Genomic DNA, 129760 nt, shown 5'->3' on the forward strand with positions numbered 1-129760 from the left:
GAGGGGACCTGCACTGTGACCTACCTATGTCTTGTCAGTGGCAGGAGAGCTTCGGAAAGAACCAGAGGAGCAAGTGGGCTTTCCTGGTGGCTCAGAGGGTAAAGAACCCGCCTGCCAGGGTCCATCCCCGGGTTGTGAAGATCCCCTGGGGGAGGAAATGGCTACCCACTCCAGTCTTCTTGCCTGGAGAATCCCATGGACAGAGAAGCCTGGGGGGCTACAGTCCATGGGTGGCAAAGAGACACAAACAACAAAGGGTAGCAAGTGTCATAGTAGGGAACAGGGCTCTGGGGATTCGGAAGCAGAGGCGAGCAGACGAAGAGAAAGATGTTTACAACACGTAACCGGAGCGAGGACAGTGCAGGCATGGAGAGGACACTGGAATGGAAAGGTGCAGGCTGTCTTTGGGGAATGGGGCAGAGCCTGTTCAAGTCCAGGACCGGGCGCGTCCTGCAGTGGGGCTGCAAAGTCCGGCCTTCTCCTGGTTGGACACTGTCTCTTCGCTTCTACCGTCTGTTTCCTGGGGGTAGAGACCCTGCTCTCTATGTATTTGGAAACGAGCAAGGACGCTGCAGAGGGTGGTCCATAAACCTCACGGCTGCAGAGAGGAAACAAAGCCGGCAGCGCCCCAGCACCGCGAGGCCGTGCCCGCTGTGAACCGAGTAGTACGGCGTCTCCCAGCTGGAGTGGAAGCTCTGCGGGGCATGCAGGCAGAGAGAAGCAGGTCTCTTGCTAGCGATCGTCAACCGAACAAGAAAGAAAAACGATCTTTTCCTGAAACACACGAGGAAGGCCTGGACCTGGGCTCTGAGGTCAACGTGGTCCTCGCACCGCTGGTCTCCGGTGGGAGGGAGCTATCCCGGGCTCTAGTGGCCGCCGGCAAGGAGTAGGAAGGCTGAGGCCTAAGGACCAGCGGTCGAGAGCTTGCAAACAGCGACTCGGGGCGGGCGGCGGGCTGGGACCGGGCGCGCCCTGCGGGGGTTGGGGCGGAGGAACGCAGCCTCTTGCAGCCCTTCTTCTGCCCAGGAGGACGGCCTTCTGCAAACCTGCCTGGACTCGGAACAATTCATCCTGTTTTTCCTTTAAAAAAAATAAATAAAAATCCTGTTTTTCATAAAATCATTGTCAGAACCCCGAAGAGGGCGGTACCCGAAGGAATCTGGAAAACAGCCCGCAGGGGCGGGCAGCGGGGCGTGTCTGGTGTCGGGCGGCTGCAGGAGAACAGAAGGGCGCAGTGCGGGCAGATAACCAGGAGGGTGCTGGCGGCCCAAGCGCACCCCGCCGGGGCCCCCCCAACCCCGCACACACCCCCGCGTCCCGGAGCAGCCGGGGCCCGGCGGGGCGGGGCGTCAGCACCTGGGGGCGGGACCGGGCGGGGTGCGCGACTGGAGCGGAGGGAGGGGTGGGCTCTTCCGCCCCCTGATTGGGTCTGGGCTGAACGAGGGGCGGTGTCTTGCGGAGATTCTGCGGGTCGGCATTGGGCGCCAAAGATGGAGGGTGTGGTTTTGTGAAGTCAGTTCCGGTCGGTGTAAAACCCTAGGGGCGGCGGCGAACAAGCTTCAGATGCTTCTGGGTCGCGGTGGGAACGCTCCGGAGTCCGTTTGTGTGAGCTTGAGAGCCGAGCGCTAGAGCGACCCGGCAAGGGATGGCGGCCACCGGGACCGCGGCCACCGCGGCCACGGGCAAACTCCTGGTCTTGCTGCTGCTCGGGCTCACAGCTCCCGCCGCGGCTCTGGCCGGCTACATTGAGGTGGGGACCGGGCGAGCGCCCGAGCCCTTTCTCCTGCGCCCGCGGGGGAGCGCGGCCTGCGGGCGGGCGGGCCGCGGGGTCCGGGCCGGGAGGGGGTCGCGGCGCGCTGGGTGGTGGGGGTGGTCCGGCGCTGCGGCGGGTCTGGAGCGCCTCCCCCGCCCGCCCCGGCTTGGCGCAGTGCTTGGCGCTGGAGGTCGGGCTGTCTCCGCCGCCGCAGAGGCCAAATGAAAGGCATCGGGGTTGCGGGGGGCAGCGGGCCGCCTCGGCCGCCCCAGCCTCCATCCCGCCCGCGGCGCGGCCACATCCTCTGCGGACCCTGCGAAGCCCAGACTCCCACTCCGCCGTCCCCCGGGATCGCGCGAGCCTCTGCCGTGCTCCCTGCAGCCCGGGACCCGGTGCGGCTGGGCTCGCTCCGGGGTCGGCCTTGCCGACCCGGCCCCCCGTGGGTCGCCTGGGCTTCCCACCCGGGAGCGGTGGATGCGGCCTTTGTTGGCGAGTGGGCCGGGCCGCGGGGATGCGGGCGCCCGGACAGAGCCTTCCGGACGGCACGGGAGCGGGTGCGCTCCCCGCAGCGGGTGCGCCCTCTGCTTCCTGTGCGCCTCCCGCTCTGGATCCCGGCTCTGGCGTCGGACCTTCGGGAGGGATTGTTAAATACAATCCGGTTGCCTGAATCTGATGAACCAGGGGAAACCCTTCTCCGCTGTCGGCGTTGCTCCCTTTTGTGGTGGGTTTCAGCGAGCAGGGACAGTACCCGTGAATACGTTGTAAAAACTCTGGTTGAAGCGTACTTTTTCGGCGTAAGTAGTTTCCCCGCACCTGGCGACCTTGCGAACACACACGTCTGTGCCGGGCGGTGGTCCGGTGCTTGCGTGCCCGGAAGGTTCGCTGGGGTCAGGGGGTCCTGCCTTGTGGCCTGGGCCTGGCCGCTTGTAGAAACCTTTCTGTCCACGAGGGAGACGTGGAACTTTATTTTTACTTGGCATCTCGAAATAGTGCTTGAACTGTCGGACTGGAATGTGTGTTTCTGGTGTAGTTTATTTCCCCCTCTTCGCTCTTTTGCAAATTACAATGGCTTTTTGCGGAGTTGGCTAATTTCAGAGAGAAGTGAGACTGGATTTGATTACACAGGCATTGACTGAAGAGTTTCTAATAAAAACCCACAGAACGTGTTTTTCTGCAGAAAGTGGAAATATTTCCACGATTAGAAACAGTCGGCTCTAGAACAAACCTCCGGTGAACAGCTTAAAACGTCCTATTCATCCTGCTTAAAGCTTTGATTCTTCAGGGGCGGGGGGCGGGGTGGTAGTGGAGGAAGTTTCAAGTAGAAATAGTTAATGCTTATGTAAGCATACTTCTAGATTAGGATTCTTTTCGTTTCCACGCAGTGTTCAGAATTATGTCTGTGATCCACGATATGGTGTCGCAGGGAAGCACGCTAGATGAGTGGGGTGGGAGGGAAAGGAAAAAGCTTTTGTTTGGAACACAGAATTTAACTCTTGGGGCAGGATGTCACAAACCATTGTTCACATGCTTTTGCCTCACTTCCCAGAGGTATGAGTAACTTCAGGCACTAGTGAATTCACATTCAAGGGTTCATCAGTTTTAAAGAATATCTTCCTTTCAGGTCTAAACAGGCACTTGTATGCCTGCAGAGAAAGAGCAGTGAACAATACCAGAATTAGCTGTTGTGGATTAAGTTTGGTTATTATCCACATCATTGTTCAATCGGAAAGTCCGACTAGACAGAAAGTGGGAATTAGACATTTCCCTAAAATGGTGTTTGAATGCGGTTTTAGGAAAACTTCTCATCTTTGGAGCTGTATTTTTGCCCACCCTTACTAAATTATCTTTCGGATGGTTTTTTCTTTGTCCAAAAGGCAGAATTTCCTTCATACATATATAATTTGACTTTATTTACTTCCAGGCAAAGGGCCGCCTGAGCCTTGGCTTAGATGAGAATGGCCGAAATCAGGATTCTCTTTGAGATGGTCCTTACTGAGATTAGCCAAAGGGATTCTAGCCAAATCCCTGATCGGATTGCTTGGCACAGAATTATTGATTGGCAAATCTTGAGTGTTGCCTGGTGTTGACTGAATTAATCTCATACACCTGTTTAAAAGGAAAGAAAAAGAATCTCTGTATTCAGGGTCACTTCCTCTGTTAAATCCGAGACAAGTTCATTTGAGGGCCTGCTCCCTTATGGTATTCGTGCTGAAATCCTGCACTCTGTACAGTTTGGACACTGAGAGCTCTAGTTCGTTCCACCACATTTTAAAATGAGTGGGCCCTTTGGTAGCCAATATTCAGGAAACTCATAGTATGACATCTGAGGCAGAAGATCAGTGCTGGTATTTAAGTGATGGTAGAGGCAATGTCTGATTATGACCTGGACAAATACCAATGCCTCTGATAGAAGCATCAGCTTTTATTTTATCATAACTGTGTTAAAATCCTTTGATAAATGTGATGTGCCAAGTTTTGGCAAATCCTCCTTTGATGAGGTTTGTTTTCATCATCAAAAGCTGGGTTGTCCCACAGGGTAGCCACTTGCAGTGGTGGCTATAATGATTGAGGAATGAATTTTCCATTTTATTTAATTTTAGCTAATTTACATTTAAAAACAAAACTCAGTTCAGTGATTGGAAACAACTTTTTATATGAGTCTATTTTTTAAACTACATTTTATGAATGTAAATGCAAGTCAGATATTTCCTGTGAAATTTAGCATGTGAATTGAGATCTGTAGGTGCTAAATGCACTCCATATTTTGAAGACTTACTATGAACAACCTTGTAAAATAACTGATTTGTAATTTTCATATTGATTGCATTGGAGTGATATTTTACACATTGGCTAAGTAAATTATATTAAAATTAGTCTCACCTGTTTCAAATATAACATATATGACTCATATTTCTCCTGGGTGGTGCTAATTTAATTTATTTTTTAAAGTTGGTGCTGTATGAGTGTTTTTATTAGCACAGTTTTTAAATGTTATGTTTTCCCACAATAAAGCCTTGCTTAAAGTTGGTCCAGTATGATCTTAACAGTTTTGAGTATTTTTTTTCTGTTCACTTTTTTCAATTACAATTTTTACTTAGAAATAATTTCAGGCTCACAAAAAATTGCAAAAATTGTATGAACAACTCATACCCTCTACCCAGATCCGTCAGTTTAACATTCCCCCTGTTCAGCATTTGTCTTGTCACTCATTGTGTAATTATGTATTTTTTGCAAACAAGCAAAGGGGGCAAATTGCATACATCTTACCCCTCTACCCCTGAAAACTTGCAAGTGTATTTCCTAAGAACCTGAGAACCAAGGACTGTGTCCTGCCTAACCCGTTTGGTTATCAGCTTAAAGAAATTTAACTTTGATACAATACTTTGATCAGATCTACTCTCTGTATTCCATTTTGCCAGTAGAACCAATAATGGCCTTCAGAGAATTTGAAAACTTTTTTTTTTTTAAGTTAAAGAGCTTTAGAATTCTTGGTAGCAGTACGTGAAGGGTTAATTATTTTTCCAAATATAAAATAATATCTTAAACTTACCTGATATTGTTTTGACTCTAGGAAATAAAAACTTAAAAACCTTACAGGATTCCTCAATTATATTACTCTTATTAATTCTTGGGCTTTTGCATTTTCTATTTAAAATTACAAGAAAAATTACATAGGGAGTGCGTATTCATTGTAGAAATTTTAAATTCATTTGAAGAATAAGATGAAAAATAACCTGAGATCTTTGTGTTGTCCATGGAAATTTCGCTGTGAATATGTTGGTGGTGTCTAGCCTCCTCTGGCTACCAGGTACACATTTTATCAAAGTGACAGAGAGCTTATTGAAGCTGGTATCTAACAATTAGTATTTTGAATTGTCCTAAAGAAGTACTGAAAGAAAATAGTTTTCTGTGTGATTAAAAAGGGATAAATTTTTGAACAGTGATTGTAGAGTCTGTGGAGGGAGGCCATTTGAGAGTTGGAAATCGCCCATAATCCAATTCTCATGAGTTGTTTTTTTAGTGAGGTAAACTAGATTACCTTGACTCTTAATTAAATTTAGTCTAGTGCACCTTGATTTATGGTGTAAGATGGAAAGTGAACGAAATAGAAATGAGTTCCAGTTCTCTGTATCAAGTACAGCTAATAACTGCTTTTTGCCGAGAGACATTTTCTTACATAAGCATCATGGAAGCTTTTCATGGAATCTTTTGCAACATAACTAATCTGTTTTTAAAATACAACTCTTCATTTGTTAACCATCCCGCTAATGTTTGTTGAACACTGTTACCAGGTTCCGTGTTAGAGGCTAAACAGTGCAGTAATAAAACCAGATATGCCTCATGCCTTTTCCTCTGCAGAGCGCACTTGCCTGTGACTTTCAGGCCCCACCCCCAGAGATTTCTCCTTGAGGACTTCTGGGAATCTCATTGTCACGGGCTCCCCAGGGGGTTTCTCCTGCGCAGGTAGAGAAAAACAAACTGCAGCAAACAAAAAGCCAACAGAACTCATGTGGGTACAGCATCTTACATAAGTTCCCAAAAGTCTGGTAAAGTAGGTCTTCTCATCCACACCTGAAAAACGGAGTCAGGAGAGGGCAGCAAGGCCAGGCTGAGAACTGGTCTGTCTTATTGAGTTGTTGCTCCTTCTATATCCGGGTGTTTCATGACATTTCTATTTGGGTTGCAGATTTCTTTCTTTCTTTCTTTTTTTTTTTTTCCACTCTTGTTTACCTATTTTCTCTACCATCAGGAAATCTGATATGAATATTTTCTTTAAAAGAAACTAATTTCACAGATACTGTATCATGAATCCACGTATTGCCAAACTGCTAACAGTGGTTTTCTTTGAAGGTTGTAATTAAAGGAGACCTTGCCGTTTTACATTTTCCATGGATTTAAAAAAAAAAATCGAATGCTTTTTTGTATGTGCAAGTTCTCTCTTTTTTACAATAGTAAGCTTGTCTTGTCTTTACATTCTGATAAAAAAAATTTAAGGAAAGAAACTCTGACCACCTGTGGGGAATCTTATCAAATCAGTGTATGGGATTATTTGGAAGGGAAAATGTTATTGGCACCAGACTTCCAATCACTGGCCTGGTTGGTAGACAAACTATTAGAAAGAGGCTAACACAGTAACGCATACGACTAGAATAAGATTGTGGTCCAGAAAAAAGTCAGTCATCATTTGGAGTGGGCACCTGTTGTGTGGGTTAATTGAACAGCCCCGCCACAGCCTTTCTTTCTGCTCTGCCTTCCTCAGCCTGGCGCTTGAGGTTGCAGAAGGGTGTTTCAGTTTCAGAGCACAGGCAGGCTCTGTTGTGATAACATCCAGGGGATCATGGGGTTTTTCTTAGAGCTCATCAGCTGGGCTGAATGATATCTGGTGCTTCCAGCCGAAGCAGTCATGGGTGAGTCGTGGTGGTGGTTCTGTGACAGGCTTAGACTGTGCACTGGGTTCTGATGGGAAAGGGGGCTGTGCATGTTGGATGGATACCAGCCCAACATCTGCTACATATGGCTGGTCTGGCTGGAAAGGAAAATAGTGCATTTGTTCTTACCTAAGTTACCTGTGAGTTAAAAGTTTGCTGGCGGAATTGAGACAACGAAGAAGGCTCTCCCATGGTTTATTAGGGTCTTGCACTTTGTTTTGAGGGATGTTGCCATCCAGAACAGAATGGCTGAATGGAGAAGTACCTGAAAATTTATAAGGGAGGTATTTAGCCTAGAGAAGATGAAAACATGGATTTTAATGTGGGTGATGAAGAACATTTTCAGGTTTTTATATATTGTCTCTGGAAGGCTAAGTATGACTTAACCTAGGCTCAAGCAGAATTTTTACATGGAGAAAGAAATGAGCCAGTAAGTGTAAAGAGTGTAGGACCTTTTATTCCCTTTCATTAGGAATATTACCAGCATAGCATGGTAAGTGTGTAAAAGGTACTCATATCCACTTATCCCCCATCCAGTTTCATTAAATTTTAGCACTTCCCATCTTTGCTTTAACTTTTTTTTTTTTTTAAAGAACTAAAACACTTTGGATAGAGAAGTAAAGCATTATAATAGGCCTCTGAACCCCCATCCCATTAATCTTCTTTTCCGGAAGTTACTCTTATCTTGAGTTGGGAATTCAGCATTCCCATTCATGTTCCTATGTTGAGAGAAAACCCTTTGATCTCTTTGGATCCCAGGCTTTCAAAGATCAGGGAAGAGTGCAAATTGTTGGAGTGTTTTAGAGAATTTTAGAAGGTAAGGATGCTAGGATATTTGAAGTGGAAGTAAGGACAAACCGGTGCCTGTGAAAGGTGCTACTGCCTCATCGCAGCCCTGCACACCGACGTGTAAAGCCTGGGGTCTTTCTGAGCTTTTTACAACTTAAATACACAAAGGGGAAAAAAGAGTATAACTCAGTGTGTTTTCATAAAACAGATGTTTGTGTAACCACTGCCAAGGGCCAGAAATAGAGCGTCCCCATTCCCCATTGCCCCTGGTAACTGTTAGCCTGACTTCTATGGTGATTATGTCTTGCTTTTTTTCTTGATAGTTTTACTATCCAGGCATTCATCCCTAAACACCGTAATTTAACTTTTCTTGTTTTCTAGTCTTTAAGTAAATGGAATCCCTCAGTATGTTTTCTTGAGTTTCTAGCTTCTTTCATTGGACGTGTTTTTGAGGATCATTTGGATTACTGATTGTAGCTGTGGTTCACCTGTTTCCACAGCTGTATAGTACTCCCGTATCTGAAGAAACCACAATTTGTTTTGCTGTTGACGGACATTTGGAATGTCTCCAGTTTGAGGTTATTGAGATAACACTACCCCTTCTGCTACTTGCCTTTTTACCCTCTTCTTCATGATGTCTTTAGAAGTTCTTCATTTTACTGTCTAATTTATCAGTTTTACTTTTTTTAAAATTATGGTAGGTACTTTTTGTGTCACGTGTGAGAAATTTGCGCCCAGAGGACATAGTTATTCTCCTGTGTTGCTGCCTGCCACGGGCCTTCTGTTTGCCTGTCACATTTGGAGCCACAGTTTCCCTGAAACTCATTGTTGTGTAGATACAAAGTATTGGTCTTTTTACTTCTTTATTGTTTTTCACGTAGTTACCCAGCTTGCACCATTTAATGTCAAGGTCTCCTTTCCCTCCTGTTCTCCCCTGCCACCTCTGTTAATATTTATCTCTCTGTATGTGTGAGACTCTTTCTGGGCTGTCCTAATCCACTGTATCCGTGTACCAAGTCCACGCTGTCTTAATGACTGTGCTTAGTAATGAGGATTTATACCTACTGGAGCAAGCCCTTCTACTTGGATTGTCTTCATTAGTGTCTTGACTGCTCTTTGACCCTTTTCTTTACATATGCATTGGCTACATTTAACCAAAAACAGCATTTGTTGGAATTTAGATTCAGGTTGCATGGAGTCTATAATTCAATTAGGAAAAAGAGATATTTTTCTAATATTGAGTCTTCCAACCCAGAAACATGATATATGCCTTTGTTTAGGTCCTCACTAATCAACCTCAGTGTTTTAAGCTTTTTGCATAGAAATCTTATATATAGTATGTTAGATTTATTTATAGATATCTTCTTTTTTTGAGTGCTATTATAAATGGCATCCTGAAATTTTGGTTGTCATTTTGTTGTGGTTGTAGAAGTAAAGTTGATATTTTCATTGCCTCTTTCCTATTTTCTGTAGGTTTATTTTCTATTTTATTACTTTCTGTCCATTATTATTCTTTTCCTACTTTTCACAGGTTTAATTTCTTCCCCCTAGCACTTTGAGATGACTGCTTTATTTTTTTCAGCTTTTTTTCCTCTTCTAATTTGTTTAAAGCTATATATTTTCCTCTGAACAGGGCTTTAGCTGCAATTCATAACTTTTTGTAGCTTTCTATTTAATATTTTTAACAAAGGAGATGTGTGTGTGTTGCTCAGTCATGTCTGACTCTTTGCAGCCCCGTGTACTGTAGCCCGGCAGGTTCTTCTTTTCATGGAACTCTCCAGGCAGGAGTACTGGAGTGGGTTGCCATTCCCTTCTCCAGGGAATCTTCCCGACCCAGGGATTGAACCCTGGTCTCCTGCATTGCAGGCAGACTCTCTCCTACATTGCAGGCGGACACTTGACCATCAGAGCCATCAAGGAAGCCCATTGTGTACAACACTGTGTACGTTTAAGCTGTACAGTATTCTGATTTGATACATTTATATATTGCAACATGTTTACCACTGTATCACTGCTGCTGCTACCACCTCTCATCCATAATTAAAATTTCTTCTTGGTAGTGAGAGCAATTATGATCTAGTCTTTTAGCAACTTTGCTGTTTACAAAACAGTATTATGGACTATAATCACTGTGCTGAGAGTTAGGCCTCTAGTCTTTAACCATCGTTTACAAATTTGTACCCTTAAACAAGATACAAGTTTGGATATATAATAATTTCATTATCATTCAAGTAAAACAATAGATTTTTCCATTGTGACTTAATTTTTTTAAAGGTAATTTAGAAGTATGTTTCTTAATTTCCAAAGATGTGGAGGAGGGTATCTGGCTGTGTTTTAGGCTGTTCATTTCTAAGTTAACTGCTTTGTTGTCAGAGAATAAGTCTGTATGATTTCAGTTTTTTGAAACTTGTTGAGACTTGCTTCATGGCCCGGTTTATGATAAAATTTTTGTTGTGTGCATAAAGAAAATTTTTATTCTGTAGTTGTTACTGATGGTGTTTTATATGTCTTCTGATCATACTGTTTTCATTGTTGTTCAGATCTATATCCCTAATTATTTTTTAAATCTTTTTTCTTTTACTGAGAAAGGTATGTTAGAAATCTCCCACTTTGGACTTCCGTGGCAGTCCAGGGGTTAAGACTGCTTCCAATGCAGGGGGCCTGGACATGATCTCTGGTCAGAGACCCCACGTGCTGTGTGGATTGGCCAAAAAAATATATCTGCCACAGTGATTTTGGAAAAATGTTTCTCCTTGTCATTCTGTTTGCTTTGATTAGTTTGAGGCTGTCATTAAGCATATACAGCTTTAAAATTGCTATCTCTTCCTAAGGAATTGAACCTCTCATAGCGGTATTCTCCTGTGTTATTTCCAGTAAAGTTTTTGCCTTTATCAGTAGTTTGTCTAATATTTCCATCTTTATGTTTTAAACGTGTTTATGGTTGTTTCTTCTTTTGCAGACTGAGGAAACAGCGTTTGTCTTTTACATTTAACATGATTGCTGAGGTATTTGGGTTTTCATCTACTGTCTTATTTAGTGCTTTTTGTTTTGTTCTGCTAATTCTATGTTTTTTTTTAACTGAAGTATAAGTGGTATACAACTTTATATTAGTTTCAGGTGCACAACATAACGATTTAATATTTGTGTGTAAACAGGAGCCTCTGGTCCATGGGGTCGCACAGAGTTGGACACGACTGAGCAAGCGAACATGCACGCTCACGTTTTGTGAGATGATCACCACACTTAAGTCTAGTTAACACCCACCACCTCATGGTGACTTGTCTTGTGTGTGTGTGTGTGTGTGTGTGTGTGTGTATGTGTGTGAGAGACAAGAATGTTTAAGATTTACTCTTATAGCAACTCTCAAATATACAGTACAATGTGGGTCGTTATAGTCACTGCTGTATGTTGCTTCCCCAGACTTACTTCTATTATAACTAGTACCTTATACCTTAGAGAAACTTGTCTTTTGACTGCTTTCACACATTTTGCTCACCTTCCACCCCTCAGCCTTCACTGCACATGTCTGACAAGTGATCTTTTCTCTATATTTATGAAGTCAGTGTTTTTAGAGTCCACATGTAAGTGAGACTATGCAGTGTTTCTCTCTCTCTGTCTGACTTACTTCAGTTTATATGATGCTCTCAAGGTCCATCATGTTGTTGCAAATGGTAGGATATCCTTTTTATGGCTGAATAGCTTCCCACTGTGTGTGTGTGTTCACCGTATTTCCTTTATCCTTTCACCTCTCAGTGGACATTCAGGTTGCTATGTTTATCCCCTTACTCAACTCCTTTGAAAGTGGTTCTTATTTTACTTCTTTCTCGTATTACTTCGGAACATACTTTCATAATCTTTTGTTCTCCCTTTAGTGGTTGCTTTAGACATTTAAATATCTTTCACTTATCAACGTTTTATATTAATTGGTACTTTTACCCTCTTCCAAGAATAGAAGACCAGAACACTTTAACCTCCCCTCAACGTTTTTGCCATTGTTGTTAATTTCATGTAAACCCTGGAAGACCTCATACAAGCCATGTTTTACACAGTCGAGTGAACTTGGCATCAGTGGTTATCAACTCTGGGGGCACACTGGTATCATCTGGGGAAATGTTTACAAAGCACAGATTGCCTACACTCCAATTCAGACAAATTACATCAAGGTCTCTTGAGAGAAGGTGTGAGCCATTAGTATTTCTTAAAAACTCTTCCCAGTGATGCAAATTTACAGTGAGATTGAGAGCCCCTGATTTAGATTTACATATTCCCTTTGTTATTCTTCATGCATTTTGTATCTCTAAGCTTCTTTTTCGGGTAATTTTGTATCTTCCAAGACACACTTTAGAATTTTCTTAAGGTTGGCTAGTGACATATATTCTTTCACCAAATATCTGCTTTAGTGTCTTCCTTGCAAGACAGGTTCATTGGAGATAGAATTTCTTTCATCATTTTGAAGATCTTATTCTTTATTCTGTTCCTTGATATTTAACGTCTGTTCTGATGTTGAATATTATCAATAGCTTATTGGAATTAACTGTCAGATTGGTGTTCCTTTGAAGGTAATGTGTCCCTTGTCTCTGACTACTTACTAGACGTTCTCTTTGAATCTGATTTTCAGCAATTTTACTATGTACCTAGGTGTGGATTTTTTAAAAATGTATAGCCCCTTGCTACTTTGGAGAATTGGTTCCAGGATTCCCCTTCCCCCGGTACCAAAATCTGTGATGCTTACGACTGTTATATAAAACGGTGTGCTGCTAAGTCGCCTCAGTTGTGCCCGACTCTGTGCGACCCCATAGACGGCAGCCCACCAGGCTCCCCCGTCCCTGGGATTCTCCAGGCAAGAACACTGGAGTGGGTTGCCATTTCCTTCTCCAATGCATGAAGGTGAAAAGTGAAAGTGAAGTCACTCAGTCGTGTCCGACTCTTAGTGACCCCATGGACTGCAGCCCACCAGGCTCCTCTGTCCACGGGATTTCCCAGGCAAGAGTACCAGAGTGGGGTGCCATTGCCTTCTCTGAAAATGGTGTAGTACTTCCATACAACCTGCGAATATTCTCCTGTATAGCTGCAGTAACCACTAGATTACTTATAATACCTAATGCAGTGTACATGCTATGTAGATAGTTGTTAATGTTTTTCAGTCACTCACCCACGTCCTACTTTTTGTGACCCCATGGACTGCAGCATGTCAGGCTTCCCTGTCCTTCACTATCTCCTGGAGCTTGCTTAAACTCATGTCCATCGAGTCGGTGATGCCATCCAACCATCTCATCCTCTGTCGTCCCCTTCTCCTCCTGCCTTCAATCTTTCCCCGCATCAGGGTCTTTTCCAATGAGTTGGCTCTTCGCAAGAGGTGGCCAGAGTATTGGAGCTTCAGCTTCAGCATCCGTCCTTCCAGTGAATATTCAGAACTGATTTTCTTTAGAATTGACTGGTTTGATCTGCTTGTTGTCCAAGGGACTCTCAAGAGTCTTCTCCAACACCACAGTTCAAAAGCATCAATTCTTTGGTGCTCAGCCTTCTTTATGGCCCAACTCTCACATCCATACATGACTAGCTTTGACTTTATGGACTTTGTTGGCAAAGTAATGTCTCTGCTTTTTGATACGCTTCCCTGATAACTCGGTTGGTAAAGAATGTGCCTGCAATGCAGGAGACCCTGTTTCGATTCCTGGGATGGGGAACATCCACTGGAGAAAGAATAGGCTACCCACTCCTGTCTTCTGGCCTGGAGAATTCCATGGACTATATAGTCCATGGTGGGGTTGCAGAGAGTCTAACATGACTGAGTGTTTTAATATGCTCTTTTGGTTTGTCACAGCTTTTCTTTCAAGGAGCAAGGGTCTTTTAATTTCATGACTGCAGTCACCGTCTGCAGTGATTTTGGAGTTCAGGAAAATAAAACCTGTCATTGTTTCCCTATCTATCTGCCATGAAGTGATGGGACCGAATCTCATGATCTTGTTTTTTGAATGCTGTTTAGATAGTTGTAAATACAATGTAAATGCTATGTAGATAGTTGTGAATACAGTATAAATACCATGTAGATAGTTGTAAATACAGTGTAAATGCTATGTAGATAGTTATTGGCCTACCGAATTTTTTTTTCCCTGAGTATCTTCAATCCATGGATACAGAATCTGAAGTTATGAGAGGCTAACTATCTTTTACTTGTAGAGCTCTTCGAATCTGTGGTTTGATGTCTTTTATCAGTTTTAGAAAATTCTCAACCACCATCTAAGTATTTAAGTCTAAATTCTCTCCTTTTCCTCGGGACTCCAGAAACAGATGTCGTAGACACTGTTGCCCTAGCCTGTGTGTCTTTTCATGCCTCATCTGATAGCTTTTCTTTTGACCCATCTTTCTGTTTACTAAGGATTTCTTCAGCTGTAGCTAATCTACCATGAAGTCCCATCCATTGAATTAAATTTAATTGTTGTACTTTTCAGTTTTATAATTCAGAATTGGTTGGGATTTTTTTTTTTTTCAATTGTTTCCTAATTACAGCTGAAATTCTTAATTTGTGTCTTTGAAAATGAGAAGTATACTTAAAGTCTGTGTCTGGTAATTCTTGTGTCTGAGGTCCCTGTGTGTCTTTTCTATTTGTTTCTGCTGGTTACTTATTCATGTTCCTTTACCTCGTTTGTCAGATTATTTTTGATAATGTGCCATATATTTTATTGATACAAATGCTTATAGATGAGTTTGAGGCTGGGGCTGTTATACTCCAGTGAGTGATTTGTTTCTACCTGGGGTGTGATGAACTGGCAATCTAGGATCTCACTTTTGTTTCACAAATTGAGAGAAATAGAAGCTGAGCTGCAGTCTCTATGAAGTCCTGTCAATTTCTGGATTACCCTTCTAGAATCAGCGTGTGTTGGGGTCTCAGTCCAAACCACTAGTGTTGTTTCCCCTCTGCCTCTTGCCCTGGACTCCAGCCCTCTCTATTTGATCTTTCAGGCTGTTAGAAGTACTGCTTAGCTGCATCTTTCAGGATTTTTCAGCATCCCCAGAGGAACAAAGCCCTCTGTGCTTTATTCATCTCCTTGGGCTTTCATCCTCCCCTGGTTACTGACTTGGGAAATCTTCACTGTCTTTTTAGGTTCCTACTGCCTTTAACTAAATGCTTTTTTAAAAATATGTTGCTTTTCTAGCTGTCCTTATCAGGAGGATTGGTCTGAATTACGTAGTTGACCATAACTGAAAATTAATTCCCTTGAAATTAGATATCTGCTGGGAGTTTATAGAGAGAACCTATGTTATTTTAACTAGTTAGGGGAAAAGAGTAGACGAGAGTGGAGTGGCAGCTTTTGGTGGTGGTTGAAGTAGTCAGAATAGTGATAGTTGTATTTATGGTGCAATTACCATGTATAGTGTTTTACACATACTCATTGAAACCTTTGAACTACCTTCTGAGACAGGTAATATGGTTATTCCTGTTTTACAGATACAGGAACTAAAGCATACACAGATAAAGTGACTTGATCTTGGTTATAATCCGTAAGTGATGAACTGGCTCTCAAGTTTGTGCTTAGTGGTAGAAAGGTAGCCTGGGGAGAGGCCCGGGAAAGGGATATCTCAGGTCAGCATGGGACCACCACGGATTTGTGGAGGTTACCTAACAACAGTCCCTTTCAGGCAGAAATTTGCAGTAGGTGATTCTTAGTAATCAGAAAGTAAAGAAAGCCGTTTCAAGGTTATTTATCTTTCTGTACCACAGAATCACTATCAGATCATAGAATTTAGGCTTACAGTCACTGTGCATTATGACTTGAGTATGTATCGTCTCAGGAACCATAGCTATGTCTTAATATCTTTCATTAAAAATGACTGAGATTATAAATTGATGCTTTACAAATGATTTTTTGTAATAGTGACTCTGTGTATCCTGTGTTAAAGAAAAAATATGTGGTCATTGTGAAAAATCTAGAAAATACAGGTAAAGCTAAAACAAAAACAAATAAATTAACAGCAATTTGCCAGATAAAAAACCTTAAAATTTTCCCAGTCTGTGTTTTTTTGAAAGAATGGATTCCCTCTTAATATGTGTATAGTCTGTTTTCCTTCCTTTTGACATATTGAATAACTTTCCAACCCATTAAACATTTTACAGCATTGCTTTAAATTGAATCACCTTTCATGGTTTGGGACATTTGAACTCCCTCCAAAAAAGAAGATGTGCACTATCCACTACTTTGAGTTGCCTCCCATACTCTGAATTTGGGCTGTTTAAGTTGACGCACAGATACTCTGAGTTCCTACGTGAGAATACTGCCTACCAGCCAGTGGTTGGATATTCGCAGCACTATTGGAACTATCATTTGAGTATTTTCCTGCATTTTTGCCCTTATTTTTTTGATGCACAGCATACGGTTTGATGCAGTTGGTGCTTATTTGGTGCTTTCTAGGCTGAGAGTCTTTGAATTGAGGTGAACAAACAGTGGGCTCAATTATGTAGAAAGAGCTAAGGAATGTTTATAAAATGCTAGAATTAAGTTTTCAAGAATAATTTTTTGTCCCTAAAACAATGGAAGTAATTGAGATTTGTATAAATCATTAGCTTTCTAGTGGCAGAATTCCCCCAAATCACATGTATGTCTTTGAACTTTGCCTGTCTTTTCAGGATTATATGTAAAAACAAGAGTCTTCTCTATAATATTTTTATAATTTACATTTCTAATTTTTCACTAATGTAAACAGTATGCAATAAGTAACTTTTTTTTTTTTAATCCTTTTAGCTGTATCTCAAATTGACAAAAGAACTATTGTATGAACTTGTTCAAAAATTGAAGACTTTCCCTGGTAACTGGTTCATTTGAAGTTCCTCATGGTCCTTGTTGTTGGCAGACGTTTATTAAAATGCTGTATGCAGAGCACTGTGCAGAGCACATAACACAGCTGAGGGCAACATACAGTTCCTGTGATGATAAGTGAAAGAAGCCTTTTAGGTGGTTAAAAAAATGATAGCACTTCTCCAGTCTTTTAAAAATAGATTATTTTAATCTAGCTTATCTTTTTTAAAAAGAAACTATTTATAGGGTTTACTTCCAGGTATTTTTACATTGTCCTCCAGTGAGTTCCTGCTTTCAGTTCTTTTGGGTATGTACTGGAAAGTAGCCTGGCTAGATCATACAGTAATTTCTATGTTTTTTAACTTCTTGAGAAACGCTGCTCCATTTTACATTCCCACCATCAGTGACAAGGTTTCCAGTTTCTCTACATCTTGGCCAACACTTGATGCCTTTTTTTTTTTTTTTAATATTAAGCCATCTTAATATGGGTGTGAAGTGGTATCTTACTGTGGTTTTAATTTGTATTTCCCTAATGATTAGTGACGTTGAAAGCCTTTTCTTGTTGGCCGTTTGCATTTTCTTTGGAAAAATTTCTATTCAACTCTTTTACTCACTTTTGAATTGGGTTTTTGTGATGGTGGTTGTTGAGTTGTAGGAGCTCGCAATATTTTCTGGCTATCAATCCCTTACCAGATCTGTGATTTTAAAACTAAAGGTTTTTGGTTTTTTTTTTTGAAGTGTGGTTTAGCTATTTTTTCTTGTATTGACTGTACTTTTGTTATCATATGTAATTGAAATCATTGCCAAATCAATGTTGTGAAAGTTTTTCCTTATATTTTCTTCTGAGAGTTTTATCTTTTTCGCCCTTATGTTTAGATCGTTTATCCATTTTGAGTTAATTTTTATTTATGACTTAAGATAAGAGTCCACCTTCATTCTTTTGCAGGTGACTATCCAGTTTTCCCAGCAGTGTTTGTTGAAAAGACTCTCTGTTGAATGGTCTTGACACCCTTGTAAAAAGTCATTTGAGTATATATTCAAGGGTTCATTTCTGAGCTCTCCATTCTGTACATCTGTTGTTTTATGCTGGGACCACATAGTTTTGTTTACTGTTGCTTTGTTGTGAAGTCAGGACATGAGAGTCTTTTTTAAGATTGTGCGGTTCCATATGAATTTGGTTCCATATGAATCAAAATATGCTGTTGAGACGTTTATGGGGATTCCATTGAATTAATAGATTGCTTTGAGTAGTATTGTCATCTTAATAATATTAAGTCTTCCAATCCTTAGGTGCCAAGGGTCTTTAAGATAGATGATTACCCTCAAATTTATTATAATCGACAGACTATAATTAATTTTTGTTTATACTATGACTTCTGGGTGTTAGCTGTTTGATGAATTGTACACTTTACAGATTAACTGCGGCCCCTCTTACGAAGCCTCCCAGTACATTCCTTCCCATAGAGACTGAACACTTGACGCTTGAAGACAAAATAGAACCTACTCAAACTCCAAGTTTTATTTGGCTCTCACTGTCATGGGCATCATTGTGTTTTACGTTCAAATTAAACATCACCATTTCCAAATACTGTGGACTTTTGTCTTAAACATTCCTTTCCGGTGTTTGAAGAAATTGGAAATCTGGCAGCAGCAGGCCCCCTTTATTTGTAAGAGCCTCTGGTCTCCCGACCAGAGGCTGGGTGTGGGTTATCATTTTGTCTACACCCCCATCTGCTCTCTGTCATTCAGAGGCACAGAGTTTTCAACCCTTGTTAAAAAGTGGAGAAAGTTGGCTTGAAACTGCCTCTTGCAATAACTATGTATTACTCATTTTCAAGTGAATTGCAAACCACATTTCATAGCAGAATCTTCCCTGATTGGCTGTCAAACCAGCCAATTTGCCAATGCGCTGCCCCATGCCCCTTTGAAGAGGGCTTCTGCTTAATGCTCTATGAATGTTTTTCTTTTCAGCAATTCTTTTTTTTCTCTCTCTCTCTCATAGCAGCTCTTTAAGAAAAATGATTATTTGAGGCTTGATTAGATTCTTGGGACTACATTAATAAAATATCCTACTGGGCTAGTATTTTGAAAGATTAATCTTGTGAATTGATGCAAGTCGTTGAGACTGAGTGCTGTTAGTGTTGTTTTTAAACAGTGGAAATAGTAGTCAGGACAGATTAAAATTGGATTGAAACATTTAAAGTATTGATTTTAAAGGATTAAATGCAAAGCACGGACTCAAAACTGATAAACTCCCAACCAGGCTGAGCCATTACATGTGGTTGTGTGTGTGTGTGTGTGTGTGTGTGTGTGTGTGTGTGTGTTGGTGAAGAAGCAAACTTGTCACTGGCTGGTGGGGGTTCAGGCAGATTGTAAGCCCAGTGCCAGTTCCTGCTGGACAAATGGATCCTCACTGAAACATCCCCACAGAGATCTGATATCAGGCGAGCAGCTTCTGTGTTTGTCTCTGAAAAGCTCTAGACTCTGAGACTCTTAAGTTGATTCGTGGTAGCAATGTTTGTTGCAGTAAATATTAAGATAATGTTATAGCTATACCACTTCTAGCGTCCTTTTTCCTTGGTAATTTGTGAAGATAAATTTCTTTTGGATATCACATCACTGTTTGGAACATTTTAGAGTTTTATGGGACAAAATGTTTGGAAGAAATACAGGACTTCGATTACATCATTTTGTAGCAGCGTAGGTAAAGTTCGTTGTTGGCCAAGTAAAATATTATCATGTTAAATATTACTGAGACTAAGGTGTGGCTTTGTGATGTTATGTGGGTTACTATTAGTCTTATGTATGTTTGGAAATATTTGAAACCAGTTTTTTTTCCTAAGGCCAAAGAATTCACTTTAACCTGACAGGAACACTTGTTCTCATCCTAGCATAAGGCGTTAGAAATGCATTGTGAAAGTTCTTCCACTGAACTACTTAGTAGCTGTTCCCGAGAAAGGCTACTGCTCTAGTAGCCAGCATGGATCGCCCAAATTGGACCTGGGTACTAAGTTGCCAAGAGGCTTCCCAGATGGTACTAGTAAAGAACCACCAGCCAATGCAGGAAACATAAAAGACACTGGTTCAGTCCCTGGCTCAGGAAGATCCCCTGGAGGAGGGCATGGCAACCTACTCCAGTATTCTTGCCTAGAGCATCCCATGGACAGAGGAGCGTGGCAGGCTACGGTTCTCAGGCTACGGTTCTTGGGGTTGCAAAGAGTTGGGCACTTGTTGGGTCACTCACGCACTAAGTTACCAAATAGCTGCTGGCCTGCCAGTTTTTGAAGGTTTCAAGGTGAACTAGTTCTGATGACTGTAAGACTATTTAGAAGAAAAAAATAAGGAACTTTTTTAGACAGTGTGTGTTCTGTACATATTTTCATATCTGTTGAAAATTACTTCTGTTCTTAAATACTCCCCTCCCCCCCGCCCAGTACTTGAATACTTCAGAGACCTTTTGTTAAGGACAGTATGTTTGTTGGAAGAAATAATTTTCTTCCTTCATTGCTTGAGTTGCTGTCATTTGGAGGCTGGTCTAACTAAGGACATGTAAACTCTTTACTTTTAGTAGAGTTAGTTTTTTATAAAGTGGTTTGGTTGTTGATGCACCGAAGCTATATCAATTCTCATTGGGTGAATTTTTAAGAATTATTGAACTTGTATGTGTGTAAATACACATATGTGTATATAGGCATATAGATACATACAGATATGGTTGTGGCTTTTAAAGATATATTAAAATAAAAAAATAAAGATTATTTCAGTTCAGTTCAGTCACTCAGTTGTTCGTGTCTGACACTTTGTGACCCCATGAACCACAGCACGCCAGGCCTACCTGTCCATCACCAAATCCCAGAGTCTACCCAAACCCATGTGCATTGAGTTGGTGATACCATCCAACCATCTCATCCTCTGTCATCCCCTTCTCTTCCTGCCCTCAATCTTTCCCAGCATCAGGGTCTTTTCAAATGAGTCAGCCCTTCGCATCAGGTGGCCAAAGTATTGGAGCTTCAGCTTCAACATCAATCCTTCCAATGAACACCAGGACTGATCTCCTTTAGAATGGACTGGTTGGATCTCCTTGCAGTCCAAGGGACTCTCAAGAGTATTCTCGAACACCAGAATTCAAAAACATCAATTCTTCGGCACTCAGCTTTCTTTATAGTCCAACTCTCACATCCATACGTGACTACTGGAAAAACCATAGCCTTGACTAGACAGACATTTGTTGACAAAGTAACATCTCTGCTTTTTAATATGCTGTCTAGGTTGGTCGTAACTTTCCTTCCAAGGACCAAGTGTCTTTTAATTTCATGGCTGTGGTCACCATCTGCAGTGATTTTGGGGCCCCAAAAAATAAAGTCAGCCACTGTTTCCACTGTTTCCCCATCTATTTGCCATGAAGTGATGGGACCGGATGCCATGATCTTCATTTTCTGAATGTTGAGCTTTAAGCCAACTTTTTCACTCTCCTCTTTCACTTTCATCAAGAGGCTTTTTAGTTCTTCTTCACTTTCTGCCATAAGGGTGGTGTCATATGCATATCTGAGGTTATTGATATTTTTCCCCGGCAATGTTGATTCCAGCTTGTGCTTCCTCCAGCCCAGCGTTTCTCATGATGTACTCTGCATATAAGTTAAATAAGCAGGGTGACAATATACAGCCTTGACGTACTCCTTTTCCTATTTGGAATCAGTCTGTTGTTCCATGTCTAGTTCTAACTGTTGCTTCCTGACTATTTGGTACTTTTTAATTGTTTGGGAATGAATAAGATGATTTAGCAAGGTGGTGGTGGTTTTTTCATTCAAAATGTAGTTGGAGTTTGCTGATAGTTGCCATGCTCTCATCTGTCTTTTATTGTATTACTTTTGTGGAGTGTCTGAATTTAAATTAAAAAGGCGTGTTATTATTCAGAGTAATTGATTAAGCTTGATTGGGCAGTGTCTGTAAATCGTCAGCGGATGGAGCTTTTAGCACAAGGAAAGGATGGTTTAATTGCTCCAGGAAAAAAAAAAAGATTGGATGAATTTTTAAGAAAGTTAATGCTCAGGGGAAGGTTATAAACACTGGCATGGAGACATCACGGAGGTTTCTAGAAAAGTTAGTTGAGATTGGGAGTAAAAGATCACTGAACGCATCTTGGGGAAGATGCCCGCATCCCTGCTGGACGTGATTGAGGCATTCATGTGCAGTGAACCAGCAGTGAGCACCATCCAGGCATGTACACTGGAAGGAGGTAGTACGGTTGTCAGAGCAACAGAGGATGCTCATCCCTGCCCCAGGGACGTTTTCAAGGGAAAGAGATGCCATCTTCTCTGTTCTTCACTAGGTTTAAATATTTTAAGGAGCCTCAGCCACACCATCCCATAAAAGATAAAGAACTCCAAAAGAACTTTTACGATCAAAATACTTAGGTTTATAACAACACTCGTGTCTGTCCTTGTTTCTCTTTATTTTCATATTTGGTCAGGAATAGACTCCCAGTTTATAATATTATACCTACATTAAATAGGGGTCCTGTCATGTACCTTTCGGAGAAGGCGATGGCACCCCACTCCAGTACTCTTGCCTGGAAAATCCCATGGACAGAGGAGCCTGGTAGGCTGCAGTCCATAGGGTTGCTACGAGTCGGACACGACTGAATGACTTCACTTTCACTTTTCACTTTCACGCATTGGAGAAGGAAACGGCAACCCACCCCAGTGTTCTTGCCTGGAGAATCCCAGGGATGGGGAAGCCTGGTGGGCTGCCATCTATGGGGTCGCACAGAGTCGGACACGACTGAAGTGACTTAGCAGCAGCAGCAGCAGGAACCAGTTGGACAGTAAGCTGGGGATCTCCTATGTGACGGAGTTTGCAACTCTTTTCTATTGGGATTATTCTATTTACATGACGTCTTCCTTACCACCCAAGCCTCCTTGTGGGTGAGAACTTGTGATTCTTTCATTTTGTTTCCTCTGGAGTCTGCTCTTCTAAGGTTGTTGGAAATGTGTGTTGACTCAAAACAGAAATAATTGAATCAACTCCTGAGTGATGTCAGCACCGTGCATTTGATTCTGTGGTTGTCAGAAGCCTAGGAGAGTGGGATTTTTGTTTGTTTCTGTTTTGTCTAGTCTAGTTTTGTTAATGTCTCAATCAGGCTTCTTTTCCTATTTGTAGATCTAAAGAGCTGGGAGATGGAGGCGAATCATCCTCCCTTCCCCCACCCTCCAGCAGTTGGATAAATTAAGAGCGTTGGCTCCTGGCCCTGCTTCACCCACTTACATAACTTACACCAAATCCCCCTTTTAGGAAGAAATGTCTCAAGGTCCTTTTTCCTGTCTTAATTCCTGTTCGTTATTTTACTTGTAACCACTTGTCTAGCCTGGCCTCTTCAGAGAAGCTTTGTGGCTTTCACCTACTTAGCTGTCCAAGCACCTCAGTCTTGTAATGGCCAGGAACTTCCTTCATAATGAAAGAAAGGAAAATGCAGTAAAACAGAGTCTATAGGTGAATGAAAAGCAGTCGTCCCTAGCAGTGTTAGCTGTGCACTTAGCACAGCCCTGTCACTAGAAGGAAAGGCGAGGCTCGTATGAAATGTAACTTTTTCCAGTTGACATTTTTTTAAAGGCAAAAATAGGTGAAATGAGCTTTGACAATACATTTTGTTTAATTCAGTATATCTCTGTGTGTGTGTGTGTGTGTGTGTGTGTGTGTGTGTGTGCTCACTTACTCAGTTGTGTCCGACTCTTTGCAACCCCATGGACTGTAGCCCAATAGGCTCCTCTGTCCGTGGGATTCTCCAGGCAAGAATACTGGAGTGGGTTGCCATTATGAGTAATTAGTCCCTGAATACCACCCCTACTCTGCACCCCAGGAGAAGACCACAGGTTACTCTGGGACCTCAGGCCCAGCAGAGCACAAGGCACTGAGAGGGGAAAGTCAGGCCCACCAGACCCGAGACAGCCAGGCTCGGGGCCCAAGTTGGGGAGCTGTAGAACTCCTCTCTGGATGAGTTCTTTCCATGGGCTGAAGACATCCAGCCAGCTTTGCAGTGTCCCCTTCTTTAATACTGAGTTAGATGACTTAGGGTCACAGCTACTTCAGGGACACCATGAACCAGAGCCAAAATGATGGGGAGAAAGCAACTTGAAGACCATGCAGGGAGTGGACAGATAACTTTAGTAGACTCTTTCTGCTTATCTCAGAAAGGAGAGGGTATTGGCTCTGTGAAATAGTTTTGCAACAAAAAAAGACTTTCAGAGAAAAAGGAAGAGTTGTTGGTTATTAGAAATGTGATATTGCTGCTGCTGCTGCTGCTGCTGCTGCGTCGCTTCAGTCGTGTCCGACTCTGTGCGACCCCATAGACAGCAGCCCACCAGGCTCCCCCGTCCCTGGGATTCTCCAGGCAAGAACACCGGGGTGGGTTGCCATTGCCTTCTCCAGAAATGTGATATTAGACATTTAAAAATCTGGTTAGAAATCTTTATGAAAGAAGGAACAAAAGCTAGAAAAGATAAAGGTAAGATGTACCTGATAAAAACTTCAGAAAGAGAGAAGAAACCCAGGATTGAGTGTTTCATTCACACTGATGTGACCCCAATGAAAGGTCAGGCAAGTGAGTTGACAAAAACCAGACCAGGGCTCCTTATAGTCAAATTTCAGGATACCAGAGATTGGTAAAATTTTACTTCCATGTAGGAAAAACCAAACCTGCACAGCAAACTAGGGATCAAACTGGCTAGATGTACGAGCAGCAGTGCTGGGAGCCAGAGGACAGTAGTTCCACCCATTAAATTCTGAGGGAAGTTGTGTCGTTACAATTTAGAGCTTGTCCAAATGGCCAACAATGTGCGTAAAATAAAAGCTTATTTTGAGACCCATCACGTTTGAAACTCAGCAACCTCACACCTTTTCCCAGGAGCCCGTGGGAAGCTGTGAGCCACTGACACGGGGTCAGTCAGGAAGGAGAGAGGCCTGAGTGGGGAACAGGAGAGAAGGGAGGAGTCTTCAGGACGGTTGTGGTCGGAGCCCCAGGAGTGGTGGCTGTGCTGGGTCTCTCCTGGAGAGTCATCCGCACGGGAGAAGCGGCAGGACGCCGTGCGGTCTTCCTCCGATCTTCTCTGCATATCTTCCTGACAGACGGCGTGCCAGCCATCACTGTGTACACACTGTCGTGTCTGACTCTTTGCGACCCTGTGGCCTGTGGCCCGTCAGGCTTCTCTCTCCATGGGATTCTCCAGGCAAGAAGACTGGAGAGGGTAGCCATGCCCTCCTCCAGGGGATCTTCCTGACCCAGGCATTGAACCCGTGCCTCCTGTATTGGCAGGCGGGTTCTTTATTGCTGAGTCACCGGGGAAGCCCGCCAGCCATTGGTACAGGGAAGTAAAGAAGAGATGACCTTGCTGAGCCTGAGGAGGGTAGATGCCTAAGGGAGCTGTAACCATAGTACCTTCTTATGTTATAATCATGTAAACAGGGGATTGATTTAACCAACTGGGCACAGGGAAGCCGGGTGGGGGGTGGGGGGGGTGGGGTTGGTGAGCAGAGAGTCTGGTCGTTTGAATTCAGTACTTTTTAATAGAAAGTTGATGGAGAATGTCTCTACTGAAAAGGTGCAGAGGGACACTTGTCATTTAGAATCAAGGCGGCAAATAGTGGGAGAAAGGGCTGTGAGGGGTGCCCCCCAGGAGGACCCGCCTTGGGGTGGAGGACTCCACTAGGAGCCGGCTGGTGGTGGCTTTTTGGGCTAGGCAGCTGGACTCACGTGACAATAACATTTTAAAAATGAAGCCTTGTTACACTGCCTGGGTTTCTTTTTTTTCATTTAACTTGTTCACTATATATGTACTGATGTGAAGACCAGCACAGTGTTCGTCATAGAAATCGCCACTGGGCGGTATCTGCTAATTCTTATTAGTTTAACTAAATGTCTTCGCAAAAAAACCAAGAGCACAGGTTTTAGAATCAGACCGTCACCTCCTTGGGTGTCAGTGATTACCTACTAGGTTCTAGGTGCAGTTTGCAGATGCAGTTAGAGCACCCGGAGAGCCCCCCTTCTTGCCCCCAGGAACCTGCATCCTATTGGAGGGTGGTTTTGGATTGCTTGATGGGAAAATAAAACAACCAACAGGTTGGGGCCTGTCCTTGGGAAGGGCCCCTAGAAGGAGGCACATTTGAACCGGGTCCTGAGAGGTGAGCTGCGAGTTCTAGGTGCCTTGAGGCAGGAGAGACCCTGGCCTGTGCCCAGAAGGATGATACCCAGTGCCTGGTGGGGTGATGGAGGGAGGAGGGGGCAGGTAGCCGGGGTCATCCAGAGATGGACTCTGGGAACGTGAGAGTGTGTGCTGTGTTCTGCCTGGAGCTGGTTCAGATGCTGTGGCTGGAGTGGATTGCAGAGGGCGGCATGGACACTGGCCCCGGGCCCACCTGACCACTGGAACACGAGTGCTTTTGTGCTTTTCCTGGTGGGGAGCATTCACACAGATGTTGATACCCTTTTTATTTATTCTTTTTACTCATGTGTGGCTTTTCCTGCCCTCCTTCCTGCATTTATTTAGTGGTTAGGTGGCTGGCACCCAGGAAGGCTAATTAATGGCAGAGACAGCAAGCAGTAAACATACTGACTAGCCGCTCATACTCGCTTTATTACTTTATTTTTTTAAATTGCTGATAATTACAGTAGTGCTCATGGGCATGGGTCCCAGACAGGAAGAATTACTGTCTGCAGGCAGACCTGGTGTGAGCTGATAATGCTACATAAATCATGGAGGAGATGGCTTTCTGACTTGCTTTGAACTTGGAGAGGATGGATCTCTCTCATATTTGTGTTATTTTCTCAGCTGTTTTAATGGACTTTAGAAGTTAGAGTGATTTGTTATATGAAGATTAGTGTGTGGTTGTTGCTTGACCTGTAAACACTGACATGTTTCACAGAATCGCACGTGGAAATTGGCATTTTTTGTATTTTCAAGTGTGCGTTTCCTCTCCCTGCCTTGTGCAAGTCATCCTGGCAAATTGTCTTATTTTCTATCTGTAAAGAATTTCTGCCCTTTCCATTCAGCATCACAGAACCTTAGAAATAAAGAGCTAATGCTTTGTTTTTCATGGGATAGTAAAGCTAAGAAAAAAATTTTGGTTAAGGTTATCAGTTCTTAATATTAAAGAAGAAATATATTTTTAAAAATAGACTACCCATTTCCTACTGCTGTCATCCTATGAAAAATGATTTAAGACAGAAGGTAGAAAGAAAAGTGCCTTAGAACTCAGGACAGTCACTTCTCAAGTAGGGCAGTGAGCAGCTAGCGCCATCCACATTCACGTGTGCACCTGCTCGCCAGGCGTCTCTTACTTGCATGAGGACCGTGTTACAGACTGCAGCAGCCCCCCCCACAAGTGTTTGTGAACCCCCTGCCTTCAAACACCAGGAAAAACTGTCCTGAGTATTTATGTGGGGATGTTTGCTGCTGCATGGATTTGTTTGTTATCTTTTCCCAGTTACTTAAAGGAAAAAAGATCCAGTGAAATCAATTCCAGTATCTGACATTGACCGATCACGTTTGTGGTTAGAACATCTTGAAGTCAGAGCATTGCAGCCAGAGCTGACATGTTGGATAGTTACCCATTTTAAGCTTGGTAAAATCACTAAGTATTTATTTTAGTGAATTAAATCTATCTGAAGAATAGAATTTATTAAAAGTATGATTTATTATGTTTCAAGTATATAAAATACTCGAAATATGCCTCCAAATTACCTAATTTTTAATGACTGACCTAATGCATTTAAAATACACAAAATACTAGAAAGCATCAGATCAGTTAGAAGTATGCTTATAATTTCTGAGAATATTGCCAGGATTGTGCTCGCCTATGCCACAGAAAGTGCTCCATTGTTTGTAGTGTTTCTGTCATCTGTGAGTCCATAAGAATGATTTGGAGTGAACACATTTAATGAATAATATTTAATCTTTGTACTTCTTGGTGTTAGTAACTTGAAATCATTTCAGTCTTTTAAGGTTTAGGAAACATGCCTATTCCCCCACCCCTGCCAAGCCTGCCTGGGCTGTTTGTCTCCCAGGCCCTTGGTTGCTGCCTGGGTAATACTGGCCAGTGATTGCCAAGGGGAAGGCCAAGTTCACACCATGGAGATCGTCTGATGTTACTGTTCACACTCCACCATCCCAGCTTTCTGAGCTCTGCAGGTCACAGCCTTCAAAACATGACGGGTCACTGCTTTGCTTGGGAATCGGGCAGATTTTTATGTAGTGAGGAAGCTGTCTTTTGCAAGCTGCGTGTCTCATGTGTCAAGAGTTACAGGAGCGTGGACTTTAGTCTGCTGTAATGGGAGCCAGAGCTGATACCACGGGTGTCATTTATTGAAACAGCTAACATTTGGGTAACGTTGTATTTACGTCGCCCGAAAGGGATAACTGGGGTCGGAAGAGAATAACCTCCACAAGGCTACTTAGCCAGTTAACTCAAGAGAACAGCCCTCAAGATTTAGGGAAATAACATAGTGTCCTTTTGATAGGAAACACAGATTCATCTTGACCTCACTTTGAGCAGGAAGCCAAACCAGAACCGGGAAGCCAACAACCCCGGTGCTTCTCTTTTTCTATGGTATCCTAGTACTAAATCATCATGTGAACCTTTGATGACTGAATTCCCTCAAAACAAAACATGGAGAGTGGATGCAGCCCACTCTGGTGTGTCCAGATTTCAAAGGTAGAAAAGGAAGGTGCCATCTTCACCCCATTTCATGGATTTGTGGGGACGTGACTGGTCATGTGGTACACCCGTGACTTAAGCCCCTGTTCTTGTAGCCTGAGAGAATGATGCCTTCAAGAGCCAGCCGATGATAACAATGCTGACGTTTGAGTCAGGAGTTTTGCTTAGTGCTTCCTTGCATTCTCTTAATTTAATCCCACAAGAGGCCTGAGAGGAGTAATGTGTCAGTAGCCCTATTTTACAGATAAAGTTTAAAGCCTGATAATATTAGCCAACACTTGAAGAACTCCTATGTAACAAGCACTATTTCAAGCACTTTATGTGTGTGAAACTCATTAAACCTCAAAACATCACTATAGTGTCTAGTTATTATTGTCCTCATTTTATAGACAGGAGACTGCGGTCCAGGAGGTTACTTAGGTAACCTCCCAAATGTGGGACAGCTCGTCAGTGGTGGGGCCAGAACTCAGTCACACTTCGTCCGCCCCGTACAGCAATGCTCTTAGCCATCATGTCATGCACTTGCTCTGGGGTCAGGAGATGATGGTTGGAAAAGCCATCGTCTCTAGGACCTCTGTACCGAAGGACGTCAGTTTTGTAGAGTTCCTATTTTATTATGGGCAATTGGAAAGAAACACAGGAACCTGTAGATAATTTGTTCATTTGAGAATTCTAAATCCATAAACACTGTTCTGCTTTTTTTTTTTTAATATATGAAAGTGTTTTCTATATTTCAGTAATTTTATAAAAGACTATTAGCTCTCATCTCTGAAACACTTAAAGACAGACCGCTCTTAAACCTTAATGCTTGCATCCTTCCCAGTGTAGCCCAGATGGACAGACCACCACATTCCTATCAAAAGCCTTGGAGACATTCTAAACTGCTTTCAGTCTTGGAATTGATACCTCATCTATACTTGAATATTTAGAGCTCTAATAAAAGCAGGATCATTTGTATAAATTACTGCCTACGAAAATGATACCTGACAGCTGGCATATGTCAGTGGAAGAAAAATGGCCTTTTACATTTAGAGTTCTTCCGCCTAGCCTAATTCACCAGTTTCTAATTAGAATTAAGTCCAAATGTTAAGAAAAGGGAGACCGAGGATTTTTAGCTGGTGTCATGTAAACTCCCTTTTAAGCGCAGGCTTCTCTGTTTGTTTCGAAAGCTGGAAAATGCTCAACAAGAATTCTGCTATTTTATTAAATAGTAGGTTAAAATGTTTGAAGCCTGGAGCTTTTTTATTTTTATTTATTTATTTTTGGCCCCACTGGCTTTTTGTCGCGGCACACAGGCTGTGGGTTGCTGCGCTCAGACTTCCTCTAGTTGCAGGGAGCAGAGGCTACTCTCCAGCTGCAGCATGCAGGCTCCAGAGTGCAGGCTCGATAGTTGTGGAGCACGATGGGCACAGTTGTCCCATTTCATGTAGGATCCCAGTTCCCAGACCAGGGACTGAACCTGGGTCCCCTGCAGTGCAAGGCAGATTCTCAGCCACTGGACCCCCAGGGAAGTCCCTGGAGCTTTTTTCAATTGAAAGCTTCACTCTTGCTGGGGAAGACGTAATTGGGGCATCAGACAACAGTCACCCTTTGGACAGTAATAGAAGTGGGGTCTCGTACACGTTAGGTTGTGGGCAGGATTGTAGTCGTCCCCCCACTGGAGAGAAATCAGATATAATCTATATACACATGGGGTTTTACTACATTATGGTGTGTTCAGAATAAACAGTTTTTCAGGTATTGGGCCTGCTTGATTTACTTGCTAGTTGTCCTGCCAAAATGTTTCATTTCCTTTTGACAGATTGAAACCTTGCAGTCACAGTCAGATTCAGGCAAGTGAGGAACAGAATTAAAAAAAAAAAAAAAAAGCTGTTTTATTTTGAAATACCTTTAGAGTATTTTAAAAGTTGCGGAAATACTAGAGGGAGTTCCCCCATACGTTAACACTGTTTTTCTCTTCATATTAACATCTGACATAACCCTTGTGCAGTTATCAAAGCTGGGAGGTGGACCCTGGTACAGTGCTGTTAACTGACTCACAGGCTGTGTTCACATTCGGCTCCAGGTTTCCTCCAGTGTCCTTTTCCTGTTGTAGGATGCTGTCTGGGCTCCCACGTTGCATCTGTTTTTTTTTTTGTCTGTAGCCTCCAGTTCAGGACAGCCATCGGTGCGTCTTTGCTCATCTGTCCTCTTAATGTGAATTATTGCTGGAGACCATTTGTGAAGTCATTTGTCTTCCCTTTTGTAGTTAATATATTGGGGCAATAACCTTGAAACTATGGATTTTGTTAAACTTTGCTCGATTAAGTAAATCTTAGCCGCAGGTATGTGGACACAGACTTAAGTCATTTTAATTTAGGAATCGTGAAGTGCCATTCAGAACTTGAGCAGACAGAAATGAATACAGGATCTTCACATCCATGAGTAGATTGTCATTTACTGACTTCATTTTTTAAAAAGTGTCTTTGAGTAAGAGTCTGTCTGTGTCACGCCTGTGCAGTGGTAAGTAGGCGCTGCTTGTTCAGTGCTATGATGGGAGCTGAAGCTGTGTGGCCCTGGACCGGACCACGGGAGCACTTCCTGTGCCAGGAAACAGACTCCCTCAGGAACGGGATAAAGCCCTGCTCTCTGAAGGATGCTCCCTCCATGGCAGGCACTCTCAACAGAGCCTGGAGCCAAATCAGATCCTGGGGCAGTAGCTTTAGTGAGGAAGTAATGGATTACCTGTTTGCTTTGGATGGGGGAGCAGTTTTGTGAAGGGAGATGGGGCTGAGGTGGGCCCAGGAGATGCTTCTCCTGGGGTGATGACTAAAGACCCTTGATCAGCATTAGGATGAGATTTCTGTTTGTTCCTATTTGTTTGTTGCTTTAAGCCATTTCAGGTTTTCAACCAAGTGACTAGAGCACTTTTAACCAAGTTGAATTTCCATCCTCAGGTAGCTAAACTCTTTTCCTGAGCCAAATTAATAGAATGGGATTTCTTATTAAGAATGAATTATTAAGTAAAGTGGAAGTGCTGGGCTAGGAAAGCAATTGATGCAGTTTGTACTCAAAGCCTTGAAAGTGCTGCAGCATGCACAGATCAAGGGCCAGCCACAGCGCCCTGGCACGGGGCATTCATTTTCTCTGGCAGAGGATTCCAGGTTCACAGGATGTCAGAAGTGCTGACTTGGCAGCAAAATCCCATTTGTAACATGTTAGATTTAAGAACCAGATTGATTTATATGTTGATGTAATGGATCAAAGCACAGTGTATGCTTCAGAAAATGGAGAGCACATTAAATAAGAGCATTTTCAAAGGAAAGAAGCACAAGCATTACAGGAAAAACAAAAAAACAACAAAAAAAATCCTGTTGTACTGTAGGTAAGGTTAGGGTATGTTTGATTAGTTGATTCCTGGATGCGGTCCGCAGAGGCTTTTTATATTCCAAATGATACCTTCTTGAGAGTCTCTGATGACCACAAGGATTAATCTTTCTGAACTCAGAAGTGAATCACGGCAGCATATGAGCTGTCTGGACCGATTCCAGTTGCCCTCCTTTTCCTTGGTGGTAACTGATGTGAGGAGCTGTGGCTGCAAGCTGCTGCTTCCTGCTGCTTTACCCTTGGGTGTTTGAGATCTTCTTTGGGGAAGATGCTGTTGACTATCTCTACACAAAGATTAAGTGCACTTACCACGAGTGTACTGACCTCCGTGGTTGACCCGTAAACTGAGCATTCATACAGTCAGAACCTTTGTGGTCTTTCAACCAACAGCCACACATGGACCATCATCTGCTGTGTGATGGGCATTTGCCTCCATGATCTTGACCACGCCCACTCTGTGGCCTGGGCGAGCTCACGTAACTGACACTGCTTCTTACCTATATTCATTTTTGGAATATAAGAGGCAAATGGCTTCCCTCCCTTGCCCCTGTACTTCTGAAAGATACGATACCACCCCTGAGATCCCACCCTGGCATTCCACTTGTTTAATATTAGAATATACCATTTTTTGAGATGGGAAAAGTGTTTATATGCATGCAATTATTACCAGACTACAACTTAAAAAAAATTTTATTGCTCAAAAATATTCTTGTCCTTTTTCCCAGTTGTTATGGATAACCACGAATCTGATTTCAGATTTAGCCATATTGTTGTATATATCCATAAGTCTAGTCCAGAATTTAGAAACTGTTACTCAGCATCTTTCATGTTTAACCACAGTAGTTCATTTGTAGCAGGTTTAGGAAATACTGGGCTTCCCAGGTGGCATGGTAGTAAAGAATCCACCTACAGTGCAGGAGACGTAAGAGATGCAAGTTTGATCACTGGGTTGGAAAGATCCCCTGGAGGAGGGCAGGGCAACCCACTCCAGTGTTCTTACCTGGAGACTTCCATGGACAGAGGAGCCTGGCAGGCTACTGTCCATGAGGTCACAAAGAGTTAGGCATGACTGAGTGTCTAAGCCACTAGGAAATACTATTTCCTGACCCGTTGATTGTTTATTTCTGTCTAAGCTTTTGACGAGTTGGAAGGAAGGAATTTGCTGAGAATACTGGTTTCAGTGCAGAGTACATCCCGGGGTCTGCTCCCCTCTGTCTCTGTATATACCCCCTTGTGTGCTGCATGCTCGTTTTCCTTCGCATCATAACCCAGGTTACTAGCCCTGAGCCTTAGTATGGCTCCCAGAAGAAGAAGGACCAGTACAAGAGGCATTTTTTGTGCGTATCTCCAGCTAGTGTGAGAATTAAGCATATTTCTCTTATGCCTCTTTATACCTTTTAATGATCTATTTGAGCTAAATGCCACTAGGGCAGTGGTCCCCAACCTTTTTGACGCCAGAAACCAGGGTGAGGGGGTGCTTTTGAGATGATCCAAGCACATTTATTGTGCACTTTATTTCTGTAATGACATCAGCTCCACCTCGGATAAGCAGGCATTAGATACTTAAGGTTGGAGACCCGTGAGTTAGGGTACTACCTGTGCATTCTTTCCCCAGGTACCTTAAATATTTTTTTCTTTCTTTGAAGTAGACAAGACTTAACTCCAGTATGTAGCTTCACAGTCAATTATTCTGAAGGCATAGTTATCTGTCTTCTACTTTAATAAATGATTATTCCTCACAGTAGGGCAACGATCTATTCTACTTAATAAAGTTGCTGACTGTTCTCTTTATTGGATCTCATTGAAGTGTTTCTCAGCCCTGATTGATCTTGGCAACATTTTAGATCCATATTAGCTTTCCCCCCGCTATCGAGCAAGTGTTCATGCTTCCTTGTCTCCTGCTAGTGGAAAGCAGGCTAATTTTAATAAGCTGCAAAGCAAAACTTGCACAGGTGGTAAGTTGGTCCTGGAAAATGTGGTATTTCACAATCTAACGTAGGCTTCTGATTGGAAGGACCATTCAGGTCTGTAATCAGCCCCTCAGCACAGATCAAGGAGACTTGGCTGGAAAACACGACTTTCTGTGTATTTTAAAAGCCAAATCTGTTTTCTCCTGTTAATAGGAAAACCATTTAATATTAATGCTCTCTGCTCTTTTTGAAAAGGTCATAATGGACCATATAATCTAACCTGACCCTCAAGTTTTCACGTTTTTAAAAAGATGTTTAATTTCTGTTTTGAAAAAATCTTTATATTAGGAGAGACAACAAAACTTTATTGTGGTTGTCGCTGTGAATATTGGTGTATCTGCAGACGCAGAGATGCCTGTGTTTTTTTCTAGTGCATGAGACTGCAGGAGCTTCATCATACCTAAATGTTTTTTGTCACCTGTAATTTGTGAGCTGTTAATGGCTACAAATAGCTGTGTTTTTTTTTCCTAACACGAGATGAAATTGTTCTTGAAGTCCCTTTTAGTGTTCCCGTTTCATGTATCACACCCCCTCACCATCGTCACCGAGCCTTTCCTGTCTCCCAGGGGTGTCTTACCCGAGCTACTGTTATTTCTCCAGCTCCTGAGCCATTCCCATGCATACAGAGAGCATCGGAGCTGCGTTTGGAAATATTAAGGCTATACTTAAAATGCTCAGCACTCCATCCTTCCTTGGTCTAAGGATTGTCCAGTCTGGACCCTACGTGCTACCCACCTCCCTTAGGGCCTCAACAGACTCTGAGTCGACACTCCCCACACAGATGCCCAGTGTCACTCTTTGGGACACTTCCCCAGCCAACCTCCTTCGCAGGCCTACGTCACATCCCTATTTTGTACTGTAGGCTCCTTCAGCTCTGCATTCTCTTCCTCCTCAGGGTATCTGGGATGGGATCACACTTTCTGTGTGAGGGTCGACTGTGAACTAGACTGTGAGCCCTTGCAGGCAGGGAACGTAATCTTTGGCTCGTCCTTGCGTGTTAAGCATTTAGCACGCTGCTGTGCAAAGATAGTAGCTGCTCAATAAAATTTTGTTGTGTGAGTGAACTGAATAGAAAATCCCTGGAACTTCTGCCATTCTGTACTCTGTGGCTTGGTGTGTTCCGGGCTGGGAAGTAGAATTGCTTGTGTTGGAGGGGACTGCAGGCGGATGATCTGTTCCCAGGTCAGAAGTATCCAGATGGTGGAGAGGGGGTTACGTTTCTCACCCACCTTTCTCTCGACCGTAGACGTCCAAAGGTCTTTTTTTATTCTGGCTTTGTTCCTGGGAAAAGGATTTGTTTATGAAGAAGAAATAGTAACTAATGAAGAGTTTTTAAAGGTCAGTTGTACTGTCACTGCTGGCTCCTGGGAGTGACCCTGTAATTGTTTTCTCTCCGTAGGCCCTCGCAGCCAGCGCTGGAACCGGATTCGCTGTCGCCGAACCTCAGATTGCAATGTTCTGTGGGAAGTTAAACATGCATGTGAACATCCAGACTGGGAGGTGGGAGCCTGACCCATCGGGCACCCAGAGCTGCTTCGGCACAAAAGAAGAAGTTCTCCAGTACTGTCAGGAGGTGAGCGTGCTGCCTGAAGCTTAAAGATGCTTTTCTTTCTGGGTCATGTGTGAGCCTATTAACCTTAGAAACAGGTGCTCTGTCATTCTCCTCTTCTGACCTAAGACCAAGGTTGTAATGACCAGGCAGCAGGCTTTTGTTCTGAGTGTGCGCCTGGCCCAGGCGTGCTGCAAGCTCTTGGGTCTTTCCAGAAGGAATACTGCAGAAGCTTGACCGGGGCCATAGAGATGCAGCCCTGGCTTCCCACGTGTCACAGGAAGACGTGAAGCAGGCCCAGTGTCACATGTGTGCTTGTGTTTTGCATTTGTAGGTTGTAGCCAGGAGCCACCAGTATCGTAAGGGATTCTCTCAGGTCTGATTGAACAGACCTTTCAGGTCAACACTTGATGTAGAAAAGGATATGAGATGTTTTAACTTCTTGCCAAAACTAGCCTTTGGGGTCAGGGCTGGAATATTATTCTATAGTTTCATTAACAGACACTTCCATAGACTTGCCTTTCGAATGTTTTAGTTCATGAACTCGGCTATTTACGCATGTCCTGTAAGTGGACTCAATACCTAATAGACTCGTTTTGGGGTGAAAACTTGCTGCTTCTGTAGGTCCTTTTAAAGAGAAGATGTGTTAGAAGTGTACCGAAGTCTGCCTGTCGAAAGAAAGCTAATGGTCACAGAATGTCTGTACTTGAGGAGGAGTTCAGCTGGAACCGGGCAGCGGAGGTGTCTTCACCTTTACAGAGGACGATGGCGAAGCTGAGCACACAGACCCTCGCCCTCACTTGCCCAGCAAGTGTCCGTCTGTTATGGACAAAGTCCGTTTACTGTGCGTGTTCCCTGTCCCTTGCAGATGTATCCAGAGCTACAGATCACAAATGTGATGGAGGCAAACCAGCCAGTCAGTGTGGACAACTGGTGCCGGAGGGACAAGAAGCAGTGCAAGAGCCACATCGTGATCCCATTCAAATGTCTCGGTGAGCATCCTGGGGCCTCTGGGTACCGCTCAGGGAGTCAGGGTCCCCGGTCTCACATTTTCTTTTCTTTTTGAAAAAAAATTTTTTTTAAACTATAAAAATATTTTTAATTTTTATTTTTTGGCCATGTTGCGTAGCATATGGGACCTTATCTCCCCGACCAGGGATTGAACCCATGTCCCCCTGCATTGGAAGGTGAAGTTTTAACCACTGGGCCGCCAGGGAAGTCCCTTACATTTCATTTTCGCTTGGCTCACAGTGAGATAACTTCATCTGCTAAGAAGCCAAGGGCTGTAGAAATTTACTGGGGACCTTTGAACACTCGCAGCTTTCTGGCATTGATAGGTGACTTGTCTGGTTGCTCACTCTGCCTCTCCCATTGTGGGCACCCTCTGACTTAACAGGATGAGCCTTCTCTACAGCCCTGAGTGAGCACGCTGCCCTCAGAGTGGCCCAGCTTCGTTCACGTCGAGAGTCTGAAATGACTGTTAACAGCCCTAGCGTGCATAGTACTGCAGCAGCCTGAGGGGTGGTCTTCTGGTCCCCTTACTTCGCCCACACATTTTGCTGAAGTCCTGTATCGCCAGCCAGATCAGACTCTCTGCTTAGTGTTCGGGAGCTGAAGGAGTGAGTCGTAGCTGCTGTAGACATCAGGATGGCCTCGGCCACGCCCTGTGCCACCTGCCCATCTGAAGGCTCAGCTGATAAGGGTGTTCTGACTCCATGCATTTGTATGAACAGTCAGAGCGAACTTGGGGACCACTGTAACATTTTATCACCCAGAAGGAGGGTTGTTCCAAACATGGTGAGTGTGTTCATCCTGACTACTCAGCGTCAACACACCTGAGTTATGTTCACACATCTGAAACCTGGGTGACTTGGGCAGATTTGGTCATAGAAGCTTAATGGACTAACACAGAGTATTAAGCGAGGACAGCCTGCAGTGTTCTGTGGCAGCCTGGATGGGAGAGGAGGTCGGGGGAGAATGGATACATGTACATGTATGGCTGAGTCCCTTTGCTGTTCACCTGAAACTGTCACAACATTGTTAGTCAGCTATATCCCAATGTAAAATAAAAAGTTTAACAAAAAGTAGACAGCCCCTGTAGTTCTGTGGATGTGTTTATTTTTCAATTAATATTTATTGGAGTATAGTTGCTTTACAGTATTGTGTTAGTTTCTGTTGTACAGCACAGTGAGTCAGCCATGTTTCCAGATCTTTTTTGAATTTCCTCCCCGTCCAGGTCTCCGTAGAGCACTGAGTAGAGCTCCCTGCGCTGTACAGTCCACTCGTTGGTTCCCTATTTCATACCTAATCGTGTGTATACGTCAGTCCCAGTTTCCCAGTTCCTCCCACTCCCCCTTTCCTCTAAGTATCCATTGCTTTGTTCTCTGTGTGTGGCTAATTCTGTTAACCATTAACTTAACCTGTTCCCCTCCCTCCCTTCATCAAAACCTTTCCTAACATGGGATTCATTGCTTTTCTCATTCTCACGCGTAGCAAACTAACAGAGGCAGCACCTGAGTAACAGTATTTAAAATACATAGTAATGACTTTGTTTTAAAAATGTTGGGTGGGGGAAAGGACACTGCATGCGCTTAACACAGTTTATTTAAAACTGAGGACCCTGCAGTGGTGTGAGGCTTTTGAAAGGTTTTGCGTGATGTGGTTTTGAAGATGTTTTTTCTTTGTGTTTGGCTGTAACGCATCTCTGGGTACGAGGTTTCATTCATTCTCTGTAAAACTCTCAAACTTAAGGAAATGAAAGAGCATTCTTGAATGCTATCTACACAATAGATAGATAGTACCTAGCAATCATTTCTTGCTTTTGCATCCTTGTCCATAAGCCTTTGCAACTCGATCTTTCCCAGTGTGGCTCTTTTTCACTGGTACTTATATATTCAATGAGAAGTTACACTTCGATGTTCCCCCTCAAACTGAATCTTATAGCTGACATTACTACTAGTTGCCTCGTTATCCGTAAAGTTTTATCTAAACAGGCTGGTCTGAGTGGGACAGAGTTGGTGAAGTGTGAAGACGCAAGGGCACTAGTATTTTGGGGAAGGAGTTAGTCATCTCTGACATTTATATACACACGGACTCCTGCACCTAAAGAAGGGAGCTCTGTGAGCCTGTGGCTGTTTCGGTCCTTATTTATTTCTGGAAGGATTTTTGGATGGGGATGGTTGCTGTGATGTCTTGTTCTCAGAAGCCTCGAGGCGGGGCCAAAATAAAAACCAAAAATAAATATATTGCCAAGTAAATACAGTTACTGTCAACAATGAGAGCTGGTACTTGGATGTCAGAATTCAAGTGATTTCTACTTAGATTGAGCCTCAGATTGCTTCCCCAGTGGAGCTGAATCCTGGTTTGCCACTGGGCTTTGCCTATACTAAGCTGCAACTGTAAGCCTGGTTGATGGTAAACTTTTGTTTCTACTTCCCTGGGGCCTTTGGGGCCCTCGAGGGCAGCACTGTGTGTAATTCACCTTTGTATTCCTGCATTAATGTCAAATTGAGCTATTGGGCCCCCAAAGTCCCTGTGCTAATAGTGGAGTGAAACCTCACTGCCCTGTGGAGGGCTGTTTTGATATGGGGCAGCTGCTTGTGAAGACAAGAGAGTGTGTTCCCCCTCACAGCAGGTCAGGGGCTGCCCCTGGCCTCCCAGAGACTGAGGCCTGAGGCTGTGGTGAGGCTGGGAAGCTGGTCTACGTGTAGACTTCACACCAGTTCAGGCCCTACAACTTTTCTTTTTTTGACCTTGCCACTTGACTTGTGGGATCTTAGTTTCCCCGCTAGGGCTTGAACCCGGGCCCTGGCAGTGAACACACCAAGTCCTAACCACTGGACCACCAGGGAATTCCCCCAAGACCTTTCTTGCCAGACAATTTCCTAATTAGGTTTTCCTTTTTGTTGTTTTGTTGTTGTTGCTGTTGTAAAACGTCAGAGCTGAGCCTGCCCGCGTCCTTTCCCCTCCCTACTTATCGCGTCTCCCCTGAGCCCAGCACCACCTCGGTGTCCTGCACTTGGGCCCTGTGAGGCCTGTCCATGATGCGTCAGAAGAGCCTGGGATGTTCGTTGAGTGCAGATCACTGAGGCCCACCTTGGACCTACTGACCCAGAGTGTCTAGCCTTTTATTATGGACATTACAAACATACCCAGACACAGAAGCATCGCCTTACCCACCATGTGCCCACTGCCCAATCAAACAGGCATCAGTTCATGGACTACCCTTACCCAATCTGTGGCCCACTCCCAACAGCCCCTCACTATTTGGAAACAAATCACAGATACCTTTTTTTTTTTAATATTTCAGCATGTATTTCTAAAAGATAAGGGCTCTATTTTCTAAGCAGCTATGTGTAATTTCCCCCCAGCTTTTTTGAGAAGCTTCAGACCTATGGTAAATGCAGTCGTGAACTCTATACCTGTTACCTGGGCTTCCAGTTTTGCCTTATCTGTCTTACTCTGTCTATTTTGTGCACTTTACTTACTTTTCATTGTTAAACCATTTGAAAGTGAATTGGGACTTTATGATAGTTCACCTCCAAGTAGCTTTCAGCTTCTTAAGAGCAAGGGTGTTCTCGTGTTATGACTGTGATATAGCAGTCACACTTGGGACAGCTGTCCTTAGTGTTCAAATAATGTCCTTTGCAGCTCCCTTGCAAAAAGGGTGATGTATTATATTTAATCTAGACAGTTCCTCAGCTTTTTCTTTTGAATCTTTTATTTATTCTTTTGGTAGTATGTGGGGTCTTAGTTCCCCAAACAAGTATCTAACCTGTGCCCCCCGAAGTGGAAGAGTGGAGTCCTAACCTCTGGATCCCTAAGGAAGTTCCTGAGTCTTTTATGACAATAATATTTTTGACAGTCTAGGCCCTTTGTTTAACACAATATCTCTGAATACGATTCTGTCATATTGTTGTGTATCAGTTCAGTTCAGTCGTGTCCAACTCTTTGAGACCCCATGGACTGCAGCACACCAGGCTTCCCTGTCCATCACCAACTCCCGAAGCTTGCTCAGACTCACGTCAGTCTAGTTGGTGATGCCGTCCAACTATCTCATCCTCTCATTGTTGTGTATAATTAGAGCCAGGCAATGGCAACCCACTCCAGTCCTCTTGCCTGGCAAATCCCATGCACAGAGGAGCCTGGTAGGCTGCAGTCCATGGGGTCACTAGGAGTCAGACACGGCTGAGCGACTTCACTTTCACTTTTCACTTTGATGCATTGGAGAAGGAAATGGCAACCCACTCCAGTGTTCTTGCCTGGAGAATTCCAGGGACAGGGGAGCCTGGTGGGCTCCCATCTATGGGGTCGCACAGAGTCGGACACGACTGAAGTGACTTAGCAGTAGAGCCAGATGACTGTAGCAGAAAGACGTCTAGGTGATGTGTTCTCAGAACATGACTTCCATCAGCTTATCACTCACCCGGGTAAAGTTGTGTCTGCCAGACCTTCCCTCTGCAAAGACATCTCTCCCCATTTTCCATTCACTCTCCACTGACAGTCTGTACCTGGATCAGTCATCACAGTGGTGGTTTGTCTTAGAGTGAGGTGTCTGTAGGTACACAGAGGGCTAAAGTAAAGTTCACCTGTACTTTGGGAGAACAGGCAGTCTCAGTTTCCTGGACATTTTGTTACTTGACGCAATGTGGGCAGAAATAGAGGAGTGAGAGGCTGGGACTGTTGTTGGTGTGAAGTCAGAGGTGGTGGGGAGTCGCCGTGTGTGTTTGAGGTCTTGATGGGCTCCTCTTCCTGTTTTCCCTGCCGGGAGTAAGGGATGGAGGGTGGGGAGGAGGGAGGAAGTCCCGGGCGTCATGGCTGTGTGTCTGCTGGCCTGGAGCCGAAATGTCCAGTTGGCTCCTGCAGATGAGCTGCAGCTCAGCTCACGCGCGTCAGAGACTGCTCCTGTCTGCACGTGGCTGCGTGACCGTCCCAGTGACCTGCAGTCAGGGTCGTTTTCACCTTGAATTGTGATCAGGTTTGCTCCTGACAAAGCTTCTCTTTTCCAGTGGGTGAATTTGTCAGTGATGTGCTGCTAGTTCCAGAGAAGTGCCTGTTTTTCCACAAGGAGCGGATGGAGGTGTGCGAGAATCACCAGCGCTGGCACACCGTGGTCAAAGAGGTAACGGCCGGCCGGCAGCATCAGGGGCTGCCACTCCTGTCAGGAGAGAGAGGAGCGCGTTTCTCCAGAAGAATAATAGTCTTCTTAACTCAGTTTTGTCCCCTTTATCTCATCAAAGTTTACAATTACTTGTGTCTTCTAAGTTAAAAATATTTGGAAGAAGAATAGCTATTTTGGTAAGGAAGTACAGTATTAACAGTCCAGCGCCTGGAGTCAAGGATGTTAAAAGGATTGCTGAGAAGCTCTCGGCAGGGCATCCAGTAAGGCTGCCGCAGACCCCAAGGCCTGTGTGGAAATATCCAGTTACAGAAGATCTGTGTGGACGTGCGTGCTGACGGGACCAGAAGTCATTTCACTCTTCTCTGAGGAGGATGAGCTTCCGTAGCGTGTCCTCCAAGTTTAGTTGGTTTTCCCTGTCGGTTGCCTGTATTTTGTCTAATTATGAAGTAATTTGAATTCCTCACCACTGAAGAATGCATGTTATTACTGACCAGTGTTAACCAGTGTTGATAATGACTCAAAGAAACCACCACCACCACCACCACCTCAGCCTTAATTTTTTCCACGTTTGGGCTTTCATTGTTTTGGGCCAGATAACATTTTCCCATTGCAGGTTAAGCGAAATTTGTAAATCTGTAAAGTAGTAGCGTCACAACTTTTTGGCAAAAAAAAATTAATGTGTCCACGAGAAAGGCTTAACTTTGTGATTTAGTGAGGGCTTCTTCTGTGATTTAGTGAGCTAGGGGTGGGGGTCTCTGAGCGCACTGCTAAGTCCTGAGAGAGCTAGGGGTGGGGTCTCTGAGCACACTGCTGAGTCCTGAGAGAGCTAGGGGTGGGGGTCTCTGAGCGCACTTGTGTCCTGAGAGAGCTAGGGGTGGGATCTCTGAGTGCACTTATGTCCTGAGAGAGCTAGGGGTGGGGTCTCTGAGCGCACTGCTGCCTCCTGACCATGTTCCTGGGCCCCCAGGCCTGCCTCACTCAGGAGATGACCCTGTACAGCTACAGCATGCTGCTGCCCTGCGGGGTGGACCAGTTCCACGGCACCGAGTACGTGTGCTGCCCGCAGACAAAGGTGGTCCAAACTGCGGTGTCCAAAGAGGACCAGGAGGACGACGATGACAACAACGACGAGGATCAGGAGGAAGACTACGACGTTTATAAAAGGTGAGTTCTGTCCTGAGCCTGTGGGCGGCTGTGGCTGCTGCACCCAGGCTCCTGGCTGAAGCCTGTTCCTCCAGAGCCGGGCCAGCACATCTCACTCGACTGTGGCTGAGCCCAGGTGCACCAGTGGCCTTCATCCACCTGTCCTCCCGGCCACGCACCTTCTTGCACAATCACTCGGCCCCTGCTCCCTGGCGGTCAGCTCCTGATGAGGTGGCCAGGCTCAGGGCTTTTAGCAGCATAGCTCACTGTGAAAGTGGAAAAGTGAAAGTGTTAGTCACTCAGTCGTGTCTGACTCCTTGCCAGCCCATGGACTGTAGCCCACCTGGCTCCTCTGTTCATGGGATTTCCCAGGCAAGAATTCTGGAGTGGGTTGTCATTCCCTCCTCCAGGGGATCTTCCCAACCCAGTGATTGAACGGGTCTCCTGCATTGCAGGATTCTTCCCCCCCGTCTGAGCCACCAGGGATGGGCTGAACTTATTACTCCCTGCCTCTGGGCTCCGAGGCTCAGAGCAGGGAAAGGGAGTCAGTGGTTCTCTGTGTGCGCAGTTGGTGGTGACCTTCCTTTTTTGTTGTGACCTTTAGTGAGTTTCCTACTGAAGCAGATCTGGAAGACTTCACAGAGGCAACTGCAGACGGGGAGGACGACGACGAGGAGGAGGAGGAGGAGAGAGAGGAGGAGGTGGTGGAAGACCGCGACTACTACTACGACACCTTCAAGGGAGATGACTACAATGAGGAGAGCCCCACCGAGCCCAGCAGCTACAGGGCCGCCGCGGAGGAGGAGATCACTCATGACGTTAGAGGTAGACCACCTGGCCATCATTTACTTACAATCTATTAATATTCTTTCATTCATTTACAGGCTGCTTGCCTCCCAGGAGGGCGGCTTCATGCCCCAAAAGTGAGGTCAGCTCTGGGTGCTACCAGGTCTGGCAGCGGACAGATGGAGTCAGGAAACTGTGATGTGCATTGTGAGGACTTAGAGAATCAGAGAGACCATGTGATCTGCCCTCCGGCAGGATTCTGCCATATCCAGCCGGAGATGTTCCCGCCTGGGAGCCCCTTCCTCAGTGAGGCCAAAGTCCCAGGTTTTGGAGTGGACGTCACTTCTTTAGTTCTTTTCCTGAGTGTGTTCCAATCTGTAGGCTGCCCTGCTTGGCCATCAGGGCATCTGGAATTTGATGACCTGCTGGTAAGGGATCAGGGCCCTTTCAATTTCACCGTTAAATAAAAAGTAAATGTTTTAGCCCACTTCTTTGCAGCCCCCTGCTGACTGTATATCTGAAGCCATTTAGGAGCTGAAGAATTGTTTAGGGTGCATCCAGGAGCCGATGACTTACCGAGTCTAGAAGTTTGTGATTAACCTTGGAGAACAGAAAATGTACACTGGCCCTTTCCAGAGGCCTGAGTAGTGTTTACAATGGTGACCACTACTGAAACTGCCTCTGCACCCGCGCTGCCTTCCTCTGCCCGGGGCGCCCCCGAGACGGCCAAGGCAGGCAGCTGTCCCCACTACACAGACCAGAAATGTGAGGCTCCCGAGCTGTGCGCTGTGGAGTTCCTCCACATCAGCCCTTTCCCACTCTAAGCTCCAGACAGTGCAAAAAGCACTGCTCAGTGTTCTCAGGGCCCAGGGCTCTCCCTTGCCTCGGGAAGGAAGAGGACCACATGCTCAGCCATGGCTGGCAGCAATGGTTGGCCGGGACCCCCGGGTCCCACCCCGTCTTGGCCTTTGCTGAGGTCCAGTGTCACTCGGACCTTCTCCCCTTGCTGGTCTGTAGCTTTGTGAGCCCCCGAAGCCGCTGCCCTGCCCCGCTGACCTTCTGACCGTTTCCACACAGCTGTCTGCTCCCAGGAGGCGCTGACGGGGCCGTGCCGGGCCGTGATGCCCCGCTGGTACTTCGACCTCTCCAAGGGGAAGTGCGTGCGCTTTATATATGGCGGCTGCGGCGGCAACAGGAACAATTTTGAGTCTGAGGATTATTGTATGGCTGTGTGTAAAGCGATGAGTAAGTCCCGTCCGGCGTGCGTCCTGTGGCCGCGTCTGTGTGGTGCTCCCCGCCCACTCGGTGTCACTGTCGGTCTGCCCTCCTCTCTGTGCTTTCTAGAGCTAGCTCTGCTTTTCTGTCGGCAGTTGTCAGCTCAGTTTTCTGTGTCCTGTGCTCGCTGTGGGCCTGGTGGTGGTGGTGGTGGAGGAGGAGGAGGTGATGGTGGTGATGAAGGAGGTGATGGCGGAGGGGTGGTGCCCCCTCCCTGCCCGAGGGGAGAGCCTGGGGCCTGCCCTTTCGGGAGCCCCTGTGTTTGTTGGGAAGGAGGCCCTGCCCTCTGCTGTCAGACGCTGAAAGGCATGAAGGGCACTCGGATAGGCCATGAGTTCTGCACATGCTCATGTCCAGGCTTTGTCCCTCATTCTGGTCTTGAGCAGCCCTGTTGCCAACCCCCACAATGCACGCTCGCTAAGGGGTACGCCTGCTCTCCAAGGAGGTGACAGTAAGGACACTTTGGGACGCTGAGAACATTGGAACATCTTCATGCACTCCAGGGAGCCTGCTCTGCAGACAAGCGGTGGTGACTGTTTCCCTAGTGTTCTGGGGGACCTTGGGTCACACAGAGCTTTAGGGAACAGGGAAGTTTTGTTTTTTTTTCTTTGGTCACAAAGGAAATTCCACGTTCAGTGGAGTATGGTTCACTCAGACATCAGTAGGTTGCTTTTCTTCGTAGTTAGCCCTTTTCCTGTTGAAGATTCTCATCTGGAGCAGTTCTGACCCGGGTGTAGGAAAACCCTTTGGCTGGACAGACCCTTCTGCCTTCTGATTCTGACACTCATTGCCAGTCCTGGTCATTTGCTCTAAAGATTTTTGGCTCTAGCGTCTGATGGCTTTTCATTCAAAGGTTTCCTTCAGACCCTTTTGTTCCCTCTTAATATGATATGGTATACTGTTAGTGCTCCCACTGTAGCTGCTGCTCTGTGGAGTTTTTATTTGAAATCATTGAAAAGATGAAAGAAAAAAAAAGAGCCCTTAGGGAACATCAGTGGCAGAAACTTTTTCTTTCAGGAAAGACAGAGCTAGAAATTACAATGATTCTTCCTGCTTTGTTAAACTCCTTAAACTAAGGGGCAAGAAAGCGTTGTTTGTGGCGGAAGCCTGCGGAATCGAGGTCATTAAAGATCATGTTGAACGTGAGGTGCAGTCTTTACCCAAAGGATCAAATGTTGACGGGGCAGTAAGAGACACCAGGTGACGGCAGGTGGTCAGAGCACGAACGGCTTTGAAGTCTGCAGAACCGGAGTCTCCTGTTACTGTGGAAGGAGAAGCAGTGTGTCCGTGCACTTGTGGAGCCCCTGACTTGAGCGCTTTGGAAGATGGTAGCGTCACTGTCCCTTGAAAGGGACCAGCACCTGCGGGTGTGCTGGCTTCCTGGGCCGTTTGCTTGCACACAGAGGGCATGTGGTTCCGGGTCCGAGTCCATTGTCTTCAGAACCAGACCTCCAGGTCTGCTGCTCCTGTGCCCTTTCATTCCAGGGTGGACGCAGCTTGCGCTTATATTATCTTTATCCGGCCCAGTGATATGAACCAAAGGCTCTGTCTCCAACACGTAAGCCTTTAAGCTGCGGGCCTACATCACTGAGGGACGTGCTTGTTGGCACGGACGGACTTCAGCGCTTTGAAATTCTCCTGAGTGTCATGGGGAACGTGGTTTCTGAAGCAATCTATATAGATTCTGACTTAGTGACAGTCTGCAAATTGGCTTTTGAGACCTTATTTAAACTTAATGTAGGAACCAGATATTCTTGACAAGACTTTGAGCCGTAGCTTTTAGGTTTAAAACTCAGTAAGAGGGTGAAAGGGAGACGCTCAGACAGAAGCACGTGGAGTGGCTGGCTGGCTTGTGCTCACGCTCATCAGTTTGCCAGTTGCTCGCACGTTGTGCTAAAGTTACGCGGTTCTGGAAATCAGGTGAGTTTGTCTCCGAATGGAAATTTGTTGAATTTGGCTTCTGCTGTCCACGTGGCTCTCAAGTGTAACCGACAGAACAAGTTGTGTGAGCAGGCTGCCTGACATTCCTCCCTGCCCTGGGAAATCCCCAATGAGTCGGGGTGTTCGGCGTTGCCACAGGTATTTCTTAAGAGGCTAAGTAAACCTGTCGCCTCCAGCTCCTGGATGCGGATAAGCTCCTTTGTGCAGACACTCGCCTGCCTGGGGCCACCAGGAACCTGGACTAGGCATGCGGAGTGTTTGTTCTAATGGGCTGTTCTCTGGGTGGTGGCCGGGTGAGGCCCTCGAGCGTCATGGATGGAAAAGCCCTGAGTGGCTTCACTTTCACGGCAAGTCCTTGTGAGACGTGTTGTCTCTGCTGGGGGCCTGAGCTGAGGGTCCTCCAGCGGGACTGTAAGCTAAGCAGAGGCAGCTGGGGTGTTTGGACATTCTCTGCCCAGTCTGTGTACAGAGAACATACAGTTGAATCAGTGGCCCAGCGTGAGTTGTGACCTAAAAATAGCTGGAGAAAAGGCAGCCTGAGCCCTGCAGTGCCTTTTCACGTCTGCCGTCAGCCCTGTCTCTGGTCAGATGCACTCAGTGACCAAAAGGGTAGGTCAGTAGTTAATTTTAGGTTTTAAGGTTTCAGGAACTGAGGGAGGGTAAGAAGTGTTCTCTTCTCTACCCCTGAAGTCCCAAGTAGGTACCTCGCTGGTTCTGAAGGTACAGGGGGTGCAGATGGGCCTGGCGGCTGGATTTTGGGTAAGGAAGACAGGGCGGAGTCCCGCCAGATGGGTGCACCCCTTTGAGGTGGTGCCGGACACACCGGTCCCTCCAGCAGGCCCAGCTGGGCTTCGTCCCCGAGCACCGTGCAGCTTCAGCATCAGGCCGGGCCCCAGAGAGAGCCGTCCGGTCATTCTGTTTCAGTTCCCCCAACTCCTCTGCCAACCAATGACGTTGACGTGTATTTCGAGACGTCTGCAGACGACAATGAGCACGCACGCTTCCAGAAGGCCAAGGAGCAGCTGGAAATCCGCCACCGCAACCGGATGGACAGGGTAAATCTCGGCCCCTTATCTTTGTGGTGTCAGGGCTTCATAGTTGAAGCAAAGGGACACCACCTCCTCAGGTGAGGCGTGTGAGTGTGAGCGAGGCTGTCCCCTGGATGGGACTGGTGCCCGCCCCTCCCCCAGCTCCGTGATGGTGGAGTCACCCCTCCCAGGGCTGTACTGTTCCATTCTGCCAGGAGGCACTTCCTGTCAACATTACGTTCTGCTTGTTTTTTTTAAGTTTTTTATTTCTGAAAAAGGGAACTCTATATCAATAATGTAAGTAGAAAGCTAGTATCATTTACCATTAAAAGAGAGTAACGATACTAGTACATTAAATGAAAGCAGTGTTAGAACATTCTGGCTAGATACTGTTGCCTGCTGAAGGTCTGAGTCTCTGGGTTTCTTTTCCTTAAAGGAGTTGGAAGTGTCAGAGCAACAGGAGCACCACGCGAGTGCAGCTTTCTCCTAGACTTACCCAGAAGGGTTGAAAGAAAACTGAAAAGGGACTATTTGCCAGGTCTGGGCAGCAGCCTTACGTCTCGTGTGCTGGGAGAAACCTGTTACTGTTCTGAGAAGCAGGTGTTAGCCCTCCTCCCCTTTCTTGTGAGGAGACTGAGGCACAGAGTCTGGCAAATAACGCACCCAAGGTTACGGACGAGGCAGCCATGAAACGGGGCTCCCCCAGCAGGACACTGACGCCAGCACCTCCTGAGGCAGCCGCCCTGGACAGACCTTGAGCGCGTGGGCGCGTGGGCCGCGCGCTCCTGGTGTGCCTTCCCACATCATGTTCAGGGCCCCACAGTATTTTTAGAAAATGGGACCATTGTTCCAGAGATTATCTGGTCATAGTGGCTTTGACCTTTGTTCCAGGTGAAGAAGGAATGGGAAGAGGCTGAACTTCAAGCGAAGAACCTCCCCAAAGCAGAGAGGCAGACTCTCATTCAGGTGAGACGTGTCCTCCAGGGAGGGGCCCCAGGCAGACCCTTCAGGATATGGTCAGAGCCAGACTCCCCACAAGGTGGACGTCGACACCCCCTTTTAATTCAGAGTTCGTGTCACAAGGAGGTCTTCGCTGCTTCGTTTTCCCTCCCAGTGGTGTTCTCTGGAGTTGCTCACCTGCCATGGAGGGAAACCCAAGCCCAGGGCAGAGCACACACACCTTTCATGCCCAGAAGTAACCTCTGCTCAGCTGTGTTTCTTCTCCTCTCCTGGCAAGTCCTCAGGCATCGTCCTTCTTAGGCTGCTCCTTGTTTTCTGCAGAAGTGAACGCTTTTTTTTTTTTTCCTGTGGCAGACTTAATTAAAGTCCAAAGCAGAAAATAGAGCTCTCTGATGCCAGTTCATCTCTAACTTTGGATGTAAGAATGTAACCTTAGAACCTCAGCAGCTGCCTTCCCCTTGACTAGAGGAGGGCGTCCACAGGAATTGACAGGACCGATTTGGGACTCATGACACTGGTTGCTGTTTAAGTCAGCTTGTGTTTATGTTTTGCCAAAATCTCTCTGCTCGTGATGTTGAATCACCTTTGCTTTTTCACCAGTAACCTAGAAAACCCACGAGTGTCCCTTTATGCACTCTTTGTGGGGGGCCTCAGCTCCCCAGCCTTAAATTCTGTCTGCAGACTTGGCCCGGCACCTGCAGGGAGCCTGCCCTTCACCACGTGGTCTGAGTGGTCAGCACCACCTGCCCTGGGGCTGGGCTGTGTGTTGCAGCCTGTCCCCCATTGGTCTGTGGTTTGGGGGTGCCGTGTTACAGTGTGGGAAAGACAGCCTTCCATTTCTCGCAGCGTACATGGAGAGGCCAGGCCTGGGCTCTGTGTGCTGGGATTTCCATCCCTAGAGGTGCTGAGGAGCCTGCATGACACCCAGATTTATGTGCTCTGGTTAGACGGAGAAGTACAGTCAGCCCTTGAACAGAGGATCCACCCCCCACACATGGATATTTTCAGTGGTAGACATCACAGCAACGCTCCATCCATGATTGGCTGAATCCGTGGATGTGGGACTGCACATAGGGAGGGCCGACTATAAGTTAGTTACACAGGCTCTTTGACCAAGGAGGATTGGTGCCCTCAACCCCTACAATGTTCAAGGTCACCTCTAAAAACCCTCAGACCCGACCCCTGCTCCCCCCGAGTCTGCGCCTCTTCCAGGGGCAGTGGGCACAGAGAGGCAGAATGGGGTCTGCCCCCGTGTGCGTGCACGCCTGCAGGGGCATGGATCCCATGTGGTTCCTTCCTTCTTTCTTTCAGCACTTCCAGGCCATGGTGAAGGCGCTGGAGAAGGAGGCAGCCAGCGAGAAGCAGCAGCTGGTGGAGACGCACCTGGCGCGTGTGGAGGCCATGCTCAACGACCGCCGCCGGGTGGCGCTGGAGAACTACCTGGCGGCCCTGCAGTCCGACCCTCCGCGGGTGAGCACGCCCAGCCCTAAAGCCCACGGTGGCCTGTGTGGGACCATTTCCGGCTCGGGGCCGCCGCAGTGCAGACACAGCTTCCCGTGGAAAAGCAGAACCTTGGGGTGCTAGTCGGTAGTTCCCCAACTTGTGCATTTTTATAGTAGCCTTACTTCCAAAGAATAAAAACACGCGTCCCATGGATGAAGACTTTTGAACCAATTCTATTTTAAATCAGACGATGAGCAAGTTTATATCACAGCTCTTTTCTGCCAGTGCTGTTAGACTTGATCCTTCAGCTCTGACTTGCCTTGCTCTGCGGGGACAGGGTGTTTGTATCCTCCTTAAGCAAGTGAGGTCTGTCCTGAGTATTTACAGCAGCAGATGCTGAGCTCAGGAAACAGCATAGATTGGGCTAGAAGAGGAAGTGGGCTAGAGGTTCTGGGAAATACTGTCTGTAGAGGATCCTCTATAACTGTGGAACTTAGCTTTTGGTACCTTAGAAAGGTAGCTTCTTATTACTTGGTAACTGAAAGCTTTTCAGAGTACAGGTTTCATTCCTGTGCCTTGCTGAGGCTGACATTCTCAGTGAGTTCTTAAAACTTCACTTTCCTGCCTGTTTTCAGTTCTGTAGTCTCTGGACGTGAAAACTCCCGTTCTGTCTTGCAGCCCCATCGCATCCTTCAGGCCTTGCGGCGCTATGTCCGCGCTGAGAACAAAGACCGCCTCCACACCCTCCGTCACTACCAGCACGTGCTGGCTGTCGACCCCGAGAAGGCGGCCCAGATGAGGTCCCAGGTACGGCAGACGGCGGGGAGACCGCCCTGGCCCATGCTACTTGTAATTAGTCCTGGAGAATGACCTTTTATTTCCAGAGACAGTAGGTCCAAGAGCTGGCTTTTGCAAAGGTACAAATGTAAACATATGTATCCCATACTTTTTAATATTAAGTATGTTCTATTTAAATTGTTTCTGGAAGCTTAGAGATGGATGGTTGTATTGGTGAGATACATCAGTTTCTTTCAGTTTATTACTGGTTAAGGGTACCACCAGAATTAACATTTAAAATCTCTTTCTAGGCAAACATTGAGTTGTCCAGAAAGTTCATTTGGGTTTTTCCATAAGATGGTACAAAAACCTGAACGAATATTTGGGCCGACTCTATATCAAGCACGTCTTAAAACGGGACCGTCTTGTACAGTTTCGTTGTTGTTTGGATGCCGTTGGGTCCTGTGTCTTGTCCCCTGCTGTATCCCGCCAGTCTGTGCATTCGTCTGTAGGTTGAAAGCAGGTTGTTTCTGGACCCGCTTTCTCGTTCTGGTTTTGTCTGCATACGACTTGAGTTTTACTCTCGTGTTCATAGAAATGAACTTGCCTACAAGACCGCTAGCTTCCTTTAAAACTGTTCGCCTGTTAGTTTTCCTAGAGGGCCTTGAAATGATATAAGTGGTCTTCCTCTATTACTTTCCGTATTCTAAATCCAGCGCTCTGCAGGCTGTGGGGACATGGTGTGCACAGGCTGGGGACCTGTCCCCTCCCGCCTCCTGTTGCTTGTGTGGTGTAACTGTGGGGGAACTTCCCAGAGGCCCTGTGTGGTTCCCCTCCAGCCGCATTCACTGCCTGGTTCTGCTTCAGTATCTGACTGCACAGTTGAATCCTTGTGGGCCCTTGAGCAGCTCACAGTTGTGTGGCGTTAGTTATGTGAGCTATAAAAATGGAGAATTGTCCTTTAACGTATGAGCCCACCTTGGCAGCTGAGTGTTCAGCCAGTGAAAGAAATGGGGCTCCTAAAGAGTGGGGAGGACTTGGGGACCCGGGGCCTCTGCTGGGCCTGGAGTTGAGGCTGTTTGAAGGTGGACGGGGTAGGGGAGGAGGAGAAGAGGCCAGCAGACCTTGGGTGGCTTCCAGAAAGCTCAGGCCAGGGAGCTTGCATCCTGACAAGAGGTTAGAATTTTTCAGGTCTACTCAATTTTTTTCAGTGTAATCACATTTTTTTCTTTTCTTTTCTTTTTTTTTTTTTTTTTTAAGAAAACTAGACTATTGTGAAGTATTTTACAGAGAAGCAGCCTGTTTTATGTGGTTAGAGTAGCAGGACAGATGAGACCTCAGTCAGTGTGGTCAGTAAACCTTCGAGCCAGGAGGCAGGTGCCACACGAGTGAGGGCCCCAGGAGGCGGAGCATCTTCTTAGAGCATCTCTGCTGCGTGCTGTTTACCGTCTGCTCAAAGCCGTTAATTCTAGGGCAGCTCAGCCCCCAGATTACACTAGCCTTTGCCTGTTCCCTGTCGTGTTATGTAAAGTCTAGAAAACCCCGAACACGCTGAGCCTCTTAGATCCTGTGCACTTTGGCTTGAGGCGTAGGTGATGGGCTGCCGCCTCACTCTGCAGCTCCAGGGGGTCCTCCAAACCCCCTGATGCCCAGTGTCCCGGCCTGCGGTTGGTCTTGTCCTCGAGGAAACCATCGTCTGACTGCGAGTGTCACCACTGCTGAGATCAGACCAGGCAGCTGATGGTTCCCTTTGCATTTGCATTTTTTCTCTAAGGCACTCAACTCGACTCTGGTACTTTCCCATCAATTTACTTGATTGAAAGAATGGCAAGTGTAAAATTAAATTGCTTTCATCCTTGCTTTTAAAGGTCAGAGAGACATCAATCTACAATAAAAGCCTCTTTCCATTTAACTTCAGTTTTTATTTTGACCCTTCACATTAATGGCTTCAAGCCCACATAATTAATCCATTGGCTCAGAGCGCCCTCTTGAGGAACAGCTTGGTGGCGGCAGGTGTAACTGGTGGGATTAGCCTTCTCGAGGACCTTGTGTGGTCTGTGGCCACCTGCCTCACACTCACTGTGTCATAGGGGCGGAGGTAGCCCAATTCTTATTTCCTCCATAGTGAAGTAGCTCAGTCCTGTCCAACTCTTTATGACCCCACGAACTGTACCCTACTAGGCGCCTCTGTCCATGAGGTTTTCCAGGCAAGAGTACTGGAGTGGGCTGCCATTTCCTTCTCCGGTTCCACCATAAAAAGCTCTGAAATTCAGGGACCACTTTAATGACCTTTTCCCCCTCTTTTTTTGGATGAACTACTCTGGAACTTTAGCATTCAGAAAAGAAATGAGCATGGAAGACATGGTAGCTATGTCTTTGTTATCACTCGTTAAATCAGGCTTGTTTGTACCTCAGTGTGAAGCTTTGGAGGCATAGCTTGTTTAGTTAAAGTGAAAGTTTTAGTCACTCAGTCATGTCTGACTCTTTGTGACCCCATGGACTCTAGCTTACCAGGCTCCTCTATCCATGGGATTTCCCAGGCAAGAATACTGGAGTGGGTTGCCATTTCCTCCTCCAGGGGGTTTTCCTGACCCAGGGCTGGAATCTGTCTCCTGCATGGTAGGTGGATTCTTTACCACCTGAGCCACCAGGGAAGCCCCGTTTAGTTAAACAGGAATCACCTGTCCTCTTGCTTACAGTGATAATCATTTCAAGCAGCTGCTTCACTAAGCACACTCCATGAATGGTCCCACCCCGCAAATCTACTTTTTAACCAGTGATTTCATTCTTTCGTGACTTCATTTAGTCTGGCCAGTGGTAAAAACCGACCAACTGGTTTCCTCTTTCACTCAGAAAAACCTTCCTGAGTGTCTGACATTGTGCAAATGAGGGTTCTTTTTTTTTTTTTTTTTTAAACAATACTGTCGGGTAATGACACTTTTTAAAGTTTCCCTTAACTTGGAGCACTCTGTGTGGATGAATCCTTAAGTCACTGAGTCAATACCCCACTTTCTTACACCACAGTGGTCAGTGAATATGGGTTGGGGGGGCAAGTCCTACTGCCCCTCTGACCAGCTGCTTTGCTGGAGAACACAGGCCTTGGTAGAGCGGGTGGGTGTCCGGCAGGCCCGGCTGTTCTGGTGACAAAGCCTCCTTCCCCCCCACCTCGTACTCGCAGGTGATGACGCATCTCCATGTGATTGAAGAACGGCGGAACCAGAGCCTCTCCCTGCTCTACAAAGTCCCGTATGTGGCCCAAGAGATCCAGGAGGAAATCGGTGGGTGCCAGCTGTGGGCATCAAGGTCAGACCATGCCGGATTAGAGAAAGGAGGCTGGGCATTAGTGCACACAGGCTCACGTGGTCAAGTCCTGGGCTGGCAGCCACAGAGCCTTGAGTTTCACTGACCTTGACTCTTGTTACCGGAAGAGAAATCTAGGGTGTGAAATTGCAAGGGACTGGGTATGCGTCCTCTTAACCCTCCCCTCTGTAACTGCTGGTATATTTCAAGGCACCTGTTCACACCATTCTCAGTTCCTCTCCCTCTTCTGGTCTTTCCCTTCATTTATTCAACAAACGTTTGTCGTGCCTACTGTGTAGGCACAGTGCCTACTGTGTGCACAGAGTAGAACATGCACCAGTAGACAGACCTCCGGAAGCTCACGTTGTAGGAGGAGAGGACAGGAAGATGAGTGTCCATGGTGGGGTGTGTCCTGTGCTGGAGGTGGAAGGGTGGGCTGGGGAGGTGCCTGGTGGTCAGGGTGCCTTGGAGCGCGGGCGGGTGGAGTGAGGGGGGGTGGTCTAGTGATGAGGAGGAGCCCCCTCCCTGCAGAGACCCCCAGCAGGAAAACAGCAAGCACAGGAAGTGACGACTGCAGAGCCTAAAGTTGAGAGATTTTAGCAAAATCAAGGAGTTTGGATTTTATTCTGGGATAACAGAAAGTCGCTCAAGGGTTTTAAACTAGCGAGTGACTATATCTGGATTATGCTTTTTTAAAACAATGTGAATTTTTTAAAAATTACCAGGTTGCTGTGTCGAGGGTTGATGAAAATTGGAAGTCACCAGAAAGCACTTGTAAAAATCCAGGGGAGAGGGGCTGGCTAAGTGCCCTGAGACAGGAATGGGAGGAGCTGGAGGGGTGGGTGGACTTGAAGGGTGCCTTTCAGAGGAAGGGTGAATAGGATGTGCTGATGGGGTGGGTGGGGCAGGGGGTGAGGGGAAGAAAAGCACTGGATATGCCCTGGTTCTGAGTGGGTGGTGGGGCCAAACAGTGCCGAGGTACAGCGTGGTCTTCACTTGTTAAAATGGAAACTGCCCTTGGTAAGTGGTCGGCTCTCAGGTACACAAGCCAGATCTCCGGGCTATAGGGACAAGACACAGATGTGGGGGTCGTGATCCATGGATGGTATTTACACCTGTGTCATTGGAGGAAACCACTTAGAGTGAATTGCTAGAGGAGAGAGGGGTGCTCAGGAACGAGCCCTGGGGTTCCCAGTGCTGGGGCTCTGCAGTCTACAGAGTCAGAGGTGCACCCTCAGGTGAGAGGAACAGGTCGTGGCCTGAATTGTGAACTGGTGAGACTCCTGTTTAAACAGAGCTTGCATCCGACCAGATTAGTCCCGTTCAGGCTGTCCTGTGCCAGGAAACAATATCCTTCTGAAAACATGGCTCCTGGGCGTCTGTCTTTATCAGATGAACTGCTTCAAGAACAGCGAGCCGACATGGACCAGTTCAGCTCCTCCTTCTCAGAAACCCCCGTGGACGTCCGGGTGAGCTCGGAGGAGAGCGACGAGATCCCGCCGTTCCACTCCCTCCATCCCTTCCCATCCCTGCCTGAGAACGAAGGTGCGTATGTGCAACAGGCCAGCCCAGCAGTGGGACCGAGGGCAGGGAGGGACGTGGTTAGAAAATGGAAATCAGATGAAGGGAGGGGTGGGGGTGTCAGGGGGCTGTGTTCCCTGTGTGGCTCGGGCAGGCCAGGGGATGGGGTCCACCAAGCACCTTCCGAGTGGGGCACCTCAGAACCTCGGAAGTTTGTGGTGTTTCTCCCTTGTGTAGACCAAAGCCTAAAGCCCTCTGATGTCCGTGGCCACTAGCTGCGTCCAGCGTGTGGGGCCTAGATGTGGAGGCCCCTTTGCAGCTGAAACAGCACTTTGGTGTCCTAGGCTGTCCTTGCCTTTTCCTCACGGTCTTGGGAAGTAGGCGATGGGAGGCTCCCTGCTGCACCCCAGGTCTGCAGTGTGCTCTCAGAGCCGTGAGTCTGTACCAGAAATAAACAGGCTGCTGGTCCCAGGCCCTGAGGCCAGGGTGTGCAGTCAGCTTCCGTTTATTTGTCTGCTGCTGTCGCGGCGGCCGATGGCGGTGATGATAAAAACAGTGGCCCCGCTGTCCGGGCCCCCACACACTCCAGCCTCTGTATGCGGATGCTTTCCTGTATATTGTCCTTCCCAAAATAATGCTCTCAGGAAGGGACTGGAAGTGTCCTGTCTGGGTATCCAGGGTTTAAAGAGCGTCAGTGTCTGCCTAGGGCCACATAGCTCATGGGTGGGAAGGAAGGACTGGAGCCTGAGTTGAGGCAGTCCTGAGTCCTGGGCCCAGATGCATTGGTGCCACCACAGCGGCCCAAGAAAGTGGGCACCCAGTTCGGCCTCCAGACCCCAACACAAGCGTCTTCTTCTAAACCTACTGTCTCAGAGGTGCCGACTCAGAACCGCTGAGCCTCTGATAGTACAAGAGAATCCGAGGAAGGAGCCGGACAAAGAGGTGCCGCCTCGCTCCCCAGCCGTTCCCTCACAGACCCCCACCCTTGCACCCTTGCAGGGCTGCAAGGGTCCCTGCTTCAGAGCTTGTTACTGGCGGGGGCATCTTAGATGTTTGTGAACTAGGACCTTGTCTCCTTGGAAAACCACGACGAGGAATAACTTGTGTTTCTGTTACTTTCTCAGGAAGGTAACTTGGGGCTAAGCTAAATGATTTAGAAATCTCACAGAAGCCCTCCCGAGAGACCCAAGACTCCCTGCCTTTTTCCCCTCCCCTCCAGTCTTGCTGTAGCTCTCACGATGCTGTTTGCTTATGGGGAAGTGCAGGCCCCTTTTGTAAGGAAGCATGCTTTTTGTTTATGTTACAGAGAAGGTCTAAGGTAGGAATTTTGAAAGAAGGCGGTTTTTTTTCCTTAATCTCCTCTTGTGCTGTTTTGTTTTTGCTGCTTTCCTTTCTGCTAGACTCTCAGCCGGAGTTGTTCCACCCAATGAAGAAAGGTTGGTTTGTCATAGATGTTCCCACTAAGGCCTTCATTCCCTGCATTTGCCCAGAAGTTTCATGCTCTGCTTCATCCCATCATTAACTTTTTCCACCTCATCCCTTTAGATGTGGCTTTGAGGGGAGCCAGTGCAGCCAGACCTCCAGCACCTGAATACTGAGCAACCAAAGTAGATTCTTCATAAACCCTTTTAATCTGGGTGGACTTTTAAAAGTATATCCAGTTTAAACGGGTTGGTTGCCAATTGCTGGCATAAGTAAAAACACACTTGTGGTCAGGTGGAGAGTCATTTTATTTTACCTCTTTTTCTCTGCCGCTCCCACTTACATCTTTTCCCTTTCTTCTTAGCTGTCCCTTGCTTTTTGTCCATGCCCAGGTGTCTTTGTTTCCAGCTGTCTCATGTCCCCTGAGATGTAGCGTCCCTTTAGGACATGGTAGAAGCTGATGGATGAAACAGGTTGAGACAAGTGAACTCCTGATGTAATAAGTGTCCAGTTTTCAGACAAAGTTAACTGCGTGTGGGCATAGGCTGCAGGCTTGCAACCTTGGTCTTGTGTACCCCACTGCACACACCGGAGGTAGGGGCCTTAACTTTCTTTTCTAGATAAGGCAGTTGAAGAAGCCTCAGCTTCCATGAGTTAAGTCATGAGCTGAAGAAGCAGAGGAGCCAGCATTTGAACCTGGCTTCTTCAGTCTCCCGAGCCCACGGTGCTTCTGTTTCATGGGACGCAGTGTGCCTGCAGCATTTCTGGGTGGGCGGGCGGCCCAGCCTGAGTCTCTGTGAACAAGGACGCACAGACTGACTGCTGTGTGCTGCGCCCCGGCTGAAGGGTTGGAGGTGGCGTATGTGTTGATTTTCAGAATACGAGGGTGTGCGAGCTTGGTTTTATTCCCTTGGGTGTTCCTCTCGTCACTGGAGGACATTCTTCTGAGCAGCACATGTGTTTAGATGAAGACGAATTTTCTAAAAGTCTAGCTGGCTTTCACCTTTATGCTTCAGCTGTTATTCACTGGAATAATTTAAACGTTAACTTTTGGTCTCTTAACATCTCCTGATTATTCATTCTATATAACCAAAGTGGTTTTGGTCGACATTTAAGAAACACGTGTCTTGTACCACCAAAAAAAGTGTTAGGACAGTCTGCACACTGGCAGTAGGGCTTTGAGTCCATTGGTTCAGGGCCACGTTTTTCAAATAGGATCCTGCCTTAGGACCTTGAAATTCTGACGAGAGAGAGAGGGATGAGGGGAGCAGTTCGAATCGACTGGGCTTGGTCATGAGCATCTGTGCGCTGAAATACAGCCTTACTATTTCATTGACGTTCTGAGGCTACAGAAGCCAGCCCTGCTTTAACTCGCCCTCAAATCAAGTTGTGAGACTCTTTTAAAATGAACACTTTGAGGGGAAAGCTGCCTGGTTTCTGGCTGCATTCTAATGAGTGAAGTGTCAGCTGGCCAGGGGTTCAAAAGCTGCAGTGTAGTGACTGGAGGCTCTGGGTCCAGCCCAAGTCTGGCTGTGAGCCGGACACCTTTGCTGTGGCCAGGCCTCTAGCAGCCCGTGGACAGCGAGCTTTGTAGATTCCCATATCGGCATCTGACTCACCTGCCATGGTCGCCTTAGAATGCCAAGTGTGTTGCCAGGTTGATCTATTTGTAAAAGGTTCAGGTCACAGGCACCTATAGCACTGTGTTTGTTATTATTAACAAGACACTCAAAAGAGAGCTGGAAGTCACATGCTTTGGAGCGAAAACTAGAGGATTGCATCTCACTCTTCCTCTCGCTGTCGTTTGGAACGCCACGCGCAGGCGACGCTAGCTCAGGCGATGTCTGACCTTGACAAGAGGACAGTTGACATTGTTGCTCTGTTTATGGAGCGGTGCTGTCCAGCCTGGTGTTAGAATTCTCCCTGTGTAGGGAATGCCTCCTTCCTATTCAGGATGTGATGGTCTGGTCCAGGCCCCGGAGGGTTACAGCATAGTGAGAGACAGAACAAGACCAGTCATCACACACAGTGATTTTTAAGTACCATGACCTGGGAATGTCTCCCCAAAAGATCTGCAGCTTGAAGGACAGATGGGCAGGTACAAGGGAAGGGAGGGCATTTTAGCAGAAAGACGGTGCTCGAGGTGGGCGTGCAGGGGTGACAGTTCTTCCATTCGGAGCCCCGATGGCAAAGGAGCAAGTGGGGATAGTAGGTGCTTGGTGATACCACAGGGGTCGAGGGTTTTTCGGTGCTGGAAGGCCTTTAGACCCAGTTTCTCTTTGTAGTTCAAAGCGCGTTCTCTCCTGAAGGCTTACACAGTGAGCACCACATCCTCTTCCTGTCCCATGACACCCATCGGTCCTGTGTCCCTCATTCCTGTGGAGCATAACGCATCCTCCAGGATGGGAGCAAGTAGCACATCGAGAGCCGGGGGTGGGGGCATGCCGTGGGGGCTCCCTGACTCTCAGGAGGGAGTCTGCCACTTCTGTGAGGCGGACGTGAGGTCAGCCCACCTCGGGAGACAGCTGCGCTCTCTGCACACAGGATCCGCACTGGGAGAGCAGGACGGAGGACTGATCGGGGCCGAGGAGAAAGTGATCAACAGTAAGAAGAAAGTGGATGAGAACATGGTGAGCCGCTTCTCCCTGCTCCGTGTCCGAGTTAACTTTAAGAACGATCAGACACTCCCCCGATGGACTCCCACGTGTCCGTGGGGGAGCACAGGGCGGGCTCCCACTGCCCCTGCAGTTGTGCTCTGTTCTTCAGTATCTACATATGAGACGGAGCAATTCTTTCAGCAGTAGCTCATCTCTTGCTATACAGTGGAAAATAATATTTGCAACTAAGGGTATGAACAAATGTGAGAGGCTGTTTATAATGATTTAATAACTTGAAGTGGAATAGAATCACATTTGGTTCGTTAGCTGCCTGAGGTTTATACCTCCTGCTAATTACTTTTCTAGCATTTTTATCACTTAATGTTTCTAGATTATCCTTAACTGAGTTTGATATTTGAACATGGCTACTGGATAGTCTGTCCTGAAATACCTCCACAATGGTCACTTAAAGGAAAAGGCAGGGGACAGCCCTTAAAGGACCAACTGCTGTATAATTTTGCACCCAGCCCTGCTCCTTTGTTAAGGGGTTTGGTGAGTGGACCTAGGAAACGTGGCAGAACTGATGGGATGCTGGGTGTCCATCCAGTGTCTGTTTCCCTGCTCCAAATGGTATATGGAGCAGCAAAGAAGTAGTTACCCATATGCTAAACTTCCCTTCCCTCTCAGCTGGTGACATTTCCCCGCTGTTTCAGGTCATTGATGAGACCCTGGATGTGAAGGAAATGATTTTCAACGCTGAGAGAGTTGGAGGCCTCGAGGAAGAACCGGTATGCGTTTTGTTCCAAAACCTGATGGCAGGTCTCAGGTCAGCCTTGGCTATTTTCTCTCCCACCCTCCCAGTTCAGGGGGAAGACGGAGCAGCACCTGCTATCTAAAGTTATCAAGGTCCCACGTCCCCCATTTTCCTGTACTTTCAGATAAGAAAGATTAGCATCCCCATGAAGGTAAAGGAAGGGCTTCCCTGATAGCTCAGTTGGTAAAGAATCCACCTGCAGTGCAGGAGATCCTAGTTCAATTCCTGGGTTAGGAAGATCTGCTGGAGAAGGGATAGGCTACCCATTCCAATATTCTTGGGCTTCTCTTGTTGCTCAGCTGGTAAAAAAAAATCAGCCTGCAAAGCAGGAGACCTGGGTTTGTCCCTGGAAGGAAAGGATGGGGGCCCTCCCCACCTGGATAACCACTTGGGCAGCAGGGTCCTGGCACCCCGCGGGCTTGTCGTCTCTCACACCCTATGGCCTGTCTGTTCTGTTGCTTCAGGAGTCTGTAGGGCCACTGCGGGAAGACTTCAGCCTGAGCAGCAGCGCCCTCATCGGCCTGCTGGTCGTCGCGGTGGCCATCGCCACCATCATCGTCATCAGCCTAGTGATGCTGAGGAGGAGGCAGTACGGCAGCATCAGCCATGGCATCGTGGAGGTGAGCCGTCAACGAGCTGGACAGGACCCGAGCGTCAGCTTAATCACTGTGTTATTGGCTCCCGTCTTGGAAGTCAGCCCCCGCTGAATTAAGCTGATCCTGTCACAAGGGCTGTCACCAACATTTAACATTGATTTGGGCTTTGACTGTGAATGTGAGGAAGTCGTAAGAGCATTTTATGCTGAGAAAATGGTTTTTTCAAATTGTTTCCTTAGTGTGTCCCGTTCTTTTTTTCAGGTGTGTTAGATGTTTGAGAATGAAGGACCGCTAATACTGGTTTTTTTAACTTTTTAATATCTGTTTATTATTAGTTTGCTTCTTTTGGCTTGGTTTCTAAGGAGCAAGCCACGTAGGTGTGCGACAGGTCAGGTAACGATGGCTATGTGAGTGAACTGAGTCTTAAACATACGAAAGAGGAATAACACTCTTATTTTTCAGTAGGGGAGAAAAAGCAGCAGGAAATTCAGAAAGAAGGAGCCAGACCAGATTGTTTTCTGACCCGTCTTTCGCTCATTTGTACTCAGAGCTGTTTACTTAGCACTGGTTTTTAGTGGGCGGTGGGAATGCCCACGGTGCCCTTATTCCAGAAAAGGAACCTGGTAAGGAATAGAATGCAGTTGGGAAAATTAGCCCAAATGCACTTGGTTATCTGGTTTCACCTCCTCCTGGACCCTGATCAGGTGGTAGGATTCCGGAGCTGGAGGAGACCAGAGGCCATCTGGTCTTGCTGCTGGCAAGGCTCGCCCTCGCCCAGGCCGCGCCTCGTAGACACGGCAGAGCAGAGACTTGCTGTAGATTCAGCTCACCGTTCCCTCCAATGTGGACTCTAGGTTTCAGGAGGCTGGCCTCTCTGACCCTCTTTTCTTTTGTTATTATTATTTTTTTTTATAAAAAGTTTTAAATGTACAAAAAGTTCCAGGACAATACTTCATCCTACCTAGAGGTGTAGCAGCTGCTACAGCAGGGAATGCGGATGTCTGCACAGGAATGGAACTAAGGGTCCTCACCGCCTCGGACGCAAGGAACAGCTTACTGTTTGCCAGATTCCTTAATTCCACCTGTGGCCAGGGGTACTTTCCCCATGATCTGCCCTTTTAGCCCTTCGAGTGTCTTTTGCTCCTCCTTCTGTTTATGCTTGAATGCCTTACCCTCCTCGTCTGTCTCCTTGGCTTGCTTCTTAGGTGGCTTCAGGGGCCTCTTGCCACCTTCACAGCCCAACATGGCACCTGCCGCCCCTTCCCCAGACCCTGCCACTGGAAGCAGAACTCTCCGTCCCAGCTCCTGCGCTGATACCTCCCCCCATTTTCTTTTTCTATTTCTTTGGTTTCGTTGGGTCTTAGTTGCGACACCTGGGGTCTTCAGTGGGGCGTGCGATCTGTCATTGCAACACGAGGGCTCTAGTTGGGGTGCGAGGGCTCAGTAGTTGGATCGCATGGGCGTCATTGCTCCACGGCATGTGGGACCTTCATTCCCCAACCAGGGATCAAGTATCCCCCGTGTTGCAAGGCTGATGCTTAACCACTGGACCACCCGGGAAGCCCCCTGACCCTCTTCTCTTCTTTCTTCTCCTACTGGATCCTCACCGCCTGCTCTTGTCTCGTCCGCGCCCGTGGTCCCGGGGATCGCACAGTTCACGTCTTCTGACACCCTGGCATGTTCTCCTGCGTTCTCACAGTGCCCACCGTCTTTTTTCCTCCAGGTCGACCCGATGCTCACCCCAGAAGAGCGTCACCTGAGCAAGATGCAGAACCATGGCTACGAAAACCCAACCTACAAATACCTGGAGCAGATGCAGATTTAAGCGGGGGAAGCGCAGCGCCAGTGGAGGGAGGTTGGGCGGGCAGCAGACGTCCAGAGGTCTGGATGGACGATGGACCGACAGTGACTTCCAGAGGAGTTCCTCGACACTCAGATCTCCTGGAACATTAAGACTATAAAGTACTACTGTAGAGTCACAATTTCCATTCTTTTAAATGGGCGAAAAAATGTTAATATAACAATATATGATATATAAACCTTAAATGAACAAATGATCTATTGCAGATATTTGACTGATGTAGTTTTCTTTTTTTAAATTAATCAGGAATCTCACTTCTATTGTATCGTCTCACACATGCTCTCTACTGAAATGGAAAATGTTGATTGTCAATGATAGACCGAACATGCTACATGCGGGCTGTTTGTTCCAGCTCCACTGTGTAAACCACCTCTTTAAGGCTCACTGTCCTGGTTTTTATTTAAAAAAAAAAAAAAATGAAGAAGAAGAGGCAGTATTCCCTTTAAATGGGCTTTCAGAAAGTTGCTGAGAAAGCTGAATCAGGAGCTGTTATTATTGGTTCTTAAAGTACATCACCATCCCCTCTGAAAATGCCTTTGAAGGACCCTTTCTCGGAGATCTGGTGCTCCCGCCGCTGGGTACCAGGGTGTCTTCTCACAAGTCCTGTCACCAGAGAGGTGCTCAGAGCAAGCTTTTGCGCTTCAGCATCTCTCAGCGAGCCTGTGTGTGCAGAGCAGGCCCACTGCTGCGCTCCTTCTCAATCCAGTTCTTCCACAGAAATTAGCCTGTCGTTGGTACCTGGCGACCTTCCTCTGTCTGCCATTGACTCACCGTAGCTTCTGACCACGCACGTCCTTCCCAAGTGATGTCTAGATGTGCAGTTTTCCTCTTTGGGTAATTCCCGGCCCCCCTCCCCCGCCAAGGCACTGGTCCGCACCATCCACTGGGAGAAGACGGCAGGAGGAGACGGCCAGCGGCCCGGGGAGAACCAGGGAGGTGTGCTTTTCTGTGGAAGGTGGATGTTCCAAGCTGTACACGAATGACCTGTAGACCCCATGGAAGCTCTGAAAGTTTTGTTTCATCCACATGAGTCCCTGTGATGCTTGTGTAGTTGATGTTGCTGCTCACAGCTGCTGCTTTTCCTTTTTTTTTTTTTTTTTTTAATTCAGAAGGTTCTGGTAACCTGTGGTGTATCTTTTTTCTATTTCCCTGTGATGTTTTTTTTCTTCTTCCTCCCCTTTACCCATCCATGTCTCTTCCCACTATGCACAGATAAACTTCACCTACAAACTCCTTAATCTGATCTGTGGAGAATGTACAGAGTTTAAACACATCAATAAATACTTTAACTTCCACCAGGACTCCGTGTGTCATTGGCCTGGCGTTACTCGTGGTGACGGCTTCAACCCTCCACCCCAGAGGGTGGGTGGCTTCCTTTTCTGGAGGGTCACTGACCACTCAGCGGAGGCAGGAATTGGTCCAGCAGGCTGGACTCCTGAGCTTGAATTGCATTTTTCATTTAAAAAATTTAAAAAAGAGGAAAGGTTCCTTCAACCTCAAAGCTTATGACATTTTTTTTATCTCAGAGAAAGTCTTTCATTATTTCTGTAATGATTTCCTCCACTGTATTTTATGTTTTCTAAAACTGTTAACTGGTTAAACCTCTAATTGCTCCTTTTTCTTTATAGTCTGTAATCTGGGTGATTCATTTGCGTATCTTCACCTTTCTAATGAGTTCTGTAATTACGTTTTTAAATTCCATAAGAACTGCTTGCTTCATTGCTCTGTCTCCCTTTCTTCTTGCTGCGCTACATGTGGGATGTCTGATCCCTGGTGGCATGTGGGATCTTAGTCCCCCTGTCAGGGGTCGGAACCTGTGCCCTTTGCAGTGTCTCAACCAGCCGGACTGCCTGGGGATTCCCTGCTGGCTTTATCTTAATAGTTCTTATAATTTCTTCTTTTTATGAGGAAAATCCATCTGAGTTTGTGCAGTAGGATTTTGAAAGTATTCTTCCTTCTCTTAACTTGCCTGTTTCCCTTTTTATTATTATTTTTTGTTTTTTAATTTTTATAACGTTGTGTCGGTTTTGGCCATCAGATCAGATCAGATCAGTTCAGTCGCTCAGTCGTGTCCGACTCTTTGCAACCCCATGAATCGCAGCACGCCAGGCCTCCCTGTCCATCACCAACTCCCGGAGTTCACTCAGACTCACGTCCATCGAGTCAGTGGTGCCATCCAGCCATCTCATCCTCTGTCGTCCCCTTCTCCTGCCCCCAATCCCTCCCAGCATCAGAGTCTTTTCCAATGAGTCAACTCTTCGCATGAGGTGGCCAAAATACTGGAGTTTCAGCTTTAGCATCAGTCCTTCCAAAGAAATCCCAGGGCTGATCTCCTTCAGAATGGACTGGTTGGATCTCCTTGCAGTCCAAGGGACTCTCAAGAGTCTTCTCCAACACCACAGTTCAAAAGTATCAATTCTTCGGCGCTCAGCCTTCTTCACAGTCCAACTCTCACATCCATACATGACCACAGAAAAAACCATAGCCTTGACTAGACGAACCTTTGTTGGCAAAGTAATGTCTCTGCTTTTGAATATGCTATCTAGGTTGGTCATAACTTTCCTTCCAAGGAGTAAGTGTCTTTTAATTTCATGGCTGCAGTCACCATCTGTAGTGATTTTGGAGCCCAGAAAAATAAAGTCTGACACTGTTTCCCCATCTATTTCCCATGAAGTAATGGGACCGGATGCCATGATCTTCGTTTTCTGAATGTTGAGCTTTAAGCCAACTTTTTCACTCTCCACTTTCACTTTCATCAAGAGGCTTTTGAGTTCCTCTTCACTCTCTGCCATAAGGGTGGTGTCATCTGCATATCTGAGGTGATTGATATTTCTCCCGGCAATCTTGATTCCAGCTTGTGTTTCTTCCAGCCCAGTGTTTCTCATGATGTACTCTGCATATAAGTTAAATAAACAGGGTGACAATATACAGCCTTGACGAACTCCTTTTCCTATTTGGAACCAGTCTGTTGTTCCATGTCCAGTTCTAACTGTTGCTTCCTGACCTGCATACAAATTTCTCAAGAGGCAGATCAGGTGGTCTGGTATTCCCATCTCTTTCAGAATTTTCCACAGTTTCTTGTGATGCACACAGTCAAAGGCTTTGGCATAGTCAATAAAGCAGAAATAGATGTTTTTCTGGAACTCTCTTGCTTTTTCCATGATCCAGTGGATGTTGGCAATTTGATCTCTGGTTCCTCTGCCTTTTCTAAAACCAGCTTAAACATCAGGAAGTTCACAGTTCACATATTGCTGAAGCCTGGCTTGGAGAGTTTTGAGCATTACTTTACTAGCGTGTGAGATGAGTGCAATTGTGCGGTAGTTTCAGCATTCTTTGGCATTGCCTTTCTTTGGGATTGGAATGAAAACTGATCTTTTCCAGTCCTGTGGCCACTGCTGAGTTTTCCAAATTTGCTGGCATATTGAGTGCAGCACTTTCACAGCATCATCTTTCAGGATTTGGAATAGCTCAACTGGAATTCCATCACGTCCATACTATGAAGCAAATTGGCTGTTAATTACACACACACCCCCTCCCTCTTGAGCCTTGCTGCCTTCCCCCCATCCCACCCCTCTAGATCATCACAGAGCGGCAGGCTGGGCTCCAGTGTTACGTAGCAACGTCCCCCCGGCTGTCTGATTCACACGTGATAGTGTATGTTGATGGTACTTTCTTCATTCGTCCACTGACTCACTCCCTCACTGTGTCCGCAAGTCCATCCTCTGCATCTGTCTCCATTCCTTCCCTGCAAAAGGTTCATCAATGCCACTTACCTAGATTCCATACATATGCGTTAATATACTCTATTTATCTGACTTCGCTCTGTAACAGGCTCGAGGTTCATCCACCTCACTAGAACCAAGACTCAAATTTGTTCTGTTTTTTTATGTCTGAGTAATACTCCGTTGTGTATATGTACCCCAATTTCTTTGAACATCTAGCTTGCTTCCCTCTGGCTATTGTAAATAGTGCTGCAATGAGTGTTGGGATATGTGTCTTTTAAAATTGTGGTGTTCTCAGGGTGTGTACCCAGTAGTGGGGTTTCTGAGTCATATGGTAGATTTATTCCCAGTGTTTTAAGGGGTCTCATACTGTTTTCCATCTGCCTATTTCCTTTTGAGCTCTTGACTGCCTTTGAAAGTGAAAGTGTTAAGTCGCTCAGTCATGTCCAACTCTTTATGGCTCCATGGACTGTAGCCCACCAGACTTCTGTGTCCATGGAATTCTCCAGTCAAGAATACTGGAGTGGGTTGCTGTTCCTTTCTTCAGGGGATCTTCCTGATCCCGGTGTGGAACCCAGGTCTCCTGTATTGCAGGTGGATTCTTTACCATCTGAATTCCTATAAAGGTGTAGTGATCATTCATTTGATCAAACATAAGAACTACATGATTAGCTAAAAGAAAGAAATCAGAAAGTGAAGGGTTTGATCCAACAAAATACAATTGTTTATTAACATAAGACTTTTCTCGATCCTGGCAACAGTGAGTAGAGCTTGGGGCTGAATTTTAAAGAAAGGTTTGCAGCCTTCATTTCTGAGTTTCTTAAATAACCTGCCACTAGCAGGCACTGTTCTCTCATTGAAGGAGATTTGTTTACTCAACACCTGCTTTCAGTGTGTTGTGCCCGGGGGTGATTTTCACTGTGATGGACATCTTTCTACTCGTGAGTAAATTCAGGGGCTGATCTCAGCAGTCCTCGCCCTAGTGGAGTGTAATGCAGCTTTACATATATGGTGCTGTCAAGATCCCACTGCGTGTCCCTGTGTGCACATACATGGTGTGTGCATTTTCTTTAGATACTGGAATAGGGGTGTGCGTTTTATGAGCCTCTGGCCAGGAAATGCCTTGGGACAAACCAGTTGAACCGGCTGGTTCTTTGTCACCATCAGCAGGTCCCCATCTGCCCCTCCCTCCTGCATTGACCTCACAACTCGCAGCCAGGAAGTTGGGAAAATAGAAACTTCATTTCTTTGAAGCCAGTGCCTCCGAGTTCTGAAGGGTGTCTTCAGTTGGCCCTCTGCAATACCAGCTGGGATGTGTGGGTCTGCATTATTAGGATTCTCTCCCAAATCTAACAGACCAGCTTTGCTTGGGTCAGCGCCTGCCATCTGCCGGCTGCTTTGAATGCGTTGCCTCATTTTATTGTCTGGACTTCACAGGGGGCTATTGTCTTACACAGAGAGGTGAGGAATGACACCCCCTTCCCAGGGGATGTCGGTCCTGGGAAACGGGGGCCGGAGTCACCCCACATGCGACACTTGTCAGCCAGGGCTCGTCCAGCTCACCAGCTCTTAGCACCAGTGTCCATCACCCACGTCCCTATTGACGGTGGGTCTCAGAGACGCGGGGTGGGGAGCGCTGGTGAAACAGCAGTGGGTTCCATTACCCCGAGGGGGTCGGTGCAGAGGGAGCCGAGGGTGGATCTGAATGTCCCGGCAACAAGGCTCCCGTGTCCTCCTCACCCTGGAATGATGTAGAAGCTCTGTGGAGATTTAAGTTTTTTTATTTTGAAAGGAAATGTGGACTTCCCTGGTGGTCCAGTGCTCCCAATGCTGGGGCCTGGGTTCAATCCCTGGTCAGGGAACCAGATGCCACCTGCTGCGACTAAGACCTGGTGCAGTGGAATAAGTAAGTAAATTAAAAAAAAGAAGCGTATGTAAGGCAGCAAGCCTCATCTAAGCCAGCTCCACTCCGCTCCCTGGTGGCACCTTCCCCCACGCCATCCTGGGAGAAACTCGCTCCTCTCCCGGTTTCTGCAGGTGACTCAGCCTTGCCCCTGGGGAACGGGGCCCCGCCCCCTCCTGGCGGCCTCCGGTGCCCGCAGCTCCTGCGGACTTTGGCACAAGGTCCTCCTACCTCCCTCGTCTGCTCTCAGTGACAATCGGAACCTGGCAGTCAGGTCTGAGCCAGCCCAGGTGTCCCAGTAACTTCTGGTTTAAGTTGCTGTGACGCTGATTTCTCTGATTTAAGAGAGAGGTTGGGACGTGATGAGTTGCTCAAATTTGGGGAGGCCCCGGGGTCCCCTCCAAAGGAACATACAGCCTTACATGACTGTTAGAAGTGGACACTTGAGAGTAGAGAGAAGGAACCAGAAGGCCCCGTGGCTTCCCTGTCCCACCCTCGTTTCAAAGCTGACACATGGCCACCAGCTCACACGCTCCTGCACAGAGCCAAAGTCTGTAGGGTATGCAGTAATTTTCTGGGACAAAGGGTGAAGTGGTCCTTGTAAAACAGGGCCAGCTTGCACCATGCCCTCTTAGCTGCAGTGGACAGGGGAAATAATGTCTCTCCTGCCCTCTGTGGGCACTGGGTCCAGCAGACCTTTACAACCAGCACAGCTGTGCCTTCCTGAGGGGCGTGGTCCAGGTATCCAGAGTTGGGGACAGGACTTGACCAAACAGAAAACATTTTTCTAGCATCCTTGAAATGGATGGAGCATGGCTTCTTGATCAATCTCCTGAAGTTCTCGGCTGACTTAACCCAGGTCTGACTGAACTGAAGGCAGTGGCTCTTTCTTTACAGCAGCAATCTCCATCAATAAAACCTTTTTGTAATGGTATTTCTATTTTTACTTTTTTGAGGAATGTCCATACAGTATTCCATAATTTACATTCCCACCAACAGCGCACAAAGGTTCCTTGTTCCTTACCAGCACTCCAAAACCTTTTAAATTTGTGTCTTAGTCATTTAAAAAGTATATATATGTACTTATAAATGGAAATTTGGAAAGCATAAAAAAGATGAAATTTTCCCCCAAAATTTTATTTACTAAAGGAACAAAGCCTTTCGGGTCTAGTGAAATGTTGCTAGTTTCAGTGGAAGCAAAGTGATTGTTTTCATTCTTCCTCTACCTAAAGTCCATAGATGATTCATTTTTCTTTAGTTTTTACCCAATGTCCTTTCTCTGTCCCAGGACGTCACATTTTTTAGATGTGTCTTGTTAGCGAGATCAAAATGGAGGAAGTCTTGTTCGAGTTTCAGAAGCAGGAGAGCAGGCCTCCAACTTGGCTTCTGACTCTGCTCAGATTCTGTACCTGCTCACTTGCAAGCACAGCAATCAGGCAGCACTTTAGATAAGAAAGGGAGTGGGTCTTGGGATTCTTGAGCCCCTGGAGTTCTCGCCAATCCCCCAAGGTCTAAGAATTCTTGTGACTCACAAAAATTGTGAAACAGCTTTGTAAAGCTGCATTTTTTTGTACAGTGCTGCTTAATTCTGGATTTTGGTCAGCCCAATTTGGTGATGTATATGCTGTTACTTTTCTCTATTGTTTCTTTTCTTTTAATGACTATATTGAAATTAGGTCAAATAATCTTCCATAAAAAATTGTTTATATGTGCAACAAGTGGTTTGATTTGTTAATGAATCCTTTGAACCTAAAACAAAAGTAAAACTTTCAAGAAAACATGTCTCTTTAAGCTTCTCTTGACTGTAGAGATTTTCTCACACTTTCCTCTTTTTTGATGGCTTTGAGGAGTACAGGTCAGGCATACTGTCGGATGCTCTTCTACCAGGATTGGTTACACTTTTTTTTAATCATGATAAGACCCGGGGTTGTGTGTTACTGGGGAGGAAGACCACAGCCGAATGCCATGCTCATCACAGCATGTCAAGGGTATGAGCTGTCCCCATGATGGCCACTGCCTATCTTGGCCTTAATAACTCGCCTGTAGGTACACTTGTCAGCTTCTCCCGTGGAGTCTCTCTCCTCTCCCCTCCCTGGAAGGACATAGTTATGTGCTTAAGAAGTGGGGAGTTATGCTGGGCCACACCTTCTTATTTTCAAATCATGTCCTAACACTTTGCAACAGAGCAATTAGAAAGTCTAGTTCTAAAGTCTGCTTGTTTCACTATTGTGTCTCATGGCTATCAAAGCAGAAAGAGTTCTTGAGTGTGGTGATGGTTTCAGGGTTGTGTAAGCCTGACATGTATCAGACTTATCAGAGTGTACATTTCTAATATGTTCAGTTTATTGTATGTCAATTATACCTCAATAAAGCTTTTTTTTTTTTTTTTTTTAAGCTGAAAGAAAGACCTTGCGCAAACAGGCTGGGATGGGAGAAATTATCTTTGGCCATGCCTGTTAACAGCACAATACTTAATTTCCAATCCTATCTACCGATTCTACTCCCGAGTTTAAGTATACAAATGAGTCTTTCAGGTGAGACACCACTTTTGATAGCAGAATTATCTACTAATGGAAAACTTTCCAGATGCTGGTTTTCAAATTTCTCCACAGCATAGTTCTCTTTACAGAAAGCAAATTGGAACAGGCGTTTTGTAGCTTAAAAAGCAAACAAAAAGGCTTCCCTGGTGGCTCAGTGGTAAAGAATCTGCCTTCCAGTGCGGGAGACGCCAGTTTGATCCGTGGTCTGGGAAGATCTCACATGCAGCGGAGCGACAAAGCCCGTGCACCTCAACTAATGAGCCTGCGCTCTAGAGCCTGGGAGCCACACCCACTGAAGCCCATGTGTGCAGAGCTGGTGCTCGGCAACCAGAGAAGCCACTGCAGTGAGAAGCCCGCACACCTCAACTAGACAGCAGCCTCCGCTAGCCGCAACTAGAGAAAAGCCAGCACAGCAAGGAAGACCCACACAGCCAAAACTAGATTAATTAAATAAAATGAAAAACAGAAAACAGTTTAACATCGTTAAGTACAAATCTAAATACTTTTTATGAATCTCTGAGATACAAAATGTTTTCATGGGTACTTCCTACCTTATTTAAAAATATGGTGAAGATTTGTATTTAAATGTTCTTGATTCTAACCAGAATAACTCTATTGGTTGGAGACATTTGGTAGAATTGCACTTAATGATTTCTAGCACCAAACTTTATCTGGGGATACTTTATTTCCCTAAAGGAAATCCGTCCTAAAGGAAATCAGTCCTGAATATTCATTGGCAGGACTGATACTGAAGCTGAAATTCCAATACTTTGGCCACCTGATGCGAAGAACTGACTCACTGGGAAAGACCCTGCTACTGGGAAAGATTGAAGGCAGGAGGAGAAGGGTATGACAGAGGATGAGATGGTTGGATGGCATCACTGACTCGATGGACATGAGTTTGAGTAAACTCCCCGGGAGTTGGTGATGGACAGGGAAGCCTGGTGTGCTGCAGTCCATGGGGTCGAAAGGAGTCTGACACGACTGAGTGACTGAACTGACTGACTTCATTTCCCCAGTCAAAGCATTACATTTCCCAGATTTTGCATACTACATTCTTTCCCATAAAATACAAATAAAATTGAAGAGGTAGCTATCATGTTACAAGTGGGAATTCTGAAGCCAAACCTCGTGATGCTTTTTCTAATTTGGCCACCTACTGACTGGTGACCTTGAGGAGGTTGCATAACTGCTGTGTGTCTTAGTTTCTCCATCTGAAGAAATGGGGTGGAGGCAGCACTAACCTGTTGGGTTAGGAGTGAGTGACCACAGGGAAAGATGCTAAAGCTACACCAGTATTATTTGTTGAAAACATCTTTTCCCAGAATACAGGGATTGATTAAAAAAAAAAAAAGTAGTTGTGTACTTCCTTATTAAAACAATTGGCAAATACTATAGGGCTCAGTGGTAAAGAATCTGCCTGCAACTTAGAAGTGTTAGTCATTCAGCCGTGTCTGACTCTTTGCAACCCCATGGACTATAGCCCTGTAGGCTCCTTTGTCCATGAGATTCTCCAGGCAAGAACACTCCAGTGGGTTGCTGTGTGTTCCTCCAGGAAACCTTCCCAACCCAGGGATCAAACCCAGGTCTCCTGCCGTCTGAGCAATGCAGGAGTCACAGGTTCAATCCCTGGGTCGGGAAGAGTCCCTGGAGAAGGAAATGACAACCAACTCCAGTATTCTGGACTGAGAAATCCCATGGACAGAGGAGCCTGGTGGCCTATAGTCCATAGGGTCACAAAAGAGTTGGACACGACTTAAGTGACTAAACAACAAAACAACATACCATAAATTGGGTTGTACTTCTTCCAAACATAGTCTAACATGGCTTTTTGCTTGTTTCTTCAAATCCACCTTCCTCCAACAGCACTTGCTGACAGGACCATGGATTATACTGCCACCGTGTCACTTCTGTGTTTTATTTCAGCCTTTTTATTACTGCAGCAGGACAAAATGATTCTATAATGGTTTATGGCTTTCTGTCTTTGCCATTTAATTAAGAACCTCGAGGTGTGTATTTATTATTCCTTAATGAAATTTTGTAAATTACGTAATTGAATATTGGATGACTTTAAGCATTGAAAAAATTGTAGTGGCTTGTCTTCATGTTCTGGATACTAAATTTTTAAATGACATTAATCATGCTGGTCTTGAAATATTCGTCAGTGCCACCTGACTCAACATACACTTAGAATGAGGAACGTCATTGTTAAATGTATGTTGTAAGTGGACATTATTAATGTGCAATGTAAATCCATAGTCTTGATAATTTAGAACTTTTTGGCAATTCCCAGTGGTTAGGACTCCTAGCTTTCACTGCTAATGGTCTGGGTTCAATCCCTGGTTGGGGAACAAGGATCCTGAAAGCCACCTCAAAAAAAAAAACAAACCCGTTTTTACCAACTTCTTATCAGATAATCGGAGAAGGCAATGGCACCCCACTCCAGTACTCTTGCCTAGAAAATCCCATGGATGGAGGAGCCTCGTAGGCTGCAGTCCATGGGGTCGCTAAGAGTCGGACACAACTGAGTGACTTCACTTTCACTTTTCACTTCCATGCATTGGAGAAGGAAATGGCAACCCACTCCAGTATTCTTGCCTGGAGAATCCCAGGGACGGCGGAGCCTGGTGGGCTGCCGTCTATGGGGTCACACAGAGTCAGACACGACTGAAGCGACTTAGCAGTATCAGATGGTAATATTTGTAACCTGATAATGTGGCCAGTGAAGGGTTTGTACTAGGAGTAGAAACGTCAATCTTATCATTTTCTTGTTCTTTGTAGTGAAAATGATATGCTGCAAGAGTCTTGTAAAGCCACTTGCACATTTATTTACATTATTTGCCTAAAACATAAAGTTCCTTTAACCTGGTGAATGAGCCCTGGACTCAGAATGCAAGCAAATGCATTGGGTACTTTGATTTAAAAAAAAAAAAAAAAGAACTGGGCTAGCGAGAGCCATGGCGGGCTTGGTGGACTTTCAGGAGGAGGAACAGGTGAAGTCCTTTCTGGAGAACATGAAAGTGGAGTGCAACTACCAGTGCTACCGCGAGAAGGACCCGGACGGTTGCTATCGGCTGGTAGACTATTTGGAAGGGATCCAGAAGAATTTTGATGAGGCTGCCAAGGTGTTGAAGTTCAACTGTGAAGAGAACAAACACAGTGATAGCTGCTACAAACTGGGGGCCTATTATGTGACTGGGAAAGTGCCCAGTGAAGCCTGGTTAGAAGGACAATCAGTAAAAGTTTGCTGAAGAGGATACCTTTTTTAAATCTCTGGAACTCTGTGGACTATTTCTGCCTTCACATGGAACATACGGTCTGTGGTAGTCTCAAATTTGAAGAAAGTTTAGCATTAACAGGAATATAAAGTTCCCTTGCTTAAGCAGAGGGGCATTTCTTTAGCCCATTTTCATTAATTTATGGTTTGTAAGTAATATATAGCTGCATTATTATTTTTTAAAAATCTGTGTGCCAATAGTAGCAGTTTAGTTAAATAATGTTACTTCCATCAACTAGAATGTTATTTAACCCATTAAAAAATAATGTTTCTAAATAGTTTTTGTTGATGTCAGGAAGAGTTTATAATATAATATTCAATGAAGAAAGCTGAACAGAAAGTTATGTGTGAACTCACCTGTACAATATGGAAAAATAAAAATGTTCCTAGATGTTAAAAAAAAAAAAAAAAAACAACCAAACCAATGTAGGCCCCATGCAGCACCACGGGTCAGGGGGCAGCCACAAATATCAGGTGAAGGAAAGGATGAACCTTGACGTGTTGACCATATGGACAAGGCAGAAATTCACAGTGGTGCTCACCAGAGTAGCAGGTAATAAAACACACGTCTAGAGAGGCTCCGAGACTGCCAGCTCAGAGTGCCTGCGTCCGCCCCATCCGGGGACACCACAGGGTGTTTTCGGAGAGCTCTTCTATGTTGGCAGAGTTTCTATATTACACATCCTGTCTGCCCAAAGCACGAACAGAACTCGACTTATCAGCTGGCTCGGGGAGGGCACAGGTGTCACTTACCAGAGAGGCACTTACAAGAGGCTAACTCAAGAGGGAACAAGGAGAGCCCGGAGACCACTCTCTGGTTACACTGACTGCAGAACACGCAGCTTCCGGGCAGCAGGGCGGCATGACGGGCATCCATGGTTAGTGTCACTGGGGTGAGCCATCTCCCTAGGTCGGGGGCAGTGGGGCTCCCAAGGCAGCCCTGTGGTGTGTCTGGCCATGTTTCTGGCTGTTTCTCCTCCCTTCTTGCCTCTCTTACCTGCCCAGAGATTCTATGAGCTTTCTAAGAATCTTTTAAATAATTCTCTCTCTTATTTTTTGCTCAAATTAGCTAGAGCATTCTATTGTTCATGAGCTGGCAAGTTGACAAAAACTGCATTAAAGGCAAACTCACTGAACTCTAGTGAGAAAATGGTACCTGTTGCCTTCCCTTAATAAAGCAGATAGTGCAGGACTTCCCTGGTGGCCCAGAAGTAAAGAATCTGCCTGCTGATGCAGGGACAGGGGTTTGATTCCTGGTCTGGGAAGATCCCACATGCCACAGACCAACTAAGCCTGTGCTCCACAACTACTGAAGCCCGAGCACCTAGAGCCCATGCTCTGCAACAAGAGAAGCCACTGCAGTGAGAAGCCCCTGAACCACAATGAGAGAGTAGCCCTGCTCTCTGCAACGAGAGAAAGCCTGCCCTCAGCAATGAAGACCCAGTATAGCCATCGATAAATAAATAAATCTTTTTAAAAAAGAAAATAAAGGAGATATCACAAAAAACAAAAGCAAAAAGTAACATGAGAAGGACTCTGAATGTAGGAAAAAGGAAAATACAGACAGAAAATGCTATCCTCGATACCATACTGGTCCTAAATTTGAATCAGAAATATCAATGTGAATTTTTTGGGTGTTTTATCTCTTTAAAAAATTTCCTAGCTTTGTCCTCCAAAAGCCCCAGGAACAGTGACTACCTCAGTAGTGATAAACATCCCTGGTGGCCCGATGATTGTCTTGAAATGCTGTTTTTCCCTAAAAGATAACAGTTCAGTTGAGTCGCTCAGTCGTGTCCGACTCTGTGACCCCATGAATTGTAACACACCAGGCTTTCCTGTCCATCACCAACTCCCGGAGCTTTCTAAAACTCATGTCCATCGAGTCGGTGATGCCATCCAACCATCTCATCCTCTGTCATCCCCTTCTCCTCCTGTCTTCAATCTTGCCCAGCATCAGTGTCTTTTCCAATGAGTCAATTCTTCACATCAGGTGGCCAAAGTATTGGAGTTTCAGCTTCAGCATCAGTCCTTTCAATGAATATTCAGGACTAATTTCCTTTAGGATTGACTGGTTGGATCTGCTTGCAGTCCAAGGGACTCTCAAGAGTCTTCTCCAACACCACAGTTCAAAAGCATCAATTCTTTGGTGCTCAGCTTTCTTTATCGTCCAACTCTCACATCCATACATGACTACTGGAAAAACCAGAGCTTTGACTAGATGGACCTTTGTCGGCAAAGTAATGTCTCTGCCTTTTTATATGCTGTCTAGGTCAATCATAGCTTTTCTTCCAAGGAGCAAGTGTCTTTTAATTTAATGGCTGCAGTCATCATCTTCAGTGATTTTGGAGCCCCAAAAATGAAGTCGCTCACTGTTTCCATTGTTTTCCCATCTATTTGCCATGAACTGATGGGACCAGATGCCATGATCTTAGTTTTCTGAATATTGAGTTTTAAACCAACTTTTTCACTCTCCTCTTTCACTTTCATCAAGAGGCTCTTTAGTTCTTCCCTTTCTGCCATAAGCGTGGTGTCATCTGCACATCTGAGGTTATTGATATTACTCCCGGCAATCTTGATTCCAGCTTCTGCTTCTTCCAGCCTGGCATTTCGCATGATGTACTCTGCATATAAGTTAAATAAGCAGCAGGGTGACAATATACAGCCTTCACTTACTCCTTTCCTGATCTGGAACAAGTCTATTGTTCCATGTCTGGTTCTAACTGTTGCTTCTTGACCTGCATACAGGTTTCTCAGGAGGCAGGTAAGGTGGTCTGGTATTCCCATCTCTTGAACAATTTTCCACAGTTTGTTGTAATCCACATAGTCAAAGGCTTTGGCATAGTCAATAAAGCAGAAGTAGATGTTTTTCTGGAACTCTCTTGCTTTTTTGATGATCCAACAGATGTTGGCAATTTGATCTCTGGTTCCTCTGCCTTTTCTAAAACCAGCTTGAACATCTAGAAGTTCGTGGTTCAGGTACTGTTGAAGCCTGGCCTAGAGAATTTTGAGCATTACTTTGCTAGAGTGTGAGATGAGTGCAGTTATGTGGTAGTTTGAACATTCTTTGGCATTGCCTTTCTTTGGGATTGGAATGAAAACTGACTTTTTTCAGTCCTGTGGCCACTGCTGAGTTTTCCAAATTTGCTGGCATATTGAATGTAGCACTTTAACAGAAGCGTCTTTAGGATTTGAAATAGCTCAACTGGAATTCCATCATCTCCATTAGCTTTGTTCATAGTGAGAAAGGAGAAAGGAGCAGTGACCCCACAAGAGACTGACCCAGACTTGCCTGTGAGTGTCCAGGAGTCTCCAGCAGAGGCGTGGGTCGGCGGTGGACTGCTGCAGGGTTGGGGGCACTGAGTGTGGCAGTTCCTGAAGGGGACCTTTTGACAGAGGTCGCCATTATGTTCATTACCTCCACCACAATTGGGCTCAGGTCAAACAACAGGGAGGGAACACAGCCTCATCCATCAACAGAAAATTAGATTAAAGATTTACTGAGCATGGCCCCGCCCATCAGAACAAGACTTTCCCCCACAGTCAATTTCTCCCATCAGGAAGCTTCCATAAGTTTCTTATCCTTATTGGTCAGAGGGTGGAGAGAATGAAAACCACAATCACAGAAAACTAATCAAACTGATCAAATGGACCACAGCCTTGTCTAACTCAATGAAAAGACAACAGGATGTCTTGGAAAAATGGCTGATTGCATGTGTAGGCACAGAATGTACAAGGTGCACCCGAAATATCTGGCCAGAAGGCAAAGAATGATCAAAGAGGAGGAGGAATAGATCAAAAATGAGTCAGAACTCACTTAAAGACATTCCTGCTGGTCACAGAGGGGAGAGTTTGAACATCAATAGCATAAAAATGGCAATGAACCAAAACATATCAAATAACCAAAACATATTAAATCCAAGAAGCCATAATAATACAAAAACAAAGCAAACACCAATTGGTTCCTTTGGAAGATGCTAGGGAGCTGACTGTTTTGAAAACTGCTATAGAGGGAAAGTCAGGCCTTTAGGACAGCAGGAGAAGAGGGTGACAGAGGATGAGATGATTGGATGGCATCACCAACTCAATGGACGTGAGTCTGAGCAAATTCTGGGAGATAGTGAAGGATGAGGGAAGACTGGCGTGCAGTCCATGGGGTCACAAAGAGTTGAATGTGACTTGGTGACTGACCAACAACAACAGGCCTTTACTCTCCCCTTCCTGTAGAAACAGTACCACCGGGTAACCACATAGATGATAAATTTCTCTATTTAGAAGTATTCCAGCATGTAAATAAACAAGGGGTGGTAAGTTAAAACACTACTGGTTACACTTCCTGAATTTAGAGTCTAAGCATGGAACCCGCAAAACAGAATGAGATCGTCAGACACGGACCTCACTTGAAAGACACATCACCACCTATTAAGCATCTTCCCTCCAAAAAACAATCAAACTGGGACTTCCCTGGAGGTCCAGTGGTTGAGACTCTGCGCTTCCACTTCAGAGAGTGCAGTTCCATCCCTGGTTGGGGAACTAAGATCCCACATGCCATACAGTGCAGCCAGAAAATTAATTAAAAAACAAAAAACAAACCTTTATCTGATTAAGCCTCTGCTCAGTCACTTCAGTCAGAGAAGGCAATGGCACCCCACTCTAGTACTCTTGCCTGGAAAATTCCATGGTCAGAGGAGCCTGGTGGGCTGCAGTCCATGGGGTCACGAAGAGTCGGACACAATTGAGCGACTTCACTTTCATTTTTCACTTTCATGCATTGGAGAAGGAAATGGCAACCCACTCCAGTGTTCTTACCTGGAGAATCCCAGGGATGGGGGAGCCTGGTGGGCTGCCGTCTACAGGGTCGCACAGAGTCAGACACGACTGAAGCAACTTAGCAGCAGCAGCAGCAGTCACTTCAGTAGTGTCCGATTCTTTGTGACCCCACGGACTGTAGCCCGCCAGGTTCCTCTGTCCACGGGATTCTCCAGGCAAGAATACTGGAGTGGGATGCCATTTCTTCCTCCAGGGGATCTTCCAGACCCAGAAATTGAACCCGTGTCTCTTGCATCTCCAGCATTGGCAGAAGGATTCTTTACCACTGAGCCACCTGGGAAGCCCAGGCCTCTAGATACTACAATTTGTAGAAAATACAAATGGAGAGGAAATTCACTAAATAGACAACAATTGGAGAAGACAATCCACAAAAATCCTGACTGTGGAAAGTCTGCAGGACAAATGGTTTGATTTCTCTAGTAAATAAATCGCAAAGGAAGAAAAAAGGGAATCTCTAGATTAAAAGAGACCTAAAAAACATATTTAAAACAAAAGAGACAAACCAAAAGCAGGTTGAAGCTAAACCCTGATGTGCAGAGATTCAGGCCTGCATGATAAAAACCATACTGAAAAAACACACAAGTAATCCCCAGAGAGGTGGGTACAGAGCTAGTCAGGGGGGAAGTGGGGTTGTTTGGGGACTGCACACGGAGGGCTCAGGGTAGGCTGTGTTGACAAGATACTGTTGCCTGAGAGTAATCCGGAACACTGTGTATTTATTTCATGCTGTTTTCTATATTTGTGTTGCATTTAACAATAAAAAGTTTTAAGTGATAACAGAAAACCAGAAAACGTTTTCACTTATTCGTTTAGTTTTAAAATAATTTAACACTTCATAGTATGTATCTCAAATTATCTTGCTCTTTAAGTGTTTACTCCCCCTGACCCCTACAACTACAATGTAAGCACCCATGACAGGAGGAACAGTTTCTGAAAAGGAACATTTTCTATCCTATAGGTCCTTGTATCCTCCATGCTAGAGCAGTACCTAACATGCTGTAAATATACAACAAACATGTTGAATGAATGCTGAATAAAAGTAAGTAAATCAATAATCCAACAAACATTTATTGAGTATGAGCTGGGGAATAAGCAGATACCAATCCTGGCCCTCAGGAGCTTTGTGGGGTTTTTTAAAATTTTATTATTATTTTTAAAATTTTTATTTATTTATTTTTGGCAGTGCTGGGTCTTCGTTGCTGCTCCAGCTTTTCTCTAGTGGTGGTGGGTGGGCTTCTCATTGCGGTGGCTTCTCTTGTGGAACACAGTTTCCAGGGCACACGGGCTTCAGTAGTGGGGGCTCGTGGGATTAGTTGCCCGGTGGCATGTGGGATATTCCCGGACCAGGGGTCGAACCTATGTCCCCTGCTTTGGCAGGTGGATTCTTTACTACTGCACCACCAGGGAACTCAGGTGCTTTGTGTTTCAAGAGGTGGCTGATGCAGCGCCATGTATCTGTCATCACAACCGGCTGGAGTAGAACCAAGTGGAAGAAGGCAGTGCTTCTGGAGGTCATGTGTAGTCCTGGAAGGAGAATATGGTGGCTTGGAATAGAGAGACACAGTAGAAAAATCAAGGACTAGACAGATTCCAAATATTTTTTTGGGTAAAACTGACAGATTTGTTTCTTGTGGCTGAGTGGGACAAAGAAAAAGAAGTCAGTGATGTCGTGTGTGTGTGTGTGTGCGCCCGCATCATGGAGTGTTTTTTTTGCATCAATTTTTATTTTGTTTTGAAGACCCCCACAGCATGCGGGGGTCTTCATTTCCCAGTCAGGGATCAAACCTGTGCCTTCGGAGTCTTAACCACTGGATCCCCAGGGAAGTCCCCAGAGATGTCTTTACAATTTTTTCATTAAATGGATGAATCCAATATTACTAAGATGGGCAGATCTGAAGTAACATAAAAGAGAGACACTCATGACACTGAAAGCTGCCCTCCCCACTCCACCCACAAAAGGAGTCTCATACCACCTCCCAGGCTCCTTCAGTATCCCCTCTTATTTCATGGAGCTGTGAATGCCTTGCCTGTAGAAGGCACCAGTGCTGTCATTTGAATGCAATGTGCATGCCATGCATTTACTGTGATGCTGGGCTGAGAGAAGGCGATGCAGGCCAAGACCCTTCCCCTACACTGTGTCGCATCAGCTGAGTGCACACCATGCGTGTGACAGAGGAAGAAGTGTAACCACATGTCCTGATGCTAAACCCGCTTGCTTTAATCCTCATAAATTATGCATGTGGGTAAGTGCTTCTGTTCCTAAATGGTAATTGAAGAAACCTCAAAGCAGACAGCCTGTCGGATATAGTTCTCACGCTCCTAAGGGGTGTGTCCAGACTCTAACCCGTGTCAGCCTCAGCCTGTGTCACACAGCCTCCACCATCACCTTTCTCTTCCCCGACAAACACTCCACGACCAAAGCTGCCATCCCCTCCCCCATAAGTCCTGCTCTTCTTGACCCCAGGACTCTGTCCAAGGGGGCCTCCTCAGAAGGCTGCTCCAACCACCCAAACATCCCTGGGGCCAGAGCTACTTAGAGGGTGTCCACGGGTGGACCTGGCCACAGGCTGAAAGACACTGGCTTCAATGGGTGTTGACATGGAAGGGAGTAGGGGCCATGTCAGGCAGCTCCAGATCAAAAGTTTAAAATCACCGAGCTCTGCTGCCCAAGGTGATGAGATCAGGTGCAAACCCGGGTGAGGCAGATCATGCCAGGCCTGCCTGCAATTGCCACTCCTGTGAGGACCAGTTTGCACTCGAGTCTGGTGTGGGGGAGGTCTGGAAAGAGCAGGGGAGAGCAGAGTCAACCTGTTAGGGAGCCCTCATCCATGAATGTATCTTAACCTTCTAGAACAAGGACTGTATTTGAAACCTACTTCCCTGTACAGGGTAAACATGAACTAGATTCTAAATACCCATTGTCTGGTGGGCACAGCCTTCTCCCTGCAGGACGCCCACCCACACACCTGGCCTTGACAGCAACACTGCATCCTTCTGGCATCTTCCCCATATCACCCCACCCTGCCTTCTCTCCTTGTTCCGGTGAAATCCAAATTCAGCCCAAATGTCACTCCTATGAAGGTGTCACAGGCAGAGTTCATCTGTCCCCCTCAGTTCCCCCAGAATCCGGAACTCTTCTCAACTAGAGCTTGCACACCAGGGCATCTTGATTTTCCTGGTCCACGTAAGAGCTCTCTAGACGTGGCTGCAGGGAAGCACGAGGCCATGAAACCGATGAGCATGTGAGCATATCACGAAGATCAGGCTTCTGCTCTTGGCTTTTTTCACGTACCATTTAGGAACAGAAGTACTGACCTCACATGTCATGAGTTTAGTGTCAGGATATGTGGTTACACTTCTTCCTCTGTCACACGCATGGTGTGCACTCAGTAAGCTGACAGGACACAGTGTCACGGGAAGGATCTTGGCCTGCATCCCCTTCTTTTGATCTGGGATTGCAGTAAACACACACACGCACATTGCATTCAAACAACAGCACTGGTGCCTTCTACGTGCAAGGCATTCACAGCTCTGTGAGGTAAGAGGGGATGCGGAAGGAACCTGGGAGACAATATGAGATCCTTCTTTTGTGTGTGGGGTGGGGGTGGAGCAGCAGTTTCAGCGCCATGAGTGTCTCTCCTTGTCATTACTTGGGATGGGTTACTTTCAGTCATCTACCCTATCTGAAGAACACTGCATCGCTGGTGACTGTAAAGCACCTACTCTGTACACCTACAAATTCCGTAGGCGATTTTGTCCCACTATGCAGAGAATTACATTCTGACATCTTCTATTTAGCTTGAGAGTGCTTCATACGGCAGAAGGTGGCAGATTTTTTTTTTTTTTTGCTATTCAGTGGACATGATTTACTAGCTCCAATCAGTGTGCTAGGCCCTGAGGACTCAAAGGTGCATAAGACATTGACAGAAATGCAAAGAAAAGGTGATAAATACCACAATTTATCTCTGCTCACTGCAGCGGGCTGCAGGGTGATGGGGGTCTTGCCTAGACGACGCTGGGGTTGTTCATTGCTTCCTCATGCTCCTGCCTGGAAGAGGTGTGTATCATTTGCCATTTGTCATATCCCTGCCCACAGCTAGCCGTATGGCCACATCTAACTGCAAATCCTAGCCTGTGCCTAGAAGGCAGAGACCTAGAAATATTCTGTGAAGAACACAAATGACTATTGTTGTGGCAGGTGACTTTCTCCTGACGTGCAGAGATGTCTGTGAAGGAGAAAGGCTTCCAGTGGGTGAGAAGCATTAGGAAGAGCGCAATAGTGGGGAATTCTAGCTGCAGAGAAGGAATCCCAGTAGGAGTGCTGGGAGATGAGTTAGCAAAGGAAAACAAGTCACACTGTGACAGCCAAGCAAGGAGGTCCAGGATTCCATCCAGGAGACACCGTGGGCTTCATTTATCTATCTACTGACTGCGCTGGTCTTTGTTGCAGCTCTCGGGCTCTCTGCGGGCTCACTTAGTTGCAGAATCTTTGACACGTGGAATCTTCCTGGATTAGGGATTGAACCCGTGTCCCCTGCATTCCCAACCACTGGGCCACCAGGGAAGTCCAACACTGAGAGTTTTAAAGGAGCTGTGGTGTAGGATGAGTGACCTGACTGCCGTGTGTAGGAGAGATAAAAGGGTGGCCAAACTGGAGGCAGGAGATCCATTTGCTTATTATTATTATTTTTAAATGCATCACTTTGTTCTCCTTGTAGGGTGGCCAGATACTGCAGACCTTGAGCATGTGACAGACACGTGGTTTCTTCAATAAACCTTGGAGCTTCCGCAGTTCTCCTGGGGCCCACAGACTGCATAGTCCTAAAGAGTCAAATATTAAGCTTTCTCGGCAGCCACACCTTCCTTTGATGTTTGGGTTATTGAACATAAACAATGTGTCTTCACCATCGTCCGTTTCTGTTTCTAAGAGTGCTAGCTGTGCTTTCTTCTTGAGGAACAGTCTGACTCCACCTTGAGCAATTTCTTCGTCACAGTTTCCTTTCATCTCTTTGTATATTCTAGCATGTAGGGAAGGCCATTACAACCCCTGGTTGGGACACCAACTTTCAAAACTATGTGTTCAGGCTTATCTTTTTAAAATATATATATATTTAATTGACTGTACCAGGTCTTAGTTGCGGCATGCAGGATCTTCTTCCCTTGTGGCTTGTGGAATCCAGTTCCCTGACGAGGAATTGAACCTGGATCCTCTGTACTGTCAGTGTGAAGTCTTAGCCACTGGACCAGCAGGAAAGTCCTCAGGCTTATCTTTAAGAAGTTGTTTTATCTTACTTACTTCTGAAGGTGTCCTCTTGCTCAGACAGTGGCCCGGACTAACGGAGCTGACATCCTCCCTGTCTAGGTGCCCCAGTGCCTCAGGCCAGAGCACGGCACCACGACTTCTCTCCATTGACACAGTGGGCACATTCTCCATTTGATTCTTACACTAATACAGGCAAAATGAATCCGCCTGCAATGCGGGAGACCTGGGTTTGATCCCTGGCTTGGGAAGATCCCCTGGAAGAGGGAAAGGCTACTCACTTCAGTATTCTGACCTGGCGAATTCCATGGACTGTATAGTCCATGGGGGTCACATAGAGTTGGACACGACTGAGTGACTTTCACTTTCACTTTTAATCCAGGCAAACGTGGGTAAGAACTTGGAGTGGGATCCTCTGAATGGAGAGGAAAGAGAGGCTGCTACACATCACCCACTTAAGAGAAAGACTTGGTGAGGTCTGGAACAAATTACATACGAGATGCAAAGGAGGGTGGAGAGTCAGAGATGACTCCCAGGTTTGGAGCCTAGGAGAATGATCATATTATAACTGGAGGAAACAGTGCAAGATGGACAAGTCTGGGAAGGACATTCAGAGCTTCCTGACTGCAAGTTCAGTTCAGTTCAGTTCAGTTGCTAAGTCATGTCCAACTCTTTGAGACCCCATGGACTGGAACACGCCAGGCTTTTCTGTCCATCATCAACTCCTGAGCCTACTAGAACTCATGTCCATCAAGTTGGCGATGCCATCCAACCATCTCATCCTCTGTCGTCCCCTTTTCCTCCTGCCTTTGATCTTGCCCAGCATCAAGATCTTTTCAAATGAGTCAGTTCTCTGCATCAGGTGGCCAAAGTATTGGAGTTTCAGCTTCAGCATCAGTCCTTCCAATGAATATTCAGGACTGATTTCCTTTAGGGTTGACTGGTTGGATCTCCTTGCTGTCCAAAGGACTCTTAAGAGTGTTCTCCAACATCACAGTTCAAAAGCATCAATTCTTCAGCACTCAGCTTTCTTTTTTTTTTTTAATTTTATTTTATTTTTAAACTTTACAATGTTGTATTAGTTTTGCCAAATATCGAAATGAATCCACCACAGGTATACCTGTGTTCCCCATCCTGAACCCTCCTCTCTCCTCCCTCCCCATACCCTCCCTCTGGGTCGTCTCAGTGCACCAGCCCCAAGCATCCAGTATCGTGTATCAAACCTGGACTGGCGACTCGTTTCATACATGATATTATGCATGTTTCAATGCCATTCTCCCAAATCTCCCCACCCTCTCCCTCTCCCACAGAGTCCATAAGACTGATCTATACATCAGTGTCTCTTTTGCTGTCTCGTACACAGGGTTATTGTTACCATCTTTCTAAATTCCATATATATGCGTTAGTATACTGTATTGGTGTTTTTCTTTCTGGCTTACTTCACTCTGTATAATAGGTTCCAGTTTCATCCATCTCATTAGAACTGATTCAAATGTATTCTTTTTAATGGCTGAGTAATACTCCATTGTGTATATGTACCACAGCTTTCTTATCCATTCATCTGTTGATGCACATCTAGGTTGCTTCCATGTCCTGGCTATTATAAACAGTGCTGCGATGAACACTGGGGTACACGTGTCTCTTTCCCTTCTGGTTTCCTCAGTGTGTATGCCCAGCAGTGGGATTGCCTGATAGTCCAACTCTCACATTCATAGATGACTACTGGAAAAACCATAGCTTTGACTAGACGGACCTTTGCTGGCTGCAAAGGAGGGCTTTTATTTTGTTTACTCTTGTCTCCCAGTACCTAGAGCAAGACTCAGTACACAGTCTGTGCTCAGTATTACTTGTTGGCTGTGTAATACCAGTAGAGCACGGAGAAGTTCCCAAAGAACTGTTAATGCCAGATTGCCACTCTTTTGTAATGTCAGTGCTAGGAAGGCAGACTTGCTGCTGCTGCTAAGTCGCTTCAGTCGTGTCTGACTCTGTGACACCCCATAGATGGCAGCCCGCCAGGCTCCCCCATCCCTGGGGTTCTCCAGGCAAGAACACTGGAGTGGGTTGCCATTTCCTTCTCCAATGCATAAAAGTGAAATGTGAAAGTGAAGCAACTCAGTCATGTCCGACTCTTAGTGACCCCAGGGACTGCAGCTTACTAGGCTCCTCCATCCATGGGATTTTCCAGCCAAGAGTACTGGAGTACTGCCATTGACTTACCTCCTTTTTAAGTTATTTTAACAATGCAGGGCATGTTGGCTTTGTGGGGTTTTAAAAATATTTATTTGGCTTCACCAGGTCTTAACTGCAGCATGTGGGATCTAGTTCCCTGACCAGGGATCGACCCCAGCCCCCTGAATCTCAGCCACTGGACCACCAGGGGAATCCCAGATTTACCTCCTTGAAACCACAAGATGAGTTGCTGAGAAAGTGTAGAGGAAAAAGAGGCTGAAAGAGAGAGCTTTAGGAGCCTTGATGTTTAGGGGCAAGAACGTAGGACTACAATCCAGGGAAGGTGGGCATTGGAGGCCTGAACCAGGTAAGGTGGGCATTGGAGGCCTGGATCTATGGGTATCAGATGCTATGGATGGGTGACGGAGCCCAGGACAGAGAAGAGGGCACGGGGTTGAGGAACTTGGGGAGAGCTGGGTGGTCAGCTGCTGGCAGGAGGGACCGAGGGCAGTGGCTGGAGCGGCAGGCTGACCCAGGGGCAGTCCTGGGTTTTGTTTGGGTTCTGTTATTGCATAGGAACCTGGAATGTCAGGTCCATGAATCAAGGCAAATTGGAAGTGGTCAAACAAGAGATGGCAAGAGTGAATGTCGTCATTCTAGGAATCAGCAAACTGAAATGGACTGGAATGGGTGAATTTAACTCAGATGACCATTATATCTACTACTGTGGGCAGGAATCACTCAGAAGAAATGGAGTAGCCATCACGGTCAACAAAAGAGTCTGAAATGCAGTACTTGGATGCAATCTCAAGAACGACAGAATGATCTCTGTTTGTTTCCAAGGCAAACCATTCAATATCACAGTAATCCAAGTCTATGCCCCAACCAGTAATGCTGAAGAAGCTGACGTTGAACGGTTCTATGAAGACCTACAAGACCTTTTAGAACTAACACCCAAAAAAGATGTCCTTTTCATTATAGGGGACTGGAATGCAAAAGTAGGAAGTCAAGAAACACCTGGAGTAACAGGCAAATTTGGCCTTGGAATATGGAATGAAGCAGGGCAAAGACTAATAGAGTTTTGCCAAGAAAATGCACTGGTCATAACAAACACCCTCTTCCAACAACACAAGAGAAGACTCTACACATGGACATCACCAAATGGTCAACACCGAAATCAGATTGATTATATTCTTTGCAGCCAAAGATGGAGAAGCTCTATACAGTCAGCAAAAACAAGACCAGGAGCTGACTGTGGCTCAGACCATGAACTCCTTATTGCCAAATTCAGACTTAAATTGAAGGAAGTAGGGAAAACCACTAGATCATTCAGGTATGACCTAAATCAAACCCCTTATGATTATACAGTGGAAGTGAGAAATAGATTTAAGGGCCTAGATCTGATAGATAGAGTGTCTGATGAACTATGGAATGAGGTTCGTGACATTGTACAGGAGACAGGGATCAAGACCATTCCCATGGAAAAGAAATGCGAAAAAGCAAAATGGCTGTCTGGGGAGGCCTTACAAATAGCTGTGAAAAGAAGAGAAGCAAAAAGCAAAGGAGAAAAGGAAAGATATAAACATCTGAATGCAGAGTTCCAAAGAATAGCAAGAAGAGATAAAAAAGCCTTCTTCAGCGATCAATGCAAAGAAATAGAGGAAAACAACAGAATGGGAAAGACTAGGGATCTCTTCAAGAAAATCAGAGATACCAAAGGAACATTTCATGCAAAGATGGGCTCGATAAAGGACAGAAAAGGTATGGACCTAACAGAAGCAGAAGATATTAAGAAGAGATGGCAAGAATACACAGAAGAACTGTACAAAAAAGATCTTCACGACCCAAATAATCACGATGGTGTGATCACTGACCTAGAGCCAGACATCCTGGAATGTGAAGTCAAGTGGGCCTTAGAAAGCATCACTACAAACAAAGCTAGTGGAGGTGATGGAATTCCAGTTGAGCTGTTCCAAATTCTGAAAGATGATGCTGTGAAAGTGCTGCACTCAATATGCCAGCAAATTTGGAAAACTCAGCAGTGGCCACAGGACTGGAAAAGGTCAGTTTTCATTCCAATCCCAAAGAAAGGCAATGCCAAGGAATGCTCAAACTACCGCACAATTGCACTCATTTCACAAGCTAGTAAAGTAATTCTCAAAACTCTCCAAGCCAGGCTTCAGCAATATGTGAACTGTGAACTTCCTGATGTTTAAGCTGGTTTTAGAAAAGGCAGAGGAACCAGAGATCAAATTGCCAACATATGCTGGATCATGGAAAAAGCAAGAGAGTTCCAGAAAAACATCTATTTCTGCTTTATTGACTATGCCAAAGCCTTTGACTGTGTGCATCACAAGAAACTATGGAAAATTCTGAAAGAGATGGGAATACCAGACCACCTGATCTGCCTCTTGAGAAATTTGTATGCAGGTCAGGAAGCAACAGTTAGAACTGGACATGGAACAACAGACTGATTTCAAATAGGAAAAGGAGTTCGTCAAGGCTGTATATTGTCACCCTGTTTATTTAACTTATATGCAGAGTACATCATGAGAAACGCTGGAAGGAACACAAGGAAGAAACACAAGGAAGAAACACAAGCTGGAATCAAGATTGCCGGGAGAAATATCAACCACCTCAGATATGCAGATGACACCACCCATATGGCAGAAAGTGAAGAGGAACTCAAAAGCCTCTTGATGAAAGTGAAAGTGGAGAGTGAAAAAGTTGGCTTAAAGCTCAACATTCAGAAAACGAAGATCATGGCATCCGGTCCCATCACTTTATGGGAAATAGATGGGGAAACAGTGGAAACAGTGTCAGACTTTATTTTTCTGGGCTCCAAAATCACTGCAGATGGTGACTGCAGCCATGAAATTAAAAGACGCTTACTCCTTGGAAGGAAAGTTATGACCAACCTAGATAGCATGTTCAAAAGCAGAGACATTACTTTGCCAACAAAGGTCCGTCTAGTCAAGGCTATGGTTTTTCCTGTGGTCATGTATGGATGTGAGAGTTGGACTGTGAAGAAGGCTGAGCGCTGAAGAATTGATGCTTTTGAACTGTGGTGTTGGAGAAGACTCTTGAGAGTCCCTTGGACTGCAAGGAGATCCAACCAGTCCATTCTGAAGGAGATCAGCCCTGGGATTTCTTTGGAAGGAATGATTCTAAAGCTGAAACTCTAGTACTTTGGCCACCTCATGTGAAGAGTTGACTCATTGGAAAAGTCTCTGATGCTGGGAGGGATTGGGGGCAGGAGAAGAAGGGGACGACAGAGGATGAGATGGCTGGATGGCATCACCGACTCGATGGACGTGAGTCTGAGTGAACTCCGGGAGCTTGTGATGGACAGGGAGGCCTGGCTTGCTGCGATTCATGGGGTCTCAAAGAGTCGGACACGACTGAGCGACTGATCTGATCTGGAGGGGTTCTACGTGGGACCTGGATGTGGAGCTAGGTGGGGAGAGTTTGAAGATGGAGGGAGGCAGGGACGGAGGGAAATCGTGGTGGGCCTCCGAGAGGCGGCTGGGAGGCTGTCTTCCAGCGGAAAGGGCCACTTGTAGGCGAGGAGGAGGGCAGGGCGGTTGTTTCGCCATCACTCGATCCTTCCCGCAGCCTCCTCGGTGCGGGGCACAGTGCGAGCCGAGGGCCACCACGGGGCAGGTAGTCAGCCTGGCGGCTCCACCACCTTCAGGAGGTGGCGGTGCTTCCCGGTTCCCCAGGGGAGGAGGCAGCCGCGAGCCCGGTGGGTGGGGGCGGAGATGGGGTCGGGGCAGGGAAAGGGGGAGGGGAGGGGGCAGAGATGGGGCAGAGATGGGGCAGGAGTGGGGAGGGGCGGGGGCGAGGGTGGGGAGGGCACCGGCCGAGAAGGTGCGGCGGCGCGGCGGTCGGGGCGGGGCGATCCAGGAGCCACACCCTGAAACTACCTGCGCGCGACAGGAAGGGCCGGGCAGAGCCTAGGCGGCCGGAGCGCTGGGCCTGCGATCTGAACGAGGCCAGTCCCGCGCCCCGGCCCCGGCCCCCCGGCGATGGCTAGAGCCCCACGGCCTCCGGGACCATGAAGAGCGAGCGGGCGCGCAGGGGCGCAGGCGGCTCCGGTGACCTCGGCGCTGGATTCAAGTACACCTCGCGGCCGGAGGTGGGCGGCGCGGGCGCCGTCGAGGCGGGACGCGCGGGGGGTCGGGGGGCTCCGAGGGGCGGCCGGGGGGCCAGGGAATCGGGGGGTGGGAATCGGGGGGTGTTTGGGCGCTGGGGGGACCAGGGGGACCGGGGAACCGGCAGCGCCGCGCTTGTCTCGGCCGAGGGAGCCGCTGCGCTGCCGGTTTGTGGCCGCGGCGCCGGCCCGACAGGTGGAATTTCCTGCTTGGCGGGTGCCTGGCGGGACCTTCGGCTCAGCCCCGCGGTCCCCTCCCCCGGCCCTCTCCCCGACCCCAACCCCGGGCAGTTCCCTGGCCTGGAAGTGGGCTCGTCTCGGCACCTGGTTATCTCCGCGCTGTCCCTGCGCCTCGGTAAGGAAGCCGCGGCGCAGGCTGTGAGCGGGGCTTTGGGCCGGGGAGGGAAGTTTCCAGGCGGCTCTGGCGTTCTGGAATCCTTGGTCTCTGCGGGAATTTGCTCTTGTCTTGCTGGTCAGAAGACATCTGAGCCCCGCCTGGCAGAGGGCAATCGGGAGCCCGGAACTTCGGTTGCCATAGAACCTGGAGTTTAGGACTCCAGGGTGGGGCTTGGTTGGTCTTCTCGGAAGGCGGATGGAGGCCTTTGGGAAGGAAGTGGGAACCTGTGTCTGTAACCTGTGTCTTGAACCTGTTGGAGACCCTGAAGCAGGGAGCTCTCGTTTGGCGGAAAGAATCTTTGTTGCTGTTGTTCAGTCGCTCAGCCCTGTCCCGCTCAGTCGTGTCTGACTGTTTGCGACCCCATGCACTGCAGGTCGCCAGGCTTCCCTGTCCTTCACCATCTCCTGGAGTTTGCTCAAACTCATGTCCATTGGATTGGTGATGTCATCCAACCATCTCATCCTCTGTCGCCCCCTCTTCTCCTTCTGCCTTCAATCTTTGCCAGCCTCAGGGGCTTTTCTAATGAGTTGGGAACTTGAAAACATTAAATCTTACCACAGAGAGTGGAAATGGATTGTTAGTTTCTTAACTGATGGCAGTAAAAGGGCACCCTAGGTGGCAGTGCCCAGGCAGGACTGGCAGCCAGGCCTCCACCTCCTTGTAGTGGGGCCCCCAGCATCCCCTGCACACCAGGTCACCAGCACTGAGGGCTGCTGAGACGTGGGAGCTGTTTGGGGCTCTGCAAACATGGGCCGGTCCTCCTCTCTCCCGAGATCCTGGGGCCAGTGAGCTCCTCTACTGGCCCGCACTCCGTGGTTGGGCCCACATCGGGCCTGATTTGGGAGGTCTCACGGACCAATCCGTTTCTCCAGTGGCGTGTAGACTGAGGGAGCTTGCCAAAGACTAGATTCTGGGTCTGCCCTGGTGCCCTGAGCCACCAATCACAACTGAGGTGGGCACTCTTTTCTCCACTTGTCCACCCTGTGCGGGAGGAAGCAGGACTCAGCACCCAGTCTGGAGGCTGGGGTCTGTGGCCAGTTGTCTGTGCTGCTGGCGGCAGATGTTTCCTTCCCGTAATTCCCGTGTTTGCGAATCCCTGATAATTGCCTGTTAGAGGAGCTCTAGAGTCCTGCCTTCTCAGCAGAGAGCCCGCTGTCTGGTGGTGTTATTTCAGGACTGTTTTTCTTCCCTCCTTCTTCCTCACTTCCCTTTCAGGGACCCTCTCCAGCCGACACTGCCCACATGCCACACTGGCCTTTGAGCTCCCATGGCCACCCGTCAGCCCTCACTTCCTTCCCCTTTGGTCCCTCCTCATTTCTCACCTTCCGTGAAGCTCATCATTCTCCACGCCAGTTCTGCCATTTTCTCCCACGTGGATCACTGCATCTCTCCTCCTGCCAAGCTCCTTGGAACCAGCAGTATGGTGTCCTGGTCTTGGGCTGGGCGCTCAAAGACAAATAAGATCTGGTTATTTCCCTGGAGGCCCTTATGCTCTTGAGAGCCATGCTAAGAGATGTGCATGAAAATTAGACATGACTCTGGGCTCCCCTGGTGGCTCAGACAGCAAAGAATCTGCCTACAATGCAGGAAACCCAGGTTCAATCCCTGGGATGGGAAGATCCTTTGGAGAAGGAAATGACTGCCCACTCCAGTATTCTTGCCCAGCGAATCCCATGGACAGAGGAGCCTGGTGGACTATAGTCCATGGAGTCGCAAAGAGTCAGACATGACTGAGCGGTTGTTTAACACAGTCCTGAAGGAAGTAGCTTGCTGTGCCCAAAGCTCATTTCAGTTTCTCCAGGAAGTCTCCCCTTGTGCCTTCCTGCTTCATGCTTCCCCAGCTCTCTCACACTCTGATCACCCTGCCATGTTTGCAGCCAGGGTCTGCGGACTCTGCCTCGGCTGTCTTCTGACCAGGAGCGTAGCCGCTGCCCCTGGGTTTGTCCTCTGCGTTAGCAGAGCCAGTCTGGGTCACGCTGAGTCCCTAAGAAGCACTGTTGCTTTTGCGTTCCTTTCTCCTGGCCACTTCCATCCCTTCATGGCAGGAGAAAGGTTCTGTTTGGTGATGCTCGGATCTGGCTGCCTCCTTCCCAAGGCTGATGACTGTGGCCCCAGCGCCCTCCACCTGATCCTATTACTATTCAGTGGGAGGTGGCCATCTATGTGTTCCCCAGTGTTTGCAGAGACCTGATGTACATGTCCTGTCTTGGGACCATGAGCCCAGCCTACATGCGAGTAGGGGCACGGATGTCAGTCATCATGGACACTGACGGTAACTGGGAAGCCTGCCTCACTGACTGTCTTGGCCCCAGTCGAACCTTAGATGGTGGTCAGGCAGCTGCTTGGAAGGAGTCCTTGGTTCTTTCTCAAGTCGGTGTTGCCCGGGTGAGACTCAGTGTCCCCTCGGCATGCGGAGACCAGGATTAGGAGAGCAGATTTGGTGGGGTCAAAATCAGATGTCTCAGGGGCCAGGCTCTGCAGCTCTGGCTATTCTCAGGGTCTCCTCTCTTTGTTAGTTGGTCATCCACATGACAGATAGTTATTGGGGGCCCGTCGACAGAGCAAGTGTCCTGAGGGAGAGCCCAGCCACACAGTCTCTGCCTTCAGGGACCGCCCAGTAGGGTGTAGCGCTGTTATTGTTTCAGTTGCTGACTTGTGTCTGATTCTGCGATTCCACGGACTGCAGCACACCAGGCTCCTCTGTCATTCACTGTGTGCCAGAGTTTGCTCAAACTCATGTCCATTGAGTCAGTGATGCCATAGTGTAGCATAGAGATATTTGATTCTTCATGGTAAGAACTGGGTTCTGGAGAAGCTGGGGGGCCACTTAGGAGGGGTGTCTGACCCAGGCTTGAAGGACCAGGGTAGGTGAATTATAGCCAGAGCCACCTGTGACGTGGTGACAGCAATATTTAATGTGGAGCCAAGACCTGATGCCACTGCTTTCCCTCCAGGTGATCTCAAAGATGTTACCTAATCTTTCTATGCTTCAGTTTCTATGTTATAAGAATGATATGTATGTTACAGGCTTGTTGCACAGATTAAAAGGGGTAATTTACATGCAAGCCTTTTATAAGGTTCAGCCTGGTGTACAGGTTTGTGGCCTGTCTCTGGAACACAGGGAATGTCCCCCCAGTGATGGAGACCCTCTTCCAGTCTTTATTTCTCCTCCCTTTACTTGGCTTCTATGAACAAGGTCCTCCTGGGAAGGGGAAATGGTGCTGAGACTGGCTACTCGACCCTTTCTGCCTCCTACCACACAAAACAGAACTGTAAGCACTTCCTTCTTTCTCGGTTCTGTGCTGGCCCCTCCGGAAGGGGAAGGCCCTGTGCTGAGAAGTGTGTGCGGTGGGGGGTTGGCGGGGTACTGAGACCTGGGTGCTGTGAATGGACAGGAAGCCTGTGTTCCTCAGCTCTTACCCAGCCTTCCCTCCACCTCGGTCCTGGGAAGACCTGGAAATCCATGGCCTTCATTCAGAACACGGGAAAACTGAGGGTAAGAGAAGATGACACTAGCTTGACAGCTGCCCAAGGAAGAAGGCTGTGTCGCCTGCAAACCCCTGGGAGTCGCCATGAGCTGGTTCCTTGGTGGGGGTGCATCTCATCACAGCCCCCTTCCTCCACCTCTCGTGGCCAGCTGTGGTCTGTGGCTGCCATGGTTCTGGAGTTCCTCTGGTGCCATCTCCTTCTCTGGCCTGTGGTTCTGCCCAGGCTATTGGCTCATGTCTCCTAAAAGAGAAAGTCTGTTCTTAGAAAAGTGGTGAGTGTGACAAGCCCCCAAGGAGCCCAAGTCCCAAAGATGTGGCTTCTGGCCACATGCATGCTGCTGGAGTGTTCAGAATGCTAATCATTGCCGAGTTTATTGAGCATGGACCATGTATTATACCTCTTAGCATCAGTACTATTATTATCCTTTTACAAGTGAAGGAAGTGGAGCGCAGAGAGGCTAAGTAACTTGCCTAAGGTCACAGAGCGAAACAATGGTGAGATCAGGATTTGAACCCAAGCCAGACTGGCTTTGCTGTATTCCACTTGGACTGCCTTAGTGAAATACAGGGCTAGTAGCCCAGTGGGCTCAGAAAGGGATGAAGCACTAAGGGTGAGGGCTGATTTGATTTGGTAAGAAAATGGATTTTTCTTCTTGGGACTTTCTGGGACTGAACACATTTATAATAACCATTTGGTAGTACAGGAAGGATCACTGGGAACTTCTGAGAGGCTCATGGAACTCTCACCCGGGCTGGCAGTGGTGAGAAGAGTGTTTGGGGTTTGCTCAATGTTTGTGGGCAGTATTTGCCCTTTTTTCTTTGCTAAGAACTTTTCTAGAAGCAGATTCCTACTGAGAATTCCATCTTGGAAGCTCACGTTTTCAGAATTTGCTTGTTCTTCTACGCTTAGCAACAGAATTTAGAACCCTTGCGATGGTTGACTAACGGCTCAGAATCTTGGATCCATTGTTCTCGTAAGTTGGTGGTGATGGTGGTGAACGGTGAAGAAGAATAGGATGACAGTCATTACTACCCATCACTAAATACGAACACTTTGGTTTATTCTTTCTTATCCTCACAGCAACCATAGGAGAAAAATGCCTAATTTATAGATGACCATGTGTATTCAGTTGCTCAGTCGTGTCTAATTCTTTGTGACCCCATGGACTGTAGCCCACCAGGCTCCTCTGTCCATGGGAGTCTCCAAGGAAGAATATTGGAGTGGATTGCCATCTCCTCCTCCAGGGGATCTTCCCCACCAGGGATCAAATCTGTGTGTCTTGTGTCTCCTGCCTTGGGAGGTGAATTGTTGTGAATTGTTTACCACTGCGCCACCTGGGAAGCCCCTACAGATGACAGTACTGAGATTCAAAAGGTTTTCATAATGGCCCAGTCCCAAAGAAAGGCAATGCCAAAGAATGTTCAAACTACCGCACAATTGCAATCATCTCACATGCTAGCAAAGTAATGCTCAAAATTCTCCAAGCCAGGCTTCAATAGTACGTGAAGTGTGAACTTCTGAATGTTCAAGCTGGTTTTAGAAAAGGCAGAGGAACCAGAGATCAAATTGCCAACATCTGCTGGATCATTGAAAAAGCAAGAAAGTTCCAGGAAAACATCTACTTCTGCTTTATTGATTGTGCCAAAGCCTTTGATTGTGTAGATCACAACAAACTGTGAAAAATTCTTCAAGAGATGGGAATACCAGACCACCTTTCCTGCCTCCTGAGAAATTTGTATGCAACTCACAAAGCAACAGTTAGAACCGGACATGGAACAGACTGGTTCCCAATTAGGAAAGGAGTAAGTCAAGGCTGTATATTGTCACCCTGCATATTTAACTTATATACAGAGTACATCATGCGAAATGCTGGGCTAGATGACGCCCATGTTCGAATCAAGATTGCCAGGAGAAATATCAACCTCAGATGTGCAGATGATACCACTCTAATGGCAGAAAGTGAAGAGGAACTAAAGAACCTCTTGATGAAGGTGAAAGAGGAGAGTGAAAAAGCTGACTTAAAACTCAACATTCAAAAACCGAAGATCATGGCATCCAGTCCTATCAAACAGATGGGGAAACAATGGAAACAGTGAGACACTATTTTTGGGGGCTCCAGAATCACTGCAGCCATGGTGACTGCAGCCATGAATTTAAAAAACACTTGCTCCTTGGAAGAAAAGCTATGACCAACCTAGAAAGCATATTAAAAAGCAGAGATATTACTTTGCCGACAAAGGTCTGTCTAGTCAAAGCTATGGTTTTTCTAGTAGTCATGTATGGATGTGAGAGTTGGACTGTAAAGAAAGCTGAGTGCTGAAGAATTGATACCTTTGAACTGTGGTGTTGGAGAAGACTCTTGAGAGTCCTTTGGACTGCAAGGTGATCCAGCCAGTCCATCCTAAAGGAACTCAGTCCTGAATGTTCATTGGAAGGACTGATGCTGAAGCTGAAACTCCAATACTTTGGCCACCTGACGGAAAGAACTGACTCATTGGAAAAGACTCTGATGCTGGGCAAGATTGAAGGCAGGAGGAGAAGGGGATGACAGAGGATAAGATGGTTGGATGGCATCCCCGACTCAATGGACATGAGTTTGAGCAAGCTCCAGGAGTTGGTGATGGACAGGGAAGCCTGGCGTGCTGCAGTCCATGGAGTCACCAAGAGTCGGACATGACTGAGTGACAGAACTGAACTGAATGGAATGGCTGAAAGGCAGTTAGAGGCAGAGTGAGAGTTCAAACCTAGATCTGTGCGACTTCAAAGTCTACGGCCTTAACCGCAAAGCCATTGTACAGTTGTATTCCAAAGGGTGGGTGATTGACGCACATCCCCAGCAAAGCCCTGGGACACGTGGTTGGACAGAGTCCTGAGCCCCAGGCGCCAACATGGGTCCACTGCCGACCTCTCACACCACACCTGACTGGTTTCTCCTTTGTTGAGGTTGGTAAACCTCACCTGGTAAACCAGGAGACCGACTGGAGATGATGCTGAAAAATGTAGCTTTTGTTTAGGATATGCATGGTTAAAAATCATTATGGGAATTAAAAAAAAAATTTTTTTTAATTTATTTATTTTTGGCTGTGCTGGGTCTTCGTTGCTGTGCGGGCTTTTCTCTAGTTGCGGTGAGGGGGGGGCTCCTCTTCGTTGCGGTGCATGGATTTCTCATTGCGGTGGCTTCTCTTGTGTGGAGCTCAAGGGCACGTGGGCTTCAGTCGTTTCGACTCCCCGGCTTAGAGCACAGGCTCAGTAGTTGTGGTGCAAGGTCTTAGTTGCTCTGCTGCATGTGGGATCTTCCCTGACCAGGGGTCAAGCCCTGCACTGGCAGGCTGATTCTATACCACTGAGCCGCCAGGGAAGCCCATAATGGGAATTTTAAAATAGAAGAACTTCACCTGCCAGAGGAAACAAATCAGGTTGTTTATGGTTTGCATGCTCTGTGCGGTCTGTGCCATGTACAGGGGTTTACCTAGTGTGTGGTTGTATATGTGCAGTGTATGTTCTGGAAGGCGTCTCAGCCTCCTGTCTGCTGGGCACAGTGGAGGACTGCAGGCTGGAGGAACGGGTGTCTCGCTGCACAGCTGTGCCCAAGAGGGTGCCCTCACGCACCCAAGTCGCTCAGGGCGGTGGCCTTGGGGCTGCCCCTGCGTCCTTCCTGTGTCGTTTCTTATATCGAAACAGCTCTGACGTGATCTTGGAGAAATCGTCTCTGTCGGTGGCATCCTACCGGGAGGGAAAGGCCGACACCTGGGATGACTTAATCATGAGTCAGAAGGCCCTGGGCTGCCTGCTGGAGAGGCCATGCAGAATAGCACTCTGTCCGGCTTCGCTGAGAGCGAGCACACCACCCTGACTGCAGACGCCAAGCCTTCAGCCTCCCACGGCTGGGACCGAAGGAGTCCAAGGAGGCAGCAGGGCGTCACGGCAGACCCAGAGTTTTGAGTTGACGAAGCCAGGCCTGTAATGTGTCTCCCTAAAATGTCAAGTAAATCTCCCCACTCCCCAGCTTTTTTACTTGGTCATACTTTAAACAATTATTTTCATATTTTATTTATTTTTGGCCATACCGCACGGCTTGTGGGATCTTAGTACCCTGACCAGGGGTTGAACCCAGGCCCTCAGCAGTGAAAGCGTGCAGTCCTAACTGCTGGACCACCAGGGAATTCTCTAGAGAGGCTTTTTAATATCTTGGTATTGCCTGTGTATATTTTCTATTAAAAAGTTGCTTTCTTTTTTCTGATTATTGAAATTAGGAAATGACGTTTATTTATTTTTGGCTGTGCGGGTTTTCTCTAGTTGTGGTGAGCAGGGGCTACTCTTCTTGCGGTGTGCAGACTTCTCATTGCGGTGGCTTCTCTTGTTGCAGAACACGGGCTCTAGGGTGAGTGGGATTCAGTAGCACACGTGGGCTCAGTAGTTGTGAACCACAGGGTTAGTTGCTCCACTGCATGTGGGATCTTCCCGGACCAGGGACTGAACCCGTGGATGAAACCTGTGTCTCCTTCATTGGCAGGCAGTTTCTTAACCACTGGACCACCAGGGGCGCCTCAGGACTTTTTTTTAAACTTGAACAATGTAGAAATATACACAGTGAAATTCCTCTGAAATTCTCTCCCCCAGGTTTCATAATCCCTATAGTTTGATTTCTATTCTCCCGGTCTTTTATGCATGAACCAATACTTTTATGCATATTAATATATATGTGTACATGTATTCTTTCCCAAATGGAATCATAATGTTCTTCCTGTTCTGCAGCTAAAGGCATGGTTGTAATGAACTAATTCATCACACATTCATTACAGATCTTTATGCATGCTGGGATTGTGGAACAAGACAGGGCTCCCTCCCGCTCCCCACCTCCATCCTTAAGGAGCAGGTGGTTGACCTTGAGCGCGGACCAACTGCCCCTGGAGCTGTGCTTGGAACGCTGGGGAGACCAGAAGGGGCAGGGCTTTCCTGGGGAGCGTCTCAGAGGAGGCACCTAAGCGGGAGTTTGGAAGGGTGGGAAGGGCCCAGCACTGACTTTGTTTTTCTTCAGTTAACATTGTATTTTAGAGAGTTGTTTCCTACTCTTTGAAAAACTATTCTTGATTGCTGTGTAAAGTTTCATCCAGTGGATGTGTCATTCTGTATTGTTATTTTATTTGTGGTATTTATGTGTGCTAATTGCCTGTGTTATGGAACAATGAATGGAAACAGAGCCAAGGGGCTAGCGGAAGAAATTGACCAACAGCCCTGACCCATTTGAATTCTGCTGCTGAATTCTGGGTTCCAGGTCTTAACGGGAACATTGCTCCTGTGAAGTGGCACCAGATGACCAGAGGTTTAAACAGTTTGAATGGTTGGTTGAGTTGAGCATTTGAGCTGGACAAAGAGCAGACCCAGAGGAGTGTTTCTGTAGCTGCTTGGAGCTGGAGGAGCTGGGAGGAATCAGGCTGGTTCTATTGCAATGCTAATATGCTGGGCTATTGTGATGCCGAGTGCCCTGGGGGAAGGGAGAACTTTGTAATGCTGGCCCTAGCCGAAAAAGCTATTTTCCCCAGAAAGGGTGGCCCCCGGGGGATGGGACCGGACATGGATCCGGAGTTCTCTCCTCGCTCTGTCCTTGCACGGGTTGTAGTCGTGGACTGGGGCCTCTCTCTGGTGATGGGACTTTCTTGTTTGCATATTCAGTGCTTTCTCCCAAACTGCCAGATTTGTAGTTGAGCTAATGTTCCTGGCCCTGGAAAAGGAAATGACAACCCGCTCCGGCATTCGTGCCTGGAGAATACCACGGACAGAGGAGCCTGGCGGGCTGCAGTCCATAGGGTTGCAAACAGTCGGAAACGACTGAGCAACTAACACTTTCCCACTTTCACTTTTCTAACATTCCTGGGGCCTTCCTGGTGGCTCAGATGGTAAAGAATTTGCCTGTAATGCAGGAGACTCGTGTTCAATCCCTGCATCAGGAAGATTCCCTGGAGAAGGAAATGTCAGCCCACTCCAGTATTCTTGCCTGGAGAATCCCACGGACAGAGGAGTCTGGTGGGTTACAGTCCCTGGGGTCGAATCCACGCCTGCTGCGCTGAAAGCGAGGAGTCTTAACCACTGGACTGCCAGGGAAGTCTTGGTTCAGAATCCTGACTGTTGGTACACAGACATATACATACACAGACATACACCAGTGATAAAATCTTATGGAACTTATTATAATGAGTACAAGTAAAATGGGAAAGCTGAATCAGATCTGTGGGTTATAACCGTGTCGTAGTGTTATAGTCTTATGAGATGTTACCGTTGAGGGAGACTGGGTGAAGCGTACAAGGGATCTTGGTATTATTTCTTACGACTGCATTTGAATTTACAGTGATCTCAACAAAAGTGTTAACGACTAAAAAAGCACTATCCCATGAAACTGGAATGTGGGCTCAGTGAGAAAAAAGAAGAAAGATGAAAAGAAATTACACATTGCTGCTTTAACCTCAGTCTTCAGTTTCTCCTTCGTTAGCTTCTTAGTCTTGTTAGTTTCTTGGTTTCTTGTTCAGTTTCTTTCTGGTTCAGCTTCTGGGGCAATGTGCCTGGTTATGCCCCTGCAGGCAGATACTTCTGCTCCCGGTCAGGTGACAGGAGAAAGGTGGATGTGGCTGGGCCCGGAAGAGGGTTTCTGACCAAAAAGGACACAGTGAGGGCAAAGTTTGTGGGATCAAAGAGACTGGCTGTATTGAGGGGTGCTGCTCTGTTATGAATCTTGGAGCCCATCTGAGATAGAATTCTCTGCTTAGAATAACAAAGGAGGGGGAGCATTTAAATGAGGACTGGGAGAGGAAGAGACCAGGAGGGTCTAAAGTTAGATGCTGAAGGTATAGCACGTGACGGGGTGGCTGACACCAGAGAGCTTGGCGAGCTGTCAGCTGATCCCTGGGGTGTAGAGTGAGCTTTCTCTCCCGTTCCCGGAGAGTGGAGACAAGTCTGGAAAGTTCCTTGGGCCTTGGAACCTGTCTTGGGTAAGCTACTTAATTCTGGCTGTGAAGAACGAAGTCCTTCAGTCAGTCTGTCAGTCAGGTTCTAACCCTGGGCAAAGTCAAGGGTAGAGGGTGTGGGGGAGAGAAGCAGTAGAAAGAGGAAACTGGGGTGCCTGACCTCTCAGGACTGCCTGTCTGCCCGCTGTGCCCTGGGGATATCATTGATGCCAAGGGTCTAAGGGAGGAGAGGTCCCAGGGACAAAGACTGTGGACTGAGGTGGTCCACAGACACTTCCTGGAGCGGCTGGGCCCTGGCTTTGTCCTCGGGGACACATTGGGCTTCGGAAGTGGTGATGTGAGCCGAGCCTTTCACAGTGGTGGGGTGGGCACCAACCTACTTCCTCACTGGTCTGGGGGCCGCCTGGCTGAGGACTAGGTTAACACGCCCAGACCAGTATTGGAGGGGTAGAAATCCACCCACCTCGACCGCTCGTAGAAGAAAGAAGAGGCTTGTATCTGCCGAGTCTGGTTGCAGGTGTGTGTGGTCCTGGTGCCACAGTGGTGTGGCCAGCCGGGGCCCTGGGCAGTGCCAGGAATGGGGAGGGGATACAGGCGTGAAACCTGCAGGAGCTGGATGGTGACTGGCAGAGAATCACCAGGTCCTGTGCCCGCAGTGCCCACGGTCGGCTGAGTTAGACTCTGGGAACTTTCTGTCCAGCTCTGACCAGGTGTACGGAGTTTAGGTTTATTTCCTCCAGTGGGAGCCGTTGGCTCTGAGTCAGCTTTCTGTTCTCCTGGATGCCGTGGGGTCACAGATCTGCAGGTAATTCTGGATCCTCTGTAGGGCCCCGCCGCCTCACCCATTTCCTGGCAGGTCAGCAGCTGAGAAAAGTGACCAGGTTGAAAGGGCAGGGTCAGAGGGTCAAGCAACAAGAAGGCAGAGGACTCAGGGAGTCCATCTGCTGCTGACGAGCCTCGGCTGGCAGTGTGTGTCTGCTGGCAGCCTCCGGGACTTCTGGGTGCTACTCATAAGCTGTTGTGGGAGGGCCCTGAGCTTGGGCGCCAAGTCCAGCCCCTCTTGCAGGTACCTTGCATCCCAGGCGATTGCTTAAAATAGGCCGACTGAAACTGACATGACCCAGCTGGCGGGCTCCTCTCACTGAGAGGGGAGGTGGGTGGGCCCGGCCAGCAGCCTCCGGGAAAGGATAGGTGGCCTGGCAGGTACTCTCCAGATCCATTTCCTGAGAATGACCTGGGATGCGGGGTAAGCTTGCAGATCCTGGGGTGGTGCCCCTGCTCCGCAGCATCGGAACCTCCCAGGAGAGGGACCAGGGGATCTGGATGCTGGGCAAGCACTATGCTCCTTTTGCTGGTGTGTTTTAATCATTCTTTTTCACACCAGGCAAGTCTGGGAAATGCTGGGGTGGTGCGATTGAGGGGAGCCTCCTGTTCCTTGAGAATCTGCCTTCTTTGGGAAATCAGTTGCCCCAGGGCTGGTGAGTGAGTGGATTCCAACATGGGTGTCTTTTCCCTTCTCCTTTGTTGCTTCAGTCATCCTGTGATGAGCGGATCAAGTGTCCTCTCTGTGCTGGTCATTGTGCGGGGCCGGGACTGCAGTGACCGTAGAGTGAGTGAAGTCCCTTCCCTTGAGAGCCTGCATGTCGGCTGCTTTCTACTTATAGCCGCTTGAATTTTTTTTTTGATGGGTGCTGGTTTTTTAAGATTTATTTATTTATTTTTTGGCTGTGCTGGGTCTTCGTTGCTGCGCCTGGGTTTTTTCTACTTGCAGAGAGCGGGGACTACTCTAGTTGAGGTGCACGGGCTTCTCATTGCAGTGGCTTCTCTGTTCACAGGCTCTAGGGCATGTGGGCTTCAGTAGTTATGGGCTCGTGGGCTCTAGAGCTTGGGTTCAGGAGTTGTGGCATTCAGGCTTAGCTGCCCGATATGGGATCTTCTCGGACCAGGGATCAAACCAGTATGCCTTGCATTGCAAAGTGGATTCTTATCCACTGGACCACCAGGTAAGCCCATGCTGCTGATTAAACTGGAGAGAGCCCATCTAAGTAGGGCCCCTCCTGCCTGGAGACAGGGTCCCTTCATAACTAGCAACTTGAAGAAGGGGCCTTTCTCCAGGTTCACCCCTGGTATCTCAGTGCCATGCATTGTACTGTGCTCAGTATCTCCCAGGGTGACAAATACAGTGTTAGGTTTTGGAATTAACTCCTTGCTGTGTCGTCTCTGGTAGCCTTGAGCCATGCTGAGTTGCTAGGGATTCTGGCCAGGATCTAACTTGACCTGGCATTGGGGAGTGGCCAAGAGAGTTATGCTGGCTTTGTCTTTTCCTCTTGAAAATAAAGGCATCTTCAAAGTTGCACGAGATGGACCCTCACCTTGGGAAATGATTGCAGGCATGCACACCATGCTTTCTTGTTTGAACCATGTCACGGATATTTTCTGGTTCTCATCATGGAATTGACATCCATCTGGGGCTTCCCTGGTGGTCTAGTTGTTAAGAATCCATGTGCCAATGCTGGGGACACAGGTTCGATCCCTGGTCTGGGAAGATCCTACATGTTGCAGAGCAGCTAACCTGTGTGCTACAACTACTGAGCCCATGCTCTAGAGCCGTGCACCGCCGCTAGAGAGTAGCCACCACCCTCCTCAACTTGAGAGAGCCTGTGTGCAATTAAGACCCAGAACAGTCAAAAATAAAGAAACAAATAACTCTTACAAAAGAATTGAAATCTATCCAACCTGGTGGGTATACTGAGTCACGGAACCTGTGACCAGCAGTTCACGGTGGAGCTGGGAGTGGCGCATGAAGCCAGCCACCCTGTCTAGCCTCAGGTCAGTGTCTGCAGCCAGTGACATCACTTCTGCCCCTTGATCTTGATCCTCAGCTGCAGGAGCACGTCATCAGGCATCACGTGAGGGCATTTCATGGCCCCTCCCAGGACTGCCCGAGACCTCTTAAGCCTCAGCTTCATCCGCTGCCTTCCCAACAGATCACACCCAACCTTGGCCAAATGAGGAACAGTCTTAAAAAGGAGAGCCTGGTGTGACTATTTATTTCTTCTCTGTCTGCTTTGACTGGAATCTCCTGTGGATTTTTGGGTCATTACTGTCCTTTCTGCTGTTTGTAAACACAAGCACTCACCAGTAGCTGTTCTCCCACAAGGACGGTAATGGGCTGCCAGCTGCAGCTGCTGGCTCTGGATCTGCTGGTCCCTGGAGCCGGTTGGAGAGCCGGCCTGGCGGGCGAGCAGTGGTGCCAGCCCATCCAGGGGCACTCGGGGAACTGGGCAAAGGGTGCTGTCCAGAGGAGGCTTCTGAGGCTGATTTGGACACAGTTTTGCTCGCTAAGCATGTAGCTTTTAGCTCTGGTGAGTCTGGTACTTAACAGGAGTAGGGTGGCCACAAGGGTCTGTTGTTCACTCAGTCGTGTCTAACTCTTTGCGACCCCATGAACTGTAGCCCTCCAGGCTCCTCTGTCCATGGGATTCTCCAGGCAAGAATACTGGAGTGGGTTGCCATTCCCTTCTCCAGGGGATCTTCCCTGATCCAGGAATCGAACCCACGTCTCCTGTACTGGCAGGAGGGTTCTTTACCACTGAGCCACCAGGGAAGCCCACAAGGATCTTTCCTATAGCATCAAATAAAATATGCCTTTTCCTTTTTACCTTCTATAAATTTGGTTTTGGGACAATCCCTGACTTTGGGGAGGATAGGCATCATTTGCACTGATGTGCTTTAAACCGGCAGGAAATAGGATATTCTCCAGGGCTTACATGTCTTTCCTCCTTGGTCTTTGGGTGGTACCCCCCTCCTCAATCCCTCCAAGAAGTCGGGTGGACAGGATGGTGATCTGATTTGCCCTGGTGTCCCGCTCCCTGGGTCATCCCTCCAGGAGCTTTGTGTGCACCTGTGAGTCCCTCCGTGTGCACCTATGATGTCTGTCTGTTCTCCAGGAAGTCATTCCTCACTCTCTTGTCTGAGCTGGCCTTGAGCCTCCAGGATCTGACTCAAGCCGGTTGGTGAGAAGAGGCTGTGAGAGTTGTGTGGCCTCTGTTTGTGGTAGGCCAGTACCTGCTTCACAGCACAGCACTGGGTTTTATGTGTGCACCTGCGAACGTGTTTACTTTATGAAAGAGAAAGGAGAGGCCCAGGTGGGCATGCACATCCTCCCGCTTCCATTGGCTCTTTGGCCTGTAGAGGTGGTCGCATGTAGGGAGAAGACTGTGTTTGCCGTTGAGCCTGAGCTGGTGGGAACTGCCTGCCTCCTATTTCCCTGGGGGCCTCCCGGTCCCACGCATCTGTAAAACCCCAGCCACAAGGGTTGGTGTGGCTTATCCCTCTTTGTTGTTTTACTGGCTTCACTCCCTTTGTGAAGGGAGACATCACTTTGCCAACAAAGGTCCATAGAGTCAAAGCTATGGTTTTTCCCATAGTCAACGTACAAATGTAAGAGTTGGACCATAAAGAAGGTTGAATGCTGAAGAACTGATGCTTTCGAATTGTGGTGTCGGAGAAGACTCTTGAGAGTCCCTTGGACAACAAGGAGATCCAATTAGTCAATCCTAAAGGAAATCAGTCCTGAATATTCATTGGAAGGACTGAAACTGAAGCTGCAATACTTTGGCCACCTGATGGGAAGAGCTGACTCATTAGAAAAGACCCTGATGCTGGGGAAGATTGAAGGCAAAAGGAGAAAAGGGGGACATAGGTTGAGATGGTTTGATGACATCACCGACTCAGTGGAGATGAGTTTGAGTCAACTCCGGGAGATGCTAAAGGACCGGGAAGCCTGGCGTGCTGCAGTCCATGGGGTCACAAAGAGTCAGACACGACTTAGTGATGAACAGCAGCAGCAACACCTCCCTTGTGACTTTGGACAAGTCACGCCCTGTCTCTCAGCCTCAGTCTCCTTATCAGTAAAATGACTGGGTTAGGCAAGATGATCTCTCATATACCTGAAAGTGGAGCCAAGAGTGGGGTAATAAAAGAAGTCGTCTAGTTACTGATTAAACAGCATTTCTGGGCTGATCGAAGCCCAGGATTCACACTGCAGGGACGAACAGACCTTGGAGCCAGCCCCACCGCCGACACCGTGCTCCGCAGCCAGCCTGGGGTTGCGCCTGGGCTCCACTGTCCATGCTGTCAGCCACCTTTCCTTCCCAAGGAGTTGGCTTTCCCGTTTCCCACCTGAGTTTCCCACCCTGAGTTCTGGGTGCTGACCGAGGGAGGCCGAAGATGAAGGTCAAATCTGGAGCGCCACCTCGTGGCTGTGTGATCCCACAAACTCATCATTTTCCCCTGCCTTTCTGTAGAATAGTAGCGAGGATGCCCCTCATGAATGCTTTCAGGGTTGTTGTGGGGCTTGAATAAGGAAACAGTTGTGAAGTTACCCTGTACGCTGAAAATAAACTGAATAAACTATTATTCTGTTACATTTCTTCCAACACATATAGACATAGACACACAGTTTGCTCAGAGTCTAGATAAAGCCTTACTCTTTTTTCATTTTCCAGTATTATTAGACAACCAAAGACCTTTGGACATTTAAAGCAAACCTGCAACCTAGACGGGCAAAGACATGATTCTGAAGATCATATAAAAACAATCAAGTTGGTAGCCTAAGAAAGAACAAGAAGGTGGTGAATTCATAGCATCGAAAAGGCTATGGTTAAAAAAAGAACCATCTAAGAATCAAAGTCACTCTTGGAAATGAAATGCATGACTTAAAAAAAAAAATTTGTTGTCTTTGCAGTAAATCTCAAGATAAGGTGATGTAAGTCCTTCAGTTTTGTTCTTTTTCAGAGCTTGTTGCGTACGAATTTCAGAAGCAGCTCATCAATTTCTGTGAACAGCCTGCTGATGCTGTAGGCAGCTGAGGCAAACAAGACATCTTAACTATCTTAACTATCTTAACTATCTTGAGTCTTCCAACCCATGACCATGAAATTTTGCTTGATTCATTTGTATCAATTTTTAGATTCCACATATACGTGATATCATATGGTATTTGTCTTCGTCTGACTTACTTCCCTCGGTATGATAATCCCTAGGTTCATCCATGTTGCTGCAAATGACGATATTTCATTCTTTTTTATGGCTGAGAAATATTCCATTGTATAAATATACCACATCTTCTTTATCCATTCATCTTTGGTCAACATTTAGGTCGTTTCAATATCTTGGCTATTGTGAATAGTGCTGCCCGGAACATAGGGGAACATGTATCTTTTTGAGTTACAGTTTTGTTCAGATATAGGCCCAGGCTTGGGGTTGCTAGATCACGTGGCAACTCTGTTTTTAGTGTTTTGAGGAACCTCCATACTGTTTTCAACAGTGGCTGAACCAGTTTACATTCCCAGCAACAGTAAGAGGGTTCCCCTTTCTCCACACCTTGTTGAGCGTTTATTATTCGTAGAATTTTTGATGATGGCCATTCTGACCAGTGAATACCTGTGATACCTCACTGTAGTTTTGATTTGCATTTCTCTAATAATTATCTAGGTTGAGCATCGTCTCATGTGCCTGTTGGCCATCTGTATGTCTTCTTTGAAATGGGTGGTTAGGTCTTCTACCCATTTTTCGATTGAGGTGTTTGTTTTTTGTTACTAGGTTGTATGAGCTGTTCGTATATTCTGGAAATGAGGCCCTTGTCGGTCATATCATGCAGTAGAGGATATGCTTTTAAACCTCGGTGTTCTGAAACTTCATCATGATGTATTTTGTTATGTGTGCTTTTTCATTTATCTTTCTCATTATTCATTGAGCCCTTTGAAGAGATACGACTCTCTTTAATGCTTGGAAATATTCTTCTAGTATTTCTCTATCACGTCCTCTGCCAGACTCAGGAATGGGGCTCAGGTATTTATAGAAGATAGAGGTGAGACAGGGAAGGGCATTATTAGAAATCTCCAGAGCCCCACCTCCACTCCAAATAAAAATGCTCCTATCCACACATCCCATAGAAGGGATGGGAAATTGATTTCTCCAGACTCGAGGACACTGGGAGCCAGAGGGCTGCAGTGAAGGCGAAAACAGTTATAGGTCTCTTCTCTCCCATGTTCTGAATGCTAGTGGCTAGGTTTAAATTATCCCATCCTGGAGACTAGAAAATCATTTTCTGCAGTAACCAAGCCATCCCATAGAAAAGATCTACACAGCCTAGCAGTATCCTAGGGAGTGTCCAATAAAGTATCTGGCTAGTCACTGAATTGTGGCCCAAAGTGAAGCCGCCTCTGGCTGGCCATGTCCACAGAACTTCCAAACAACCTTTAGGACTTCATTCCTGAATTTGAGCAAATAGCCTCATATTCTCAGGCATTTAAGGAAAGCCTTCAACACAAAAGAGAAAATCAACAGCAGTTTCTCTATTGAGAAAAGTTACTCAATAGAAATATCAGGATGAGAAGATTTTTGCATCCAAAAGTCAGAGAACAAGACAGAACTTTTGGAGATGAAAGTTTTGATAGCAGAAATGAAAAAATAGATTAAAAATCAAGATGGATAATAGTAGCAGAGAAAGGATAAATAAAGGATCCATATAGTAGGACTTACAGAAACAGAAAAGAGAAGATAAAGGGGAGGACATAATCTAAAATAATACAGGAAACTTTGCCAGACTGAAAGATAAGACTTTCCAAGCTCAAAGGGCGGACGGAGAGCTCAGTGTTGTGAAGTTGAAAGACCCAGTTCCAAGCACTTCCTCAGGATTTTCAGAGAAAGACAACAAATTACGAATAAAAAATGATGGATTTGTACTATTATCTTATTTCTGCAAAGCAAAATTAAAAGCTGTAGAACACTGGGGACTTTAAAATTCTAAGTGAAAATTATTTGAATTATACCCAGCCCAGACAGTAACAAACACGAGTACGGAGTTAAGGTCCTTCTGAAACATGCAAAGTTGCAAGAAATGTCCCTCTCTAGAAACTACTGAAGTATGTGTCCACCGAAATGAAGTGAGCCAACAGAGGTGAAGACATGGAATCCAGGAAATAGGGGTTTTAATGCAAGAGGGAATTGGAAGTTCCCTGGTAGTCCAGTGGTTAGGACTCAATGCTTTCACTGCCATGACCCTGGGATCGATTCCTGGTTGGGGATATTACCCACCCAACAGGAAGTTGAATTCAGGAACTCCCCAGGGTCACGGTGGTGGGGGAAGTTCCAGACAGCAGCTACGGGAAAGGACAGAGTGCCTCCAGGAAGAAAATGAAATGAGAGGTTCTTCGACAGACTTTATATGTGGAAGGTGAGAAGAACGTTACAGAGCACTTAGATTGTATGGAAAGACTTAGATATATGTGGAAAAAACAAAAAAACCTGAGTAAATGAATATTCACAGCAGGAGAAATAAATAAATTGCAGTGAGAAGGAAACTATAGTGAACAATATTCTCAAGATTAATAATAAAAACATAGAGTATGGACATAATATATTTTTTAACTTTAGCCCTGTATCTTTTGGGAAGATGGGTGAAAGACAGAAGGAAGGACTTTGAAATACACATTCAGTTCAGTTCAGTCGCTCAGTCGTGTCTGACTCTTTGCAACCCCATGAATCGCAGCACGCCAGGCCTCCCTGCCCATCACCAGCTCCCGGAGTTCACTCAAACTCACGTCCATCGAGTCAGTGATGCCATCCAGCCATCTCATCCTCTGTCGTCCCCTTCTCCTCCTGCCCCCAATCCCTCCCAACATCAGAGTCTTTTCCAATGAGTCAACTCTTCGCATGAGGTGGCCAAAGTACTGGAGTTTCAGCTGAAGCATCATTCCTTCCAAAGAACTCCCAGGGCTGATCTCCTTTAGAATGGACTGGTTGTATCTGCTTGCAGTCCAAGGGACTCTCAAGAGTCTTCTCCAAAACCACAGTTCAAAAGCACCAGTTCTTCGGTGCTCAGCTTTCTTCACAATCCAACTCTCACATCCATATATGACTACTGGAAAGCATATTCCTTTCCTCCCAAGGAGTAAGCGCCTTTTAATTTCATGGCTGCAATCACCGATTACCGTACTATAAGTCAGCTGATTATATTTTATAGATGAATCGAGTTGGTGGTATTGGCGTATTATTCAGAAATATGGAGACAAATTCCAGAACAAGCAGGTTGGAAACATCTTAAGTGGTTGACTCTGGGGTGTGCTTCTTTTTTGTTTTTAGAATTTTATTTCATTTTGAGATGTAATTTTGAGGTGTACAATGTGTTGGTTTGATCTGTTTATGTATTGTAGTACGATGATCATGGTGGGGTTAGCTATGGGGTGTATGTCTGGGTTTGATATTAGATGAAGTCACAAATATAACCCATTAGGAAACTAAAATTCGAGATACAGATACCCAAATGTGGCAGGCGTGGGGACAAGCTCTCACAGCAGTGAGTAAGCTGTGTGAGAATGTCTGAATGTGACAAACCAGGAAATGTCAGCTCAAGTACAAATCTGAGGTTCACACCAAAACAGCCACGTCTGGTAAACGGGCACCTCTGTGGAACTTGGGGTGGGGCTTTTGCTTTTATGGCAAGCCGTGTTGGAGTGGGTATGAGGTAGTTAACTCTGAAAGGGCACAGCCCCTCCCCGGGGATTAGGGCGGCAGATAAGAGTGTGTGCTGTAGGCGGATGAGTTTGCCTACCTGCCATTGCATGCTGCAGACACCCCACCTTCCTGTACATACTTGTGCCCCTATTCCTGGAGCCCCCCACCCCCCTCCATCCTGTTTGTTGGAAGTTTCGTTTGTTTTTCATGCTCTTGGGTCTGAGCATGGACATGGATGGATTCCAGTAGAGACCTGGCCTTCTCAGCTCACCATGGTGTCCTGGGCTGGGAGACTTCAGGCTCAAGGCAGAGACTTGTCCTGCCGTGGCACTGCAGAGATGCCCAGGTTACTGCCTTTTTACTTCTGGCTGGTTACACACTGGTGGAGCAAGGATTGGGGTCAGGGTGTACAGTGCAGCTTGCCCGGAGGTGCTGAGGAGGTGATCCCTGGGCTGGGCTGGCTCTCCCCACACCTGACCCTCCTCCTACATCCGAGGTGACTCACGGAGGTGACAGTCTCAACTGACTGAGCTCACACGGGCTGCTTGTTTCATTTTTATTTACACTCACAGTTCTCAGGCAGTGCGTGCCTGTGGATGCCTGGAGGGGAGGCCACTGCTCGGTTCTCCTGGTTTTTCTCACGTAGCTGGACCTGAGAGCCTGGACATGTCCTTCCCCAGCGGGGCCGGCAGGCTGCAGAGCCAGGGGTTCTGACGGGCAGTGCACTGGCTTCTCTGTGCAGAATATGAATGGCTGTGAGGAAGGCGTGGAGTTCTTGCCGGCCAACAATAGCAGTAAGGTGGAGAAGGGCGGCCCGCGGCGGTGGGTGGTGCTGATGGCCGTGCTGGCCGCCTTCCTGGCGCTGTCCCTCCTGGCAGGGCTCCTGGCGTGGCACTTCCAGGGTGAGTGACCCTCCTCGGGGTGGACGGAGGATACGGTTCTGGGGAGGGAGAGGAGATGGCAGGGCCACCGGGGGTGGGCTCCCTAGGTGGCTGAGGGCAGCTGGGCTGGTTCGGGCACTGGAGGGCGTACGTCCCTCTGTCCGACCACCGTCCTCCCCGGGTCTCTCGCAGACCGGAATGTGCGAGTCCAGAAGATCTTCAACGGCTACCTGAGTGTCCGGAACGAGAACTTCCTGGATGCCTACGAGAACTCCAACTCCACTGAGTTTGCAAACCTGGCCAAGAAGGTGAAGGAGGCGGTGAGTCCCTGCCCCCCGGTGCTGCTGTCGGCTCTGGTATCCCCACCTCCGCCCGGCAGAAAGGAGGCCCCTGCTGCCCCCAGACGTGTGACGGGGGCTCTCCAGGACCTGGGAAGGGGGCCCAGGTCCCAGGAGGGAGGGAGCGGCCTGGGCTGGGGGCCGGGGTCCTTGGCGCTCTCTGGCCCGCTGTCAGCCTCCTCTCCTTCCCTTAGCTGAAGTTCTTATACAGCGGGATCCCCGTCCTGGGCCCCTACCACAAGACGTCGACTGTGACTGCCTTCAGGTGGGTGCTGGGAGGGCTGCCGGGAGGGGGGCCGCTGTGGGGGGCAGGCAGGGTGTGGGGTCCGCCGGGATGATGAGGCCATGAGGTCCTGCTTGAAGAGCCAGGATGCCCGCCAATCCTTCTTCTGACTTTATCCGGAAAGTACTTTAGATTTTGCTAGCCTCGTTTAATCTTTTATGGAGGCAGCATGGCAGGCGGCACCGTCAGCCCCTTTCAAGTTCAGGAAGCAGACTCGAGCTGTCACTCAGTGTGCCCAGGCTAGAGGGAGAACCCACACTCCACTCCAGGCTTTCTCTCACACCTGAGCCTGAGCTGCAACCCCAGCAAGTCTGGTTGGGTGTGAGACTATGAGAGTCAAGGGCCCAGGCCTCTGGCTCAGGGGTCAGGAGGTGGGTGGGCATACAGGAGCCTAGGGCGGCATGGGGGGACCGGCCTGGAGAAGGTCTCTTGGTGAGTGTCTCTCCAGCTGGGAGGCTCTTAATCCTGCCCCGTCTTCACCGGGCACCCGGGAAGGTCAGCGTCTCAGGCTCAGCCCTCTCTCCCCAGCGAGGGCAGCGTCATTGCCTACTACTGGTCAGAGTTTGACATCCCCAAGCACCTGGTGAAGGAAGCCGAGCAGGCCATGGCAGAGAAGCGCATGGTCACAGTGCCACCCCGAGCCCGTTCCATGAGCTCCTTCGTGATGACCTCGGTGGTGGCCTTCCGTGAGTGCAGGGGGCACCAGGGGTGGGCGTTTGTCCAGCCTGGAGCACAGCCTGCTCCTGGGCTGGTGTGGGGGCCTCAGCTCTCCTGGAGTCAGTGCCTGGCAGAGGAGACTGCGAGCTGGCCGGGCACTTCCCTCTAGGGGAATGAGGAAATGGACTGCATGAGTGAGTGCTTTCTTCTCCCTCTTGTTCTTCAGCCAGTGACCCCAGAATAATACAGAACACCCAGGACAGTAAGTATCTGCCCTCTTCCTGAAGGAGAAGTGAAGCAATGTGGCCAAATGCCCGTTCAGTCAAGGGGGTCCCCCAAAGTCACACGTGGTGATGGCCAGCACATCCTTCTGCCCTTTCATGCTGGGTTTCTTTCATACTGGGTTTCTTTCTCTTTCTCTAACTGATCGTCTGTACAACCAATAAATACCTGGTCCTGAGAGGCAAACCCCCTTCCCGGCCTCTCCTGGGTCCAGAGCAGCCGGGGGCACCTCAGAGGGGCCAGGTCTGGCTGCACCCCTGTGGGTGGGGGTCATGGTGGCTCTCCTGCCCAGTTCTGCCCCGTGTCCTCTTGCCCCACACAGATAGCTGCAGCTTTGCCCTGCATGCCCAGGGCAGCGAGCCCATCCGCTTCAGCACGCCTGGCTTCCCTGACAGCCCCTACCCATCTCACGCCCGCTGCCAGTGGACGCTGCGGGGGGACGCTGACTCCGTGCTGAGCCTCACCTTCCGCAGCTTTGATGTTGCCACCTGCGATGAACGTGGCAGTGACCTGGTCACGGTGTATGACACCCTGAGCCCTGTGGAACCCCGGGCTGTGGTGCAGTGAGTGTCCCGGGCGAGTGGAGGTGGGCGGTGGGCTGAGCCTCTGGAATGACCACTGTGGAGGTTGGAACTTCAGGCCACGGCCGAGTTGCAGGCATCACAGAGCAGGGGTGGCGTGGTCCTCAGCGTGAGCTGCAGGGAGCATCTAGAGGTGACCATCAGCCTTGGCAAGGGTGCTGGAGGCCCACGGGTCCCTAGATGCTGGTGAGCAGGGTGCTCCTTTATCTGTCCTTTACCTGCCACCGTGAAGGTGCTGCCTACTACTGTATTTTTTTTTTTCTCTCTTTTTTATTTTTGGCCACACCATAAGGCTTGCAGGATTTTAGTTCCCCAACCAGGGATTGAACCCAGGCCATGGCAGTGAAAATGCCAAGTCCTAACCGCTGGACCACCAGGGAAGTCCCGCCCCCGCCACCCCCAGCCCCCCACCCTTGTTATTGTGAATGAAGGTTTTACTGTTGCTCAGTGATGCCGAGGCCTACAAATGGGAGATGACTGCTGTTGAAAAAACAGTTTGTTACTCACAAGCTGACAGTTAGTTGCTGAGAGGAGGAGCCACACAGGGCCACAGAGGGAGGCACCAGGGTTGTTCAGAAGGCAGAGGGGCCTGGAGGATAATGTGGGTAAGAGCCTTTGTGTGGATTCTGCAGGAAAGGCAAGGCAGAGTTACACCTTAGGACGGGTTGGTTTGAATAACTCCAGCGGGCTCCGTAGCCTGGGGCCGCCTCCACTAGACTGGTAGCTGGGCAATTAGGGGAGGTAGAGAGTGGTCTCCAGCAGATGAGCCCCACAGAGAAGGTGTTTGGGGTGTGGGCTCCGGTTAGTCTGCATGTAAAAGTCTTGCTTAAGTCTTTACTGTCTCAAGGGATTGACTAGCCCTGGGGAAAGAGGGGGGAAGGCTACCTCTCCAGGGTTAGCAAGCCCCCAGGGGTCAGAACATCAGAATTATAGGAAGTAAAAAGGCATAAGATACACATCACTGTATATAAAATATATAAGCACAGAAGTGAAAGTGAACGTGAAGTCGCTCAGTCCTGTCTGACTCTTTGCGACCCCGTGGACTGTAGCCCACCAGGCTCCTCTGTCCATGGGATTCTCCAGGCAAGAATACTGGAGTGGGTTGCCATTTCCTTCTCCAGGGGATCTTCCCAACCCAGGGATCGAACCTAGGTCTCCCGCATTGCAGGCAGACACTTTAACCTCTGAGCCACCAGGGAAGCCCCCTATATAAGCGCAGGGAACTATATTAAATATCTTATAATAACCTATAATGGAAAAGAATCCAAAGGAAAAAATATATATGTATAACACCTTGCTGTACACTGTATATCAACTACGCTTCAGTTAAGAAAAGGCATGGAGGCTTTCCTGGTGGGTCAGTGGTAAAGAATCCATCTGCAAATGCAGGAGACTAGGGCTCGATCCTTGGTCTGGGAAGATACCACGTGCTGCAGAGCAGCTAAACCTGTGCACCACAACTATTGAGCCTGTGCTCTGGAGCCCAGGAGCCACAAGTACTGAGCCCACACGCTGCAGCTGCAGAAACCCATGCGCCCTAGAGCCCGTGCTCTGCCGCAGAGAAGCCGCTGCGATGAGAAGCCTGTGTGCCACGACTAAGGAGTAGCTCCCGCTCTCCAAAACCAGAGAAAGCCCAAGAGAAGCAACGGAGACCTAGCGCAGCCAAAAATGAATGAAATAAATTATTTTTAAAAGTTAAAAAAAAAAGGCATAATGCACCTGCTAGGGGGTGCTGAGGTGAATCAGAGCCTGCAGGTAGGGGTGAACTGCCTCCATTCAGCTCCCCCCGCCACCTTGGACTCAGTGGACCGGAGCCTTCGATTGTTGTCTATAGAAATGAGCTGGACAGATGTTTTGTGATTAATAAGGTACTAAACTTCAGGCCGAAACCCAGAGAGAGCTATCTGCTGCCACAGCTTTGCAGCCAGGACTTCTATCTAAACACCGCTTTCATGCTGGGTTTCTTTCTCTTTCTGTAACTGATCGTCTGTATGACCAATAAATACCTGGTCCTGAGAGGCAGAGGGTAGAACAGATGTGCACAGAGAGGACAGACACCACTCATCATCTTACCATCTGGAAATGGTCACTGTTAAATGTGTGTTGTACCTTCCTGCAGGGTTTTTTTTGCTATGTGTATATTTGTGTATTTATTTAAAAGTGGGATTATGTGGCACACTTGGTTGCATTGTCTGCTCTCTAAAGATGAAGCATGTAATGATGGCCCTCCCAGATGAGTGGCATATCTGTGTCACTGTTAATGGTGGTGGTGTCGGTCAGCTCATATGCCATATTTATTAGCAGTGAGGGCTCCGGTGCCCAAGTGACGAGTCTGAAATTCAGTCCTGCTGCTCTTTTTTGGTGGGCAGAGATTTTTTCCTTCATTGACTTATTCACTCATTTAAAAATTTGAAAAATATTTTTTATGTTGGAGTGCAGTTGATTTATTACAGTATTGTGTTAGTTTCAGGTGTACAGCAAAGTGGTTCAGTTATGCATATCTATATCTATGCTTTTTTCAGATTATTTTCCTATGTAGGTTATTACAGGGTATCAAGTAGAGTTCCCTGTGCTATTCAGTAGGTCCTCGTTGATTACTTTATATATAGTGGTGTATATCTGTTAATCCCAACCTCTTAATTTATCCCTCCCTCCCTTCCCCCTTTGGTAACCAGAAGTTTGTTTTCTGTATCTGGGAGTCTCTGTTTTATAAATAAGTTCATCTGTATAATTGTTTTTAGATTCAATGTATAAGTGATATCATAGGGTATTTTTGTTTGTCTGATTTGACTTCACTTAGTATGATGATCTCTAGGTCCATGTTGATGGAAATGGCATTATTTCGTTCTTTTTTGTGGCTGAGTAAATACTCCATTGTATGTACATACCACGTCTTCCTTATCCGTTCACCTGTCAATGGATATTTGGGTTGCTTCCACACTGTGGCTACTGGATATAGTGCTGCTACGAACTTTCACTTGCATGTATCTTTTCAAATTATGGTTTTCATCTTTTCTGGACATTTGCCCAGGAGTGAGATTGCTGGGTCATGTGGTAGCTCTATTTTTGTTTATTTAAGGCCTCCATACTGTTTCCATAGTAGCTGCACCAATTTACATTCCCACCAATAGTGTAGGAAGGATTCTTTTCTCCATACCTTCTCCAGTGTTTCTTGTTTGTAGACTTTTTGATGATGGCCATTCTGACCAGTGTGATACCTCACTGTAGCTTTGATTTTCATTTCTCTAATATTTAGCTGTGTTGAGTATCCTTTCATGTGATTTTTGGCCATGTGTTATGTCTCCTTTGGAGGAATGTCTATTTAGATATTTTGCCCATTTAAAAAAAAATTATTTTTTTGATATTGAGCTGCATGAGCTGTTTGTATATTTTGCAGATTAATCCCTTGTGGGTTGTATCACCTGCCAATATTGTCTCCCATTCTATGGGTTGTTTTTCGTTTAGTCCTGCCACTTACCAGCTGTGTAGTCGTGGGCAAGCTATTTAACCTATTTCACCTCTGTTTCCTTATCTGTAAAATGGGGATAATAGTATTTAATGGTTGTGATGAATACCCGAGTTAATGGATATAGAAGCAGTAAGGATGGTGCCTGGCATATTCCTAGTGTTAGTGTTAACAGTTGATGCTGTTAACTGCTGCTGCAATTATTTGGCCCATAGTTTGTTTAGCGAGCCCTCTTTTGTTAGGCATTCAGTGTTTCTGAGTTGTTTATAAACAAAGACAGTCTTATGAGGAGATCTTTACTTAAATGGCGGGTCGAGGGTGGGGGCGGACCCCACGGTGGGGGGACCCCACCCTCGACCCCTCTGCTGAGGTTCTGTGGCTCCCATAACACTCCCCCTTCTGCCCCGCAGGCTGTGTGGGACCTACCCTCCCTCCTACAACCTGACCTTCCTCTCCTCCCAGAACGTCCTGCTCATCACGCTGGTGACCAGCACCGAGCGCAGGCACCCCGGCTTCGAGGCTGTGTTCTTCCAGCTGCCCCGGATGAGCAGTAAGGGGCGGCCCAGGCGGGGACAGGCCTCGGGGCCATGGGGTTTGAAGCTCAGGCCCTCCTGAGCTGTGGGCGTCTGGTGCCCAGGCTTGAGGGAGGCCGGCCGGCTCCTTGGGGCCCCTTGCCCTCCTGGGACCTCAGTCGTCACGTGTGTCTCTCTGCCTTTCCTTCCAGGCTGTGGAGGCTACTTGCGGGCAGCCCAGGGGACATTTAACAGCCCCTACTATCCAGGCCACTACCCGCCCAACATCAACTGTACCTGGCACATCGAGGTGGGAGTTGTGAGCTGTGGGGGGTTAGAGAAGTTGGTTGGGGGGTAGATGGGGGAGGAGAGGAAGGGGTTGGGCGTGCTCCAGGGAGGCAGGAGAGAGGGCGATGAGCACCTTCGGCCACTCCCAAGGGGTGTGTGTGGAGGCTGTGGGCGGGGCAGTTTCCGAAGCAGCGTCTTCAGACCCAAGCCCAACCCCCCGTCCGTGGCCGGTGCCTGCTGGAGGGACCCAGCCCCGGGATGGGCTGGCTCTGGGGCCTCCTGGAGGAGCTGTGGGGACAGTGAGTGCCGTGCAGAGGAGGACACGCTCACTGGACGGCTGGAAACGCGCGCCATCCAGTCAGTGATGAGGGAGAACTGCCCGGCCTTCTTTAGAACACCACAGTGTGTGCTGCTGCTGGCGAGTCGGGAAGGTCTTCCTTCCAGATCCCTCCTGCCGTGTCCTCACTGCCCTGCAGGCGGGCGGGCGGGAAGAACGCCCCCATTCCCCACCAGCTCAGGAAAGAGGGAGGCTGTGCAGAGCCAGGCCCACAGCAGCATCTGTCTCCGCAGGTGCCCGACAACAAAAACGTGAAGGTGCGCTTCAAAGCCTTCTTCCTGCAGGAGCCCAATGTCCCCGTGGGCTCCTGCACCAAGGACTACGTGGAGATCAACGGGGAGAAGTGAGTGTCGGGTGAGGGCGAGTGGGGGTGCCCCAGCCCCAGGTGAGTCTTCTTCCTCTGCTCAGCTGCCCGCCGCCCCCAGGTACTGCGGAGAGAGGCCGCAGTTTGTCGCCAGCAGCAGGAACAACAAGATCACTGTCCACTTCCACTCGGACCAGTCCTACACCGACACCGGATTCCTGGCGGAGTTCCTGTCCTTCGATGCCCGAGACCGTGAGTGTCGCGCTCAGGAAGCGGGGCCTGGCTGGAGGGCCGACCTGAGATTGGCCGTCTATTCTGCATCTCATTAGCATCTCTGACGCTGAGCCGCCAGAGCTCGTAGGCTGCATCTCAGTCACTGCAGTAGCTTTTTGAGGGAAAAAGAGCCAACAGTGCCCTTCGGTCCCTGGGAGCAGCCCCTCAGGCCGGGGAACTCAAAGTGCCTTTGGGTCACTGTCCCTTTGGCTCTGCACCACTTTGAGAATCTGCTTGTCCCTGGCCTTTTAGCGGCTCTCAGATGAATAGCATGCTTTTGAGACAGAGCACACTGGGGCATGGATCATCGCATGAACCACTCCTAGCTCTGAAAATTGAGATCTCTACTGAAGAGATCTCAACTGTTTCCATGCATTTAATTTCACTGTCTGCTGTGAATATCAGTTCTTCTCTGTCCACAGTGGGATATTTTTGTTTGTTTCAACCTTGTATCATAGAATAGGGCTTCCCAGGTGGCTACCAGTGGTCAAGAAACTGCCAATGCAAGAGATAACAGGTTCAATCCCTGGTCTGAGAAGATCCCTTGGAGAAGAAAATGGCAACCCACTGCGATATTTGTGCCTGGGAAATCCCGTGGGAAAAGGAGCCTGGCAGGCTGCAGTCCATGTAGTCGCAGAGTCGAACACAACTTAGCTAGTAAACAATAACACATTATAGAATAACCTTTAGGAAGACACTTTAACTGCACTGCTGCTGCTGCTAAGTCACTTCAGTCGTGTCCAACTCTGTGTGACCCCATAGACGGCAGCCCGCCAGGCTCCCTCCTCTCCGTTCCTGGGATTCTCCAGGCAAGAACACTGGAGTGGGTTGCCATTTCCTTCTCCGTTTAACTGCACACAAGCATCCAAATTTAAGTTCACATTCAGCTGCATGGCTCACCACCCAAAGTGTAATTAGATGAGCAAACCCTTTTGATAAGTGACAAAGCTACTTGTGCAGAGAAAGGGAAACAGGTTTCTCTCAGTTTGTCATGTGCCCGATGACATCAGTTGTCAGACACATCCTAGTCTCAGAAACGTTCAAGTGTGGAAACACCTTAGAATTAAGGAGATCCAGCGATTCCTGGTGCCTGGGGGAGGACACGCATATCATCTGTCTGCCGAGTGGCTGCTGCTCCAGGTTGCCAGTCGGGAGCCTGGTGCTTGGGGTCATGGCCGGCCAAGGACACGGGGCTGTAGAAATCGGAGCACGCCCGCCGGCCTCTCTCTGCTCTGCACAGGGCCTCCCAGGGATTGGTCATGGGGGCCAGGAGGGACCGCAACCAGTGCCTTTCCCACCCCCTCCAGCCATCCCACTGGTTGTAGGAACCCCTTGCCACAGCTCAGTGGGCCTAGAGACCCCCAGCTGCAGCCTCACTCCTCTCTACTGGGGGCTGGGCTGGGAGGTCTCTGGTGCCCAGTGTGGCTGGCTGCAAGGTCGGGAAGCCTGTAGTGGAGGTGATGGGGGTGGCTGTGGACTTCAGGCCTACCCTCTGCCTGCAGCGTGCCCGGGCAGTTTCATGTGTAACACGGGGCGGTGTATCCGGAAGGAACTTCGCTGTGACGGCTGGGCTGACTGCACTGACTACAGCGATGAGCTCGACTGCAGTGAGTCCCCTGGTGTCCTCTGCCCTCTCTGTGCCCGGCTTCTGCCTGCGACCCCAAGCGGGAAGGCCCGAGGTGGGGGTGGGAGTCGTTCCTGTCCTTTGCAGCCCATGGTGCTGAATCAGCCTCCACGACCGGGCGGGATGGGATCCCCAGGGGCGTGGGAGTGACTGAGTACCGAGTGAGCCTGGCATCTAACTGCCTCCCCGCCCCTGCAGAGTGCAACGCCACCTACCAGTTCACATGCAGGGACAAGTTCTGCAAGCCCCTGTTCTGGGTCTGTGACTCTGTGAAGGACTGTGAGGACGGCAGCGACGAGGAGGGCTGCAGTGAGTGTGGCCGGGGTCCGGGCGGGGATCGCTGCCCAGCTCCCCGTGGCCTCTCTGCTGGCCCTCGAGCCTCTGCTGAGTCCTTGTGCTCCCCAGGCTGCCCGCCCAATACCTTTAAGTGCGGCAACGGGAAGTGCCTCCCTCAGAGCCAGCAGTGTGACAGGAAGGACGACTGTGGCGACGGGTCCGATGAGGCCAAGTGCCAAGACGGTGAGGCAGGGGCCCGCCTCCCACGGTCACGCAACGTGGAACATGATGAGAAAGGGTGTCAGCTGGGAGAGAATCGTGCAGAAGGCCCGGGAGGAGAGTGGGTGTCAGTGTGGGTGGGTGGGACAGGCCCAAGAGAGGGGCGACAGGTGGGTGAGCATCAGGTCCGGTGCCTCAGATAAGTGGATTGCCTCCCCTGTGTCCTCCTTCTCGGGCAGGGAAAGCCGTCCCCTGCACTGAACACACCCACCGCTGCCTCAACGGGCTCTGTGTGGACAAGAGCAACCCCCAGTGTGACGGGAACGAGGACTGCACTGATGGCTCGGATGAGAAGGACTGTGGTGAGCAGGGCTGCTGCGTACAGCTGTGCAGGTTGTTCACTGAGCAAGGCACATACAGAGGCAGAAATCACACCAGGGCCTCACTCACCCAGCTCTGCCCCCGGGAAAGGATGTGTCTGCCTGGAGGAAAGGACGACTTTGCTGACTGTCACCCAGGCACTGCCTCACCGGCAGCTCTGATCCTAGAGGCAGGGCCCAGGGCAGCTAGTATGTCAGGCCTCTGTGGCCAGGCTGTGGTGCTGGGCTGACCCCTGCTTTGCAGACCTGGCCATGGGGGCAAGGCCAGGTTTCTCTGTGTTACCTGGAGGAGAGAGAGCACAGCTCCTGGAGCCCTGGGCAGGGTTCTGTCCACACCGCGCCCGTATTTGCAGCCCCTTGCATATTTCAGAAGCGCTGGCCACAGGTTCAATGTGTGCAGAGCTGGGCCGTTCTGACTTCCCGTCACCCATTGCTCTTGTCTCTGAGAGCTGTGTCCTTCAGCACCCAGTGAGGATATCTAGGTAAATGACATCCAAATTAAATCTCAGCAAACCAGCAGAGGTCTGAAGGCCCACGATGGCACCTGTGCAGGAGTCCAGGGGTGGGGAGTGAGGGTTTTGAGTCCGGGGGCAGGGAGAGGGGCCGGGAGGCTGGTCTAGCAGGCTGCCCCCGCCCCCGCTCCCACCCGGTGACTCCTGCCTCTGTCTCTCCCAGACTGTGGGCGGCGGTCGTTCACCAGGCAGTCCCGGGTCGTCGGAGGTGAGAATTCAGACCAAGGCGAGTGGCCCTGGCAGGTGAGCCTCCATGCCCAGGGCCACGGCCACTTGTGCGGGGCCTCTCTCATCTCCCCCAGCTGGATGATATCTGCCGCACATTGCTTCGTCGACGACAGAGGATTCAGGTGGGTCACAGGCAGGAGCTGGAAGGCCTCTCCAGGGCGCTGAGTGGGGTCCCTGTGTGTTTCCTGAGGTGGAAAGGCCCTGTGTCTGTGAGGCCTGCCTAGGTGAGGCAGGAGCAGGACTGGAGGGGTGGGGCTTGGTAACGGAAGCACTGAGTGTTTCGTGGATGCCTGCTTGTCCGAGGGATCTCAGTGCCTCTTCTAAAAGCCAGGCAGGCGGGCAGGTCTCATATGTGCCCATCTTACAGAAGCAGAGGATCAGAGAGGTAAGGATCTTTGTCTGAGGTTGTACAGCTCTTAAGCGGCAGAACCAGACTGTAGCCCTGGTGTGTGGATTCCTGAGCCTGAGCGGTCAGTGTCTGCAGGGCGGGACCCCGCCTTGGGGCCCTCAGATCCACGGCCCAGCTCTAGGCTGCCAGGCTGCCATGGGCAAGTTTTCTGAGCCTGGGGCTCCTGGGGGCTCATGGTGATGCTGCAGTTTGTAGGCTGAGAGGTGTGAGAAGGAAACACGAGGGTGACAGTGAAGCGCTGAGCCCATGCTGGTGCCCGCGCAGACCTGCACCCACCCCGGGAAGGGTCACCAAGCACATCACTGGGCCGAGCTGGCCTCTCAGGGCAGCTTAGCGGGAGCAGGGGGCCCAGGGCTGGGGCTCTTTGTGACTTGGGTCCAGCCCGCCCAGGCCCTCTTGCCATCGGCTGCGGGAGTGAGACTGAGGGCTTAGAGGGGCCCCCCTTCCTCAGGCCCTTCCTGCCAGCCACCAGCCTTCCAGCCCTGGGCAGCTGCGGGTGGAGGGGACCCAGGCTGCCATGGTCACCCTTTTGCAAAGAGACAGAAGGAGCACCGTGGACTTTTGGGACAGACGGGGCCCGCAGCAGGAAGTAGGCCTGTGTCCAGATGGTGGGGCCTGACTGGTGAATGTGCTGGAGAGGTCACTGGAGGCCTGTGGGGGCTTGGGATCAGTGGTGGTCGCTGGGCCTGGCTGGGTGGGTGAAACGTGGCCCGTCTTCTCACTAGCACACTCCACACCACTCTGGGCAGAAGTGAGCCGCTTTCTTCCCGGGGAGGTGGGAGCCTACTGAAGAAAGTTTAGAATGAACTTATCATTTTGGAATGTGGACAACTTGCAAAGACAGGACAGAATTCACTATACCACCCCCCACACATACTTTCCCTTGATGTTATCGTGCTGCGTTTGTCAGCTCCGAGAAACTCACAGTTCTGTACTAGAAACTCGCCTCGGGGCTGCCCCAGGGCTCCACTCCCGCCCCCTGACCCCAGGTGCCCTCCGAGCGTTTCATACCATACGCATTTCATACCAGTGTCCTTTCTGCAGCGAGAGTCCTTCCAGGTGCCCCCTCAGTGTCTGCTGCGTGTCTCCCCAGTCTCCTCTGTCCCGGACGGTTTCTCAGTCGTCTTTGTGTGTTTTTTGTGACCTGGACTATCTGAAGGCCAGTGGCTGCTGACGTTGTTCTCGTGGTTAGCCTGGGGTCACGAGTGTTGGGAAGACAGTCATGTCTTATCAGCAGGTAAATGATGTCACCGTGGCTGATCACTGGTGATGCTCATCTTGGTCATCTGGTTCAGAGGCTGATGCCAGTTTCCCCCCCTCCCTCCCTGGATCTCCTTCTGGTCTCTATTCTTCGGAAGTGAGTCAGTCTGGCGTCGTTCTGTAAGAAGGATTTGTCCCTTCTCTCCCGTGTGTTTATTTAATCATCCATTTCTGTGTGCAGGGACTTGTGTGTGTATTTTGGGTTGTAATCTGGTATCGTGTTGAGTGGTGTCACTTGATTGTTTTGGAGCTGGCCACTGGGAACTCTCCAGGCTGGCTCCCGGCTCCCTTTGACACGTCCCCCCTTCTTCTGTTCTTCTGAGCCGCCTCCCTGCTGACACTACTTGGTGCTCCAGGCTCATCTTGTATTTTCCTGGCCCAGGCCCAGAGCTAGGTAGTCCCCTGAGAAGGAACCAAGATCTGGGCACTGCGCACTCCTCGGTTCCCGCAGTCCCCTTGCAGCCCCATCAGCCAGTGAGCTGGGAAGTGCTTCCTGAAGTACCCGCCCCTGGGCCCTCGTTCCCCTGCTTCATCTTTTCATTTCTCGTTTCCTTTTCCTTCCTCTTCTCCTGCTCAGCAGTCTTCCTTCTGTCAGTGAATGCACTCAACACCCATTGTTATCACTGGCCTGGGAAGACTGAATTAGACTTGGTCCCTGCTCTTCCAGATGTCCCGGGGTAGGCGGACAGGGTACACGCATACACACATGTGCACACATGCGTGCACAGAGCTGGGGAGAGGCTGTCGAGGGCCCAGAGTGTGGCGTTCGAGCTCTCCTGAAGGCTGGGGAGAGTGACTGCTAGGGAGTGCCTGTGTGGGCAGGGTGTCTGGTTTGGTGTTGAAACGTGAGGGTGTTTGTCACTGCACCAGGTGACTCAGACCTTCCAGGTAAAGGCAGGGCTGTGAGCAGGGACAGGCAGGGGTGAAGTACGCTAGGACCTGAAGTGCAGGTACTTTGCACACATTTCTAAGTCAGCAGGTGACCCCAGGCTGTTCCTGAGAGGTAGCATCATGTGTCAAGAGCACGGGCTGCTGGGTAGAGTCGGTGGCCCATGACCACCTTGGTGGTGTGTCTAGGGATAAGATAACTTAGCATGTCAGCCTCTGGAAGAGTGCTTGTTCTGGCTGACTGGTCGACCTCTGCTTAGGTCTCAATGGAATGGCCAGGGTTTACTGCAGGTGTTTCGTGCTGCTGTACTGTCTAACCTGTCACCGAGTTACCTCTTGATGCGTGACCTTCTTGATTCCTTCCCTGTCTGCCATCTAGCCTGATGTGCGTGTGACGGTGCAGCATGCAGAGTCACTAGCTGACTCGGCACGACCAGCGTTCTTCATGACCTTGTGGGGGCTTTCACACTTTGTCTCTTCTTCCCCCTGCTGCTTTTTCTCTTCTTTGCCTTCTGGAAGTTCCAGGCCCTCTCTGCCGACTGACACCAAAGTCTTCTCAGATTCCTTCTTCTCTCAGACACTGTACTCATCTGTGGGCTCCAGCACATGGGTCACATCTCAGCTGTGCTTCCTGAGATGTTCACATACACCCAAGGCTGAGCCTTTTCCCAGTTAGTGCAGCCATCATGGCACTTCTGTCCTAAGTACAGCCGCTGGTGTCCCCCAGGAAGAAGGAAATCCTCCCACGTCACCACCATAGTTATAACACCCAGAAACTAGCGCCCTGACATAGCACTGTTAGCTGGCATATGGCCTGATTTCAGATTCCTTCAATTCTCCCGGTATTTATAGGTTTTTAAAAAAGTCTAGGATCCAGTCAAGGGATATGCTTTGTTTTAGTCATTATTTTTTTTTTAATTTATTTTTAATTGGAGAATAGTTGCTTTACAATGCTAATCTCTTTTAAGTCTAGATAGTCTCTCCCAGCCTTTTAATTTTTGTTTTTTTATGGCATTGCATTTTTGAAAGTCCCAGCTGCTGTTCTGCAGAACGTCTCTCCATGTGGATTTTCCTGGTTGTTGCTTCATGAGGAGAGTTAGGTTCAATATTTTTTTGGTCAGGAAATGCTGCACAGGTGATGTGTCCTCAAGAAGTACACAAGTCCCCATCAATGGAGGACAGTTTGGAGAGAAGTCTGATTACTTGGTTAGGGTGATCACCAGGTTTCTCCATTATAAACGTATTTCCCTTGTTGGTGTTTTTTATTGTTTCATCACTAAGACACGTCTGACTCTTTGAGGCCTTATGGAGTGTAGCCGCCAGGCCCCTCTGTCCATGGGGATTCTCCAGCATACTGGAGTGGGTTGCTATGCCCTCTTCTAGGGGATCTTCCCAGTGCAAGTTCTCCTCTTCTTCCACCTCTGCCTGCCAGCATCGTCTCCCAGCAACAGCAGGGTCTTGTCCTTATGGGTTCAGTTCTCCTATGTGCAATGGTGAGAATTGCTGCATCCTTCTGCTACCATCCACAAACCTGGGAGACAAAGTTCCATCTACTTTTCAGCTCATCTGGTACTTAAAATATGTACCTCTGCTCTAGAGAAGTACTTGGATTGATCCAACCACCTCATCCTCTGTTGTCCCCTTTTCCTCCTGCCCGGAATCTTTCCCAGCATCAGGGTCTTTTCCAATGAGTCGGTTGTTTGCATCAGGTGGCCAAAGTATTGGAGCTTCAGCTTCAGCATCAGTCGTTCTAGTGAATATTCAGGGTTGATTTCCTATGGGATTGATTAGTTTGATCTCCTTGCTGTCCAAGGGACTCTCAAGAATCTCTCCTGGCAGGAAGGGTAGACTAATAAGAAGGGAGATCTTTTTAGTAGTGAGGTAAGAGTGTATTGAGAGAGGGCAGCAGGGAGGGAGACCTCTGAGCATGGTCTCCGAGTGGGCACAGGCTTGGGGCAGGGCATCTGGCTGGAGTCCTGGCTCAGGCCTCCCTCTCCGGCCCTCGCTGCCACCTGCAGGTACTCGGAACACAGTGTGTGGACAGCCTTCCTGGGCCTGCATGACCAGAGCAAGCGCAACGCCCCGGGGGTTCAGGAGCGCGGGCTGCAGCGCATCATCAAGCACCCGTTCTTCAACGACTTCACCTTCGACTACGACATCGCGCTGCTGCAGCTGGACCGGCCGGTGGAGTACAGCGCCACCATCCGGCCCATCTGCCTGCCCGCGGCCGACTACACCTTCCCCACCGGCAAGGCCATCTGGGTCACCGGCTGGGGCCACACGCAGGAGGCAGGTGAGTGGGGGCCGAGGGTCTGCTCGCAACTGCACTGCTGTGGGATTCGGGGGCTTCGTGGCTGTCCTTCTGTCCCTTCCTTTCCCACATGGCTTCCCAGGATTGACCCCCCCCCCCCCCGCCCCGCCCCCTCTGATGGTCAGGACACCCTGACCACTGTGTCCGGCTGCACAGCATCCCACCCGGCTCCGCGAGCCCTGGACCCGGGTCCTGCCTCCGCGGCCTGGCTTGGCGAGCTGCCCATGTCCGCCCTTGCTCCTCCGCAGGCCAGGGGGCTATGATCCTGCAGAAGGGCGAGATCCGGGTCATCAACCAGACGACTTGCGAGCACCTGCTGCCGCAGCAGATAACCCCACGCATGATTTGCGTGGGCTACCTCAGCGGTGGCGTGGACGCCTGCCAGGTGGGCGTGGGGCAGGGACGCAGGGGGCGGGGGCATAAGCGGGGACGGGTGTGGGCGGGGCTGGCATGGTGGGCGTGGGGTGGAGGCGGCGACCAGGGTCGGGGCACGCTGTATCAAGGCCTGCTCTCCCCGCAGGGCGACTCCGGGGGCCCCCTGTCCAGCCCGGAGGAGGATGGGCGGATGTTTCAGGCCGGCGTGGTGAGCTGGGGAGAGGGCTGCGCACAGAGGAACAAGCCCGGCGTGTACACGAGGCTCCCAGTGTTCCGGGACTGGATTAAAGCGCAGATCGGGGTATAGATACGAGGCCCAGCTGCAGTCACCCCAGGTGCCCACCTGCCGGCCGAGGAAGGGATTGCTCCGCATGCCCCCGCCTCGGGCCCCGGAACCCAGACTGTGAACTGATCCCCGAGACTGCGGATGGAGGGGCCTTCCCACTCAGCCTCGGAAGTGGGGGTGGGGTGGGGAGGACCCGGCTGTGCCGGGAGGCGCGTTAGAGGACGGAACCTCCCCTCTCCAAGCTGGCCTGCTTCGCTTGGTCTGCCTGGAGCACGGGAGCAGCTGTCGTGTGGCCTCTGGGACCCCTTGGTGGGTCTGGTGCCACCCCCAGGGTCACAGTCTTCAGGAAGCTCAGGCCCGAAGGCCCCGAACGTCAGCCAGGTCCAGGATCAGAATGTCTTACCGGCTCCAAGGGTGGGGTTCACTGTGTGTATTTGTGTGTATGAGTAAAACGCTTTATTTCTTTTTAGGTAATTTTTTTTCTTACTGGACTTGATGGGCTCTCCTAGCTCCACTAGCAAGAAATTGGGTTTAAATTCCCCTCAGCCCAGATTCTAAACGGTCAGGCTGAGAGCGGGGACCACAGTGCCCTATGACCTCCCCAGGGCCAGCAGGGGGCTATGTTTCTGCCCTTACCTGAGGCTCCCCAGACAGGAGGGTGGGGGGAGGGTGTGCAGCACCCCAGGATGGGAGCCTCAGCGAAGTCCTGGGTGGTGAGGATGCTCCTGGGTTTGTACCAGCCCTCGGGCGTCTCCTCTTGCCCTGTAAAGGTGGTTGCTGAGGGAAGGAGGGGGAAAGTGTCTGTTGGAAGCAGGTGGGGACATGTTGCCAGGTCAGGTTCCTGGTTGCCGGTCTGGGATTCCTTAGGGTGGCAGTCAGGAACAGAGCTTGGAAAGCCACCAGATACCACTCAGATGATGAGATCAAACCCCAGAGCAGAATTTAAATATTTATCACCTGCGTCCTGGGATTACTTAGAAGGTGGTCTGAAGAGTCCTTGCAGAAGATGACAAACATGGGCACTGATGCTGGGGAGAGATGTTGTCAGAGAGGTTTTGAGTGAGTGGCCCTTCCTCTAGGCCTGCGGGGTGGCCAGCCTCCTCCCCGGGACTAGCCCACTGAGCTCATGCAGGATTGAAGGAGCATGAGCTGACTCTGACAACATCAGGAAAAGCAGGAACAAGCAGGCTATGCCTGAGGGGAAGCCTGGCTTTAGGTTGTCTTTAAGTTCAGGCTGTCTGCACCTCCCCACCCCCACCCCCCACTCCCCACTGCAAGAGAGATGCTGAGGAAAGAGCAGCCTTGACTCTCAGATTAGCACTTGAGAATGCACTAATTGCTTCAGGGTCTGACATGCCTATGGCAACGACTGCATTTTGGTGAAAAAACCCCAGCTCTGAGGATTTCAGTCAGTGCCATCATCTGTTTTCCCCTCTCCTTTAGAGGGTGCACACTCCCATGTCATCATTGCCCTGCGCCTGCATCTGGGAGACTGTGTTCAGGCTGCCCTTGGCCTTCACCTCCAGCTGTTTCCTAAAAAGTCAGGGTCCAGACTGTTTCCAGGCAAGGTGGAATCAACCCCATTCTCTGTTTGTTCCATTGTCTCAGAACCTTCCAGTAGGAGGGCTGT

At 48.0% G+C, this 129760-nt stretch overlaps 3 protein-coding genes and 1 non-coding gene across 9 annotated transcripts; 2 read left to right on the top strand and 2 right to left on the bottom strand.

The window, feature by feature from the left end:
- The first annotated feature begins 1522 nt into the window (after positions 1-1522).
- On the top strand, positions 1523-64237 carry APLP2 (amyloid beta precursor like protein 2). 4 transcript variants are annotated; one of them, XM_019954773.2, is made up of 18 exons: positions 1523-1750; positions 35208-35381; positions 36226-36349; positions 41366-41478; positions 42446-42642; positions 43226-43446; positions 44485-44652; positions 47548-47678; positions 48543-48617; positions 49923-50081; positions 50733-50861; positions 54010-54109; positions 55524-55676; positions 57053-57088; positions 59619-59704; positions 60385-60459; positions 60950-61105; positions 62805-64237. In XM_019954773.2, exons 1-18 carry the CDS (start codon positions 1646-1648, stop codon positions 62904-62906), a joined length of 2304 nt encoding a protein of 767 aa, XP_019810332.2. In that variant the 5' UTR covers positions 1523-1645; the 3' UTR covers positions 62907-64237. The 4 variants fall into 4 exon arrangements, with proteins under 4 accessions (XP_019810332.2, XP_019810333.2, XP_019810334.2 ...); XM_019954774.2 differs by lacking the exon at positions 57053-57088; XM_019954775.2 differs by lacking the exon at positions 44485-44652.
- Positions 62135-62326, bottom strand: LOC139180631 (translation machinery-associated protein 7-like). The gene has a single exon (XM_070782578.1). It carries the CDS (start codon positions 62324-62326, stop codon positions 62135-62137), a length of 192 nt encoding a protein of 63 aa, XP_070638679.1.
- A 26326-nt stretch (positions 64238-90563) lies between the features above and the next one.
- Positions 90564-128599, top strand: ST14 (ST14 transmembrane serine protease matriptase). 3 transcript variants are annotated; one of them, XM_019955266.2, is made up of 19 exons: positions 90564-90778; positions 111903-112062; positions 112234-112361; positions 112574-112644; positions 113191-113348; positions 113546-113581; positions 113924-114164; positions 118059-118198; positions 118373-118470; positions 119019-119128; positions 119211-119341; positions 120865-120969; positions 121185-121295; positions 121392-121505; positions 121721-121843; positions 122537-122723; positions 127177-127451; positions 127718-127854; positions 127990-128599. In XM_019955266.2, the coding sequence occupies exons 1-19, from the start codon at positions 90698-90700 to the stop codon at positions 128149-128151; spliced, it is 2568 nt and encodes an 855-aa protein (XP_019810825.2). In that variant the 5' UTR covers positions 90564-90697; the 3' UTR covers positions 128152-128599. The 3 variants fall into 3 exon arrangements, with proteins under 3 accessions (XP_019810825.2, XP_070639228.1, XP_019810824.2); XM_070783127.1 differs by lacking the exon at positions 90564-90778 and adding an exon at positions 94639-94686; XM_019955265.2 differs by lacking the exon at positions 90564-90778 and adding an exon at positions 103167-103247.
- Positions 114491-114562, bottom strand: TRNAE-UUC (transfer RNA glutamic acid (anticodon UUC)). Its single transcript has one exon. It is a non-coding gene; the product is annotated as a tRNA-Glu (tRNA).
- Positions 128600-129760: the final 1161 nt, after the last annotated feature.

The sequence above is a fragment of the Bos indicus genome, chromosome 29 (assembly GCF_029378745.1).
Source record: "Bos indicus isolate NIAB-ARS_2022 breed Sahiwal x Tharparkar chromosome 29, NIAB-ARS_B.indTharparkar_mat_pri_1.0, whole genome shotgun sequence".
Lineage (NCBI taxonomy): Eukaryota > Metazoa > Chordata > Mammalia > Artiodactyla > Bovidae > Bos > Bos indicus.

Coding starts and splice junctions, on each gene's coding strand:
- APLP2 (XM_019954773.2), top strand. CDS start 1,646: ATGGCGGCCACCGGGACCGCGGCCACCGCGGCCACGGGCAAACTCCTG. Junction 35,382..36,225: donor TTCTCCAGTACTGTCAGGAG/GTGAGCGTGCTG, acceptor TGTCCCTTGCAG/ATGTATCCAGAGCTACAGAT. Junction 54,110..55,523: donor AGAGATCCAGGAGGAAATCG/GTGGGTGCCAGC, acceptor TGTCTTTATCAG/ATGAACTGCTTCAAGAACAG.
- LOC139180631 (XM_070782578.1), bottom strand. CDS start 62,326: ATGTTGGGCTGTGAAGGTGGCAAGAGGCCCCTGAAGCCACCTAAGAAG.
- ST14 (XM_019955266.2), top strand. CDS start 90,698: ATGAAGAGCGAGCGGGCGCGCAGGGGCGCAGGCGGCTCCGGTGACCTC. Junction 113,582..113,923: donor AATACAGAACACCCAGGACA/GTAAGTATCTGC, acceptor TGCCCCACACAG/ATAGCTGCAGCTTTGCCCTG. Junction 120,970..121,184: donor CAGCGATGAGCTCGACTGCA/GTGAGTCCCCTG, acceptor CCGCCCCTGCAG/AGTGCAACGCCACCTACCAG.